We start from the raw sequence: 144179 nt of genomic DNA on the forward strand, positions 1-144179 counted from the left end.
GTGTCTGCAGGACAAAGCGTGGTGGTTCTATAGGAGAAAGAAGAGGGTTTCTTCAGGAGAAAGAGAAGGGTGTCTTCAGGAGAAAGAGGAGGGTGTCTGCAGGAGGAAGCTGAAGGTTTCTGCAGGAGAAAGAGGAGGGTTTCTGCAGGAGAAAGAGGAGGGTGTCTGCAGGAGAAAGAGCAGAGTGTCTGCAGGAGAAAGAGGAGGGTTTCCGCAGGAGAAAGAGGAGGGTTTCTGCAGGGGAAAGAAGGTGGTGTCTGCAGGAGAAAGATGAGTGTGCCTGCAGGAAAAAGCGAAGGGTTTCTGCAGGAGAAAGAGGAGGGTTTCTTCAGGAGAAAGAGGAGGGTGTCTGCAGGAGAAAGAGGAGGGTGTCTGCAGAAGAAATATGAGGGTGTCTGCAGGAGAAGGCGAAGGGTTTCTGCAGGAAAAAGAGGAGAGTGTCTGCAGGAGAAAAAGGGAGTCTGCAGGAGAAAGAGGAGGGTGTCTGCAGGAGAAATATGAGGGTGTCTGCAGGAGAAAGAGTGGGGTGTCTTCAGGAGGAAGCTGAGGGTTTCTGCAGGAGAAAGAGGAGGGTTTCTGCAGGAGAAAGAGAAGGGTGTCTGCAGGAGAAAGAGGAGGGTGTCTGCAGGAGAAAGCAAAGGGTTATTGCAGGAGAAAGAGGAGAGTGTCTGTAGGAGAAAGAGGAGGGTGTCTGCAGGGGAAAGAGGAGGGTTTCTGCAGGAGAAAGAGGAGGGTTTCTGCAGGAGAAAGAGGAGGGTTTCTGCAGGAGAAAGAGGAGGGTGTCTGCAGGAGAAATATGAGGGTGTCTGCAGAAGAAAGCGGGGTGGTTCTATAGGAGAAAGAAGAGGGTTTCTTCAGGAGAAAGAGAAGGGTGTCTGCAGGAGAAAGAGGAGGGTGTCTGCAGGAGGAATCGGAGGGTTTCTGTAGGAGAAAGAGGAGGGTTTCTGCAGGAGAAAGAGGAGGGTTTCTTCAGGAGAAAGAGTAGGGTGTCTGCAGGAGAAAGAGGAGGGTGTCTGCAGAAGAAATATGAGGGTGTCTGCAGGAGAAGGTGAAGGGTTTCTGCAGGAGAAAGAGGGTGTCTGCAGGAGAAAGAGGGGGGTGTCTGTAGGAGAAAGAGGAGGGTTTCTGCAGGAGAAAGAGAAGGGTGTCTGCAGGAGAAAGAGGAGGGTGTCTGCAGGAGAAAGAGGAGGGTTTCTGCAGGAGAAAGAGGAGGGACTTGCAGGAGAAAGAGGAGGGTGTCTGCAGGAGAAAGAGGAGGGTGTCTGCAGAAGGAAGCGGAGGGTTTCTGTAGGAGAAGGAGGAGGGTTTCTGCAGGAGAAAGCGAAGGGTGTCTGCAGGAGAAAGAGGAGGGTTTCTTCAGGAGAAAGAGTAGGGTGTCTGCAGGAGAAAGAGGAGGGTGTCTGCAGAAGAAATATGAGGGTGTCTGCAGGAGAATGCGAAGGGTTTCTGCAGGAGAAAAGGAGGGTTTCTGCAGGAGAAAAGAGGAGAGTGTCTGCAGGAGAAAGAGGAGGGTTTCTGCAGGAGAAAGAGGAGGGTTTCTGCAGGAGAAAGAGGAGGGTTTCTGCAGGAGAAAGAGGAGGGTTTCTGCAGGAGAAAGAGGAGGGTTTCTGCAGGAGAAAGAGGAGGGTTTCTACAGGAGAAAGAGGAGGGTTTCTGCAGGAGAAAGAGGAGGGTGTCTGCAGGACAAAGCGTGGTGGTTCTATAGGAGAAAGAAGAGGGTTTCTTCAGGAGAAAGAGAAGGGTGTCTTCAGGAGAAAGAGGAGGGTGTCTGCAGGAGGAAGCTGAAGGTTTCTGCAGGAGAAAGAGGAGGGTTTCTGCAGGAGAAAGAGGAGGGTGTCTGCAGGAGAAAGAGCAGAGTGTCTGCAGGAGAAAGAGGAGGGTTTCCGCAGGAGAAAGAGGAGGGTTTCTGCAGGGGAAAGAAGGGGGTGTCTGCAGGAGAAAGATGAGTGTGCCTGCAGGAAAAAAAGCGAAGGGTTTCTGCAGGAGAAAGAGGAGGGTTTCTTCAGGAGAAAGAGGAGGGTGTCTGCAGGAGAAAGAGGAGGGTGTCTGCAGAAGAAATATGAGGGTGTCTGCAGGAGAAGGCGAAGGGTTTCTGCAGGAAAAAGAGGAGAGTGTCTGCAGGAGAAAAAGGGAGTCTGCAGGAGAAAGAGGAGGGTGTCTACAGGAGAAATATGAGGGTGTCTGCAGGAGAAAGCGTGGTGGTTCTATAGGAGAAAGAAGAGGGTTTCTGCAGGAGAAAGAGGAGGGTTTCTGCAGGGGAAAGAGGAGGGTTTCTGAAGGAGAAAGAGGAAGGTTTCTGCAGGAGAAAGAGGAGGGATTCTGCAGGAGAAAGAGGAGGGTTTCTGCAGGAGAAAGAGGAGGGTGTCTGCAGGAGAAAGAGGAGGGTTTCTGCAGGAGAAAGAGGAGGGTTTCTGCAGGAGAAAGAGGAGGGTTTCTGCAGGAGAAAGAGGAGGGTGTCTGCAGAAGAAATATGAGGGTGTCTGCAGGAGAAGGTGAAGGGTTTCTGCAGGAAAAAGAGGAGAGTGTCTGCAGGAGAAAGAGGGTGTCTGCAGTAGAAAGAGCGGAGTGTCTGCAGGAGAAAGAGGAGGGTGTCTGCAGGAGAAATATGAGGGTGTCTGCAGGAGAAAGCGTGGTGGTTCTATAGGAGAAAGAAGAGGGTTTCTTCAGGAGAAAGAGAAGGGTGTCTGCAGGAGGATGCTGAGGGTTTCTGCAGGAGAAAGAGGAGGGTTTCTGCAGGAGAAAGAGAAGGGTGTCTGCAGGAGAAAGAGGAGGGTGTCTGCAGGAGAAAGCGAAGGGTTTCTGCAGGAGAAAGAGGAGAGTGTCTGCAGGAGAAAGAGGAGGGTGTCTGCAGAAGAAATATGAGGGTGTCTGCAGGAGAAGGTGAAGGGTTTCTGCAGGAAAAAGAGGAGAGTGTCTGCAGGAGAAAGAGGGTGTCTGCAGTAGAAAGAGGGGAGTGTCTGCAGGAGAAAGAGGAGGGTGTCTGCAGGAGAAATATGAGGGTGTCTGCAGGAGAAAGAGGAGGGTTTCTGCAGGAGAAAGAGGAGGGACTTGCAGGAGAAAGAGGAGGGTGTCTGCAGGAGAAAGAGGAGGGTGTCTGCAGAAGGAAGCGGAGGGTTTCTGTAGGAGAAAGAGGAGGGTTTCTGCAGGAGAAAGCGAAGGGTGTCTGCAGGAGAAAGAGGAGGTTTTCTGCAGGAGAAAGAGGAGGGTTTCTGCAGGCGAAAGAGGAGGGCGTCTGCAGGTGAAAGATGAGGGTGTCTGCAGGAGAAAGAGGAGGGTGTCTGCAGAAGAAATATGAGGGTGTCTGCAGAAGAAATATGAGGGTGTCTGCAGGAGAAGGTGAAGGGTTTCTGCAGGAAAAAGAGGAGAGTGTCTGCAGGAGAAAGAGGGTGTCTGCAGTAGAAAGAGCGGAGTGTCTGCAGGAGAAAGAGGAGGGTGTCTGCAGGAGAAATATGAGGGTGTCTGCAGGAGAAAGCGTGGTGGTTCTATAGGAGAAAGAAGAGGGTTTCTTCAGGAGAAAGAGAAGGGTGTCTGCAGGAGGAAGCTGAGGGTTTCTGCAGGAGAAAGAGGAGGGTTTCTGCAGGAGAAAGAGGACGGTTTCTGCAGGGGAAAGAGGAGGGTGTCTGCAGGAGAAAGAGGAGGGTTTCTGCAGGAGAAAGAGGAGGGTTTCTGCAGGAGAAAGAGGACGGTTTCTGCAGGGGAAAGAGGAGGGTGTCTGCAGGAGAAAGAGGAGGGTGTCTGCAGGAGAAGGTGAAGGGTTTCTGCAGGAAAAAAAGAAGAGTGTCTGCAGGAGAAAGAGGAGTGTGTCTGCAGGAGAAAGAGGGGAGTGTCTGCAGGAGAAAGAGGAGGGTGTCTGCAGGAGAAATATGAGGGTGTCTGCAGGAGAAAGAGGAGGGTTTCTGCAGGAGAAAGAGGAGGGACTTGCAGGAGAAAGAGGAGGGTGTCTGCAGGAGAAAGCGAAGGGTTTCTGCAGGAGAAAGAGGAGAGTGTCTGCAGGAGAAAGAGGACGGTTTCTGCAGGGGAAAGAAGAGGGTGTCTGCAGGAGAAAGAGGAGGGTGTCTGCAGAAGGAAGCGGAGGGTTTCTGTAGGAGAAAGAGGAGGGTTTCTGCAGGAGAAAGCGAAGGGTGTCTGCAGGAGAAAGAGGAGGGTGTCTGCAGGAGAAAGCGAAGGGTTTCTGCAGGAGAAAGAGGAGAGTGTCTGCAGGAGAAAGAGGACGGTTTCTGCAGGGGAAAGAAGAGGGTGTCTGCAGGAGAAAGAGGAGGGTGTCTGCAGGAGAAATATGAGGGTGTCTGCAGGAGAAGGTGAAGGGTTTCTGCAGGAAAAAAAGGAGAGTGTCTGCAGGAGAAAGAGGAGTGTGTCTGCAGGAGAAAGACGGGAGTGTCTGCAGGAGAAAGAGGAGGGTGTCTGCAGGAGAAATATGAGGGTGTCTGCAGGAGAAAGAGGAGGGTTTCTGCAGGAGAAAGAGGAGGGACTTGCAGGAGAAAGAGGAGGGTGTCTGCAGGAGAAAGAGGAGGGTGTCTGCAGAAGGAAGCGGAGGGTTTCTGTAGGAGAAAGAGGAGGGTTTCTGCAGGAGAAAGCGAAGGGTGTCTGCAGGAGAAAGAGGAGGGTGTCTGCAGGAGAAAGCGAAGGGTTTCTGCAGGAGAAAGAGGAGAGTGTCTGCAGGAGAAAGAGGACGGTTTCTGCAGGGGAAAGAAGAGGGTGTCTGCAGGAGAAATATGAGGGTGTCTGCAGGAGAAGGTGAAGGGTTTCTGCAGGAAAAAAAGGAGAGTGTCTGCAGGAGAAAGAGGAGTGTGTCTGCAGGAGAAAGAGGGGAGTGTCTGCAGGAGAAAGAGGAGGGTGTCTGCAGGAGAAATATGAGGGTGTCTGCAGGAGAAAGAGGAGGGTTTCTGCAGGAGAAAGAGGAGGGACTTGCAGGAGAAAGAGGAGGGTGTCTGCAGGAGAAAGGGCGAAGGGTTTCTGCAGGAGAAAGAGGAGGTGTCTGCAGGAGAAAGAGGAGGGTTTCTGCAGGGAAAGAAGAGGGTGTCTGCAGGAGAAAGAGGAGGGTGTCTGCAGAAGGAAGCGGAGGGTTTCTGTAGGAGAAAGAGGAGGGTTTCTGCAGGAGAAAGCAGGAGAAAGAGGGTGTCTGCAGGAGAAAGAGGAGAGTGTCTGCAGGAGAAAGAGGAGGGTTTCTGCAGGGGAAAGAAGAGGGTGTCTGCAGGAGAAAGAGGAGGGTGTCTGCAGGAGAAAGGGTGTCTATGAGGGTGTCTGCAGGAGAAAAGAGGAGGGTGTCTGCAGGAGAAAGATGAGGGTGTCTGCAGGAGAAAGAGGAGGGTGGTTTCTGCAGGAGAAAGAGGAGGGACTTGCAGGAGAAAGAGGAGGGTGTCTGCAGGAGAAAGAGGAGGGTGTCTGCAGAAGGAAGCGGAGGGTTTCTGTAGGAGAAAGCAGGAGAAGGGTGTCTGCAGGAGAAAGAGGAGGGTGTCTGCAGGAGAAAGCGAAGGGTTTCTGCAGGAGAAGAGGAGAGTGTCTGCAGGAGAAAGAGGACGGTTTCTGCAGGGAAAGAAGAGGGTGTCTGCAGGAGAAATATGAGGGTGTCTGCAGGAGAAGGTGAAGGGTTTCTGCAGGAAAAAAAGGAGGTGTCTGCAGGAGAAAGAGGAGGGTGTCTGCAGGAGAAAGAGGAGTGTGTCTGCAGGAGAAAGAGGGGAGTGTCTGCAGGAGAAAGAGGAGGGTGTCTGCAGGAGAAATATGAGGGTGTCTGCAGGAGAAAGAGGAGGGTTTCTGCAGGAGAAAGAGGAGGGACTTGCAGGAGAAAGAGGAGGGTGTCTGCAGGAGAAAGAGGAGGGTGTCTGCAGAAGAAGCGGAGGGTTTCTGCAGGAGAAAGAGGAGGGTTTCTGCAGGAGAAAGAAGGGTGTCTGCAGGAGAAAGAGGAGGGTGTCTGCAGGAGAAAGCGAAGGGTTTCTGCAGGAGAAAGAGGAGAGTGTCTGCAGGAGAAAGAGGACGGTTTCTGCAGGGGAAAGAAGAGGGTGTCTGCAGGAGAAATATGAGGGTGTCTGCAGGAGAAGGTGAAGGGTTTCTGCAGGAAAAAAAGGAGAGTGTCTGCAGGAGAAAGAGGAGTGTGTCTGCAGGAGAAAGACGGGAGTGTCTGCAGGAGAAAGAGGAGGGTGTCTGCAGGAGAAATATGAGGGTGTCTGCAGGAGAAAGAGGAGGGTTTCTGCAGGAGAAAGAGGAGGGACTTGCAGGAGAAAGAGGAGGGTGTCTGCAGGAGAAAGAGGAGGGTGTCTGCAGAAGGAAGCGGAGGGTTTCTGTAGGAGAAAGAGAAGGGTGTCTGCAGGAGAAAGAGGAGGGTGTCTGCAGGAGAAAGCGAAGGGTTTCTGCAGGAGAAAGAGGAGAGTGTCTGTAGGAGAAAGAGGAGGGTGTCTGCAGAAAAATAGGAGAGTGTCTGCAGGAGAAAGAGGAGGTTTTCTGCAGGAGAAAGAGGAGGGTTTCTGCAGGGGAAAGAGGAGGGCGTCTGCAGGGGAAAGAGGAGGGCGTCTGCAGGAGAAAGATGAGGGTGTCTGCAGGAAAAGCGCAGGGTTTCTGCAGGAGAAAGAGGAGGGTTTCTTCAGGAGAAAGAGTAGGGTGTCTGCAGGAGAAAGAGGAGGGTGTCTGCAGAAGAAATATGAGGGTGTCTGCAGGAGAAGGCGAAGGGTTTCTGCAGTAGAAAGAGGAGGCTTTCTGCAGGGGAAAGAGGAGGGTGTCTGGAGGAGGATGCTGAGTGTTTCTGCAGGAGAAAGAGGGTTTCTGCAGGAGAAAGAGGAGGGTGTCTGCAGGAGAAAGCGAAGGGTTTGTGCAGGAGAAAGCGAAGGGTGTCTGCAGGAGAAAGAGGAGGGTGTCTGCAGGAGAAAGAGGAGGGTTTCTGCAGGAGAAAGAGGAGGGTTTCTGCAGGAGAAAGAAGAGGGTGTCTGCAGGAGAAAGAGGAAGGTGTCTGCAGGAGAAATATGAGGGTGTCTGCAGGAGAAGGTGAAGGGTTTCTGCAGGAAAAAAAGGAGAGTGTCTGCAGGAGAAAGAGGAGTGTGTCTGCAGGAGAAAGACGGGAGTGTCTGCAGGAGAAAGAGGAGGGTGTCTGCAGGAGAAATATGAGGGTGTCTGCAGGAGAAAGAGGAGGGTTTCTGCAGGAGAAAGAGGAGGGACTTGCAGGAGAAAGAGGAGGGTGTCTGCAGGAGAAAGAGGAGGGTGTCTGCAGAAGGAAGGGCGGAGGGTTTCTGTAGGAGAAAGAGGAGGGTTTCTGCAGGAGAAAGAAGAAGGGTGTCTGCAGGAGAAAGAGGAGGGTGTCTGCAGGAGAAAGCGAAGGGTTTCTGCAGGAGAAAGAGGAGAGTGTCTGCAGGACAAAGAGGAGGGTTTCTGCAGGGGAAAGAAGAGGGTGTCTGCAGGAGAAAGAGGAGGGTGTCTGCAGGAGAAATATGAGGGTGTCTGCAGGAGAAGGTGAAGGGTTTCTGCAGGAAAAAAGGAGAGTGTCTGCAGGAGAAAGAGGAGTGTGTCTGCAGGAGAAAGACGGGAGTGTCTGCAGGAGAAAGAGGAGGGTGTCTGCAGGAGAAATATGAGGGTGTCTGCAGGAGAAAGAGGAGGGTTTCTGCAGGAGAAAGAGGAGGGACTTGCAGGAGAAAGAGGAGGGTGTCTGCAGGAGAAAGAGGAGGGTGTTTGCAGAAGGAAGCAGAGGGTTTCTGTAGGAGAAAGAGGAGGGTTTCTGCAGGAGAAAGCGAAGGGTGTCTGCAGGAGAAAGAGGAGGGTGTCTGCAGGAGAAAGCGAAGGGTTTCTGCAGGAGAAAGAGGAGAGTGTCTGTAGGAGAAAGAGGAGGGTGTCTGCAGAAAAATAGGAGAGTGTCTGCAGGAGAAAGAGGAGGTTTTCTGCAGGAGAAAGAGGAGGGTTTCTGCAGGGGAAAGAGGAGGGCGTCTGCAGGGGAAAGAGGAGGGCGTCTGCAGGAGAAAGATGAGGGTGTCTGCAGGAAAAAGCGCAGGGTTTCTGCAGGAGAAAGAGGAGGGTTTCTTCAGGAGAAAGAGTAGGGTGTCTGCAGGAGAAAGAGGAGGGTGTCTGCAGAAGAAATATGAGGGTGTCTGCAGGAGAAGGCGAAGGGTTTCTGCAGTAGAAAGAGGAGGCTTTCTGCAGGGGAAAGAGGAGGGTGTCTGGAGGAGGATGCTGAGTGTTTCTGCAGGAGAAAGAGGGTTTCTGCAGGAGAAAGAGGAGGGTGTCTGCAGGAGAAAGCGAAGGGTTTGTGCAGGAGAAAGCGAAGGGTGTCTGCAGGAGAAAGAGGAGGGTGTCTGCAGGAGAAAGAGGAGGGTTTCTGCAGGAGAAAGAGGAGGGTTTCTGCAGGAGAAAGAGGAGGGTGTCTGCAGGAGAAATATGAGGGTGTCTGCAGGAGAAAGCGGGGTGGTTCTATAGGAGAAAGAAGAGGGTTTCTTCAGGAGAAAGAGAAGGGTGTCTGCAGGAGAAAGAGGAGGGTGTCTGCAGAAGTGGAGGGTTTCTGTAGGAGAAAGAGGAGGGTTTCTGCAGGAGAAAGCGAAGGGTGTCTGCAGGAGAAAGACGAGGGTGTCTGGAGGAGAAAGCGAAGGGTTTCTGCAGGAGAAAGAGGAGGGTGTCTGTAGGAGAAAGAGGAGGGTGTCTGCAGGAAAAAGAGGAGAGTGTCTGCAGGAAAAAGCGCAGGGTTTCTGTAGGAGAAAGAGGAGGGTTTCTGCAGGGGAAAGAGAAGGGTTTCTGCAGGGGAAAGAGGAGGGTGTCTGCAGGAGAAAGATGAGGGTGTCTGCAGGAAAAAGAGCAGGGTTTCTGCAGGAGAAAGAGGAGGGTTTCTTCAGGAGAAAGAGAAGGGTGTCTGCAGGAGAAAGAGGAGGGTGTCTGCAGGAGAAATATGAGGGTGTCTGCAGGAGAAAGCGTGGTTGTTCTATAGGAGAAAGAAGAGGGTTTCTTCAGGAGAAAGAGAAGGGTGTCTGCAGGAGGATGCTGAGGGTTTCTGCAGGAGAAAGCGAAGGGTTTCTGCAGGAGAAAGAGGAGAGTGTCTGCAGGAGAAAGAGGACGGTTTCTGCAGGGGAAAGAGGAGGGTGTCTGCAGGAGAAAGAGGAGGGTGTCTGCAGGATAAATATTAGGGTGTCTGCAGGAGAAGCTGAAGGGTTTCTGCAGGAGAAAGAGGAGAGTGTCTGCAGGAGAAAGAGGGTGTCTACAGGAGAAAGAGGGGAGTGTCTGCTGGAGAAAGAGGAGGGTGTCTGCAGGAGAAATATAAGGGTGTCTGCAGGAGAAAGCATGGTGGTTCTATAGGAGAAAGAAGAGGGTTTCTTCAGGAGAAAGAGAAGGGTGTCTGCAGGAGAAAGAGGAGGGTGTCTGCAGGAGGATGCTGAGGGTTTCTGCAGGAGAAAGAGGAGGGCTTCTGCAGGAGAAAGAGAAGGGTGTCTGCAGGAGAAAGAGGAGAGTGTCTGCAGGAGAAAGCGATGGGTTTCTGCAGTAGAAAGAGGAGAGTGTCTGCAGGAGAAAGAGGAGGGTTTCTGCAGGAGAAAGAGGAGGGTTTCTGCAGGGGAAAGAGGAGGGTGTCTGCAGGAGAAAGAGGGTGTTTGCAGGAGAAAGCGAAGGGTGTCTGCAGGAGAAAGAGGAGGGTGTCTGCAGGAGAAAGCGAAGGGTGTCTGCAGGAGAAATATGAGGGTGTCTGCAGGAGAAAGCGGGGTGGTTCTATTGGAGAAAGAAGAGGGTTTCTTCAGGAGAAAGAGAAGGGTGTCTGCAGGAGAAGGAGGAGGGTGTCTGCAGAAGTGGAGGGTTTCTGTAGGAGAAAGAGGAGGGTTTCTGCAGGAGAAAGCGAAGGGTGTCGACAGGAGAAAGAGGAGGGTGTCTGGAGGAGAAAGCGAAGGTTTTCTGCAGGAGAAAGAGGAGAGTGTCTGTAGGAGAAAGAGGAGGGTGTCTGCAGGAAAAAGAGGAGAGTGTCTGCAGGAGAAAGAGGAGGGTTTCTGCAGGAGAAAGAGGAGGGTTTCTGCAGGAGAAAGAGGAGGGTGTCTGCAGGAGAAAGAGGAGGGTGTCTGCAGGAGAAATATGAGGGTGTCTGCAGGAGAAATATGAGGGTGTCTGCAGGAGAAGGCGAAGGGTTTCTGCAGGAAAAAGAGGAGAGTGTCTGCAGGAGGAAGAGGGTGTCTGCATGAGAAAGAGGGGAGTGTCTGCAGGAGAAAGAGGAGGGTGTCTGCAGGAGAAATATGAGGGTGTCTGCAGGAGAAAGAGGAGGGTGTCTGCAGGAGAAATATGAGGGTGTCTGCAGGAGAAAGCGGGGTGGTTCTATAGGAGAAAGAAGAGGGTTTCTTCAGGAGAAAGAGAAGGGTGTCTGCAGGGGAAAGAGGAGGGTTTCTGCAGGAGAAAGAGGAGGGTTTCTGCAGGAGAAAGAGGAGGGTGTCTGCAGGAGTAAGAGGGGAGTGTCTGCAGGAGAAAGAGGAGGGTGTGTGCAGGAGAAAGAGGAGGGTTTCTCCAGGAGAAACAGCAGGGTGTCTGCAGGAGTAAGAGGCGGGTGTCAGCAGGAGAACAAGTATTGTGTCTGCAGGAGAAAGAGGATGGTGTCTGCAGGAGAAAGAGGAGGGTGTCTGCAGGAGAAAGAGGAGGGTTTCTGCATGAGAAAGAGGAGGGTGTGTGCAAGAGAAAGAAAAGGGTGTATTCATGAGAAAGAGGAGGGTGTGTGCAGGAGAACGCAGGGCTGCTGGTCACTGACGGTAAAAAGATAAAAACAACCAGAGGCTTTGCAGGACCTGTCAGCACATGTCACACACCGACTCTATCTACTGTTACAGCTGTCATATGTCTTTGGAGCAAGGAGAGTGATTCTCTCCTCTTCTGAATCCTGACCCTAGAAGATTACTGTACACACAAGCCTGTGTGTGGTGATTTAGTGAGTGAAACCACCTCAGAGTCTATAATCACTTACAGTTACTCTGTTTACAGCTGTTTAGTAAAGTTGCAACACACACCATCAGAATGATGCCCAACATTAGAGCTGACCACTTTCCAGGACCCCTAACACTAAAACTACCCCTAATGCCACAGCCCCTCCAGAGTGGGTGAGCAGCCCACTAAACCAAGGGGCCCTAGGAGAAGAGGACTGACTGACTGACTTGACTGACTGACACACACAAACACACACAAACACCCACACACCCACACACACGTAGCTGAGACATCAAAGAGGTGGAAGTTATAGAGGCTGACCTCAGTGGGTGGAGTTACTCTGTCTGTCTAGAGGTCATCACCTCTGATCTCTGTAAACCCAGTTCCTCTATCTTCCTCACTGACAGTTTCCCCACTGCTGTAGAGGTCCACTCTCTTTATTCAGATGGGAAGTGTGTGTTTCTTCACTTGGACAGTGAGTGTTTGCCTTGAGAACAGTAAAAGCTTTTAAAGCCAAACTTCCTTCCTGCCTGAATGACACACACACACACACACACACACACACACACACACACACACACACACACACACACACACACACACACACACGCACACACACACACACACACACACACACACACTCATCCACCAGAGGACAGGCAATGTGAATGGTACACACGTACACCAGCCAGAACACACACACACACACATCAGTCACACCCACACAGGGCCCTGTAAACTGAACATAGACACACATGATCTGTGAAGCAGTAAATCCTACTGTACTTTTTTTTTTTTAGATATAAACCCTTTTAGGCTCATTTGTATAAAGTGTGACCTGTTACTGAATAGTTATCAAACATTTAGGCTCAGCTGGAAAGATTTAGGGTACAATAAAAAAAACAATATATTTTCACAGATTTTTTATATTGTACTCTTGTGTAATTGTCCGTTTATTCAACATTTCACTTTGCCTGGCTACCCAGACTCCTTGCTCCGGTCAAATGCTACGCCACACCAGCAAACATTAGTTTCTTCTCTGCAATGAGTCTGGATCTGAGTACCTTCCTGACCCTTCACCAAATATGAACACATTCAGGGCCGTCTGATTGGTCCACAAAACGATGGGTTGGTCAAGAGCCAGAACAAAGTTGGGAAATGCGGTAGTTTGAAAATTCATCATTGGCTTTAATACTCTGATTGGTTCGAGCCGATCTAATCGCTGATGACTTTGTTTTGTACAATGCCCCTGGTCACCACAAACGACCAATGATGGCAGTCTCAGACAGAGCAACAGAATCATTTAGTGTGAGTCATCAGGCTACATTTCACCTGCTTTATTATTATCCTCTTGGGATTATGAAGCAAGACGGACACCTAGTGGCATTTGTTGATATTAGAAGCACACAGATAGTTGGACAACCACTTGAATGGTTTATTCATTCATTTTGACTCCGAAGTCCAAACATATAGCACTTAGACCATAGTGTCCCCTCATACATTGTTAATACAATAGAGTATACTTTAGCCCTACATATTTGGACTATGGAGCTTTTTCTAAATGTGTGAGAGTTGGGGATTGTTATGTACAGTACAGTTAAAGAGCCACTGAACACGCCAATTGTCACGTGTGTTTTTCTGTTGCTCATTTGAAAAATGAGGTTTCAGTCTTGGAGGAGTGTTTCTTGACCTATTCCGTGTTTGGTTAATGATGTTAGTCCCCCATGAGACACTGTAGATGCACGCGGAAGCCTATTTCACTTCCTCAAAATCCCCAGAATGACTCTAAGATAACTCAAGCAATCTGTAATTAATTTTGACATTTTAGCTGTGCAGTTCTACATCTATCTATCTTTGGTGTAGTATTTCTCAACTAAAAAAGGCAATCTTGCAGCTGTTCACCCCATATTAGTGGGCAAATGAACATCTTTGAATCAAAAGCCAGCCTTTATTTATTTGTCGTGACTCACAGATGCTCCAAACTCAGTTTTAGGCGAGACTGACTTTATGACCAAAATGATCCTATTTACACTTTGTAGTCAATTTTGACACTGGAATAACTGTTTTCTGACTCATGTCAACGCCACATAGGCCATTTTCAAAGGGATTAGTTGCTTTTTAAAGGCAGTCGCTGTTTAAGGATATTATTTCAGACCTACGTTTTCTGTCTTTGTGTATTTCTATTTGGTGGATTTGTCTCTAATGGACTAATAAACTACATTATCCCTGCAGAAAGATTATTTCTGATGGCCTAATGGTTCATAAATGTCATAACTACTGAGTTAGCTTTGAAGGACTAATGACTATATTAATAAAATTGTCTGTAGACCTGATGGACTATTGAGTATCTCAATAAAGGCCCAATAAGCCGGATGCACAGCACCAAGAGCTTTGGCTGCAGTTTCATTTCATCTTTAAAAAATCTGTTTAGTTCTTGTATCAGCTGCGGCAGCAGAACAGAAATAGAACAGAGATGCTGTTTTAAAGATGAACAAACTCCAGCATCAAAGCACAGCTTGGTCACTAAGCCTCAGGCAACAATTAAACACAAACTCAGAATAAGGGAATAAGGCTTCTTAAAGGATTTAACATGGAATTACTCTATTACCGTTTCATACATAATGAAAATGTAATCTCAGATATAATAACGTATTTACGAGTTTCACTTCGATTCTCAGAAAACATTCAGCACCTTCACCCGACCTGTATGTATATATAGTTGTGAGTGTGTGTGTGTGTGTGTGTGTGTGTGTGTGTGTGTGTGTGTGTGTGTGTGTGTGTGTGTGTGTGTGTGTGTGTGTGTGTGTGTGTGTGTGTGTGTGTGTGTGTGTGTGTGTGTGTGTGTGTGTGTGTGTGTGTGTGTGTGTGTGTGTGGGTGGGTGTGTGTGTGTGTGTGTGTCTCTGTGTGTGTGTGTGTGTGTGTGTGTGCGTGCGTGCGTGCGCATGCGTGCGGCATGGGCAACAGTATCTATCTAGGGCAGAGAAGGGCTCCATGGGAAAAGGCATTCTGTTCAGGTCCCTTAGTGTAGTTACTTTTGCCAGGATGTGAGAGAAGGAAGAGATGGAGAGAGAGAAAGAAAGAAGTATAAATCGTGAAGTTTCAAGAACTCTATATTGGGTTTTTGAGTATTTTGTGACAACTCCAGCCTTTCTAGGCACCAGAACAAACAAATTACTTAGAGAAAATATCCAAATGTAGTAATGGTGATGCATTGTAATTAGAGAATAAATGTTAATCTCGGGTTAACCCTGAACTAAAGTCTCACGTAATTGGTCAGCTTCTCAATTAAGTTGTGGCTCTATACATGTTAAGAGAGGGGATCAAGAAATGCTAGAACAAGGAAAGGAACCAGAATGAGGAGCTTCACCCTCTCTTTTTGCAACTTACGGGTGAATATCCCCTCCCCTTCAGAAATTCAAAAGATACTAACACCTGCGAAATTATGATTTGTCCAAATAACCAGTGAAGAAAAACCCATACACCAGAATTACTGCTGCTTGTTATCCCACGCATTCCATTCCATAATTAACAGATTCTATGGTACCAGTTACGTCCACGAGAGACTAAATAAATGTTGATGCCTACTAAATATTTTTACATTTCACACTGGAAATTTGGGGAGATTTCTGGGGCTAACACCAAACAGACAGTGACCCTGCTCCAGACCAGGGCAGCTTAGCTTTTAGATCTGGCCTATTCAGAAAAATGTGCATTGTGAAAAGCCTCCTATTATTTCATCTCGGTAAATAGAAAAACTCCCCTTTAGTGTGTCAGAAGGAAAATAAGGTATTATTCTGCAAGGTTACAGCATCATGCTCCCATTCAAAGGAGGGCACAATCCGAAAATAGCGATGCAAAAAGGGGGGTGGGGTGGCTAGTGATGAATGAGAAAGAGGAGAAGAGAGTCATTGTAATTCAGCCCTTGTGAGCTATTGTTCTTTGGATGTAGAGCGAATGCTTAATCACTTAATCTCCAGCTTCACATTTTCCCTCAAAATTCCTCTCCAGAACGACAATTTAATTTCCACCAGAAAGAGCACTGATGATTTTCTTCTCATAACTCCCCATGAGGATCTAAAGTGAACTATAAGTAATCAAGGTAAGACCCAAGTACAGAATGTGTGAAGTAACAATGTTTATTGTAACAGGGGCAGGCAAATGACAGGTCAAGGCAGGCAGGGGTAGATAATCCAGTGTAGAGGCCAAGGTACAGGATGACAGGCAGGCTCAGGGTCAGGTCAGGCAGAGGTCGGTAATCCAGAGGTGGACCAAAGGTACAGAACGGCAGGCAGGCTCAGGGATAGGCAGAGTGGTCAGGCGGGTGGGTACAGGGTCAGGACAGGCAAGGGTCAAAACCAGGAGGGCGAGAAAAGAGAGACTATAAAAACAGGAGCTGAGACACAAAACACTGGTTGACTTGAACAAACAAGAAGAACTGGCCCAGACAGACAGAAAACACAGGTATAAATACCCAGAGGATAAGTGGGGAAGATGGGTGACACCTGGAGGGGTGGAGACAAGCACAAGGACAGCTAAAACAGATCAGGGCATGACAGTATACCACTGCTCCCCCCCTCCCCACTCCTTCCTTAAAAGGACGCCTGGGCAAATACCTGGTTGACTGGGGTGCCGGCGATGAGGGCCAGGTCCAGGATGTCTTTAGGGGACACCCAGCACCTCTCCTCTGGGCCATAACCCTCCCAGTCAACCAGATACTGGAAACCCCTGCCTCGTGGTCGAACCCCCAGGAGGTGTCTCACCGTGTACGCTGGCTGGCCATCGATGATAAGGGGGGGAGGGCCTAGAAACAGAAGACAAGGGGCAGTCAGACATGGTTTTGACTCTAGACACAGAAAAAGTTGGAGGAATACGGAAGGTTTTGGCAACAGAGGACGAACAGCAGAGAGGCTAATGATCTTGGAGCGGGGAGTGAAGGTCTCGGCTTCCGTGGGTGTAGCCGCGGCACTATAGCGGCGTGCCAGCACCTCAGGCTTGACCTTCTTGAATACCGGTCGGTGCTGTTGAAGCGAAGTGGCCAGGGACTTACTGAACTACCCGGAGAGGTCCGAGGCAATTTCCAAGCCCCCAGGAAGACGTCCCTGGGCAGGCAGAGCTGACTTCAGGCAGTGAGTGTGGCAGGATGGGTTCCAGCCCACGATGGCACAAGTAGCCCAGTCAATGGAGGGATTGTATCGCTGGAGCCAAGAGAATCTCAATACCACAGGAACCTGCAGAGACTCAACCAGCAGGAATTGGATTGTCTTGCTGTGGTTCTCCGACACTCGTAGGTTGACGGGGGTGGTCTGGTGGGTGACCTGGCCTATAGAGCGCCCGTCCAGCGCTTTAACACCATGGGAATGGAGAGGGGTTGAGTAGGATTGCCCAGGTCGGACGCAAGGGTAACATCCATGAGACTCACATCGGCCCACGAGTCAATCAGTACCTGGAGAGACTTGGACTGGTCGCCCCACAGCAAGGTGGCATGGAGAGAGGGGCGAGTAAGGGGAGAATAACAATTATCTTTAAGACCCACCAGTGTACTCACTCCAACGAATGAGCTAGGTCTCTTGAAGGGACAGGTAGATACAAAATGACTGGCAGTACAGCAATACAGAAAACTCTGGGTCTCATGTCTGCGTACACGGTTGAATGGAGACAGCCTAGCTGCATCGGCTCGGGAAGAGGTGAATCGGCAGTCTCCGGAAGCTCTTGGAGGGACTCGGGTAAGCTTGGATTCTCTCAGGGACATAGACACCCGGGTTCATCAGATGCAAGGTGGATCCCTGAGTGAGCGATTGGGACCGCAATCGGTCCTCTTCTCCCTCCTATGTTCCCATAGCCGACCATCGATCCGGATGGTTAAAGCGATGAGTGAGTCGAGATCCGTCGGTAGTTCTCGGGCTGCCAGCTCATCCTTTACCTCCTCCGATAATCTGTGCAGGAACATGTTGAACAGCGCTTCCGGGTTCCAGGTACCCTCTGCTGCTAGCGTGCGGAACTCCACCACATAGTCTGCCGCACTGAGGGCGTCCTGCCGAAACTGGAGTAACTTCCAGGCAGCCTCTCTCCCGGACACCGGAGCCTCGAAAACTTCTCATCTCCGCCACGAATACCTCCAGACTGAGGCAGACTGTTGCTCCCATACCACCGTGGCTCAGGCGAGTGCCCTCCCGGACATCAGCATAATAATGTACACTATCTTCAAGCGGTCCGAGGGGAACGAAAAAGGCTGCAGCTCAAAAACGAGTTAGCACTGGGAGAGAAAGGCCCGTCAGGTTCTGGAATCTCCGTCGTAGCGCCCCGGGGGAGGTAAGCGGGGTTCCCGGGAAACCGGGGTGACGGCGCCGCTACCAGCTGGGTTACTGAGGAGTTGGGAGGTTACCATCATGGTAGGCTGCGTCTTAAGCAACCCACGGAATTGTTCCCACAATGCATCCAAGGCTAGGTCGTGACGTCCGGCCATGTCCTGGAACCCTTCCATCAGATCGCAAAGCAACTCCTTGTGCCTACTAATGGTGGCTCCTTGGGAGGAGATGATGTTGCGGAGCTGGTCCAAGTCTGCTGGGTCAGTCATGGCCAGTTCATACTATCAGGAATCAAGGTAAGACCCAAGTGCAGACTGTGTGAGGTAACAATGTTTATTGTAACAACAGGGGCAGGCAAACAACAGGTCAAGGCAGGCAGGGGTCGATAATCCAGAGTAGAGGCCAAGGTACAGGACGACAGGCAAGCTCAGAGTCAGGTCAGGCAGAGGTTGGTATTCCAGAGCTGGAGCAAAGGCACAGGACTGCAGGCAGGCAGGGTCAGGGACAGGCAGAGTGGTCAGGCGGGTGGGTACAGGGTCAAGACAGGCAAGAGCTGAGCTGAGACACAAAACGCTGGTTGACTTGAACAAACAAGACAAACTGGCCCAGACAGACAGAAAACACAGGTATAAATACCCAGAGGATAAGTGGGGAAGATGGGAGGGGAGGAGGGGATGGAGACAAGCACAAGGACAGGTGGAACAGATCAGGGCGTGACAAGAGCAAAACATGTGTGCGTGTCCGTCCCAGGGACAGAAACAGTGGTTTTGTTTAGGAACATCAGGATTTTTTTATCCCAGAAGACAGTAAACCTATGAGAGTACAATAGATGCAGTGCCTTCAGAAACTATTCAGAACCCTTGACTTATTCCACATTTTGTTGTTTTATAGACGGAACAGATTTTCCTGTGCTTAATTCTATTCTGATTTTTTTAATTGAAAAAACTCCCTCGTCCTTGCCGAATATAAGGACACAATATTATGCCGTCACAGCCCTGCTTGAAAATATGAAGAGTGGTACTCAGTGATGTGTTGGATTTGCCACAAACATAATGCTTTGTATTCAGGACATAAAGTTACATTTTACTTTAGTGCCTTTTGGAAACAATATGCATGTTTTGGAATATTTGTATGATGTACAGGCTTCCTTCTTTTCACTCTGTCATTTATGTTAGTATTGTGGAGTAACTACAATGTTGTTGATCCATCATCAGTTTTCTCCTGTCACAGCCATTAAACTCTGTAACTGTTCTAAAGTCACCATTGGCCTCATGGTGAAATCCCTGAGCAGTTTCCTTCCTCTCCGGCAACTGAGTTGGGTGTATTGATTCACCATCCAAAGTGTAATGAATAACTTCACCATGCTCAAAGGGATATACGATGTCTGCTTTTTACATTTTTACACATTTACCAATAGGTGCCCTTCTTTGCGAGGCATTGGAAAACCTCCCTGGTCTTTGTGGTTGAATCTGTGTTTGAAATTCACTGCTCGACTGAGGGTTCTTACAGATAATTGTATGTGTGGGGTACAAAGATGAGGTAGTCATTCAAAATGGACTGTTTTGGGGAAGTGGCTACGGCATCTAAAAATGGACAAACAGTACTATTGCCGCTTATTTTTCATTTTTCAAACAAAGGTATTTTAAGGGATTATGCGAGCACCCTTCGAACTAAAGCATGCTGACGCCTTTAGCCTAAGGACAAAGGTAAGGGACCATGACAGAGAGAGGGCCAAGGACAGACCCAGTTCCATGTCCAAGTACAAGTCTCGGATCAGAGAAGAGCGTGGGCATAGATATATAATTAGGGTTAGGATTAGGGTCAGGGTTAAGATGTCAGAAGTAAGCGTAAAATGACATCTTGTTCTGAGGACCTATACATTTATAATCAACTCAAATTAAAGCCTTAAATAACATATTTTGATGCAATAAAACAGTAAAACCTTTAAATCTTACAATCTTTTCTCCATCATGTTTACAAGTTATTTACATATTTGAACAGACTGCTGGTTGGTAGATGTGACCGTTGGACTGTTGAAGTTGTTATTGTTGAACCCTTCAGAGGCCTTTGACCTAAAGGCCAGGAATAGAGTCTGAATCTTTCCCAGTCTGTCTGTTGTTCACACGGTCTGTCTTTTCCTATCCTTCAGACCACATCTAAGGCCAGGCTGAGCACAGAGCTGCAGGGAACGTTGAGCCTCTGAAGGATTTCATTGCAATTGAAAAATTCTACATTCAAATTTCACTGGTTCTTCAAGTTTTTCCCAGAGTGGTTCAGTTAGTAGTCTGATCTGATCTGCACAACCCAGAAGCACCACTCCAGAGCAAGTCACACGGCAACCCAGACCATTTTTGATGCAGCTTATAGACAAGCAATGTTTCCATGATGTATGGACCATATTGGCAGCCATTCTGGATGTTCCCATTCATAATGTTCCATTTACTGATGCACATTACTCCCTCTCTCAGAGTTCATCACTTCCACTCCCTCTGTGTTCTACACATGCAACATGGCAGACTGGATCGTCGTCTTAGTTGGACTGGAGAAACTGTCCTGCTCCATCTCTGTCTGTGGTTATACACGTGTGGTGGCGTGTGTGTGTGTGTTGGGGTGTGTGTGCGTGTGCGTATGGGGCAAGTGTGTGTTACTGTAAGGACTAAAGCCCTGCATGGGCTGCATCCCCACAACAGATCCAGGTGTCATGGGGGTCATGGGGGTGGCGGGGTGAGAGCCAGGGGTCATGGGCAGAGACCTGGGAGTCATCAGGGGCACATCGTCAGGGGAGCGTCTCAGGGTCAGGGTGTAGTCTGGTGGACAGGTCAGTCGCAGGGTGTCCACAGTGTTGTAGATGTCCTGTGTGTCCAGCGTGTCAAGAGCCTCCAGCGTGTGGTGTATGTTGTGTGTGTCGTGTATCTCCAGGGTGTTGTGTTGATGCAGGGCCTCAGCCTCCAGCTGCTTCAGAAGCCCCTGTATGTGTGGGGTACAGAGATGAGGTAGTCATTCAAAAATCATGTTAAGCACTATTATTGCACACAGAGTGAGTCCATGCAACTTATTATGTGACTTGTTAAGCACATTTTCAATCTTGAACTTATTTAGGCTTGCCATAACAAAGAGGTTGAATAGTTATTGACTCAAGACATTTCAGCTTTTCATTTTTAATTATTTTGTAAACATTTCTAAAAACATAATTCCACTTTGACATTATGGGGTATTATGTGTAGGCCAGTGACACAACATCTCAATTTAATCTATTTTAAATTCAGGCTGTAACACCAAAAAAATGGAAACAGTCAAGGGGTGTGAATTCTTTCTGAAGGCACTGTATATGAGAAGCATATAAATGGTAAAATACAGATATATTTTATTTAACAAAATGCAGCAGAAAGTTCTCATACAGCAAAGACTCCTTCCATCCGTTTACGCAGAAACTGAAAATAATTATATAAAAAGACATCTTCTAATCTAGCCTATGGTAGCATTTCAAATAAGATTCCTCGTTTCAGATCCACTGTTTCAGCTTTCTTTAAATACAATACAGTATATGATATTATTTAGGTTACGTTCGTGGTTCAAAAAGCTCACAAATGCAGAATATGTGTCGGGACGGAATTCAATCGTAGCGTTTTAGACTTCAGCATGATTGAATTCCGATTTCAGGTCAACTGATCAGTTAAGTTTCTGGGTTAGAAGTCAGCGTTTCGGGTAAGGGGTCTAGGGTATGGGACTAAAATAAGGGTTCATAGACAGGTTGAGGTTAGGATGAGGGTCGAGGTTAGGATGTGGATCAGGGTTAGAAGTCAGGGTCAGTGGTTACAGGTCAGGGGTTAAGGCGTCCGCATGCTTCCAGAACAGTTCAGAACAGTTTGTACATATATTATAACAACACATTGCAATGTTTTTGTTTGTTTTGGACTTTGGCAAGGGTTTTTTCAACTGTTCAGGCACACTAAATGTTTTTCGCGAGGCAAGCCGAAGTCTACGCCCCCTCGTCGGAATTGTTCAATGAAGTGCCTGTTGTCATTCAACTCGAAACAACTCGTTCTGATGCAGATTTTTTTCACTTGAGAAATACTGTACCATACATCTTAGTTAGGTGTCAAATTGCGTGAATTAGATCTCCTTGACAAAAAACGTCAAAATTAATTAAAGATTTCTTGACTATTTTGGGGAAGTGGCTACGTCATCTGAAAAAATGGACAGACAGTACTATTGCCGCTTATTTTTCATTTTTCAAACAAAGGTATTTTAAGGGATTATGCGAGCACCCTCATTCGAACTAAAGCATGCTGACGCCTTTAGCCTAAGGACAAAGGTAAGGGACCATGACAGAGAGAGGGCCAAGGACAGACCCAGTTCCATGTCCAAGTACAAGTCTCGGATCAGAGAAGAGCGTGGGCATAGATATATAATTAGGGTTAGGATTAGGGTCAGGGTTAAGATGTCAGAAGTAAGCGTAAAATGACATCTTGTTCTGAGGACCTATACATTTATAATCAACTCAAATTAAAGCCTTAAATAACATATTTTGATGCAATAAAACAGTAAAACCTTTAAATCTTACAATCTTTTCTCCATCATGTTTACAAGTTATTTACATATTTGAACAGACTGCTGGTTGGTAGATGTGACCTTTGGACTGTTGAAGTTGTTATTGTTAAACCCTTCAGAGGCCTTTGACCTAAAGGCCAGGAATAGAGTCTGAATCTTTCCCAGTCTGTCTGTTGTTCACACTGTCTGTCTTTTCCTATCCTTCAGACCACATCTATGGCCAGGCTGAGCACAGAGCTGCAGGGAACGTTGAGCCTCTGAAGGATTTCATTGCAATTGAAAAATTCTACATTCAAATTTCACTGGTTCTTCAAGTTTTTCCCAGAGTGGTTCAGTTAGTAGTCTGATCTGATCTGCACAACCCAGAAGCACCACTCCAGAGCAAGTCACACGGCAACCCAGACCATTTTTGATGCAGCTTATAGACAAGCAATGTTTCCATGATGTATGGACCATATTGGCAGCCATTCTGGATGTTCCCATTCATAATGTTCCATTTACTGATGCACATTACTCCCTCTCTCAGAGTTCATCACTTCCACTCCCTCTGTGTTCTACACATGCAACATGGCAGACTGGATCGTCGTCTTAGTTGGACTGGAGAAACTGTCCTGCTCTATCTCTGTCTGTGGTTATACGCGTGTGGTGGCGTGTGTGTGTGTGTTGGGGTGTGTGTGCGTGTGCGTATGGGGCAAGTGTGTGTTACTGTAAGGACTAAAGCCCTGCATGGGCTGCATCCCCACAACAGATCCAGGTGTCATGGGGGTCATGGGGGTGGTGGGGTGAGAGCCAGGGGTCATGGGCAGAGACCTGGGAGTCATCAGGGGCACATCGTCAGGGGAGCGTCTCAGGGTCAGGGTGTAGTCTGGTGGACAGGTCAGTCGCAGGGTGTCCAGAGTGTTGTAGATGTCCTGTGTGTCCAGCGTGTCAAGAGCCTCCAGCGTGTGGTGTATGTTGTGTGTGTCGTGTATCTCCAGGGTGTTGTGTTGATGCAGGGCCTCAGCCTCCAGCTGCTTCAGAAGCCCCTCCCCCTGCAGCTGGTGTGTGATGTCAGCATTGATGATATCATGGCGTGGAGGTGGGCGTGGCGGCCTGCGATGTTCCATCTTGCGCTTGTCTTTCTTGTAGAGCAGAGCAGCAAAGGCCAGGATGTTGAGGAAGAGGAGTGAGGCTCCCACTGCGATGGTAACGCTCAGCTCAGTGGAGTAGTCCTCCATGACGGGGTGGGGGACCTGCAGCTCCTCCCCCTGCAGTGCCGGAGCCTGGGGCGTGGACGGGGGGTTGGGGTGGCGCGTGCTTCCCAAGCCCAGGCCTTTAGACAGCCGCTTGGTGTAGGAGTGAGGAGTTGTGTCCTGGGGAGGGCTGTGGGTTGCAGAGGACACGTACTGCAGCAACTCGTTGATGTTGTGGAGGTGGGGAACCAGCTGCAGCCAGAACGCTGTCTTGGTGGCTCTGGAGGTAGAGAAAAGTTTTTTGTTTTGCAGCAGAATCATCATCCATAAAAAGAAAAACTACATTTCACAAGGAATCTGACAAAATATACCCAATAACATAAGATAACATCATACATTATAAATTATAGTTATTATACATTAAACAGATAGAAGGGGGAAGTGGCAAGTGCTGCTAGCATGAAGTGCTAATAGTGCAAAGTGGTTCATTATACATTATTTAACAAGATATGGCAGCAGCAAGAAAAGCAGGCAGGGAAACATCTACGTGTAATGGTCTGTGATGATCTGATATACCTGTAGTGGTCTGTGATGATCTGATCTACATGTAGTGGTCTGTAATGGTCTGTGATGATCTGATCTACCTGTAGTGGTCTGTAATGGTCTGTGGTGATCTGTGATGATCTGATCTAGCTGTAGTGGTCTGTGATAATTTGATCTACCTGTAGTGGTCTGTGATGATCTGATCTACATGTAGTTGTCTGTAATGGTCTGTGATGATCTGATCTACCTGTAGTGGTCTGCAATGGTCTGTGGTGATCTGTGATGATCTGATCTACCTGTAGTGGTCTGTGATAATTTGATCAACCTGTAGTGGTCTGTGATTATTGTATCTACCTGTAGTGGTCTGTAATGGTCTGTGATTATCGTATCTACCTGTAGTGGTCTCTGACGCGTGGCTTCAGGCCGATGTGCAGGTAAAGCTGTTCCTTGGGGGTATACTTGGCCCAGGCCACCTCCTCAAAGCGGTTGGGTTTGGTGTGGATGAACTTGGTGTCCTGGGGCACTGGCTGGTTAGGATCTCTGAGACAGAGAAGAAAAACACAGTCAGGAAAAGTTATCTTAAAGGTTAATCATAGTTACTTTACCATTCATTAGAGGAAAGTAAGAGATGTTTCTTAGAGAAAGAGTTATACAAAACATTTATCTCACCCTGTCTTGGCGAAGTTGGTCCAGTATGTCATGACCACGGCGCTGAGCATCACGTCGTTTTTAGAGAAGTTACAGTTGAAGAGGTCCGTGGGTCCGATCAGCGGCAGACCGAACACATACGGCACCTCATCTCCATGGGCGGAGTCAGCCCAGGCGGGTGACACGTCACTCTGACAGTGGTGGTAGAAGGAGTAGAAGTATGTTGGTGATCCATACTGGGCGTGGAGGTCTGCTGTGGCCACTGCCGGCGCCACCCACTGGTGATCAGTGAACAGAGCGACTAGCGTCTTCCGCCGGGTTTCAGGGTTCTCCCGGTCGGCCCAGTCTGTGTACATGAACTTGATGCTCTCTCTCAACGTGTCCTACCGCAAGGATAAAAAATACCTTGTCAATAAAGCACATGGGAGCATAGATGGATTGCAGTAGGCAGAGTCTATTTTTACTTTTTGCTGAACATATTCTTTGCCCTCCAGCAACTGCATAGAAGCACTGGATGTGGATAGACATTTTCCTGCAGCCTACCTTCCCCTCCGGGTAGCCGTAGAGACTGTCCACGAAGTCTGACACGGCAAAGTCAAAATCGTCGCCGGAGACGCCATCCTCCCCATTGACCATCCCGTCAACAAATTTAAGCCCCTCCCCCTGGTTCACACCCAGCATGATGTCATAGTTGAGGAACTCCCCCTGTGTGTGAAGAACAGGGTTGTCAATAACAATATTATGCAATATTATGCGCAACAGAACATTGTACTGTCTACACTTGGTTTGTTGTTTATATTAAAACATTTTCATTAAAACGATTTTAATCCGAACTAAAGTTTTGTTGCTAAGGATTCCACGACACGGTTAACCTTTACGGCTGGGACTGCAAGTTTGTGTTCATTTTTTTGCGTGGATTCCGCGAGTGCTAGCTGGCTGTACTACAGACACCTGCCGTTGTCGTGGGAAAGACTCATTGTTATCTTTTCGTAAAACAACTGGTTGCAGTAAAGAGCCAATCAGGATACCAAGCAGATCCTGAGGGAAATCGACAGGTACCAACAGCTTTAAGATATGGAGGAACAACATACTCCATCATGGAAAGATCCGACCACCTCACAAAATAACTTTAACCAGACAAAAAAAGAAAAACAGATTAATCACGGACGATTTACCATTGAGGTAGAGGCTAGTGCTCTGGCTGGAATCCATGCAACACTGGAAAAGTTGTGTGAGGATGTAGCAGGTCTGAGGGGGAGTTTGGACTTCTGCCAGAGTGAAATTCTCACGCACCAAAGAGAGAAAAAAAGACACTCACAGCCAAGGTAAAAATCCAGGATTCCGACATGGATTGTCTACTCAGGAAAAACAGGGTGATGAAGGAGTCACTAGTAGACATACAAAGTCGTAGCATGCATGAAAATCTTTTTTTTTTCTGGGATTCCTGAGGACGCATCCAATAATCCAGGCGCGATCAGAACATTCATGCAATCCGACTTGAAACTTACTACAGAGACTGTAAACAAGGTGGCTTTCCACGGAGTACACAGACTTGGAGCTCAGAGTGACAAGACCAAGGGTCCCCAACCGATCATTTGAACACTACCTACAAAAGGAGCTGCTCAAAAGCAGGGGAAGGGAGCTTAAAGGGACCAAATTCGGTCTCAATTACCAATTTCCAAGGGAGATAAACGAACGTCGTAAGAGACTGTATCCGGTACAAAGACAACAAAGGGAGGATGGTAGGCGTGCCTTTATCATTGTGAACAAACTCTTTATAGATGTACAGCTATTCCCAGACAGCTCCATAACCCCGTGGCTGTACTAAATTCTACAGGGCCTTCAGGTTTCGAAAAAAAGAAGGTATGGAAACTGTAAAAATACCAGAACATTATGAAGTGGATATGAACTCACACATACTCAATTACATGATTGCTTACACATAGGGATTTATACATACATACACACACACACACACACACACACACACACCTGATCCTGCTCTCCCTTTCTCTCCTCCATTTTTTTTAAACCTTTATTTAACTAGGCAAGTCAGTTAGGAACAAATTCTTATTTTCAATGACAGCCTAGGAACAGTGGGTTAACTGCCTGTTCAGAATGACAGATTTGTACCTTGTCAGCTCGGGATTTGAACCTTGTCAGCTCAGGGATTTGAACTTGCATCCTTTTGGTTACTAGTCCAACGCTCTAAGCACTAGGCTACCCTGCCGCCCCATTAATATGTTTATTGTTAGTCTATCATTTTTATGTATTTGTCTACAAGTTTATTTGTTAACAACAAGCAAGGGGAAGATATCAGAATAGGGGCATTGGGGAATAATAACATATTGTACGGAACACATTTGTACTGTAGCGAAGCCGTCTCTAGAGTAATGCAAGGTCTTTTTCATGATCATGTGAAACGTCAATCGCTATGGAAATGCTAGGATGTGTTTTTCAATTATGTTAAAGATAATTATGATGCAACTATGATGGTGATACGATATGGATTACAATTATCATCATGAATATTAAGGCTCTACGCACTACATGTTACACACATAGACACTCAACCATGCAAATTGGCAGAGTTATTATTTATTTGGGACAACACACATTATAGTCTTACACTTATACAGACATCGTACACACTCATTATATCACATTCAATATCATACACATCAGATTCAGATTTGCTACACACATAATATCTTGTCTCAATGTTCTAACATCTGTGGCATTGGCTCACAGGCAAACAGGCAAGGGAATAAAACAATATTGCTAGAACCTATTTCTTGAATTCTAAATAATCAGACATTTGAAAGCTCTAGTTTTGACCTTCATAATACCTCTGATGGCAGTAACTTTACAATCACTAATTATGGTCAATTTAGACTGAGAATAGTATCTAGTTATGGTAAGGGGTGAAATAAGTATAGCCAGTTATAATTGTAATGGTTTAGCAGATTATAAAAAAAGAAGATCAGTCTTTACATGGCTAAAATGAAAAGGAATATAACATATACTGTTTACAGGAAACTCACTCTACATCCTTAGATGAAGTTGTGTGGAAAAAAGGAATGGGGTGGTGAAATAATTTTCTGTCATGGACAAAGGAACTCAAAAGGTGTGATGATATTAATTAACAAAAATTTCGATCTGAATGTGCAAATAGTCATGATTCGCAAGTGGATGAAAAATAGATTTGGCTCATTAATCTATATGATCCAAACCAGGATGATCCACACTTCATCGAAAACATTTATACCAATTTATTGAACTTACAGGCAACAAATGATCTAATCATTATGGTAGGAGACTATAACACAGTGTTAAGTACCTCAATGGACCGTAAAGGTAATCACTCTACAAACTATCATCACAGGGCCTTTAAGGAAATCGCAAAAATTATGGACACATTAGAAATAGTGGATATTTGGAGACTAAAAAACCCAGACCTAGTGAGATATACATGGAAGAGACTTAATCAAGCTAGTCGTCTGGACTACTTTCTTGTCTCTTTCTCTCTTGCATCAAAGGTTAAAATAGTTTTAATAGGAGACAGAATGCAATCGGATCATCATCTAATTGGCATTCACATAACTCTTATAGATTTTCAACATGGATGGGGATATTGGAAATTTAATAATCTACAAAATTGCTTCCAACACTCTACTCAGCAAACTGGATGCAGTTTATCACAGTGCCATCCGTTTTGTCACTAAAGCACCTTATACCACCCACCACTGCGACTTGTATGCTCTATGTATGCTCTGCCTGTGACTGGAACGAATTGCAAAAATCGCTGAAGTTGGAGACTTTTATCTCCCTCACCAACTTCAAACATCTGCTATCTGAGCAGCTAACCGATCGCTGCAGCTGTACGTAGTCTATCGGTAAATAGCCCACCCATTTTTACCTACCTCATCCCCATACTGTTTTTATTTATTTACTTTTCTGCTCTTTTGCACACCAATATCTCTACCTGTACATGACCATCTGATCATTTATCACTCCAGTGTTAATCTGCAAAATTGTAATTATTCGCCTACCTCCTCATGCCTTTTGCACACAATGTATATTGACTCCCCTTTTTTTCTACTGTGTTATTGACTTGTTAATTGTTTACTCCATGTGTAACTCTGTGTTGTCTGTTCACACTGATATGCTTTATCTTGGCCAGGTCGCAGTTGCAAATGAGAACTTGTTCTCAACTAGCCTACCTGGTTAAATAAAGGTGAAATAAAATAAATAAATAAATAAAAAAAGTTTACTGGAGAACAACTTATTTTTAACTAAGACAAAATCATTTATAACTGAACCTATAATATAGGTTCAGCAAATCCCCTTATTGTTTGGGATACCTTTAAATGTACCTTCAGGGGTCATTCAATTCAATATTCATCAATAATAACAAAGCAGTTTCTGGCTAAAGAGACAAGACTAACAAGGGAAATCCATGAACTAATAGTACAGGTAGATAGCAATAAAAACGATACTACAGAGATACAAAATAAGTTAGAGGAAAAACAAAAAGAACTTGAGGAACTTATTCAAGAACGATCTAATGTAATCTATTACAAAAATAAAGCAAACTGGATGGAATATGGACAAAATTCTTCCTGAATCTCCAATACAGGAACGCTAACAAAAAATAATTTGCAGAAACTCGTTACTGAAGACAGAGTCATCTATGTTTCATCTATGTGATATTTTAAAAGAGGAAGATAATTATTTTAGGCAGATGTTCTCTTTTCCGTCTCATCCTTTCTCACTGAATGAAGATTATGGTAAGGAATTCTTCCCAAATAACATAAAAAATGGAAAATTAACAAATGTACAGAAAGATCAGTGAGAAGACCAAATTACAGAGAAATACCTTTTGAGGCTATTAAATCCTTTCAGTCTGGAAAAACCCCAGGGCTTGATGGCATACCGGTAGAGGTATATCAAGTATTTTTTGATATACTAAAATCTCCATTGTTAGATTGTTTTAACTACTCCTATGGAAATGGTAGTCTGTCAGGTACTCAGCAGGAAGGTCTGATTTCTCTATTATTAAAACAAGACCCAGATGGCAGATATGGGTCTTTTCCAGTCTATCTAAAAAACTGGAGGCCCCTAACACTTCAATGTTGTAATGCAAAAATACTAGCAAAATGCATGGCACTCAGAATTAAAAACGGTTTTAACAGGTATTGTTCATCCTGATCAGACAGGTTTTTTACATGGATGATACATTGATGATAATATACAACAACTACTAGAAATAATAGAACATCATGAAACATATAATAAGCCAGGAATGGTATTTATAGCGGATTTTGAAAAGGCATTTGATAAAGTAGGACTGGATTTTATTTTTAACGGCTACTTCTCAGAGAGTTTTGAATTGTCAAACAAGGGTGTCCGCTGTCACCATATCTATTCGTTGTGGCCATCGAAATAGCTATTAAAAGCAGATCCAATAACAACATTAGAGGATTCGAAATCCAAGGCTTGAAAACAAAGGTGTTCATGTATGCTGATGACTCAAGTTTTATATTAAGTCCGCAAGCTAGATCCCTGCAATGTCTCATTGAAGATAACTTTTCTGTACTCTCTGGACTAAAACCTAATTATGACAAGTGTGCAATATTACGTATTGGATCCTTAAAAAATATAACTTTTACATTACCCTGCAGTTTACCTATAAAATGGCCTGATGGTGAAGTAGACATACTCGGTATTCATATCACAACATATATAAATAAGCTCTCCACAATGAATTTCAATAGAAAACTTGTAAAAAAAAATAGACAAGCTCCTGCAACCATGGAGAGGTTGTACCTGTCTATTTATGGAAAAATTGCCCTGATTAACTCCATAGTCATATCTCAGTTTACTCACTTACTTATGGCGCTGCCTACTCCTGAGGATTCGTTTTTCAAATCATATGAGCAAAAACTATTTTGCTTTATCTGGGATGCTAAACCAGATAAAATATAACATGCCTATCTATATAATGAATATGAATTGGGTGGGTTGAGATTATAAAATATAAAAGCTGTCACGCCCTGACCATAGAGAGCTTTTTATTCTCTATGTTGGTTAGGTCAGGGTGTGACTAGGGTGGGTTATCTAGGTTATTATATATCTATGTTGGCATGGTATGGTTCCCAATCAGAGGCAGCTGTTTAGCTTTGTCTCTGATTGGGGATCATATTTAGGCAGCCATTTCCCCATTGTGCTTTGTGGGATCTGGTCTATGTATAGTTGCCTGTGAGCACTACATTAGCTTCACGTTTCGTTTTTGCGCTTTACTGTTTTCTGTGTGTTTGACTTCTAATAAAAGATGATGGAACCATACCACGCTGCATTTTGGTCCGATTCATACAACAACAATCGTGACAAAAGCACTAAACCTCTCTCTAAAAGCTTCACTCAAAAGTTCATTCATTCAAAAGTTTTATTTGAACCCTAAATGGTTCTCAAGTAGATTACTAAGAAAAGCTCAACCATTGTTAAAAAATTGCCTTTTTGCCTTTGTATAGATTGAGAGCCATGTCTCATTTTCAATTAATTGAAAATAATACTTTTTTCAAAGTTTCTCTCTTTTTCAAACAATCATTGCAGAGCTGGCTACAATTTCAATTTCATCCCCCTGAAAAGATAGAACAAATATAATGGCTGAACTCAAATGTGCTGGTTGATAAAATACCTGTATTTATGGGAAAGATATTTGAAAAGGGTATTTTGTTCTTAAATGATATTGTAAATTGGAATGGGAGAGTTATGTCCTTAAATCAAAATGCATATTAATTACTTAAAAATCATACAATGTGATTTTCTGGATTTTTGTTTTAGATTCCGTCTCTCACAGTTGAAGTGTACCTATGATAAAAAATGACAGACCTCTACATGCTTTGTAAGTAGGAAAACCTGCAAAATCAGCAGTGTATCAAATACTTGTTCTCCCCACTGTATATATACAGTGCCTTGGGAAAGTATTCGGCCCCCTTGAACTTTGCGACCTTTTGCCACATTTCAGGCTTCAAACATAAAGATATAAAACTGTATTTTTTTGTGAAGAATCAACAACATTGTGGGACACAATCATGAAGTGGAACGACATTTATTGGATATTTCAAACTTTTTTAACAAATCAAAAACTGAAAAATTGGGCGTGCAAAATTATTCAGCCCCCTTAAGTTTAATACTCTGTAGCGCCACCTTTTGCTGCGATTACAGCTGTAAGTCGCTTGGGGTATGTCTCTATCAGTTTTGCACATCGAGAGACTGAAATTTTTTCCCATTCCTCCTTGCAAAACAGCTCGAGCTCAGTGAGGTTGGATGGAGAGCATTTGTGAACAGCAGTTTTCAGTTCTTTCCACAGATTCTCGATTGGATTCAGGTCTGGACTTTGACTTGGCCATTCTAACACCTGGATATGTTTATTTTTGAACCATTCCATTGTAGATTTTGCTTTATGTTTTGGATCATTGTCTTGTTGGAAGACAAATCTCCGTCCCAGTCTCAGGTCTTTTGCAGACTCCATCAGGTTTTCTTCCAGAATGGTCCTGTATTTGGCTCCATCCATCTTCCCATCAATTTTAACCATCTTCCCTGTCCCTGCTGAAGAAAAGCAGGCCCAAACCATGATGCTGCCACCACCATGTTTGACAGTGGGGATGGTGTGTTCAGGATGATGAGCTGTGTTGCTTTTACGCCAAACATAACGTTTTGCATTGTTGCCAAAAAGTTCAATTTTGGTTTCATCTGACCAGAGCACCTTCTTCCACATGTTTGGTGTGTCTCCCAGGTGGCTTGTGGCAAACTTTAAACAACACTTTTTATGGATATCTTTAAGAAATGGCTTTCTTCTTGCCACTCTTCCATAAAGGCCAGATTTGTGCAATATACGACTGATTGTTGTCCTATGGACAGAGTCTCCCACCTCAGCTGTAGATCTCTGCAGTTCATCCAGAGTGATCATGGGCCTCTTGGCTGCATCTCTGATCAGTCTTCTCCTTGTATGAGCTGAAAGTTTAGAGGGACGGCCAGGTCTTGGTAGATTTGCAGTGGTCTGATAATCCTTCCATTTCAATATTATCGCTTGCACAGTACTCCTTGGGATGTTTAAAGCTTGGGAAATCTTTTTGTATCCAAATCCGGCTTTACACTTCTCCACAACAGTATCTCGGACCTGCCTGGTGTGTTCCTTGTTCTTCATGATGCTCTCTGCGCTTTTAACGGACCTCTGAGACTATCACAGTGCAGGTGCATTTATACGGAGACTTGATTACACACAGGTGGATTGTATTTATCATCATTAGTCATTTAGGTCAACATTGGATCATTCAGAGATCCTCACTGAACTTCTGGAGAGAGTTTGCTGCACTGAAAGTAAAGGGGCTGAATAATTTTGCACGCCCAATTTTTCAGTTTTTGATTTGTTAAAAAAGTTTGAAATATCCAATAAATGTCGTTCCACTTCATGATTGTGTCCCACTTGTTGTTGATTCTTCACAAAAAAATACAGTTTTATATCTTTATGTTTGAAGCCTGAAATGTGGCAAAAGGTCGCAAAGTTCAAGGGGGCCGAATACTTTCGCAAGGCACTGTATATATATAATATATATATATAATGCATCCTTAACCCTCATCTCAGAACCCAAAATGAAATCTTGCCAAAACGAATAAACCATATAACTTGTAATACATGTATAATCTACACTGAGTAATATACACAACATTAAAAACAACTTCTCTTTACAAGACATAGACTGACCAGGTGAATCCAGGTGACAGCTCTGATCCCTTATTGATATCACTTTAATCCACTTCAATCAGTGTAGATGTGTATGAGTGCCATTCAAAGGGGGAATGGGCAAGACAAAAGATGCCTTTGAACAGGGTATGGTAGTAGGTGCCAGGCGCACCGGTTTGTGTCAAGAACTGCAACTGCTCAACGGTTTCCTGTGTGTATCAAGATGCAACTCAGTATTAGGAAGGTGTTCTTAATGTTTGGTATACACAGTGTATATAAACCATAGAGTGTGTTATATTTTCTCACCTGCTCCATGAGTATCTGGGGGTCATCAGGGATGACATCACCGTCGATGACAGGTCCGAAGGCGGTGTGGTATTTAGCTGGGGTGATGTTCTGTTCCAGCAGCTCCTGGTAGGTCTTCCCCTGCAGACAGACGATCAGCTCTGATGAGTCCTCCAGGCTGCAGCCCACCTTGTCCCCCAGCAGCTTTGCATACTTCCCTGGCTGGTAGTTGACCGCCCAGCTGGACAGGGCTGTCCCACTCTGGATGATCGCCTTCTGGAACAGATCTGATACACAGCATGCTGACAGAGGTTAGAGTTCAGAGTTTATAGGTCAGGAATTGGAGGTGACTCTTTGAGAAATGTGACGAGGCTGACAGAAGTTAAGAGGTCAAGGGTAAGGGTTCAGAGGTTGGGTTCAGGGGTAAGAGGTTACTTACCCTCAGAGTAGTGGGACAGAGTTAGCAGGCTGACACAGGAGGCTCCAGCCCCAGAGCCAAACACAGTGACTCTGTCTGGGTCTCCGCTGAATGCAGCAATGTTCTCCTTCACCCAGCGCAGAGCCTGGATCTGGTCCAACAGACCATAGTTGCCTTTAGCTGCCTGGTCACCCGTACTGAGGAAACCTGAAGAAATAACACATAAAAATACACAAAAATATAAAAGGAAAGTCTAGTAAATATCAAAAGTAAAATTATATTTAAAAATAACACATCAAACAGGAATATCATATTTAAAAATAATTTTCATCAATGATATGAACAGCAGGATGTAAATATGGGCTAGGAACTAAAGGGAAACACTAGGTTTTATTCCTTACAGGGACTACATGTAGTCGGCTCACTAGGGATTGGCTACTACGGCAGATACTTATGAATCTCTCATTAATGATTTTAATAAATCAATAATAACAAGTATTACAGTATGCTGTTACAACCTAAGCCTAACCCAGTATGTGGCTGCAGTTGTGAAGCCTTACTGTAGACAATATTCATTGTCTTAACACAAGAAAAAACTTGGTGAGATTGACAGACATGTTTTGCAGTGTAGCCAAACCCTGAGGACTCAGTGACTAATGATGTCATGTGACCATGGCTCACCACCCTCAGTCAGACCTGGGGTAGACCTGGGACACCAGAACATCTGTGTGTCACTGAACACATGCACAGATGCAAAATGAGTGTGTCACTAATTCACACACCACACTAGGGACATGAGTGTGTCACTAACAGACATATACATGATGAGCTGGAGCGTGTAGGTGTCACTGAGGGCTGTGCCACAAGATACATGTGACCTTAAATGATCATGTCAGATCACTTCAACCCTCCTCTCCCCACCATCCTCTTCCCCTTTCCTCCACCTCCCTTCTTCCTCCTCCTCCCCTCCCCCTTTTCCTCATCCTCCACTCCCATCTTTTCCTCCTCCTCCTCTTTTCCTCCTCCTCCCCTCCCTGTCTTTCCTCCTCCCTCCACTCCTCTCTTTTCCTCCTCCTCCCATCCCCTTTTCCTCCTCCCCTCCCCTCTTTTCCTCCTCCGCCCCTCTTTTCCTCGTCCTCCCCTCCCCTCTTTTCCTCCTCCGCCCCTCTTTTCCTCCTCCGCCCTCTTTTCCTCCTCCTCCCCTCCCCTCTTTTCCTCCTCCTCCACTCCCCTCTTTTGCTCCTCCTCCTCCTCCCCCTCTTTTCCTCCTCCTCCACTCCCCTCTTTTCCTCCTCCTCCTCCCCCTCTTTTCTTCCTCCTCCCCTCCCCTCTTTTCCTCCTCCGCCCCTCTTTTCCTCCTCCCCCTCTTTTCTTCCTCCTCCCCTCCCCTCTTTTCCTCCTCCGCCCCTCTTTTCCTCCTCCCCTCCTTTCCTCCTCCTCTCCTCCCCTCCCCTCTTTTCCTCCTCCTCCCCTCCCCTCTTTTCCTCCTCCTCCTCCTCCCCTTCTTTTCCTCCTCCTCCACTCCCCTCTTTTCCTCATCCTCCCCTCCCCCTCTTTTCCTCCTCCTCCCCCTCCCCTCTTTTCCTCCTCCGCCCCTCTTTTCCTCCTCCGCCCCTCCTTTCCTCCTTCTCCCACTCTTTTCTTCCTCCTCCCCCTCTTTTCCTCCTCCCTCTCCCCTCTTTTCCTCCGCCCCTCTTTTCCTCCTCCTCCCCGCCCCCTCTTTTCCTCCGCCCCTCTTTTCCTCCTCCTCCCCCCCCTCTTTTCCTCCGCCCCTCTTTCCTCCTCCTCCCCTCCCCCTCTTTTCCTCTGCCCCTCTTTTCTCTCCTCCTCCCCTCCCCTCCTTACCTCCTCTGCCCCTCTTTTCCTCCTCCTCCCCCCTCCTCCCCCCTCTTTTCCTCTGCCCCTCTTTTCCTCCTCCTCCACTCCCCTTTTCCTCCTCCTCCACTCCAATCTTTCCTCCTCCTCCACTCCCTCACTACCTCTTTCAGTTTATATTTTCCTCCTCACTCCTCTCTCCCCCTTCCCTCACCCTCTCTCCCATTCCCTTCACCTTCTTGCCTCTCACCCTGCCTCTCTTCTCTCTCTCCTCTACTCTCTCACCCCTACTTCTCCTCTCTCATCCTTCTCTCATAAGCTTAATTGAACTCCACCTACTGTGAGCCATAAACACAGAGCTGATGGCTCCCCTCTAACCAGGCGTAAACACACACACACACACACAAACACACACACACACACACAAGAGATGAATCTGGCTGTGTACAGGCTTGCTAGATTTCCAGTGTTAACACAGAAATGTGACATTTCAACCAGTGAGAGAGTAACAGAAAGGTGATTAGGCAGAATTTAACGATGATGATGATGATGATCACAACGACGTGATGATGGTGATGATGACGACAATGATGATGATGATGAAAGTGACTAACCCAGTACTCCCAGTCTGTAGTTGATTGTGATGACGATGACATTTCCATAGCTAGCCAGGACACTGCCGTCCATCATGCTGCCGCTCCCCTCTGAGTAGGAACCTCCGTGGACATACACCATCACCGGCCGCAGACCGCCCTCATCATGGATGTCTGGAAACACACACACAAGCCATATTTTCAGAGCGCTAAACAGCTCTTGCAGATAGCAAAGAAACATGTGGGTGCATGCATAATATAAGTTGAGGTTGATGCAGTGCATTGGTGTGTGTGTTTGTACATACTACATACCTTCCTCAGTAGGGACGTATATATTGAGGTAGAGACAGTCTTCACTCTGCTGTGCCAGGTATGCGCTGGCTATGTCCAGGTTGGCAGAGTACCAGAGAGGTAACATCTCTGTCAGCAAGCTGTGTTCCTCTACAGGCTGGGGGCAGACGGGGGAGAACTGGGTGGCGTTTCTCACCCCCGGCCAGGACAGGGGGGGCTCAGGGGGCTGGAAGCGTCTCTCCCCGGTGGGGGGGCGGGCGTAGGGGACCCCCAGGTACTGGACCACAGGGCCCAGCAGGTCAGAGGGCATGGGGGTCAACTGACCCCTCAGTCTGCCCTGGGACGTGGTGATGACTGACTGGCTAGCAGCAGGGGGGAGGGACAGGATAAGGGAGAGGAAAGGGGGGAGGATGCCCCTCAGTTTGGACAGGGACAGGAGCATGGAGAGGACACACAGTAGAGAGGAGGGGAGAAAGAGGAGAGGGATGGGGGGAGTCGGGGGAGACATGTGGGAGGGACGGTGGGAATGTTGGTGTTTGGTTTAGATCAGGACTCCGACTGTGAGTCTAGCACACACTCAAACAGCGATGGTCTCAGAATATGTCTTTCTCCTCCCTGGGTCAGCCACTCACCTCCCAGTTCTCTCCACACAGTCACACTGCTCTGCCTGGAGGGAGAAAGATAGAGACAGACAAAGATGGAAAGACAAACCTTGAATTACAGTGGGGCAAAAAAGTATTTAGTCAGCCACCAATTGTGCAGGTTCTCCCACTTAAAAAGACAAGAGAGGCCTGTAATTTTCATCATAGGTACACTTCAACTATGACAGACAAAATGAGAAAAAAAAATCCAGAAAATCACATTGTAGGATTTTTTATGAATTTATTTGCAAATTATGGTGGAAAATAAGTATTTAGTCACCTACAAACAAGCAAGATTTCTGGCTCTCACAGACCTGTAACTTCTTCTTTAAGAGGCTCCTCTGTCCTCCACTCGTTACCTGTATTAATGGCACCTGTTTGAACTTGTTATCAGTATAAAAGACACCTGTCCACAACCTCAAACAGTCACACTCCAAACTCCACTATGGCCCAGACCAAAGAGCTGTCAAAGGACAGAATTGTAAAAAAATTGTAGACGTGCACCAGGCTGGGAAGACTGAATCTGCAAAAGGTAAGCAGCTTGGTTTGAAGAAATCAACTGTGGGAGCAATTATTAGGAAATGGAAGACATACAAGACCACTGATAATCTCCCTCGATCTCCATGCAAGATCTCACCCCGTGGGGTCAAAATGATCACAAGAAGAGAGTGAGCAAAAATCCCAGAACCACACGGGGGGACCTAGTGAATGACCTGCAGAGAGCTGGGACCAAAGTAACAAAGCCTACCATCAGTAACACACTACGCCGCCAGGGACTTAAATCATGCAGTACCAGACGTGTCCCCCTGCTTAAGCCAGTACATGTCCAGGCCCGTCTGAAGTTTACTAGAGAGCATTTGGATGATCCAAAAGAAGATTGGGAGAATGTCATATGGTCAGATGAAACCAAAATATAACTTTTTGGTAAAAACTCAACTCGTCGTGTTTAGAGGACAAAGAATGCTGAGTTGCATCCAAAGAACACCATACCTACTGTGAAGCATGGGGTGGAAACATCATGCTTTGGGGCTGTTTTTCTGCAAAGGGACCAGGACGACTGATCCGTGTAAAGGAAAGAATGAATGGGGCCATGTATTGTGAGATTTTGAGTGAAAACCTCCTTCCATCAGCAAGGGCATTGAAGATGAAATGTGGCTGGGTCTTTCAGCATGACAATGATCCCAAACACACCGCCCGGGCAACGAAGGAGTGGCTTCGTAAGAAGCATTTTAAGGTCCTGGAGTGGCCTAGCCAGTCTCCAGATCTCAACCCCATAGAAAATCTTTGGAGGGAGTTGAAAGTCCGTGTTGCCCAGCAACAGCCCCAAAACATCACTGCTCTAGAGGAGATCTGCATGGAGGAATGGGCCAAAATACCAGCAACAGTGTGTGAAAACCTTGTGAAGACTTACAGAAAACGTTTGACCTCTGTCATTGCCAACAAAGGGTATATAACAAAGTATTGATGTAAACTTTTGTTATTGACCAAATGCTTATTTTCCACCATAATTTGCAAACAAATTCATTAAAAATCCTACAATGTGATTTTCTGGATTTTTTTCGCTCAATTTGTCTGTCATAGTTGAAGTGTAGCTATGATGAAAATTACAGACCTCTCTCATCTCTTTAAGTGGGAGAACTTGCACAATTGGTGGCTGACCAAATACTTTTTTGCCCCACTGAATATATCCAGTTGAAGTCTGAAGTTTACATACACCTTAGCAAAATACATTATACTCCGTTTTTCACAATTCCTGACATTTAATCCTAGTAAAAATTCCCTGTCTTAGGTCAGTTAGGATCACCACTTTATTTTAAGAATGTGAAATGTCAAAATAATAGTAGAGAGAATGATTTATTTCAGTTTTATTTATTTCTTCACATTACCAGTTGGTCAGAAGTTTACATACACTCAATTACTATTTGGTAGCATTGCCTTTAAATTGTTTAACTTGGGTCAAACGTTTGGGTAGCCTTCCACAAGCTTCCCACAATAAGTTGGGTGAATTTTGGCCCATTCCTCCTGACAGAGCTGGTGTAACTGAGTCAGGTTTGTAGGCCTCCTTGCTCATTTCTGCCCACAGATTTTCTATAGGATAGAGGTTAAGGCTTTGTGATGGCACAATACCTTGACTTTGTTGTTCTTAAGCCATTTTGCCATAACTTTGGAAGTATGCTTGGGGTCATTGTCCATTTGGAAGACCCATTTGCAACCAATCTTTAACTCCCTAACTGAGGTCTTGAGATGTTGCTTCGATATAGCCACAGAATTTTCCATCCTCACGATGCCATCTATTTTGTGAAGTGCACCAGTCCCTTCAGCAGCAAAGCACCCCCACAATATGATGCTGCCATCCCCCGTGCTTCACGGTTGGGATGGTATTCTTCGGCTTGCAAGCCTCCCCTTTTTTCCTCCAAACATAAAGATGGTCACTATGGCCATGGCCATGGTTCTATTTTTGTTTCATCAGACCAGAGGACATTTCTCCAAAAAGTACGATCTTTGTCCCCATGCGCAGCTGCAAACTGTAGTCTGGCTTTTTTATGGAGGTTTTGAATCAGTGGCTTCTTCTTTGCTGAGCGGCCTTTCAGGTTATGTCGATATAGGACTTTTACAGTGGATATAGATACCTTTGTACCGCTTCGTCCAGCGTCTTCACAAGTTCCTTTGCTGTTGTTCTGGGATTGATTGGCACTTTTCTCACCAAAGTACATTCATCTCTAGGAGCCAGAACACATCTCCTTCCTGAGCGGTATGACAGCTGCATGGTCCCATGGTGTTTATTCTTGCATATTATTGTTTGTACAGATGAACATGGTACCTTCAGGCATTTGGAAAATTCTCCCAAGGATGAACCAGACTGGCGGGCTGTATCACCGCCTGGTATGGCAACTGCACCGCCCTCAACCGTAAGGCTCTCCAGAGGGTAGTGAGGTCTGCACAACGCATCACCGGGGGCAAACTACCTGCCCTCCAGGACACCTACACCACCCGATGCTACAGGAAGGCCATAAAGATCATCAAGGCCATCAACCACCCGAGCCACTGCCTGTTCACCCCGCTGTCATCCAGAAGGCGAGGTCAGTACAGGTGCATCAAAGCTGGGACCGAGAGACTGAAAAACAGCTTCTATCTCAAGGCCATCAGACTGTTAAACAGCCACCACTAACATTGAGTGGCTACTGCCAACACACTGTCAATGACACTGACTCTACTCCAGCCACTTTAATAATGGGAATTGATGGGAAATGATGTAAATATATCACTAGCCACTTTAAACAATGCTACCTTATATAATGTTACTTACCCTACATTATTCATCTCATATGCATATGTAGATACTGTACTCTATATCATCGACTGCATCCTTATGTAATACATGTATCACTAGCCACTTTAACTATGCCACTTGGTTTACATACTCATCTCATATGTATATACTGTACTCGATATCATCCACTGTATCTTGCCTATGCTGCTCTGTACCATCACTCATTCATATATCCTTATGTACATATTCTTTATCCCCTTACACTGTGTATAAGACAGTAGTTTTTTGGAATTGTTAGTTAGGTTACTTGTTCGTTATTACTGCATTGTCGGAACTAGAAGCACAAGCATTTCGCTACACTCGCATTAACATCTGCTAACCATGTGTATGTGACAAATAAAATTTGATTTGATTTGACTTGTGGAGGTCTACAATTCTTTTCCTGCGGTCTTGGCTTATTTCTTTTGATTTTCCCATGATGTCAAGCAAAGAGGCACTGAGTTTGAAGGTATGCCTTGAAATACATCCACAGGTACACCTCCAATTGACTCGAATTATGTCAATTAGCCTATCAGAAGCTTCTAAAGCCATCACATAATTTTCTGGAATTTCCCAAGCTGTTTAAAGGCATAGTCAACGTAGTGTATGTAAACTTCTGACCCACTGGAATTGTGATACAGTGAATTATAAGTGAAATAATTTGTCTGTAAACAATTGTTGGAAAAATGACTTGTGTCATGCACAAAGTAGATGTCCTAACCGACTTGCCAAAACTTTGTTAACAAGACATTTGTGGAGTGGTTGAAAAATGAGTTTTAATGACTCCAACCTAAGTGTATGTAAACTTCCGACTTCAACTGTACATTGAGACTCCTCTTAGCATGTGGGCTGAACTGGGCAAATTCCCTCTTCTACTGCCAGTTGGAAAAAAATGCATGCACGTTTTGACAAAGCCCATAGTGCAAATAAAGGCAGACTTTAAAGTATAGATATGAAGACCTAATTTAAAAAAACATCACTGGCCAGAGAGAACAAGCTGTACAACCTTTCAGGGTGCAGAATGATAGAAACTGAGAGACATGCTCTCCTCTCATGCCCCAACTAAAAAGTAAATGAGAGTAATCTTGGTAGCATTTTACATTGGACTACAGGCTACAGCACAGAATAAACTGGTAATAACATGGCAATAGCATGGTGTAATTACGTTATTGTTTCAGAGGAATAATCTTTTCTGCCTATATTCAAAATCAACATGCCAACAATCTTAGAGCTGGCAGCACAGTATGTGACAACAACCTGTCATAAATTAAGGTGGGAAAAACAGATACAAAATACCCCAATGTTACTCCTTAGCTATTTCCTCATTGTAATTATTGGTTTCTAACCCCCCCCCCCCTTCCCCCCATGCGCATTAAAATGTTTAGGACAAGTAATTTTTCTTATTGTATTGATATTGGTCTTTCCATTCATGACAAAACATGCCATTTGAATGGAATTGATTTATTTATTTTTTGTTGGGGGGGGGGTAAATATTTGTGTACAACAAATAACATCTAAATGTATCTCTTAGCTGTGACTGGTAGGCCTACTGCAGCTGCAACGTCCTATGTCTGGGCCTGTATCAGCTGCATATGGCTGTATATTTTAATCAGAGCCCATTCCTCTCCATTCGCTGCAGTGACACCCCCCAGGTGCTACAGTGGCCATGACACAGGTTGTGCAGCTTAGATCATGACGCTTTGACTCCGGACATATCTAAAGAAAGCAACCTTATCCATCTGCTATCCAGCTATATTATCTATCTACAGCCTATAGTGAAATACATTTTATAGCGGGTTTTAGTCACAACATTTACACTGTGAAGCGCAACATCCGATGAATAGTAATGAGTGTTACAGCCTACAGGACACCAAACACACACACACAGAAGAACAGGGTGATAAATGAGACTCACCGATACACACGTCATAGCTCCATTGGTCTGTTCATGTGGCTGCTGCGGTAAAAAATGTCAGCTGGCAGAGCATTTCATCCTTCACCGCGAAGAAAAGACAAGAAGGAGAGAGAGAACAGGAGAGCGGTGAGAGAAATCCCGGGACCGTGTGTCACTGGACTGCAGAGCCTCGTGCGCCAGCGACGTGCCTGGGGTATATTCCGCCGTGAGCTCCGGGGAATAGCCTATGTATTTATTGTCCGAACCCCGCAACTGAATACGGTACTAGACGTGGTTATTGTTAATGAATAACAAAAACACGATGTTCACATCTCCCTCTCCCTTCCCCTCTCTGTCTTTCTTTCTCTGTCTCTCCCTCTCAAAAGATGCTAATGGCAAGTGTTGAATTGAGCCTGCAGCCAATAGATTCCTGCACCCTCATCAGCTTGGACACACACACACACACACACACACACACACAAACACACACTTACGGGACAGGCTATCAGTAATCACAGCACAGCTCATCTTAGCTTCTGGATCCAAGTTGGGAGAACTGTGTCTCAGGCAAGATGGAACATAAATGGGATGTGATAACTTCATAATACCTTTCTTCTATTTGATACAAAAAGGATAAAGCAGCCTTCGCCAAAACCACACGATAGCACCACCATGGTAAAATACATACTGTATGAATGTTGTTTTTTAAAATCACACAAACAGCTTCATGACAAACAACCTTAAAAAACAATCAAATGACTGAGTCACAAGATAACATCACATTAGTGTGTTCTGTCTCCACCTATGTCTGTGTTCTTTCCTGGGGCCATTCCAGCTGGACTGTGTGACACATGACTCACCCAATTACCTCAAATCCTTAGCCCTCAATGTCAGCTCAGTTTAACCCTAACTGTACCAATGATGCCACGCAACAAAGACGATTCTCCCTTTGCCACCCCAAAGTGGATATGTGAAATTGCCCATGAAGGTATTTTCGGGTCCAAAAAGTTGGACCTGGACCCGAGGACAAACAGAACCAGACCAGAATGGACCTGATCATTTAAGAAAAAGGGGGACCCAGACCCGAACGGACTCGAGAACAATCAGACCCTGACACGACAACATCCAGACCGATTGGACCTGAGTGACAAAACAATGTGTGTCAGCCAAGTTGCTCTTCTGGTTAACGAATAGGTCCTAGATCCCTGCTGTTTGTTGTTTTCAATCTTCATTGTGACCTGCCCTGTCTGGAACTGCGAGTAGTAACAGTGTAACCTACGTTGCTAGCTACCATAACATAAGACCAAAGCCAGCGGGAGTACCATTGAGGACAGTGGTGTCTGTCACGGATTCCTCCGGTACTGCTGCTCATTCCGTGCATCATGTCCGGAGGTCTATGGCTATATAGGCTCTCTGAAACTGGCCCGTCCGACGCAACTTCGGCAGCTGCAACCGGCACGTCCTACGCCGCTGCAACTGGCACGTCCGACGCAACTTCGGCAGCTGCAATTGGTCCGTCCGACGCCGCCGCAACTTCAGCAGCTGCAACTGGCCTGTCCGACGCCGACATAACTTCGGCAGCTGCAACTGGTCCATCTGACGACGACACAACTTCGGCAGCTGCAACTGGCCCTGACCGACCCGTACCACATCCTTGTGGTCGTCCTCAAGGCCGATGTCGTCCCGTGGCTGGTGTTGTGCACTTGTTATTACGGGTCTTGTCCCGTGTATTGTTATTACGGGTTTCATCCTGTGTTTTTTCATCCCTCGCTCTTTTGTTTGGGTTACATCCCTGTGTTTTTATATACGTGTTTTATGGGGGGGCATTGCCCCGTGCCTTTTCATGACATGTTGTATTTTTGGGAGGACTAGTAAAACCTGTTTGGGCTAGGGGGCAGCATTTTCACTTTTGGATGAAAAGCGTGCCCAGAGTAAACTGCCTCCTACTCAGTCCCAGATGCTAATGAATATTATTAGAAGTATTGGATAGAAAGCACTCTGAAGTTTCTAAAACTGTTTGAATGATGTCTGTGAATATAACAGAACTCATATGGCAGGCAAAACCCTGAGAAGAAATCCAAACAGGATGTGGGAAATCTGAGGTTTGTAGTTTTTCAACTCATCCCCTATTGAAGATACAGTGGGATATTGGTTATGTTGCACTTCCTAAGGCTTCCACTAGATGTCAACCGTCTTTAGAACATTGTTTGATGCTTCTACTATGAAGGGTGGCTGAATGAGAAGGGGAATGAGTCAGAGGTATGCCAGCAGTCACAAGCATTCACATGAGAGGTAGCTCCCGTTCCATTGCTTTTCTATAGACAATGGAATTCTCCGGTTGGAACATTATTGAACATTTATGATAAAAACATCCTAAAGATTGATTCTATACATCGTTTGATATGTTTCTACGACCAGTAATATAACTTTTTGGAATTTTCGTCCGACCTTTCCGCTGGAAGTTGCACGCACGTTTCGATTTGTTTACCAAACGCCCTAACAAAAGGAGGTATATGGACATAAATGATGAACTTTCTCGAACAAATCAAACATTTATTGTGGAACTTGGATTCCTGGGAGTGCATTCTGATGAAGATCATCAAAGGTAAGTGAATATTTATAATGCTATTTCTGACTAATGTTGACTGCGCAACATGGCAGATATTTATTTTGGCCGATTTGGGCTCTGAGCTCCGTACTTAGATTATTGCATGGTATGCTTTTTCCTTAGAGTTGTTTTGTAATCTGACACAGCGGCTGCATTAAGGAGAGGTTTATCTAAAGTTCCATGCATAACAGTTAAATTGATGTGGCTCTCTGCAAAATCACCGCAGGTTTTGGAACTACTGAACATAACATGCCAATGTAAAATGAGATATTTGGATATAAATATACACTTTATCAACAAACAAAAAACATACATGTATTGTGTAACATGAAGTCCTATGAGTGTCATCTGATGAAGATCAACAAAGGTTAGTGATTCATTTTATCTCTATTTGTGCTTTTCGTGACTCCTCTCTTTGGCTGGAAAAATGGCTGGGTTTTTCTGTGACTTGGTGGTGACCTAACTTAACGTTTGTGGAGCTTTCGCTGTAAAGCATTTTTGAAATCTGACACTGTGGCTGGATTAACGAGAATTGTATCTTTAAAATGGTGCCTAATACTTGTATGTTTGAGAAATTTGATTTATAAGATTTCTGTTGATTTGTATCTGGTGCCCTGCAATTTCATTGGCTGTTAGCGGAACCCTGTTCCCAGACAGGTTAAAACCCCCTATTACGTATTCCTGCGCCTGTCTCCAATCATTTATACAACGTGACAGTGTCTCTCTATCACAGGTGAAGGATCTTTTAAACAAACAAAAATAGTTATACAAGCAGTTGTTACAACAACAAGAAAATAGCTTCAAGTGTTTTGTCCAAATACTGGTGGATTCAACTAATAAAACAATGGGCAACCTGACCAGAGAGGTCCTTGACCTGATGAACAGTTTGCAGTTTTCCCAGGGTCAGCTCAAGTTGAAACAGGAGAACGACAAGATGACAGCAATCTGTAAGTCATTGAGAGAGGACATCAGTTCTGTGTGTGAATCCATGATAACAATGACGGATAAATCAGACTAGGGACAATCAAGGTGGAACAACATGGTTGTGGACGGAATTGCAGAATCTCCACATGAGACCTGGACAGATTCTAAAGATAAAGTGAGGGAAATGATCTCTGAGAAATTGAAGATGGACCACAGTAAGATTGAGATGAAACACGCCCGCAGGACTGTAAAACCCACCACCGGCCCAGGTGACAGGTCCAAGTTCCTGAGGTTCAAGGACAAGGTAGCTGTTGTGGAAAGAGCAAAGAACTTGAGAGGAACGTATATCTGTCACGTGTGCTCCCTCTCCGGCCTCTAGGTCACCAGGCAGCTCATTATCGTGCACACCTGTCACCATCGTTACACGCACCTGGGCTTCGTCAGATTCACCTGGACTCCATCACTTCCCTGATTACCTTCCCTATATATGTCACTCCCTTTGGTTCCTTCCCCAGGCGTCATTGTTTCTGTTTCATGTCTGTATGCTGTTAGTGTTTCTTGTTTGGTATTATGTTCCGTTTATTTTATTAAAACACTCACTCCCTGAACTTGCTTCCCGACTCTCAGCGCACATTGTTACAGAATGAGGCCTCACCTAAGGGAAGCATCAGTGATTGTTTTGTTTTTTTGTTTTTTTGGTGGGAATGACGTCGGTCCGGGAGCCGCTACAGGTTCGCATGCCTCACACGGTCTGTCAGGTTGCTGCGCCCCAGCTGGCGACAGGTTCGCGTGCATCAGCCGGGGTGACCGGTCCGCTCCTGATCCCCTGGATCGTCCCTTTGGTTGGTGTCCTGCGGCTGGAGCTGAACCCACCAGGGAGGGGGGAGTGTCACATATGTACACTCTAGGTCGCCATGCTCCCACTTCTCAGCCGGACTGACAAATTCCGCTCCTGATCCCCGGGATCTTCATTTTGCCCGGCGTCCTGTGTCTGAAGCCACACTTCGGGGAGGGGTACTGTCAGGTGTGCTCCCGCTCCGGCCTCTAGGTCACCAGGCTGCTTGTTATGGTGCACCCCTGTCACCATCGTTACGCGCACCTGCGCTTCGTCCCTCACCTGGACTCCATCACTTCCCTGATTACCTTCCCTATATATGTCACTCCCTTTGGTTCCTTCCCCAGGCGTCATTGTTTCTGTTTCATGTCTGTGTGATGTTCGTGTTTCTTGTTTTGTATTATGTTCCATTTATTTTATTAAAACACTCACTCCCTGAACTTGCTTCTCGAACTGCTTCAGCACACATTGTTACAATATCTTTATCAACGAGGACTATCCTGAAGCTGTACGCTAGAAGACAAAAGAACTCATCCCAGCCATGAAAGCTGCCAGAGCGCGCAGATTCATTGCTTACATCCACTATAACAGAAGCCTGGAAGGGATGAGAGAGCCAAGCCTATGGGTTCGTAGCTTCAACCCCACAGCACACACACACCAATTGATTAATGGACTGCTGAATATATTTTTTGTATCTTGCTTTGTTTGATCTTTTCCATATTATGTCTATCTCTGATAAGTTACACAGGAAAGGGCTGAAAATACCCCATATTAATATATCTAGCGTTCGATATAAGGTTCATGAAATCAAAAATGAGCAAACATCAAATAACATTCATATATTAGCCATTTCTGAGACTCCGATAATTCATTTGATGATACAGCAGTAGCAATACAAGGATATAAGATTCATAGAAAAGATAGAAATACTTATGAGGGACGTGTTGCTGTATATATTCAGAGCCATATCCAGAAGATCTTATGTCAAGTGTTATTGAAGTGTTGTGGTTGTAGGTTAACTTGGCACATCTAAAGCCTTGTCTTTTGGGGTGTTGCTATAGGCCACCAAGTGCTGACAGTCAGTATCCAAATAATATGTGTGAAATGCTTGATAGTGTATGTGATGTAAACAGAGACTTTCTTGGGGACCTGAATATTGACTGGTTTTCATCAAGCTGTCTGCTTCAAAAGGAAGCTTCTCTCTGTAACCAGAGCCTGTAATCTGGTTCAGGTTATTAATAAGTTTACCAGGGTGTTTACAAACACTACAGGAACAAGATCATCCACATTTATCGCTCACATTTTTACTAATACTGTAGAACTTTGTTCTAAAGCTGTATCCATACTGTCACGCCCTGGCCATAGAGAGGGTTTTATTCTCTAGTTTGGTTAGGCCAGGGTGTGACTAGGGTGGGCATTCTAGTTTCTTTAGTTCTATGTTTTCTATTTCTTTGTGTTTGGCCGGGTGTGGTTCTCAATCAGAGGCAGCTGTCTATCGTTGTCTCTGATTGAGAATCATACTTATGCAGCTTTTTCCCACCTGTGTTATTTTGGGTAGTTTTTTCGTGTCTGCACCAGACAGAACTGTTTCGTTTTGTTCCGCTTTGTTCTTTTGTTTCAGTGTTCAGTTTAAATAAATACCATGAACACATACCACGCTGCGCTTTGGTCCACTCCTTCTTCATGCAATGACGAAAGTTACACATACCCATTGGATGCAGTGATCACAATATAGTGGCTATATCCTGGAAATCCAAAGTTCCAAAAGCTGGGCCTAAAATAGTGTATAAGAGATCATACAAAAGGTTTTGCTGTGACTCATATTCGGATGATGTTAAAAATATTTGTTGGTCTGATGTGATTAGTAAGGAGCATCCAGATGCTGCACTTGATTCATTTATGAAATTGCTTCTTCCAATTATTGATAAACATGCACCTGTTAAGAAAGGGACTGTTAGAACTGTTAAGGCTCCATGGATTGATGAGTTGAAAAACTATGGTTGAAAGAGATGGGACAAAAGGAGTGACTAAGTCTGGCTACGCATCTGACTGGCTGACTTACTGCAAATGTAGAAATGATGTGTCTAAACTCAACAAAAATGAGTAGAAACTGTATTATAAAGCCAAGATCACTGATATAAAGACTTTTGAGTACTTTAAATGAAATTATGGGCAGAAAGACAAATTCAACTCCTTATTTCATCGAATCAGATGGCTTATTCATCACAAAACCATTTGATGTTGCCAATTATTTGAATGATTACTTAATTTGCAAAGTGGGCAAAATAAGGCAGGAAATGCCAACAATGAACAGTGAGACATCATATTCATGCATACAAAAAACAAATAATGAAAGAAAAGCATTGCAAGTTTGAATTTTATAAAGTTAGTGTGAGAGAGGTGGATTATTTTTGTTATCGATCAATAATGACAAACCTCCTGGCATTGATAACTTAGATAGAAAGCTACTGAGGATGGTAGCTGACTATAGCTACTCCTATCTGTCATATCTTTAATCTGAGGCTAGAGGAAAGTCTTTGTCCTCAGGCCTGGAGGGAAGCTAAAGTGATTCCGCTACCCAAGAGTGGTAAAGAGACCTTTACTGTTTCTAACAGCAGACATTAGCTTGCTGTCAGCTCTTAGCAAACAGTTGGAAAAAATTGTGTTTGACCAAATACAATGCTAATTCTCTGTAAACAAATTAACAGACTTTCAGCATGCTTATAAAGAAGGGCACTCAACATGTACTGCATTGACACAAATAACTGATGATTGGTTGAAAGAAATTGATAATAAGATTGTGGGAGCTGTACTGTTAGATGTCACTGCAGCCTTTGATATTATTGACCATAACGTGTTGTTGAAAAAATGTATGTGTTATGGCTTTTCAACCTCTGCCATATTGTGGATTCAGAGCTATCTATCTAATATAACTCAAAGGGTTTTCTTTAATGGAAGCTTCTGTCAAATGTAAGTATGGTGTACCGCAGGGCAGCTTTCTAGGCCCTCTACTCTTTTCTATTTTTACCAATGACCTGCCACTGGCATTAAACAAAGCATGTGTGTCCAGGTATGGTGATAATTCAACCATATTCGCACCAGAAACCACAGCTAATCAAGTTGCAGTCTATTTTGGAATGGGTGGCCAGTAAGAAACTGGTTCTGAACATCTCTAAAACTAAGAGCATTGTATTTGGTACAAATCATTCCCTAAGTTCTAGACCTGACTTATCAATGACCCCAGCTCAGTTAATCCCTACCATTGTGTCACTGAGTCATCATAATGCTTTAGCAAATGTACATTATACCAGGGGCAGTGGTAGACACAATGTAAGTCACCTAATTGATATCCCTCTAACTGCCCTAAATGCCTCTGCTGATCCTACATCCTACATTCTATGCAGCAATTATGTGTCTATGAACCAGATTTATGCTGTTAGCACTGAGGAGGTGTGTCCTAGTAGGAAGTTCCCTGTGTGCAGCTCACCCTGCACTAACATAAATAACATGAGAATATCTACTTCTGCTAAGCTTCCCAGTAAAGCAATGAAAACAAGCAAGCATCCAAGAAAAGTGCTCAAAATAGCTCACGTTAACATATGTAGCTTAAGAAACAAGGTTCATGAAATTAATAACTTGCTTGTAACAGATGACATTCATATTCTGAATATGTCTGAAACTCACTTAGACAATACAGTGGTAGCAATACAAGGTTTTAACATTTACAGAAAATATAGAAATGCCAGTGGTGGAGGTGTTGCTGTTTATATTCAGAACCATATTCCTGTAAAAATGTTAAATACTATTGAAGTAATATGGCTACAGGTTAATCTGCATCACCTAAAGCCTATTCTTGTGGGAAGCTGCTATAGACCACCAAGTGCTAACAGTCAGTATCTGGATAACATGTGTGTAATGCTTGATAATGTATAAGAGGTCATACAATAAGTTTTGTAGTGATTCCTATGTTGTTGATGTAAATAAAATGTGTTGGTGTGTAATGAGGAGCGAACAGATGTTGAACTTGACACATTTATGAAATTGCTTATCCCAGTTACTAATAAGCATGCACCCTTTAAGAAAATTACTTTAAAAACTATTCCATCCCTGTGGACTGATGAGGAATTGAAAAATTGTATGGTTGAGAGGTACGAGGCAAAAGGAATGGCAAATAAGTCTGGCTGCACAACCGACTGGCAAACGTACTGCAAATTGATAAATCATGTGATTAAACTGAAGAAAAACATGAAGAAACTACACTATGAAACAAAGATATGACATAAATATTCCTAGTAAAAAGCATTGGAACACCTTCAATGAAATTCTGGGGAAAAAGGCAAACTCAGCTACATCATTCATTGAATCAGATGGCTCATTCATTACAAAACCGACTGATATTGCCAAGTACTTTAATGAATTTTTTCATTGGCAAGATTAGCAAACTTAGGCATGACGTGCCAGCAACAAACACTGACACTACACATCCAAGTATACAGTGCCTTGCGAAAGTATTCGGCCCCCTTGAACTTTGTGACCTTTTGCCACATTTCAGGCTTCAAACATAAAGATATAAAACTGTATTTTTTTGTGAAGAATCAACAACATTGTGGGACACAATCATGAAGTGGAACGACATTTATTGGATATTTCAAACTTTTTTAACAAATCAAAAACTGAAAAATTGGGCGTGCAAAATGATTCAGCCCCTTTACTTTCAGTGCAGCAAACTCTCTCCAGAAGTTCAGTGAGGATCTCTGAATGATCCAATGTTGACCTAAATGACTAATGATGATAAATACAATCCACCTGTATGTAATCAAGTCTCCGTATAAATGCACCTGCACTGTGATAGTCTCAGAGGTCCGTTAAAAGCGCAGAGAGCATCATGAAGAACAAGGAACACACCAGGCAGGTCCGAGATACTGTTGTGAAGAAGTTTAAAGCTGGATTTGGATACAAAAAGATTTCCCAAGCTTTAAACATCCCAAGGAGCACTGTGCAAGCGATAATATTGAAATGGAAGGAGTATCAGACCACTGCAAATCTACCAAGACCTGGCCGTCCCTCTAAACTTTCAGCTCATACATGGAGAAGACTGATCAGAGATGCAGCCAAGAGGCCCATGATCACTCTGGATGAACTGCAGAGATCTACACCTGAGGTGGGAGACTCTGTCCATAGGACAACAATCAGTCATATATTGCACAAATCTGGCCTTTATGGAAGAGTGGCAAGAAGAAAGCCATTTCTTAAAGATATCCATAAAAAGTGTCATTTAAAGTTTGCCACAAGCCACCTGGGAGACACACCAAACATGTGGAAGAAGGTGCTCTGGTCAGATGAAACCAAAATTGAACTTTTTGGCAACAATGCAAAACGTTATGTTTGGCGTAAAAGCAACACAGCTCATCACCCTGAACACACCATCCCCACTGTCAAACATGGTGGTGGCAGCATTATGGCTTGGGCCTGCTTTTCTTCAGCAGGGACAGGGAAGATGGTTAAAATTGATGGGAAGATGGATGGAGCCAAATACAGGACCATTCTGGAAGAAAACCAGATGGAGTCTGCAAAAGACCTGAGACTGGGACGGAGATTTGTCTTCCAACAAGACAATGATCCAAAACATAAAGCAAAATCTACGATGGAATGGTTCAAAAATAAACATATCCAGGTGTTAGAATGGCCAAGTCAAAGTCCAGACCTGAATCCAATCGAGAATCTGTGGAAAGAACTGAAAACTGCTGTTCACAAATGCTCTCCATCCAACCTCACTAAGCTCGAGCTGTTTTGCAAGGAGGAATGGGAAAAGAATTCAGTCTCTCGATGTGCAAAACTGATAGAGACATACCCCAAGCGACTTATAGCTGTAATCGCAGCAAAAGGTGGCGCTACAAAGTATTAACTTAAGGGGGCTGAATAATTTTGCACGCCCAATTTTTCAGTTTTTGATTTGTTAAAAAAGTTTGAAATATCCAATAAATGTCGTTCCACTTCATGATTGTGTCCCCCTTGTTGTTGATTCTTCACAAAAAAAATACAGTTTTATATCTTTATGTTTGAAGCCTGAAATGTGGCAAAAGGTCGCAAAGTTCAAGGGGGCCGAATACTTTCGCAAGGCACTGTATCTCACCAAATTATAGTAATAGTATAGTATAGTAAGAATAGTAATTTTGAATTCCGTAAAGTGAGTGTGGAAGAGATGAAAAAATGATTGTTGTCTGACAACTTGGATGGAAAATTACTGAGGATAATAGCGCCACTTCTGCCATATCTTCAATTTAAGCCTACTAGAATGTGTGTGAGCTCAGGCCTGGAGGGAAGCAAAAGTCATTCCGCTACCTAAGAATAGTAAAGCCCTCTTTACTGGCTCAAATATCCGACCAATCAGCTTGTTACCAACCCTTAGTAAAGTTTTGGAAAAAATTGGGTTTGATCAGATACAACGCTATTTTACAATTAACAAGTTGACATTTCAGCATGCTTATAGTGAAGGACATGCAACATGCACAGAAATTACTCAAATGACTGATGATTGGCTGAGAGAAATGTATGATAAAAAGATTGTGGCGGCTGTTTTGTTACACCCCCTGCTATATTACCTGTCTAACAGAACACAGAGGGTGTTCTTTAATGGAAGCCGTTCCAACATAATCCAGGTAGAATCAGGTATTCCCCAGGGCAGCTGTCTAGGCCCTTTACTTTTTTCAATCTTTACTAACGGCACGCCACTGGCTTTGAATAAAGCCGGTGTGTCTATGTATGTGGATGACTCAACACTATACATGTCAGCTACTACAGCAAATGAAATGACTGCAACGCTTAACAACGAGCTTCAGTTAGATTCAGAATGGGTGGCAAGGAATAAGTTAGTCCTAAATATTTCAAAAACTAAAAGCATTGAATTTGGGACAAATTATTCATTACACCCTAAACCTCAACTAAATATAGTAATAAATAATATGGAAATTGAGCAAGTTAAGGTGACTAAACTGCTTGGAGTAACCCTGGATTGTAAACTATCATGGTCAAAACATATTGATACAACAGTAGCTAAAATGGGGAGAAGTCTGTCCATAATAAAGCGTTGCTCTACCTTCTTAACAGCACTATCAATAAGGCAGGTCCTACAGGCTCTAGTTTTGTTGCACTTGGACTACTGTATAGTCATGTGGTCAGATGCCACAAAGAGGGACTTAAGAAAATTGCAATTGGCTCAGAACAGGACTGCATGGCTGGCCCTTGGATGTACACACAGAGCAAACAATAATATGCATGTCAATCTCTGCTGGCTCAAAGTAGAGGAGAGATTGACTTCACCACTTCTTGTATTTGTGAGAGGTATGTTGAATGCACCAAGCTGTCTGTTTAAACGACTAGCACACAGCTCAAACACCCATACATACCCACAAGACATGCCACCAGAGGTCTCTTCACAGTCCCCAAATCCAGAATAGACTATGGGAGGCGTACAGTACTACATAGAGCCATGACTACTAAAAATAGACCTTATGGAACACTGGGGACTGTGAAGCAACACGAACATAGGCACAGACACATGAATACAGAGGAGGAAAAAGGGGGCAGCTTGCAAGCTGAAGAACACCATCCCAACCATGAAGCACAGGGATGGCAGCATCATGTTGTGGGGGTGCTTTACTGCAGAAGGGACTGGTGCACTTTACAAAATAGATGGCATCAGAGAAACATTATGTGGATATATTGTAGCAACATCTCAAGACATCAGTCAGGAAGTTAAAGCTTGGTCACAAATGGGTCTTCAAATGGACAATGACCCCAAGCACACTTCCAAAGTTGTGGCAAATTGGCTTAAGGACAACAAAGTCAAGGTATTGGAGTGGCCATCACAAAGCCCAATCCTATAGAACATTTTGAGGGCAGAACTGAAAAAGTGTGTGCGAACAAGGAGGCCTACAAACCTGACTCAGTTACACCAGCTCTGTCAGGAGGAATGGGCCAAAATTCACCCAACTTATTGTGGGAAGCTTGTGGTAGGCTACCTGAAACATTGACCCAAGTTAAACAATTTAAAGGCAATGCTACCAAATAATAATTGAGTGTATGTAAACTTCTGACCCACTGGGAATGTGATAAAAGAAATAAAAGCTGAAATAAATAATTATCTCTGCTATTATTCTGACATTTCACCTTTTTAAAATAAAGTGGTGATCCTAACTTACCTAAAACAGGGAATCTTTACTCGGATTAAATGTCAGGAATTGAGAAACTGAGTTTAAATGTATTTGGTTAAGGTGTATGTAAACTTCAACTGTACACATGGATTTTGTGGTAGTAGAGTATGGGCCTGAGAGCACACAGTGTGTTGAGAATTATGTAATGAATGTATTGTAATGTTTTTTAAATCGTATAACTGCCTTAATTTTGAAGCTAATGGGGATCCATAATAAATAGAAATACCTCAGCTGAGTCTGGTAATGAATGGTGTGGCTGTTAAACAAGTTGAGGAGACTAAATTACTTGGCGTTACCTTAGATTGTAAACTGTCATGGTGAACATGGGGAGAGGTCTGTCCGTAATAAAGAGATGCTCTGCTTTTTTGACACCACACTCCAAAATTCAAGTCCTGCAGGCTCTAGTTTTGTTATATGTTGATTATTGTCCAGTCGTGTGGTCCAGTGCTGTAGAAGAAAAGACCTAGTTAAGCTGCAGCTAGCCCAGAACAGAGCAGCATGTCTTACTATTTGTCATCAGAGGGCTGATATAAATACTATGCATGCCGATCTCTCTCTGCTAAGAGTTGGAGAGACTGACTGCATCACTTCTTTTTATGAAATATTGTGTTGAAAACTCCAAATTGTTTGCATAGTCAACATACACACAGCTCTCACACACACACACTTACCCCACCAGACATGCCATCAGGGGTCTTTCCACAGTCCCCAAATCCAGAACAACTTCAAGAAAGCGTACAGTATTATATAGGGCTATTATTGCATGGGACACTGTTCCATCTCATATTGCTCAAATGAACAGCATTTGTTTCCACAGGTTTCAAAAAACAGATAAAGCAACGACACAACGCCTCCCCTGTATTTGACCTAGTTAGTTTGTGTGTATGTATTGATATGTAGGCTAAGTGTGCCTTTAAAAAAAACTGAGCCATTCATGTCTATTAATGTTCTGTACTATGTAATGTTTCATGTGGACCCCAAGAAGAGTAGCTGCTGCTTTTGCAATAGCTAATGGGGATCCTAATAAAATACTAAATATGTTGGCTAAGCTTTCTAAAGGTCAATAAATTCCTTATGAGCGTAAAATAAATATGCTGTAGGCTATTCAGAGCCGTGGCCGGGTCTATCAGATGTAGTTACATAGACCCGAAAACCGATGACAAACAGGACCCGCTGGAGTCCCGGTTATTCAGTTATTGGACCAATGAAGACCTCTACTCAGCAGTCATTCATCACATCAACTGGCGGCTACAGACATTTATTTTCCTTCAGATGTTATATCCATCCTCTCAGGAAAACAAAACAAACTGGGTATGTATACGTCAGCCCAATACAGTTCAGTGCATGAGGGCAAGTTAATAAAATCCAGAAAATGGGTGCCTAGGAGGACCATGCAGCCCTTGCCATTCAGTCAGATACTGTATGTCTTCCAATATAAAGCCTGCATCAGGTGTCTTCTGGGAGTAGGGCTGCAACACTACTGGTAAATTACCAGAATTTAGTAATTTAGTTAATTAACAGTTAATCTATGGCAATTTTGGTAAGTTATTTAAAAAGTATTCATATAGTATTCATTTTTTCATATCTGTGCCCATATTGTCCAAAAGTTCTTAAAAAAATATATATATATTTTACATGTGATAAGGCCACAGAGGGCCAGCAATAATTCGACACCTGTGATAATCTGAAGTAACCAAAAAAGGCCACTAGATGTCACGTGATAACCCCCCCCCCACAAAAAACACAAGTGACCAAAATTCTGGTAGTAAACCCTCCCTTTGCAACCCTACCTGTGAAGCAATGTGAGGACTAGCTCTCTCCTGTAGTCTTTTTAGTAACCCTCATCTCATCTGCAGGACACACAAACAGGTAGTGGAGCTATGCTGCCCTCTGCTGGATCATAAATGTAGAGGCAGTTCTAACGGTGTTTTTTTGGAAACCACAATTTCAACAGAAGCAACAATGCATGCAATATAAGAAAACTACTTTATTTAGGTACAGAATTTTAAAAAAAACTTTTGACTTGTTCAATAAGGATGTTCATTACCTGATGTAAAATGAATCAGAATCATCTTTATTCACCAAAGACATTTGCATGTACAGGAATTTGACTAAGTAAAAAGCTACTGCTACAAATGTTTTGGTAGGCTGTGCCCTACTGAACACAACCTTGTATTCATTTTATGTTTGCAACATTAGGATAGACAAGAATAGTAGCAATAAAAACATCATGCTAGAATTGGTGTTAATAATCAGTGTTTAGTGGACATATAGGCTGGGGTTGGCTATAAAGTCATTGATCTTCTGGGCTGTGTGGTCTAACTCTGTGGTGTTACTGTATTTCAGCAGGTTGTAGGAGCGGACAAAGTAGTGTCTCAGGTAGCGCTGGCTCACACACTTCAACAGCTTCCTGGCTACACGCAGCACACACTCCTTTACACAGCGCCAGTCACGCCCACATGGAAACTTCTCACAGCACCAGAACAACAGAGTCTGCAGAGAGAGCGAGAAGGATAAACGCAGAGAGAGATGACCATGTAAACCAGAAATATATAATATAACCTTGAAAATCTGAAAGGGTGAGAGTTGATTGGTTAACTGAGGATGTATGATAAGGGGGCAGTCATTGGGCAGGGACATTGCGTTGTGATTGGGTACCTGCAGGTGGAAGGCTGTGATGACAGGCTTGGTGCCGGGACACCAGGTGTCCTCCTTCAGCTGTCTGACAACACGGTAACACTTCCTACGGCAACCACCGTCCTCATCAACGGCCACTAGCAATGCCTGCTCCGCCCGTGAGAACGACAACAGCCAGTGGTAATTAGACGTTGCCATGAGGTTAAACCCAAATGACTGGAGAGAGGGAGAGATAGAGAGAAAGTAAGTTAGGGTGTAGAAGGTTATAAGGGTTAGAAAGCATGTTTCCCAGCTGAGACCTTGATGCAGCGAGCTCTCTCTGTGGTTGGCCAGCGCTGCAGAAGGCGGGGCCAGCGGGCCTTCTTCGGCCAATAGTTGATCAGCTCCACAGTGGGAACAAGTTCTGCCTCCATCACACCCTCCACCGTCTCTATGGCAACACGCACTACCGAACCCACAGACTCCAAGATGCTGACCTTACCTGCGTTCGCTCACACTCTCTCACACACACACACACACACACCACACACACACACACACACACACACACGATCAGGTTAGAATGTGTGTGTGTTTGCACCTTTGCTACGAGGGAAGCCTTTGGCCCGGTCAGTTTATAGATTTTACTCTGGCCCAACACCTATCAACACTGTGGCCAGTGTGTGGGTGTGTGTATGTTGCTTGTAGAGGTATTCAATGTGACAGAAAGCTTTTCCAGTGTGTGGGAGATCTGATCAGTCAAATCCACAGCCTGTCCTGCCCTGCCACACACTCACCACTGAAGCTGCAGGTTAGTATGGCGGTCTCTAGTTGTTCTCTGAAGAGACTGACCACCTTGGCCGGTACAATGTCTCCCTCAACACACACTTTGGCATCCTGTAAAACAGTGGTCACCAACCTTTGGAGTGAAGATCATGTTCGCAGTCAAAAACATGACTTTAAACAAGCCTATACAACATTACCCTAATAAAAACAGTTTTGTAAGAATGAGGTTTGTGCAGTAGGCCTAATACAGCACAGCATGTTGGCTAAACGCTTGGCCTGATAATATGGTCTGAGAAGAGAAAAATTGTGTTTCAAAATGCAAACTTTGATAACAAAATAGATCAGTTGGTGTAGAACTTGCGAATTATTAACATTTATGCTCAGTAGTTCCTCGCTTCTTTATTTGATTGGACTGATGATACCTGCGTCTGATGGTCAGTCTCAGCTAAGGGAGGGAGAGAGCAGGGTCTGCCTCTTAAGGTCCCTGCTCTCTCCTTTCCTCCAGTGAGACTGACCAGAGAGAGGGGAACACAGTCTTCCACCTGATGGGGAAACTCGAGTCACACTGCTTATGTACAAATTAATGTTGTTTATATGACCAAAAAAAACAAACAATCCTCAATATTAAAATAGACATGATGAGCTGCTAATAATAAAAATGCAGGCCTATCGATACACTTGGCTACTCATTCATTGCAGCTGCAGTGTGAGTGGAAGTTGAGGGAAGCAGATATTGTGTTTTGTAAGTGTTGAATAAAAACAATGTTGACAGTGCTGAATAAAAACTTAAAACATTAACTCACTCAAACAGCAGCTCTTTGATGTATTCTTCGACAGTCTCTCTGGTCATGGTTTTTAAAAGTTACCAAATCTCACATAGGCCAGTATCAAACTTTGCTGTGGGGTAGGGGAAAGTGGTCAGCACTGTGATTTGAGCTATTCGATTGGCCGGCGCAGTAGGAGTACTTGATTTAGCCACAGCTCTCCTGGTCATTCAGGTAGGCAGAGTTTGACAAATTAAATGGTTCAAAATGGGAACACTTTGCCTACCCAGTACGCATGGCTTCTGAATCAAGTGCACCTACTGCCAATTGCGCAATAGTTGTATATAAATAGGAGTGCAAGTTTTTGTTGTTGGCGACAGAAATGTTTGAAGATCGACTAATGACCACTGCTGTAAAAGACATACACACCAAATAGTGTTATTTAAGAATATTTAGGACATTTAACTGGCTAACTATTTTCACTGCTCTATGATATCCCACCTGCCAGTCCTGGGCGGGGCTTGTGAAGCTCTCCAGCTCCAGCCATTGGTGGAGTTTCTCTGGCTCGCGGACAGGAGTGGGGAGAATGGAGCCAGTCAGAGAATAGTACCTCCACTGACGAGCCACATGCTGATGATATCCAATCAACCCCCTCACCGGAACACTGACCAAAACCAGGCTGGAAGTCAGGACCTACACACACACACACAATCATTAGATCCCTCACAGACACACACAGAATATTAATACACAGAGCACGGTGGGCCTTACCTGGATGGCTGGGTTGAAGGAACATCTGCCTCTCAGGAGGGCTGCCCATTTAGACACCATGGCAGGCTGGTCCTGTACACACACACACACACACACACACACTGAGATGGGATCCCATAATTCTGTAGATTGACAGATATACTGAATGCCCATCTGTGTAAGATATTAAAGTTGTTGTGTTACCTTGATGTTCTCGTTGTTGACTCCAGCGTGGGCGATGGACTGGAAGCGTCCGTCTTTCTTGCTGACCTCAGTGGTCAGATCTCTGAGCACCGTCAGAACCTCCTCAACACGCCTGCTGACTGTACGGTGCCGCAGGTCCACCTCACACACACAACCACAATTACACACATACACGATAATCAACACACAGGATAACCACAACAACCACACACCACGTAGCAGCATATGAGCCTCACTTGATTCAGTAGGTAGTGGTCCAGCCCTTCCTCAGAAAAGTCTGGCATTTTCTCCCCTCCAACTTTTCAACTGAAACCAGTTCAGCTCTGATCTCTCCACCAGAATTCACCAGACAGACTAACGATTGCATGACCCCCTTTTCCTAGCACTATGGTCCGGCTGTCAAAAACATTCCACCATCGATCTCCCATCATTGATTTCCGATGCTAAAGAGCTTCGATGAGCCTTTGGGCCACCATGGTCCAAACAACATGATCATAGCAGGCACAGCTCTGAACGTGCAGTCTGAAAAGCCCAAATAAGTGTAAGTAATAATCAACAGTGGGATCTTTAGGACCCAGCAAAGTGCCAGGCAGGAGCTCCAGTGCCTCAGGACCCAGTAGAACTCTGGCTGAGGTCAATAGGGTTCTGTCCATGTGGAATGAATGGGAGGGGGCTTAAAAACTTAGTCAAATCAAATCAAATTTTATTTGTCACATACACATGGTTAGCAGATGTTAATGCGAGTGTAGCGAAATGCTTGTGCTTCTAGTTCCGACAATGCAGTAATAACCAACAAGTAATCTAACTAACAATTCCAAAACTACGGTCTTATACACAGTGTAAGGGGATAAAGAATATGTACATAAGGATATATGAATGAGTGATGGTACAGAGCAGCATAGGCAAGATACAGTAGCTGATATCGAGTACAGTATATACATATGAGATGAGTATGTAAACAAAGTGGCATAGTTAGTGGCTAGTGATACATGTATTACATAAGGATGCAGTCGATGATATAGAGTACAGTATATACGTATGCATATGAGATGAATAATGTAGGGTATGTAAACATTATATAAGGTAGCATTGTTTAAAGTGGCTAGTGATATATTTACATCATTTCCCATCAATTCCCATTATTAAAGTGGCTGGAGTTGAGTCAGTGTCAGTGTGTTGGCAGCAGCCACTCAATGTTAGTGGTGGCTGTTTAACAGTCTGATGGCCTTGAGATAGAAGCTGTTTTTCAGTCTCTCGGTCCCAGCTTTGATGCACCTGTACTGACCTCGCCTTCTGGATGATAGCGGGGTGAACAGGCAGTGGCTCGGGTGGTTGATGTCCTTGATGATCTTTATGGCCTTCCTGTAACATCGGGTGGTGTAGGTGTCCTGGAGGGCAGGTAGTTTGCCCCCAGTGATGCGTTGTGCAGACCTCACTACCCTCTGGAGAGCCTTACGGTTGAGGGCGGAGCAGTTGCCGTACCAGGCGGTGATACAGCCCGCCAGGATGCTCTCGATTGTGCATCTGTAGAAGTTTGTGAGTGCTTTTGGTGACAAGCCGAATTTCTTCAGCCTCCTGAGGTTGAAGAGGCGCTGCTGCGCCTTCTTCACAATGCTGTCTGTGTGAGTGGACCATAGTTAGTCATAGTTAGTCATGTATCTGTAAGAGGTCAGAGAGAAGTCTCACCTGGTGTCCCAGGTCTGAACCAATCTCCGATTAGAATGAAATAATATACATCAGTACTTCTGACCTTAATAGCTCCTACATAAAGAACACAAGAAAGGTAATTTTCTGGTTTCCTTTAATAATCATCAATACATTATGTACAAAGCCAGCCAAATAATACCCTACTGACCAAGGAAATCCTAAAATGTATTTTAAGTCATTAAAATAGCTAAAGATTACATCAGGTATTTAACAGAAAAACACCAGAGAAATACTAGAAGTGACAAAACATTAAGAGTGGATCCTCCAAAGCCCTGATCAGTTTGTCTTCTCAATGGAGACACCTGGTCAGTCTGCCCATCACTACAAAAACAGCTGACCATCATATTAATGACATCTGTGGGTGCGCGCACCGAGGGCAGTCCTAGCAGTTCACTCACAGGTTAAAATGTCACTAAAGGAACCGTGAGCTGGTAATTTAATCACTTAACACAAAAACTAAACACAAAAAGTTTAACATTAGAAAGAGTCGACAAAATTTGAAAGTGTGTTCCTTCTTTCATTTATCTTCAGTCATTGTCCAGACAGCTGTCTGACCAATGTGTAGAAGCTAGGAGTAACCACACTGTACACTCCAATCTGTCCAATGGGTCGTCACTAGCTTCCATAGCCACGAAGTCATAATTATGGCTAAACCCCACGCATTTGTACAATTTCTTCTTCAAATTTGATTTGAAACATACTCCTAACTTTATGCCTAATCCTAAATGAAGACCAAAAAGCTAATTTTTGTAGCCAATTTTTACTTTGTAGCTTTGGAATCCAACCGTGGCTTTGGAAGCATGTGGAAACCCAGACAACTAGAGCATGATGGGAGGGGCTGGGGGAGGGAATGATTGTCCAGGGAAAAGGGGCTGGCAGTATCTGACACTGTTCCTTCTCTGTAACCACAACAACCCGCACTTCTGTCCGCCCGGTGATGTTTCCATGGGGAGCCTTTCGCCTCATGTGATCCGCCCCAAATAAAAGTTACTGCGGAATAAAGAGAAAAGTCTAAGTTAAAATGTCATCACTCTGCTCATTATGCATCTAATATGTGTGAATGTTGGATGAATGTTAGGATGAAGGATGGGAGTTCTTACACTGAGGAAGCTCTTGCCGCGTGGCTTCCTGTCCTCATCTTCGTCATCAGACACGTGTGGCTTCGCTATGGCCATCTCCTCTTTACTTGCCGCTATCATCTTACATTTCTAAACACATATACACACAGATTTATTTTAAAAACAAAAACAAATCATTGTGATGTGAACAGTCAGTAGTACAATAGAACCCCAAAAAACAGTCTAGTCTTCTGTTTCTAACCTCAAATACCCAACTACATAAACCAAAGACTAGGAGTCTGAACTAAAGTTTAATGCTTGCTGTAATCCATATGGGGAGTCTACATAGACAATGCATTAAGTAGATCTTTGTTAAAACATACATTGCAAGTGAAGCCTCTTATAAGTCTTACCTCAGTGAGCTCCTTGATGCTGTATATGTTGGCCTGCTGAGTCACCTTCCTCTTCACCTCCTCTATGTGGTCCAGGTTAAGGGGGGGAAGGGTTGTTTGGGGAACCTGGCTAGGAGGGGGCTTGTTGGTGATGGTGGGGAGGGGGGCCATCTGGGGCTTGTTGGTGATAGTGGGGAGGGGGGCCATCTGGGGCATGTTTGACATCTGGGCCATGTTGGTGAGGGCTGCAGTCATGGTGGCAGCTGTCATACTGGCCATGGCAGCACTCATGGCCATATTGGACATATTGCCCATATTAGGCATATTCATATTGGGCATACTCATATTCATGTTGGGCATGTTCATGTTGGGCATGTTCATGTTGGGCATGTTCATGTTGGGCATGTGCATGTTGGGCATGTGCATGTTGGGCATGTTGGACATGTGCATGTTGGGCATGTGCATGTTGGGCATGTGCATGTTCATGTTGGGCATATTGGGCATGCCCATGCCGGGCATGTTAAGAGGCAACGGCAGGGGAAGAGGCAGATTCAGGGGAGTTGGGGCTGGGTTGGGCAGGGGCAGCTGGAGGATGGCCTTGGGTCTCAGACTCTCTGGGATGGGCACACCTGCTTTAGCACACATGGCTGCTGCATTGGCCTTCGCTATCTCCAGGAGCTGGTCTTTGTCTGGGAATAGAGAAAGGGGAGAAGAAAGAGAGAGGAGGGAACAGACATCTGTCAACAGCGGAATTTCAGACTACCTAATCTGTTGTAAAGGTTTCTAGAACAGTCACCATTAAACTGAGGGTACTAAACAAACAATAACAGTACATTGGATAATATGCCCAGGGTTGGGTAGTAATGAATTACATGTAACTGGGATTACGTAATCTGATAAAATGAAGTAATTGAGCAACTCTGATTAATTTTGAAAAGCATATATGGCTGATTACTTTTGGGATTATGTCATATATCAAGAGGAAAATTTGATTAAAATTCACCGCTGTCATTTAGCACACCATCAAGACTTCTCACATGCTCTCAGAGATTCTACTGATCGACCATAAAGGGTGGACAGCTTCTTTTGTGATTGAATTAATAGATAAGGCTTCCAAAACATTTACAACTGGCCCACTGGTCAATCACACTCATCTGGACCCGTTTCCCAAACCCGGTCCTGGAGCCCCCCCCCTGGGGGCACGTTTTGGTTTTTGCTCTAGCACATTCAAGGTGGGTGCATAAACCTATACATAAAATGTACTGTTATATAGTGCCTTCAGAAAGGATATACAACTCAACTTGCTCCACATTTTGTTGTGATACAAAGTACGATTAAAATTGATTTCATTGTCAATTTTTGTCAACAATCTACACAAAATACACAGAAAATTTGAACATTTGTAAAAAATAAACTAAAATGTATGAAAAATAAAACACTAATATTTCTTTATTAGGTAAGTATTCAACCCCCTGTGTCAATACATTTTAGAATCACCTTTGGTATAGATTAAAGCTGTGAGTCTTTCCGGGTAAGTCTAAGAGTTTTTCACACCTGGGTTGTAAAAAGTCCATTTAACCCATATGAACATCTTTGCGAAGCATTGGAAAACCTCCGTGGTCTTTGTGGTTGAATCTTTGTTTGAAATTTACTGCTCAACTCAGGGACCTTACAGATAATTGTATGAGTGGGATAAAAATATGAGGTAGTCAATCAAAAATCCTGTTACACACAGAGGGAGTCCATGCAACTAGAGAACAACATTTTTCCTCCTGAACGTATTTAGGTTGAATACTTATTGACTCAAAACATTTCAACTTGTATTATTTTTTTAAGTAAAAAATTCTAAAAACATAATTCCACTTTGACACGAGGTGGTATTTGTGTGTAGGGCAGTGACTAAAAATCTAAATTGAATCCATTTTAAATTTAGGCTGTAACAACAAAATGTGGAAACAGTCAAGGTGTGTACATTTCTTAAGGCACTGCATATTATTTTATTTCACCTTTATTTAACCAGGTAGGCCAGTTGAGAACAAGTTCTCATATACAACTGCGACCTGGCCAAGATAAAGCAAAGCAGTGCGCCAAAAACAACAGAGTTACACATAAACAAACGTAGTCAATAACACAATAGAAAAATCTGTATACAGTGTGTGCAAATGTAGAAGATTACGATGGTAAGGCAATAAATAGGCCACAGTAATAGGCAAAATAATTACAATTTAGCATTAACACTGGCGTGACAGATGTGCAGATGATGATTTGCACCCCAGTATCTCTACTTGCACAAGAGCAAGATAAATAACAATATGGGAATGAGGTAGTTGGGCTATTTACAGATGGGTTGTGTACAGGTACAGTGTTGGTTTTGAGGATGACCAGTGAAATATACCTGCTGGAGCACGTGCTACAGGTGGGTGTTGCTATGGTGACCAGTGAGCTGAGATAAGGCAGGGTTTTACCTAGCAAAGACTTACAGATGACCTGGAACCAGTGGGTTTGGCAACGAATATGTAGCGAGGGCCAGCCAAAGAGAGCATACGGGTCGCAGTGGTGGGTAGTATATTGGGCTTTGGTGACAAAACGGATGGCACTGTGAGACTCCACCCAATTTGCTGAGTAGAGTGTTGGAGGCTATTTTGTAAATGACATCGCTAGGATAGTCAGTTATACAAAGGTATGTTTGGCAGCATGAGTGAAGGAGGCTTTGTTGAGAAATATGAAGCCGATTCTCGACCTAATTTTGAATTGGAGATGCTTAATGTGAGTCTGGAAGGAAAGTTCACAGTCTAACCTGACACCTAGGTATTTGTAGATGTCCACATACTCTAAGTCGGAACCGTCCAGAGTAGTGACGCTAGACGGGCAGGTGCGGGAAGCAGTCGGTTGAAGAGCATGCATTCAGTTTTACTAGCATTTAAATGCAGTTGGAGGCCACGGAAGGAGTGCTGTGGCATTGAAGAGCCAGATGTATACAGAATGTTGTTGTCTGCGTAGAGGTGGATCAGAGGATCACCAGCAGCAAGCGCGACATTGATATATACAGAGAAAAAAGTCAGCCTGAGAATAGAACCCTGTAGCACCCCCATAGAGACTGCCAGAGGTCGGAACAACAGGCCCTCCGATTTGACACACTGAACGGTCTGAGAGGTAGTTGGTGAAACAGGCAAGGCGGTCATTTGAGGAACCAGGGATATTGACTCTGCCGATAAGAACGTAGTGATTGACAGAGTCGAAAGCCTTTGGCCTGGTCGATGAAGACGCCAGCACAGACGGTCTTTCATCGATGGCGGTTATGATATCTATTTGGACCTTGAGCGTGGCTGAGGTACACCCATGACCAGCTCGGAACCAGATTGCATAGCGGAGAAGGTACGGTGGGATTCAAAATGGTCGGTGATCTGTTAAATTTGGCTTTCGAAGATTTTAGAAAGGCAGGGCAGGATGGATGTAGGTGTATAACAGTTTGGGTCTAGAGAGTCTCCCCCTTTGAAGAGGGGGATGACCGAGGCACCTTTCCAATCTTTGGGGATCTCAGACGATACGAAAGGGGTTGAAACAAATTTTGGCAGATAATTTTAGAAAGAGAGGGTCCAGATTGTCTCGCCAAGCTCATTTTTAGGGATCCAGATTTTGCAGCTCTTTCAGAACATCAGCTGTCTGGATTTGGGTTAAGGAGAAGCAAGGGGGGCTTGGGCAAATTGCTGCAGGGGGTGCAAAGCTGTTGGCCGGGGTGGAGGTAGCCAGGTGGAAAGCATGGCCAGCCGTAGAAAAATGCTTATTGAAATGATCGATTATCGTAGATTTATCAGTGGTGACAGTGTTTCCTAGCCTCAGTAAAGTGGACAGTTGGGAGGAGGTGCTCTTACTCTCCATGGACTTTACAGTGTAAAACATTTTTGGAATTAGTGCTACAGGATGCAAATTTCTGTTTGAAAAAGCCAGCCTTAGCTTTCCTAACTGGCTCCTGGTTCCTGACTCCCCTGAAAAGTTGCATATCGCAGGGGCTATTCAATGCTAATGCAGAACGCCACAGGATGTTTTTGTGCTGGTCAAGGGCAGTCAAGTCTGGGGTGAACCAAGGGCTATATCTGTTCTTAGTTCTGCATTTTTTGAATGGGGCATGCTTATTTAAGATGGTGAGGAAAACACTTTAAAAGAATAACCAGGCATGTGATATTACTGCCCCAAAAGATTTAGACAAAAAATAATAATAATATTTAAAAAAAATAAAGAATCTGGCACCCTATTTTGATATAAAATAATCATTTCCTAGTTGTCAAACCACATATCCATGACCATCACTGATTTAGGCAATACTTTATAAGACGTTTGAAACAAACGTTTTACACGGAGTACTGTGACTATGCTCTTGCACATAAATTAGAACATGTGAATTACAGGTTTTTTAAGCTATGCTTCCACACTAGTTCCAATTTGGAAATAATCATGTTACTAAATGAAAAAATGCTATATTAGATTTTATAAAAATGTAAAGTTTTAAAATATGTCTGGGTGTTTAGGGCCCTATTTAAGCCGCGTTGCGGTAAATGCGGACGGTATCCAGACATTAAAATGGAATTCAACAATATAAAATATGTATTGAACTTATTAGAAAATTATTTTATTTGCCCAACAACAAATTATTATCCTGAAACAGTCTGAAACGGCACAGGAATGCCTGTCTGTGTGTGTTGTGCTCGCATGTGTAGTCTACACTGTGTAGCCGTTAGCGATAATGCTAATGACAGTCTACTGGTAAATTAAAAGCTGTTCCCAAAAACCTTCTCAATTAAGTGTTAACAACAAAGTAGCCAATACCTACCTGGCAGAACCGAGTTACCATTTATTTAGCGCAACTCGACAATCACATGAGCTCTACAGAAACACTGCTAACCAAACAATGGTCTCTGGCTGGCGCACTTGCATTAAAGTGCTTATACACCCACAATTAAACATTTTTAAAATATATTAATAAATAAATAAAAATCTAGTCTCCTGATGTGGTTTAAGCATTGTTGTGAACTTAGAACATACAATTTCGATAATTATATCTTTTTTACAAAACAAACCTGAGAAAAACAAAAGGAAGAATACTGAATTTTGGAAAATCCTGAAACAAAATCGGTTAAAAAAAATATATATATTAAAATCAAGTAAACCAAAAGTAATCAATGTAAATCGATTGTTACTATTTTGAGTAATCAAAGGATTACCTTACCGATTACTTTATTTTTCATGCAACTAATCACTAACCGATTACATGTTTCAAGTAATCCGCCCAACCCTGATTATATATAGGTGTAGTCTTACCTAGCTCAGTGAGACGAGGCGGGGTCTTGCTGGCACTGCGGCGGCCTCGAGATGTGGAACGGCGCTTGCGGAGGATGAGGATTGGTGAGTGGCTTGGTTCCCGTTTCCATCGGTCGCGTCGGTCAAACGAGCGATTCCGCATGACGGGCCGCCGCCGCCGCGACCCGGAGCGGGACCTTCTCCTCCGGCCTGGAGAACGAGACTTGGAGCGTTTGCTCCTGTCTGCAGACTTGGACCTCTTCCTTCTGGCTGGGGAGCGGGACTTAGAGCGCTTGGTCCTGACTCTGGACTTGGAACGCGACTTCCTGCGCCGTACCGGTGACTTAGACCGTGATCTCCTGCGCCGGGCCGGACTTCTGGACTTAGACCTCTTCTTCCGTCTGGTAGGCGGGGAGACAGACTTCCTTTTCCTGGCTGGGGACTTGGAACGTCTCCTTCTGGAGGCAGACTTGGACTGAGAGGGTGAGATGGACTTGGACCGGGAGCACCTCCATGAGGGAGAGGTGGACATCTTCCTACCAGCAGGTGATCGGGACTTCCTACTAGGAGAAGCTGAAGTTGAGGACTGCCGTTGTTTTGAAAATGTCTTCTTAATGGGAGATTTAGAAGGTGAGGACCTGGAGCAGCGATCAGCAGGAACAGTCTCTGGTGAAACAGACCTGGACGTAGCATGCTCATCCGGTTCTTCTTCAGAGGAACTTGTTGGGCTTCTTGCCACCTTTGGCTCTTCTTCTGCAGAGTCATGGTCTTCAGATGGAATCTCAGAGGTGCTCTCTTCAGCATGCCCAGCCATTGGCTTGCCCTGTGTGGTAGATCTGGAGGCAGCAGCCAAAGCGAGGGGCTTCCAGGGCTCTGCTGCAGCTACAGCTTCCCCAACAGACTTAGTAGACGCTTCATTATTCACAGTCGTGTCTGCAGTTTGCTTGTCAGCCATTTTTGGAGACTTTAGGTCCTTGGCAGTAGACCTGGATCTTGAGCGTTCTGGGGATACGCTCTCAGAATGCCTGTCGCTTGAGACAGACTTGGATTTGTCGCTGGTGGGTGATTTTGACATTGAATGCTTGTTTATTTTCTGGGATTTGGATTTAGGAGTATGAGACTTGGACTGGTTACGCGGCGATAGTGATCGTGATGTTGATGGTTTACTGCGTCCTGGGGATCTGGACTTTGTCCTGCTCCGCTTCGGTGATCTAGAACATATTTTCTTAACTGGTGACCTGGATATCCTGCGGCTACGGGAGCGGGACTTGTTGTCCTTGCCCCGTGGGGATTTGGACCGTGAACCTTTCCTGTTCCTCTTCAGGATCACGACGGAGCGGGAACGAGTCCGCCTACCTCTCCTGACCGGAGACCGGGACCGTCGTGTCCTTGGGGGGGACCTCTTTCTGCGAGACGGGGAGCTGCTCTGGGAATGCCGTCCTCTCCTCATTGACCGGGAGCGATGGAGCCGTCTAGATCTGGAGCGTGAACGGCGAGTCTGCCTCACAGGTGAGCGGGACCACGGACGTCTACCTCGACGAGGGGGGGGGGTTCTGGTCCTAGACCTTCTGACACAGCCATGTGACCTGGACTCAGACCGCCGCCCTCGTCTGGGAGATGGAGACAGTTTGCGTCCTCTCCTAGGGGATTTAGACAGAGACTTGCGTCCTCTTCTAGGGGACAAAGGAGAGGACTTTCGCCCTCTCCTAGGGGACAGAGAAGGGGACAACTTGCGCCCTCTCCTAGGGGACAGAGAAGGGGACAACTTGCGCCCTCGTCTAGGGGACAGAGAAGGGGACAACTTGCGCCCTCGTCTAGGGGACAGAGGAGACAACTTGCGCCCTCGTCTAGGGGACAGAGGAGACAACTTGCGCCCTCGTCTAGGGGACAGAGGAGACATCTTGCGCCCTCGTCTAGGGGACAGAGGAGACAACTTGCGCCCTCGTCTAGGGGACAGAGGAGACAACTTGCGCCCTCGTCTAGGGGACAGAGGAGACAACTTGCGCCCTCGTCTAGGGGACAGAGGAGACAACTTGCGCCCCGTCTAGGGGACAGAGGAGACAACTTGCGCCCTCGTCTAGGGGACAGAGGAGACAACTTGCGCCCTCGTCTAGGGGACAGAGAAGGAGACTTGCGTCCTCTCCAGGGTGACAGAGGAGACATACGTCGTCTCTTAGGGGACAGAGAAGGGGACTTGCGTCCCCTCTTTGGAGACATGCGTCCTTTCCTGGGGGACAGAGATGGGGACTTGCGTCCTCTCCTGGGGGACAGAGATGGGGACTTGCGTCCTCTCCTGGGGGACAGAGATGGGGACTTGCGTCCTCTCCTGGGGGACAGAGATGGGGACTTGCGTCCTCTCCTGGGGGACAGAGATGGGGACTTGCGTCCTGTCCTGGGGGACAGAGATGGGGACTTGCGTCCTGTCCTGGGGGACAGAGATGGGGACTTGCGTCCTGTCCTGGGGGACAGAGATGGGGACTTGCGTCTTGTCCTGGGGGACAGAGATGGGGACTTGCGTCTTGTCCTGGGGGACAGAGATGGGGACTTGCGTCTTGTCCTGGGGGACAGAGATGGGGACTTGCGTCTTGTCCTTTTGGGGGACTTGGACTGCTTCCTCTTGGGAGTCATGCTTTTTGAGCCAGATCGAGACCTGCCCCTGCCAGACACAGGCTGACTAGACAATCCCGCGGGGCTTCGTGAACGACTGCGACTTGATCTGGACCGCTTAGGGCTTGGCGAACGACTAAGACTTGATCTAGCCATCTTAGTGTCTGTCAGCGACCCTGACCTTGACCTGGAGGGAGCCTGGTTCTTCACCTTTGACCTCTGCTCTGGTTTGGTTTCCTCCTTCTGGCCATCCTGCTTGGGGATGATGTCAGGAAGCTCCTGGGTGTGGCTGAAGCTCCTGTCGCTCCGTGGATCTTCCGGTTTTGTGACAGAGATGGTTTGGTTCTCCCTGTTAGCAGGGGAAACCTTCTCTTCAGTCTTTCCTCCTGCATCCGCAGACTCATTATCTGAGGGTTGACACATCACTTTCAGAGATTCCTCTTTTTGGGCCAAAGTGATGCATAGGGAGGGAACTCGCTCCTCTTGCCTGGCCTTAGACTGCATGGGAACAGCCTGCACTACCATGCCAGCTGGCTTCCCCTCAGACTCAGAATCTGTTCCTGACATAGATTCGCTCTCTGATAGGGAGTGTGAAGAAGAGTTCTTCTCCTGCTTTTCTTCCCCTTTTCTCCTCCTTTTTCTCTTCTTTTTCCCAGCATGTCTTTTGTGTTTTCTGGCTTTAGCGTCACCTTCTACCTCAGGTATAGCTGTGTGGACAGGTACACAAGAATCAGTTTTTTTTAAAATCACTTTGCATCGGTTTGTTTCCGACACCTGGTCCAAACTCCTTACCTGTGATCAAGTCCTTTGTTGCCTCCTCTTTCGTGTCTACTCCTGTATCGGAGGCCACTGGGCCAGCACTCCTCAAGCTAAAAACAGAAAATATATTGATTATAGCCGCAAATATAATGAATACTATAATCATAATTGTCCCAATGGTTTAGAGCCAAACAAACAAGAGCCTGTTGGATTTACATTTCTGCTGCTTTACCTCCTAAATTCCAGTGTGGAAACCATCTAGAGGTGACCAGGCAACACCCTGTTCTGCCTAGCACTTGCCTGCATTCAGTACATAAAAACGTAATAGAACGTTTAATTGAACAGAAACGATGCTGTACTGAAGTCAGTTAAAAAACAGGGATGGGCTGGGTTGTAGCTTCAAAATTCACCTTTCCCTTTAAATACATAAATCATTGCTCCAAGCCACACCCCGGCACACCCACCAAATGGAGCAAACGTATCACAGAGCCTGTTCAAGAACATACAAGTTTTTGGGGAAATGTGTCGTTCAGTACAAGCCTTTCCGCAAAGTAGCAAATGTTCACGCAAACTGAACGCAGCACTGGTCTGGTTGTAATGGGCAGAATCTAGCAGAGTTATGGTTCTCATGGGATGAGTCAAACCAAGTTCTGGTTCTAATGGGAGGAGCCTCACCCTGCCCTGGTTCTGACTGGCGGCTTTTCTACGTCGGACTCTGGGGCCGACTCTGAGCTCGTCTCTCGCTCTCCCTTGCCACGTTTCTTCTTCTTCTTCTTGCTCTTGTGTTTTTTGTGCTTCTTGTTCTTCTTCTGCGGCGTCTCACTTCCTTCCTTTGCAGATGTTTCCTCCAGAGTGTGTTCTTGCTCTGCAGCCTCGTCCCCGCCTGCACAGATTAATCAATTACATTCCTCATTTAAAGATTAGCCAACCACATTCTTTAGTCACAGATTAACCAATCACATTTCTTTGTTATGCTAGATTCGGAATATGGGGAGTTCACATGGACAACGTGCGAAAGCAATTTCTAATGAAATGGTGGCCAGGCAGAGGCAAGGCAATCTCTGGTGTGTGTGTCATTGGCATATCATGATCTAGCCAATCCAGCATGAACTTCCAGCATCATAGCTAGTTTATGTTTGAGGTTGAGCCGATGGTCTATTGAAAGGATGGTAAAGAAACCTCCAACAAACCTTTACTTGTGCATACTTCCTTAATTCTCAATTTGGAAGTATGCTAATTGTCAAGAATACTCAGAAAAATATTGACTCCACAGAAAGAGGATATCTTCTTAATATCTTTCTGAATATTTCCTTGTTTTTCAGAGTTCCACCAGCAACCACAAACATCATTTTATAATTCACTGGTACCTTCCAAATGATAATTAATTAAGTATCGCCTAGTAAAGGTCAGCTGAAAATTTCTCAGTCCATGAATTTCCCAAATTTAGGTATAACCATCTACGTGAGAATAACTATCCCTCACATTACAGGGATATTTCTGCAAATCTTGATAACAAACCTGGCTGTGTGTCAACTGCACACTCCATTTTATCAGCTCTGTGGGGGTGATTGATGGCCTAAAAATCGCTGGCCCCTGGCAGTCAGTCCACCGTTCTCTTGGCCCTCTGTCACTATTGGGAAAAACAAAGCAGTTACTCCAGGGCACTCAACAGTTTGTTTCCCGAATGTCAAGACAATACAGATTAATTACATGAAATACTAATGTTACCGTTAAAAAAAAACTGCTATGAGTGTCCACAGGGTTACATTAAGTATAGGTACACAACAAAAATAAAAACCCACTCTCTGCTGCAGCATTACATAACCAATGACCCACTTACAGAGCCAGGCAACCGTTTTGTAATCGCCCATCTCAACTGGCATTAACACTTGATAGTTAACCAGGCAGATCACTAGCTACGATTTAGCTTAGCTAACTACATAGCAACCAAAGTAGTTAAGTAACGTCAGCTCGCTAGTGCTATCAAGTTAACTTCATATAGCTAGCGTAGCTCGCTAATGCTTTCTAGTTATCAACGAGGGTCCAACAACAAGTTAGCTAGCTTTAGCTTAACTACTTTTAATAATTGTGTGAAAATTAAAATGCAATCTGGCTAGCCACTTCAGGTTAGCTAACAAAGACACGCCGTAATCAGCACCCGGCCTCACTCGACAAACGTTAGCCAGATTGCTAGCCGTCTATAGATTATTTGTCTTGATTCATCTGAAAAAAAAAATCTATCTATAGACAATCGATAGTTGTTGTATAACACACATTTACACCGTTTTCTTACCTAGCTATGTCGCCAATGCCTTGAATTTAAATTATTAGATACTCCAGGAAAGCCTGTTGTATGGCAGTCGCCATCTTCCTAGGACGCCATGACAGTTTGGGGGACCCCGTAATCCCAGAATGCCCTGCTGGGCGGCAAATTGCGAGCGGAAATTATCTCCATGACAACTCAGAGGTGACAAGCCCTCTGCATTTAACATACAAATCTTCTTCTTTTTTTTAAATAAACACATCTACTACTTAATCTTCTTTATGTTTTTATATCAGAGGCATAGAAAACAGGGGCCATAGAAATATAAACTTGACCTTTACACTTTAGCTTGAGACAAGTAGTAAGTTTTTTTTTTAGGGTTAGTGCTATCACATATCCTTGGGCTTGGGACGTTCCTACCCTAAACGCTAACCCAAGACTTAACCCATACCCGAACCTTAACCCTTATGTAACCATTTTACATTTCAACTTAAATGGGGTCGGGTTCCAAGGAGCTCTGATAGCAAGGACCCAGCTTGTAGTCCTAAAAAACAGAAATGTGTTACCTCTGGTTCATTCAGCCATTCCTATTAGGAAAATGAATGGAAAAATAATAGAGTTTTGGAATAAATGGCGAGTATAAACTCTGAGGTTATTTTAGGTTGAGGAGATCTTATACGGTTTGTTAACGTGAACTTTATGAAAAATAAAGCCTTTATGTGTTTTTTTAAATTACATAAATTCTTCAAATTTCACAAAAAGTGATGTTATCTGATGAGATTTTCTCATATAACAAAACGTATAAGATCTCCTATGCCCTTGTTTACCACAGACCTTATTTTCTGCGTTTATCCAAAAACCCTACAAAAACAACGAACCAGTTAGTGCCTACAAAAAGATAACATAACTATTGCTCTCTATTGCATTGGAGCAGGGGGCCGAGTAAAAAGACATGCCACAGGTCGTGCGATACAGTTCCCGTCAAAAACAAAATATTTGGTTAGTAGAGCAGAGACCCTACTGAGTATTCCACCCCCCTTTGGCTGGGAATGAAAGTAAGGTTTTTTCTTGACTGCAACATTGTTTGGAGGCAATGGAAGGGGTGGGGTAAATTTTTTTAAAGGACTACCTCATCTCCCCACACATATAATTATCTGTAAGATCCCTCAGTCGAGCAGTGAATTTCAAACACAGATTCAATCACAAAGACCAATGCCTCGCAAAGAAGGGCACCTTTTGGTGGATGGGTAAACATTTAAAAAGGAGACATTGAATATCCCTTTGAACATGGTGAAGTTATTAATTACACTTTGAAAGGTGTATAAATACACCTAATACACCCAGTCACCAAAGATAAAGGTCTCCTTCCTAACTGTGAAACTGCTCAGGGATTTCACCAGTTCAAATCCCCGAGCTGACAAGGTACAAATCTGTCTTTCTGCCCCTGAACAGGCAGTTAACCCACTGTTCATAGGCTGTCATTGAAAATAAGAATTTGTTCTTAACTGACTTGCCTAGTTAAATAAAGGTAAACACAATAATAATAATAAAAATTAAATTAAAATGAGGCCAGTGGTGACTAAAACTAAGTCACAGAGTAAATGGCTGTGATAGGAGAAAACTGAGGATTGATCAACAACATTGTCGTTTCTCCACAATACTAACCTAATTGACTGAGTGAAAAGAAGGAAGCCTGTACACAATACAAAATATTCCAAAACATACAGTTGAAGTCTGAAGTTTACATACACCTTAGCCAAATACATTTAAACTCAGTTTTTCACAATTCCTGACATTTAATCCTAGTAAAAACTCCCTGTTTTAGGTCAGTTAGGCTCACCACTTTATTTTAAGAATATGAAATATCAGAATAATAGTAGAGAGAATGATTTATTTCAGCTTTTATTTCTTTTGTCACATTCCCAGTGGGTCAGAAGTTTACATACACTCAATTAGTATTTGGTAGCATTGCTTTTAAATGGTTTAACTTCAGAAGGCTAGGGTCGTTTTTTCTCAATTCCCGCCTGACTGACGTGCCCAAAGTAAACTGCCTGTTGCTCAGGCCCTGAAGCCAAGACATGCATAGAATTGGTACCACTTGAAATAAAACATTTTGAAGTTTGTAGAAATGTTAAAATAATGGAGGAGACTATAACACAACAGATATGGTAGGAGAAAATCCAAAGAAAAACCAACCAGAATTTTTGTTTGAGAAAGCCCATGCTCTTACAATGGGAAGTATAAGGAAATAATGAAATCTAGCTCCCAGGATGCAATTCCTATGATTTCCACAGGGTGTCAGCAGTTTATGTTAAAGATATCAGGCTTGTTTTTTCCAAAACGACTAAGAAATATGAGTTTTAGGACTGGGACAAACTGTTGGAAATTCGTGTTTGGGTGCGCGATGAAGATCGACGCACTTTCTAATATCGGTTTCCTATTGAACATACTTCTTTCCGTATGAAATATTATCATCTGTTTACATTTTAGGGGTCAATAGAAGGAGTCTGAGGAGTCAATAGAAATGTGTTTTGACTTGTTTTAGGAAAGTTTAGTGGTAGATTTCCAGATTCCTTACTCTGCATCTTGAACGAGTGGATTACTCAAATCGATGGCGCCAACTAAACTGACTTTTTGGGATATAAAGAAGGATTTTATCTAACAGAACGAAACTTAATGTTATAGCTGGGACCTTGTGGATGACAAATCAGAGGAAGATTTTCAAAAAGTAAGTGAATATTTAATCGCTATTTGTGAATTTATGGAAACTGTGCCGGTGGAAAAATATTTGATGTGGGGCACCGTCGTCAAACAATTGCATGGCATACTTTCGCTGTAATGGCTAGTGTAAATCGGACAGTGCAGTTAGATTAATTCATCTAATAATTCAATAGTGAATTCATCTCCCAGTGTCTTGTGGAAAGCCAACTTAACCAGGTTTTCATCTAGGATTTTGCCTGTGCTTAGCTCCATTCCTTTCCCTTTCTATCCTGAAAAACTCCCCAGTCCATAACAAATACAAGCATGCCGATACCATGATGCAGCCACCACCATGCTTGAAAAAAGGAGAGTGGCACTCAGTAATGTTTAGATCTTTAGATCTGGTTTAGATCTTATCTGTCAGAAAGATATCAGTTTGTCTCTGTGCATGGTTTGTCCTCTGACAAATCAACTGTAAATTTCGGTGTTCCCCAAGGTTCCGTTTGAGGACCACTATTGTTTTCACTATATATTTTACCTCTTGGGGATGTCATTCGAAAACATAATGTTAACTTTCACTGCTATTCGGATGACACACAGCTGTACACTTCAATGAAACATGGTGAAGCCCCAAAATTCCCCTCGCTAGAAGCCTGTGTTTCAGACATAAGGAAGTGGATGGCTGAAAACTTTCTACTTTTAAACAAAACAGAGATGCTTGTTCTAGGTCCCAAGAAACAAAGAGATCTTCTGTTGAATCTGACAATTAATCTTGATGTTGTACAGTCGTCTCAAATAAAACTGTGAAGGATAAATAAAACTCTCGGCGTTACTCTGGACCCTGATCTCTCTTTTGACGAACATATCAAGACTGTTTCAAAGACAGCTTTTTTCCATCTACGTAACATTGCAAAAATCAGAAACTTTCTGTCCAAAAATTATGGAGAAAAATTAATCCATGCTTTTGTCACTTCTAGGTTAGGCTACTGAAATACTCTACTTTCCGGGTACCCAGATAAAACACGAAATAAACTTCAGTTAGTGCTAAACACGGCTGCTAGAATCTTGACTAGAAGACAAAAATGTGATCATATTACTCCAGTGCTAGCCTCTCTACACTGGCTTCCTGTTAAGGCAAGGAGTGATTTCAAGGTTTTACTGCTAACCCACAAAGCATTACATGGGCTCGCTCCGACCTATCTTTCTGATTTGGTCCTGCCGTACATACCTACACGTACGCTACGGTCACAAGACGCAGGCCTCCTAATTGTATCTAGAATTTCTAAGCAAACAGCTGGAGGCAGGAATTTCTCCTATAGAGCTCCGTTGTTATGGAATGGTCTGCCTACCCATGTGAGAGACGCGGACTAGGTCTCAACCTTTAAGTCTTTACTGAAGACTCATCTATTCAGTAGGTCATATGATTGAGTGTAGTCTGGTCCAGGAGTGTGAAGGTGAACGGAAAGGCTCTGGAACAACGAATCACCCTTGCTGTCTCTGCCTGGCCGGTTCCCCTCTCGCCACTGGGATTCTCTGCCTCTAACCCTATTACAGGGGCTGAGTCACTGGCTTACTGGTGCTCTTCCGTGCCGTCCCTAGGAGGGGTGCGTCACTTGAGTGGGTTGAGTCACTGACGTGATCTTCCTGTCTGGGTTGGCGCCCCCCTTGGGTTGTGCCGTGGCGGAGTTCTTTGTGGGCTATACTCGGCCTTGTCTTAGGATGGTAAGTTGGTGGTTGAAATTATCCCTCTAGTGGTGTGGGGGCTGTGCTTTTTCAAATTGGGTGGGGTTACATCCTGCCTGTTTGGCCCTGTCAAGGGGTATCGTCGGATGGGGCCACAGTGTCTCCTGACCCCTCCTGTCTCAGCCTCCAGTATTTAAGCTGCAGTAGTTTTATGTGTCGGGGGGCTAGGGTCAGTCTGTTATATTCTTGGAGTATTTCTCCTGTCTGATCCGTTGTCCTGTGTGAATTTAAGTATGCTCTCTCTAATTCTCTCTTTCTCTCTCTCTCTCTCTCTCTCTCTCTCTCTCTCTCTCTCTCTCTCTCTCTCAGAGAACCTGAGCCCTAGGACCATGCCTCAGGACTACCTGACATGATAACTCCTTGTTGTCCCCAGTCCACCTGGCTGTGCTGCTGCTCCAGTTTCAACTGTTCTGCCTGTGGCTATGGAACCCTGACCTGTTCACTGTGATTACTATTATTTGACCATGCTGGTCATTTATAAACATTTGAACATCTTGGCCATGTTCTGTTATAATCTCCACCTGGCACAGCCAGAAGAGGACTGGCCACCCCTCATAGCCTGGATCCTCTCTAGGTTTCTTCCTAGGTTTTGGCCTTTCTAGGGAGTTTTCCTAGCCACTGTGCTTGTACACCTGCATTGCTTGCTGTTTGTGGTTTTAGGCTGGGTTTCTGTACAGCACTTTGATATATCAGCTGATGTAAGAAGGGCTATATAAATACATTTGATTTGATTTGATTTCATATGTTGTATTGGATTTGTATTCAGGACAAAAAGTTAATTGCTTTGCCAGATTTTTTGTAGTATTACTTTAGTGCCTTGTTGCAAACAGGATGCACAGTTGAAGTCAGAAGTTTACATACACTTAGGCTGGAGTCATTAAAACTCATTTTTCAACCACTCCACAAATTTCTTGTTAAACTTCTTTCGGACTGGGGGGCTGTATTGAGTATCTTGGATGAATAAGGTGCCCAGAGTAAACTGCCTGCTACTCAGGTATATAAATAGTAGATTTGGATAGAAAACACTCTGAAGTCTCTAAAACTGTTTGAATGATGTCTGAGAGTGTAACAGAACTCATATGGCAGGCGAGAACCTGAGAAAAAATCCAACCAGGTAGTGGGAAATCTGAGGTTTGAAGTTTTTCAAGTGATTGCCTATGCAATATACAGTGTGTATGGGGTCATATTTCACTTGCTAAGGCTTCCACTAGATGTCAACAGTCTTTAGAACTTTGTTTCAGGCTTCTACTGTGAACGGGGAGCGAATAAGAGCTGTTTGAATCAGGGGTCTGGCAGAATGCCATGAGCTAAGTCACGTGTGCGACCTCCGTTCCTTTTCATTTCTAAAGACAAAGGAATTGTCTGGTTTGAATATTATTGAAGATTTATGATAAAAACATCCTAAAGATTGATTATTACATCGTTTGACATGTTTCTATGAACTGTAATGTAACTGTTTTGACTTTTCGTCTGGACTAAGTGCCCGCGCCTTGTGAATTTGGATTTGTGAACTAAGCATGGGAACAAAAAGGAGGTATTTGGACATAAATTATGGACTTTATCAACCAAAACAAACATTTATTGTGGAACTGGAATTCCTGGGAGTGCATTCCCGATGAAGAACATCAAAGGTAAATTAAAATGTATAACGCTATTTCTGAGTTTTGTGACACCTCTCCTTGGTTGAAACATGGCCATGTGTTTTTCTGTGGCTTGGCGCTGACCTAACATAATTGCATGGTGTGCTTTCACAATAAAACTTTTTTGAAATCTGACACAGCAGTTGCATTAAGGAGAAGTTTATCTTTAATTGTGTGTTTAACACTTGTATGTTTATGATGAGTATTTCTGTAATTTGATGTGGCTCTCTGCACTTTCACCGGATGTTTGTTTGAGACTATTCCTTTCTGAACATAACGCACCAATTTCAAATTAGGTTTTTGGACATAAAGATGAACTTTATCAAACAAAACACACATTTATTGTTTAACATGGAGTCCTGGGAGTGCTATCCGGTGAAGATCATCAAAGGTTAGTGATTAATTGTAACGCTATTTCTGTCTTTTTAACACCTCTCCTTCTTTGGAAAATGGTTGAATGTTTCTCTGTGGCTAGGCGCTGACCTAACATAATTGCAAGGTGTGCTTTTACAATAAAACTTTTTTGTAATCTGACACAGCGGCTCCTTTAAGGAGAATTTATCTTTAATTGTGTGTTTAACACTTGTATGTTTATGATGAGCATTTCTGTAATTTGATGTGGCTCTCTGCACTTTCACCGGAAATCGCAAGGTGTGCTTTTGCCGTAAAGCCTTTTTGAACTCAGACACAGTGGCTGGATTAACAAGAAGTTTATCTTTAAAATGTTGTATAATACTTGTATGTTTGAGGAATTTTAATTATGAGATTTCTGTTGTTTTGAATTTGGCGCCCTGCAATTTCACTGGCTGTTGGCGAGGTGGGATGCTACCATCCCACATATCCCAGAGAGGTTTTAACAAACTATAGTTTTGGCAAGTCAGTTAGGACATCTACTTTCCAACAATTGTTGACATACAGATTATTTCACTTATAATTCACTGTATCACAATTCCAGTGTGTCAGAAGTTTACATACACTAAGTTGACTGTGCCTTTAAACTGCATGGAAAATTCCAGAAAATGATGTCATGGCTTTAGAAGCTTCTGATAGGTTAATTGACATCATTTGAGTCAGTTGGAGCCGTAGTTGTGGATGTATTTCAAGGCCTACTCAGTGTCTCTTTGCTTAACATCATGGGAAAATCAAAAGAAATCAGCCCCCAAAAATTGTAGACCTCCACAAGTCTGGTTCATCCTTGGTAGCAATTTCCAAACGCCTGAAGGTACCATGTTCATCTGTACAAACAATAGTACACAAGTTTAAACACCATGGGACCACGCAGCTGTCATACCGCTCAGGAAGGAGACACATTCTGTCGCCTAGAGATGAATGTACTTTAGTGCGAAAAGTGCAAATCAATCCCAGAACAACAGCAAAGGACCTTGTGAAGATTCTGGAGGAAACAGGTACAAAGTATCTATATCCACAGTAAAAACGAGTCTTATATTGACATAACCTGAAAGGCCGCTCAGCAAGGAAGAAGCCACTGCTCCAAAACCGCCATAAAAAAAGCCAGACTACGGTTTGCATCTGCACATGGGGACAAATATGTTACTTTTTGGAGAAATGTCCTCTGGTCTGATTAAACAAAAATAGAACTGTTTGGCCATAATGACTATCGTTATGTTTGGAAGATAAAGGGGGAGGCTTGCAAGCCGAAGAACTCCATCCCAACCGTTAAGCACGGGGGTGGCAGCAAAATGCTAAGGGGGTGCTTTGCTGCAGGAGGGACTGGTGCACTTCACAAAGTAGATGGCATCATGAGGATGGAAAATTATGTGGATATATTGAAGCAACATCTCAAGACATCAATCAGGAAGTTAAAGCTTGGTCGCAAATGGGTCTTCCAAATGGACAATGACCCCAAGCATACTTCCAAAGTTATGGCAAAATGGCTTAAGGACAACAAAGTCAAGGTATTGGAGTGGCCATCACAAAGCCCTGACCTCTATCCTATAGAAAATTTGTGGGAAGAATTGAAAAAGCGTGTGCGAGCAAGGAGGCCTACATACCTGACTCAGTTACACCAGCTCTGTCAGGAGGAATGGGCCAAAATTCACTCAACTTCTTGTGGAAGGCTACACAAAACGTTTGACCCAAGTTAAACAATTTAAAGGCAATGCTACCCAATACTAATTGAGTGTATGTAAACTTCTGACTCACTGGGAATGTGATAAAATAAATAAAAGCTGAAATAATAAATCATTCTCTCTACTATTATTGTGACATTTCACATTCTTAAAATAAAGTGGTGATCCTAACTGACCTAAGACAGGGAATTTTTACTAGGATTAAATGTCAGGAATTGTGAAAAACTGAGTTTAAATGTAGTTGGCTAAGGTGTATGTAAACTTCCGACTTCAACTGTAATACCTAACTGTAAGGCATTTAGCTCGTTTGGGAGTTCTGATTCACTTGGCATCGCACAGCTGGGTTTCCATTTGTCATTCGTTATCGTCTGCAAGCCCTGCCACATACGACGAGTTTTGAAGCCGGTATAATAGGATTCCACCTTCCTTCTATATTGTCCTTTTGCATGCTTGATGTCTCGTCGGCAGTCGTTGCAGGCTTTCTTGTATGCGTCCATGTCCGTGTAATGTTCCTTTTAAGTGGTAGCTCTAGCCTTTTAGCCCAGTGCGGATATTGCCTATAATCCATGGTTTTTGGTTTGGATGCATTTGTGTGGTCTCTGTGGGGACGACGTCATCTATGCACTTATTGATGAAGCCCGTGACTGATGTGGTAAATTCCTCAATGCTATCAGATGAATCCTGGAACATGTCCAAGTCTGTACGAGCAAAACAATCTTGTAGTCTCTCGTCTGCTTCATCGGACCACTTCTGTATTGAGGGTGTCACTGGTACTTCGTGTTTGAGCTTGTATTTGTAAACAGGAAGAGGGAGAATAGATCCGTGGTCAGATTTGCCAAAGGGAGGATGAGGGAGGGCCTTGAATGTGTTTCTGTGGGTAGAATTAAAGTGTTCTAGAGTTTTAGCGCCCATAGCGGCATAGGAGATGTGTTGGTAGAACGTTGTGTTGGTAAAACGCTGCCTTTGTTTGTTTATGGCCCCATTCAGTTTGTTGAGTGCTAAAGTAGTGTTGGTTTGTGGAGGGATGTAGACAGCAGTGATAATTACAGATGATAACTCTTGGTAGATAAAAGGATGTGCAGCTTTCCATGAGGTGTTCTATATCAGGTGAGCAAAAGCTAGAGATTTCCATCACATTGGAAGCAGCGCACCAGTTGTTGTTCATGAAGTTGCACACTCCTCCCCCTTGGACTTGCCCGGGGCCGCTTTCGTCCGATTGTACCGCTGCATGGAGAAACCACTGAGTTCTACATACTGTAGACAGTCATCCAGCCACATCCTCTGCAAGGCATATAATATAGCAGCTTTTCAACAAGCTCATCCATCTATTCTCGAGTGACTGGACATTTGCCAGGGAATCTGATTGCTCTTCTGCTTCAGCAGGCAAAGTGCCGTTTTGTTGATTCTTCTGCAGCCAGTCTTTTAGGGCACCGATTGCCCATGTTGTATTGTTCGTTGTGTTGTTTTCATGTTTTCAATCCTCTATCTCATCAACTTCCAGGTCACTGACAGTTTAATGTCTCTTGGTTAAAGGTTGATCATCATCCTCGCAAAATAAATCAAAAGATATATCAAAATCCTCCACCGTACCAGCTACTGTTAGCTATAAACGTTAGCTAACGTTTTTTTGTGTTCTTTTGAATTCATCGTAGAATTCTATAGCCATTGAATTCTACTGTGCCAATAAACCATGCATTATAGTGAAATAATGCACAACTCTAGAATGCCCTTCAAGCCAGTCAGAAATGAGTATTCAACAATGCCATGGTATAATAGGTTGTATGTTTCAAAGGCAGCAATGAGTTTCAGGGCATGTTTGTTTTTAACAAATCTTAATGACTGCACAAAAATATGAAGCTCTCTTTCAAAAATCAATAATAAGTGGGTATTCTTCAAAAATCCACATTTGTGTATAACAATTTGGCTAATACAAATAAATTGGCATGGGCTCAGTTTCCGATAGTGATGGAACTTAAGTTTATGAGTGTTTTAACAATGCATCTTTTCTACAATGGCCGAAAGATGTAACGTTTCCCAAAACACCACGCAGAGCTAAGTGCATCGTTGAGGCATGTGTAAATACTGATAGGATCGAAAAAAAGGCAAGGCTGCTCTCGGATCAGCTTTCTCCATTCAAATCTTACCTTAACAGTAGAATTATTCCACAATACGGATGACGGACCAGCTTCTAGAAAGATATTATCACCCATGGCTGCAAATATTGAGGCGGCATATTCTAATGCTTACCCTATAATAATGCCTAGATGGGATACAGCTTTTGTCAAATTGACATCAAATGTGTTTTTGCATTTTAGCTAACCAAAACCTTTTTCTAACCTAAACCTAATTATTCTAACCTGCTACGTTAATTATCCTAACCTGCTGCGTAAGTTCTCCTAAACCTACTAAGAAAAGTCAATTTTGACAAAAGCTCTTCTTGACAAAACCTTTGAATACCAAGCGCTTATTTATGATCATTTCCACAATAATGTTGCAACAGACTGAGGATAGCCTGTCTGTCCTTTAGAGTTTTGGTGCAGAGTGTTTGCTGGATATTTGCAAGGGTATATACACTGAGTATACCAAATATTAGGAATACCTTCCTAATATTTAGTTGCAGCCCCCCTCCCCCCTTTGCCCTCAGAACAGCCTCAATTCATTGGGGCATGGACTCTACAAGGCGTCAAAGCATTTCACAGGGATGCTGGCCCGTTTTGACTCCAATGCTTCACACAGTTGTGTCAAGTTGGCTTAATGCCCTTTTGGCGGTGGACCATTCTTGATACACACGGGAAACTGTTGAGCATGAAAAACTCAGCAGTATTGCAGTTCTTAACACAAACCAGTGCGCCTGGCACCTACTACTATACCCCGTTCAAAGGCACTTAAATATTTGTCTTGCCCATTCACCCTCTGAATGAAACTAACACACAATCCATGTCTCAAGGCTTAAAAATCATTATTTTACCTGTCTCCCCCCCTTCATCTACGCTGATTGAAGTGGATTTTAACTTTTATTTTTATTTTTAAGTGACACCAATAATAGCTTTCACCTGGTCAGTCTGTCATGGAAAGAGCTGGTGTTCTTAATGTTTTGTACACTCAGTGTATTTTCACACTCAATATTTTCCTGTGTGCATCAAGAATGGTCCACCACCTAAAGGACATCCAACCAACTTAACACAACCAAGGAAAGTATTGGAGTCAATATGGGCCAGCATCACTGTGGAACTCTTTCGACACCTTGTAAAGTCCATGCCCCTACAAATTGAGGCTGTTCCGAGGGCAAAAGGATGGGGTGCAACTCAATATTAGGAAGGTGTTCCTAATGTTTGGTATACTCAGTGTAGGTTGTGGTGCAATTTCTTATTTTCCCCAATTTCCCTTTTCCCATTTTTGTGAACAAATTTGCAATGCACTTTCTGAACTGTGAAAGGCAGCAATACGCAACAAAGCGTCTAGTCTGGTGGAGAATTACATGAATAAGAAGATGATAATGTACTTGTTTGAGTGCCAAGGCTAAGCAACCAACTGTAGCCAAAAGTAGAGGAGTGAAGTCTGGGGAGCTGCATCTGCGACAGCCGAAAGTCTAAAGTGGTTTTCCAACACCAAGGTTCAGATCAACATGGCAGTATTGCCATTGTTTATGAAAGTTTTTCTTTATAATGTCGAAACAAACATGTCTCCAACCCCATACCACACACTGAAATCATATGTGTGTTTACATTCAGGGCCAGATTAATGCAGAGGCTTACCACCTCCTGTGGGAGGCCCAAGAGGAAGCAAAACATGTATAAATAAAACGAAATATATACAGAATATATTATGTATATATTATATATGTAATATATATGTTATATATATATTTTTACTGCAACTGCCAACCACAGGAGGATTCAGGAGCCCACAATGAGTGTAGACAGCCTACTGCCTCTCTGCTAGTCATCAGATGGGGGGAGGAGAGGAGGTAGGATGTATGTTTTTTAAATTCATTATTATTGATTTTTTTATCCAACAACAGGAGCCCGCTTTCAATGTTCAAAATACACCAGAGAGTAATATTTGGCCACAGAGGATCCATTGTTTCTACATTACTGTGGATTCAATTGGATCACAAGCGCATACAGGTAACTGTCAAAATAAAGGAAACACCAATTTAGTGTCTTAAAATGGTGTTTGGCCACCACGAGCTGCCAGAACAGCTTCAATGCGCCTTGGCTAAGATTCTACAAGTGGACCTAAAACCATGGCAGGAAAATGCACCCACCCCATAACATATTATTTATATCCCTCATTTACTCAAGTGTTTGCTTTTCTTTTGGCAGTTAAAAGGCCATTATTCTCCGGACATCAGTGTTCTCACTGATCTCCCCCCGTCTCAGGGAAACATGAAGATCCTGGTTGTTGTGGATCGGTTCTCTAAGTCCTGCCGTCTTATCCCGTTGCCCGGTCTCCCTACGGCCCTACAGACTGCGGAGGCTCTGTTCACCCATGTCTTCCGGCACTACGGGGTGCCCGAGGACATCGTTTCTGATCAGGGTCCCCAGTTTACATCCCGAGTGTGGAAGGCGTTTATGGAACATCTGGGGGTCTCGGTCAGTCTGACCTCGGGGTATCACCCAGAGTGTAATGGGCAGGTGGAGAGAGTGAACCAGAATGCGGGTAGGTTTCTGCGGTCGTATTGCCAGGCCCGGGGAATGGGCGAGATACGTCCCCTGGGCTGAAATGGCCCAGAACTCACTACGCCACTGCTCTACCAACATGTCACCGTTTCAGTGCATGTTGGGGTACCAGCCGGTCCTGGCACCATGGAATCAGAGCCAGACCGAGGCTCCTGCGGTGGAGGAGTGGGTGCAGCGCTCTAAGGAGACCTGGAGGGCCGTCCAGGAATCATTACGCCAGGCGAGTGGACGGCAGAAGAGGAGCGCTGACCGTCACCGCAGTGAGGCCCCCGTGTTTGCACCGAGGGACAGGGTCTGGCTCTCGACCCGAAACCTGCCCCTCCGCCTGCCCTGCCGGAAGCTGGGTCCGAAGTGTGTGGGGCCATTCAAAGTCCTGAGGAGAATAAACGAGGTGTGTTATCGATTATTGTTTCATGTGTCTCTCCTCAGGCCGGTAGTAGCTGGTCCCCTGCAGGAAGGTGAGGTTCCGGAGGTCCCTCCGCCCCCTCTGGACATCGAGGGGTCCCCGGCGTACACGATACGGGCCATTCTGGACTCGAGACGCCGGGTGAGGGGCCTGCAGTACCTCGTGGACTGGGAGGGGTACGGGCCGGAGGAGAGGTGCTGGGTCCCGGTGGGGGACATATTGGATCCATCTATGCTGAGGGATTTCCATCGCCTCCATCTGGATCGCCCTGCGCCTCGCCCTCCGGGTCGTCCTCGAGGCCAATGTCGGAGCGCTGCGGGACACCGAAGGTGGCTCCCCTTCCCACCGATCCCTTTTTTTCCCTTTTTTGTCTAATTGGTTTCACCTGTTCCTTGTTGGGGTTTTTGGGTTGGGGTTAGTTCGGTTAGCCTGTCTGTGTTTGTGCGGGCTTGTTACCGTTGGTGTCAAGAGGTGTTATTGATGATTGTTGGGGTTTTCCGCTGTCCGGTGAGGTACCAGTTTGTACTTGGGTATGTGTATTTACGCCTGTGTTTGGCATCACCCATTGTACGTTTTTCTGTTGGACATTAAAGCGTTTTTCCCGAATCCTCTGCTCTCTGTGCCTGACTCCACACCCATCACTCTTCGAGCGTTACACCCATAAATAATGTTGGGGCACACGTTAAGTGGATGCAGATATAGGAGGTCCTGTACTGGGAAGAGTTTAATTCTACTTTCACCCCTGCAAATAATAATAATGAGTAGTTATTCTGATGCAAGGTTCTTTGTAGATCAATCCGTCGGCAGACACTCACTATCGGCAGCAGTAGATATACATGTAGTACATGTAGGCCAAAGTCACACTTTTTTTATCCCCCATAATGCAATACACTCTGAAAGGCGACTTGACAAAGTGATCTGCTCGAACGCACTCAATGTTGCAACTTCCAGCAGCTTCGCCGTACTAGTTTTTCTTCCTCACATATCTATTGCCACATTCAATAACTCAGTGGTCGTTCTATATGTTTGAGATGACAAGGACGTTGTAACGATGCGGGCGTACTGCTCCCGGAGAAGATAGTGTGTTATGTGATGTTTAAGCATGCACCGGACAGTGTGATGGAAGCAGTGTTAGGGTTGTATAAAAGGATGTGGAGGACGAGGGTGATGATACACACACAGCCCCAGGACAGCAACACAATTAGACTTAACCACATCATGAGAAAACAAAAAGAGAATTACTTGACACATTGGAAAGAATTAACAAAAAAACTGAGCAAACTGTAATGCTATTTGGCCCTAAACAGAGCGCACACAGTGGCAGAATACCTGACCACCGTCACTGACCCAAAATTAAGGAAATCTTTGACTATGTACAGACTCAGTGAGCATAGCCTTGCTGTTGAGAAAGGTTGCTGTAGGCAGACCTGGCTCTCAAGAGAAGACAGGCTATGTGCACACTGCCCACAAAATGAGGTGTAAACTGAGCTGCACTTCCTAACCTCCTGCCAAATGTTTGACCATAATGGAAACACATATTTCCCTCAGATTACAGATCCACAAAGAATTCTAAACAAATCCAATTTTGATAAACTCCCATATCTATTGGTTGAAATACCACAGTGTGCAATCACAGCAGCAAGATTTGTGACCTGTTGCCACAACCAGTGAAGAACAAACACCATTGTAAATACAACCCATATTTATGTTTATTTATTTTCCCTTTTGTACTTAAACTATTTGCACATCGTTACAACACTGTATGTAGACATAATATGACATTTGAAATGTCTTTATTATTTTGGAACTAATGTGAATGTAATATTTACTGTTAACTTTTTATTGTTTATTTAACTTTTTTTTTTAGCAATGTAACATATGTTTCCCATGCCAATAAACCCCCTTGAATTGAATTGATACCTTCTGGGTGGAAACGTGCGGTTGTGTTGCCGTTTGTAAAACCAGGTAAAGATCCCGCTAGGGTGGGCAGCTATAGGCCTATGCGCTGACATCGAACATGTGTAAATTGATGGAAAAGATTATAGTGAGTAGGATGATGTATCTCTTGGAAGTCAGGGGTTTGATGAGCATAGCACAGAGTGGGTTCAGGAGAGGGAGGTCTGCCATGGATGCCCTGGTGACAGTTAGTACAGAGATCTCGCCAAGGCCCTGAAAATAAAAGAGGTAATGAGTATGGTATTTTTCTTCTACATTGAGAAAGCTTACTATACCATGTGGAGGGAAGGATTGTTGATCAAGTTGAGTGCATTGGGCACTAAGGGTCGTCTGTATAACTGGATCATGGAAATCCTGTTTGATCTAGTCATACTGGTGAGGGTGGGGTCAGAATTGTCAATGGGGTTTGAAATGGACAACGTTACTCCTCAGGGAAGTGTGGTTCGTCTGATTATGTTCTCCCTGATGATATATTACATATTTAAGGAGGTGGAACAGGGAGTGGGTGTGGCCTTGAATGTCATGATGGGGATATATAGAGAGAGGTGGGAAGGGAAGTATGCAATGAGGAAGATGCAAGAAGCTGTGGGAGTTTTGGAAGATTGGTCTCTGATAAGCGGGTTTAGGATGCCTGTGGCCAAGTCTTGCTTTATGGTGTATTCTAGGAGGAAGGTTTTAACCTCTTAAATATAAAATACCTTATTTGATTGTATTTGTTTTATTCAATTCAGTCTGGTATGAGAACGGTAACCCCTATCTGCAAAAGCAGGGTGTCTGCGGAAAGCTGAGTATCTTGGCTATTGATCGGTGCTTTCAAATCTTTGGTGTGACTTACTACCATATATGGGCATACAACTGTATAAAGGCAGGCCAAACCAATGACCTCGTTTCAAGATGGTTGCTAACTACATTCAGGTTAGCGTTGTGAAGAACAAACGAAATAAACACAAAATATGTTGATACACACTGAAAGCCGGGACTCCACAGATCATGAGGATATCTTATTTGTCTGCCTGTGACCTACCGTTATTGATCACCAGCCCAGAGAATCAAAATGTTTATTTTACACAACATTTTCACCAAACAGCAAACATCTTGCAAGGTAAGCTTCGATTTGCTCTGTGTTTCAGCTATAGCTACACGGGGGGGTATCAAATGAATCCTTAGGTTGGTAGGAACAAATCTAGGCTATTGCCAGTGTTATCTGATTATGTATGACTTAATGCGCATCAAAAATGATGTTGTCTGCTTACGCGCTGTAGTTATCCATTACACAGGGGATTGGCTACTATGGCACATTGACAGTCTTGTAGCCAATGAGATAAGCTTTCCAGGGATCTATAGTTGACCTGGGTGGGAAAAAGCAAGGCTTAGAACCTTTATTCGTAATGCGAACTATTGCTACCTGGCTCAGAGACAAGACGCCCTGAGCACGCTACATTGACATACATTGTTTACATTGTAAACAGATTTAATCTCTTTAATTGAATTGCTTTAGCATGAAAGATGGCTTCTCAAATGGGAGAAGTTAAAAACTAAGAATATTGAACAGGAACCTTAAAAGAAGGCAGCTATGAATAAGTATACCGACATAGAAGTTTTGAATAAAAACCTAGAGTCGGACTCGGATTCGACTCGGCCGACGAAGATTGCTTTCTAATAAAAGTGGCGATCCACACTTATTTTCATGACATTATATAGCTAATTTACTATATGTATTTCGTTTTTTTACAAGTTGTCTGCTTTCTGTGCTTTGGATTTAGTTTACATAAGCCTATGTAACAAGTCATTTTAATGTTATAGAATTCCAAAGTAGTTATTGGCTATGTTTCATATTAGTTCACTGTTTCCTGTTCTAAGTTCCATTATTGTAACTTTGTAGAGGCCACTACTCTCTCATGGCCATTGTTTATTTGTGGTTCTCACCTCTGCCTTTGTCTCCAAAGTGTTACTGTTTGCATTGTGTGTCCTTCACCTTCTATGTGAGTCACTGTACAGGTGAAGTTTATGCTTGGTGTTTTTACTTTACAGTAATGTCATTTTGTATATTTAGTTAGCTGTAATTCTGTGACTTACAACAATATCCCATTATTTTATTCACCACAGAGTGGAGGATGCAGAGGATTTGGATGATGACGTTAGGGAGAGACCCCTCCCCAGCAAGTGCTGCCACCAGTCAAGGTCTTCACCCCCACTGCAATGTCAATCACCCGTCTGATGGTTCTACAACCACCACTCGACAAAGACCCCACTCCTCTTCAACCCCCCACTGCAGGCCCTGGCACCACTTCCCACTGCAAGTTCATCTGGAGGTGCAGGGCAGGGAGGAGATCTAGGCCTCAACAGAGGAGAGGCAGTGGAAGCAGCACAACAGAGGGCGAAGAAACTGAGGGCCGGTGGCATACGGTCCTTGAGGATGATGAGGAGCCAGAACAATTTAGGTTTAAACCCAAAAGACCGGAAGGCCCACAGTTGCAGCAGGGGGGAAAGAAGATGTCCTAGAAACCTGTCACCATGGTTGTCATGCTCAGCTACATTTCCTTGGTGATTTACATGGGACTGGTAAAGGTATCAAGACGAGTTGACAACTGGAGCAAGTCCCCACTATCGGTGCCAGTTCCCCACCTCCATCATTAGTGAAAACCGATTCTTGGCCATCAACCGTACTCTTCACATGAGTGATCCACAAAAGGATCAGGAGAATGACCAGAAGAAGGGCACTGCAGGGTATGATTGTATTGCAAGAGTCATGGTGGGCATGCAAAACGTACTTCCAGCCTGCTCAAAATTAATCTATAGATGAGCGCATGGTTGCCTCAAAGGCTTGAATTGTCTTGAAGTAATATATGAAAAATAAGCAGACCAAATGGGGCTACAAGCTCTTTGTGCTAGCCGATTCAGCCTGTGCCTACACGTGGAACTTTTCATCTATGAAGGCAAGGTGATCACACCCACTGGGAAGGGCCTTAGTTATGACTCTGTCATGCAGCTGATGGACTTCACCTTACTTGGCAGTGGGTACAAGTTCTTTGTGGACCATTTTTATACTCGTCCCATGCTTTTCATAGACCTCTTGAAAAAGAAAATGGGGGCAGAATAGGTTTCCCCAAGATCAAGGTAAACGACATGGCAAAGACAGTGGAGAAGGGGACCGCACGTTGGATCAGGACTAACACGCTGCTTTTTGTGAAATGGAAGGACACTAGGGAAGTAACCAAGCTCCCCACACAGCATAAGGCATTCAATAACGGGGCTTGGGTGAGGAAGAATGTCCCTGTTTCTATGAATGACTACAATTCCAGCAGGTTGACACCCTCCATATCTGTTGCTCTGATAGGCTACCACCAGGTCCTCCACTAGACCACGATGTGGTATAAGACCTTTTTTTTACCACTTTGTGGACATTTCTACAGTGAATGCTTTCATTCTGCACAAGCAGATAGCCAAAGCAAAAAAGTCAAACCCCTCTCACAGTTGGCCTTCCGAGAGCAGCTGGTGTTGGAAATGGCTGAATTGGGGGCCCAAAGCAACCTCACAACCATCACAAGACCCCCCACTCAAGGTGAGTGCCACTATCCAACACACATGACAAAAGAAAGAACTGCAAGCATTGCACAAAACACAGCGGCCCAAAAATTGTGTCCGAAATGCCAGATCGCTTTTTGTTTCCTGGCAGAGAGACTGCTTCAAAGACTATCATGACACATACAAGCTATGGTCAAAGTGAAATCTAATCATCTACACCTGGGATGTAATATGAACACGAATGCCATTTGCAAATTGTTTAGCTTATTTCTAATTTTGCACACTTTTAGTGTAGGGCACGTGTGTAACTAAGTTTGTGTTTGAGACATTTCTATAAATGTTTTAATGTATTGTATGTCTGTTGCTTTTATATTGTTTTTGTAAACAGTTAATTTGTATGTGGGACCAATACATTGGACATGCCTAGGCTAAACGTTCAGGCACTTTGGAGAGGTTGAAAGAACACTTGGATATCCCCTGTATGTCCCCGACACCACCACAATGTTTGAGAGAGGTTGGTGTTGTATTTTTTTTTAATGGTGAACAAAACTTTTAGCCACATCCTGTGTGCAAAAACAGTGCAATTACCACATTCTAACACTTTGGAGAGGTTGAAAAGACACTTGAATGTAACCCTGGATACCCCATAACACCACCACAATGTTTTAGTGAGGCTGATATGTTAGAAATTGTGTTTTTATACTGAACAAATGACATTTAGGGATTACAAATATGTAATGGCACTTTAATGATCTAATTTACAGACATATGCCACTTTGGAAAGTTCTAGGGACACTTGGAAACGTCCCGTGACGAGACCTGACATCACTTTCTAGTTTTCTAGTTGGTTTCTAGTTGGTTTCTTCCAATTTCTAGTTGGTATCAATCGCATTTTTTTATGATATTGTTCACATGTTGTGGAAGCCATCTGTGTTTCCAGCTCTTAGTCATCAATAATTCTCTAATAGCTTGTCAATGAAAGATGATTCAACGGTTATTATGTATTCTGAACTATGTAACTCCTATCTTCTGATCATTTCCTCATAATCTCCCAGATGTCGTCTTACCAAATATTCCAAGTTTTTGCATGTCAGTATCATGTCATTACACATGAATAGCAGTTACTTTTGGGTGTGTCTATTTAGGGTGTCTGAGTTTAAGTATTCAGCTATGTGGTCTGATGAGAGGCCAACGTGGAAGAGACATGTTAAGCATATTGAAATGAAGTGTAGGAAGGTGCTGAACCTCATGAGGGCAGTGGCAGGATATGATTAGGGGTCGGATAGACAAACACGGTTGTATATGTACCAGGCATTGATCAGGTAATCTTTGGATTATGGGTGCTTTGCATATCAATCGGCAGCCATAACGCTACTACAGCTCCTGGATAGCATACAGTCAAGGGCTATGAGATTGTGTGTGGGTGCATTCAGGACGACACCTGTTGAGGCAGTGCAGGTAGATAGTGGGGAACTGCCACTGAGTAAAAGATGTGACAAACTTGCATTAGCGTACTGGGTGAGGTTGAAAGGGAGTTCAGAAGGACATCCTGCAGTCAAGATAACTGGGGGAATGCTGGGTGTGAGGAGTGGGTAAGCAGAGGGTGTACGGGTGGACAATCGGGCAGAAGGTGGTAGAATATGAACTGGGGGAGAGAGAGAGGCGGCTGGCAATTGCATTGGGGAACATTCCTCTGGCTGTTTCCGAAACCAAGTGTAATTTGGACATGATTGAGGGCAGGAGAGAATGAGGTGAGGATGTGAGACTTGTTGGAGAGACACCACATGACCAAAGGTATATGTGGACACCTGCTCATCGAACATATATTTTCAATAATATGGAGTTGGTACCCCTTTTGTCATAGAAGCAATCTTCATTCTTCTGGGAAAGCTTTCCAATAGATATTGGAACATTGCTGCGGGGGCTTGCTTCCATTCTGCCACGAGCGTTAGTGAGGTCAGGCACTGATGTTGGCCGATTTAGGCCTGACTCAGTCGGCGTTCCAATTCATCCCAAAGGTGTTCGATGGGGTTGAGGTCAGGGTTCTGTGCAGGCCAGTCAAGTTCTTCCACACAGATCTCGACAAGTATGGACCTCACTTTGTGCACGGGGCATTGTCATGCTGAAACAGGAAAGGGCCTTCCCCAAACTGTTGCAACAAAGTTGGAGGCACAGAATTGTCTAGAATGTCATTTGTATGTTGTAGTGTTAAGATTTCCCTTCACTGGAATTAAGGGGCCTAGCCCAAACCATGAAAAACAGACCACCCAAACCATTATTCCTCCTCCACCAAACCCAGATTAATCCGTCAGACTGCCAGATGGTGAAGCATGATTCATCACTCCAGAGACCGTGTTTCCACTGCTTCAGAGTCCAAGGGTGGCAAGCTTTGTTCCACTCCAGCCGATGCTTGGCATTGCGCATGGTGATCTTAGGCTTGTGTTCGTCTGCTTGACCATGGAAACCCATTTCATGAAGCTCTCGATGAACAGTTCTTGTGCTGACATTGTTTCCAGAGGACAGATGATTTTTACATGCTTCAGCACTCGGCGGTCCCGTTCTGTGAGCTTGTGTGGCCTACAACTTTGTGTTGCTCCTAGTTGTTTCCACTTCACAATAACAGCACGTAGAGTTCACCGGGGCAGCTCTAGGACGGCAGAAACTTTACAAACGGACTTGTTGGAAAGGTGGCATCCTATGACTGTGCCACTGAGCTCTTCCGTAAGGCCATTCTACTGACAATGTTTGTCAAGGGAGATTGCATAGCTGTGTGCTCGATTTTTATACACCAGTCAGCAACGGGTGTGGATTAAATAGCTGAATCAACTCATTTGAAGGGATGTCCACATACCTTTGTGTATATGGATATTTGTTTTTAAGGATATATACAGATGGTTCAAAGGATTCAGTCAGTGGTAGGGTGGGGGCAGGGGTGTATATCCCAGATTTAAATGTTAGAAAAATGTAAGCGGATAACTAATTGTGTCAATGTATGTGGCCGAGTTCATGGCCGCTCAAGAGTGGTGATCTGCTCTGATTAGGCTGCAGTGTCGAGTAGTGTATAGACGAGCAGGTCGTTTAGGGGAGACTTGTTTGTGGAGATGGTGGTGCTGTTAATGGGATTGAAGAGGATGGGAGTGGTGGTAAGCGTTTGCTGGGTTCCCGCCTATGTGGGTGTGGAGGGTAATGAGAAGGCCAATGCGGTGGCTAAGAGTGCTGTGAGGAGAGGGGTAGATATTCAGGTCCCGCTTGGTCGCAGGAAGTCAAGTCCTTGATCCGGGGAAAAGGGCTCAATCTTTGGCAAAGGGAGTGGGATGCTAGTATTAAGGGGAGGCAATTGTATTGCTTGCACTGGTCAGCAAAGGAAGAGGTGGTGTCTAGGGCTCTTTCACTTAGAGTAAGAGGAATAATGAAGATCATTTAATGTAGGTTGGCCATGACTGGGCTTACACTCCAGTACAGTAGGTGGCGGTGTTTGCACCTTAACGTTGGATTCAATCTGCCAACCCAATCCCAAAGAAGAACGCCGTGGTCAGCTGACTAGCAGCGTCTTTGGCTGTCACAACACACCGTATGCTGTGTTCAAAGTGCTGCTACAAAACACTTTTGCGGCTCGACTAGGGCGTTATGTTACGGATAGCCAAAACCAGCTAGGCCTATACCTCCGGAATGGCGGCAGAAATACAACCCAAACCGCAGACTCGGACTCCTGTTCTGCTCAACAAAATCGAAGCTTCCCAAGATGTTGTGAACACAGCGGTCATAATTCCAAAGGAGGACGGGGTGATCAGCGTCTCAGAGGACAGGTAGGATGATACTGTTTGAGACCATTTGAAAATAAAAGTGAGCCGCACACTCTAAGAGCTCAGATGCAAAAATGTAATACCAAGCTGTCTTCATCAGGGTATAATCACAAGCACTGCGGGATGACTCGTTTATATAGTGTCAAAATACACAGGTGTCTGTAATCATGGCCAAGAGTGGCCTAATATCATTGGTTAATAATCAAATATTAAAATGTCATACAAAGAACAGCATACAAACAACACATGGATAGCATACGATCATAGATTAATTTAACTACACAAGTTTACAAACAATTACAATGGCAAAGTCACAATAATCACAAGAATGGCTTCAGATCAAAGTCTACGTTGAGACCGAAGGGCGCAAGGGTCTTTAAATTACACTGTTTGAGACCATGTCAAATATGTGACCACAGTAGGTAAAATATAATATTACAGATTGTGCACTATTTATAGCAACGCAAACATGTACTGGCACTATAAGCTCCCTATCGCTACTCGTTACCGTCATCATGGTCGGCGTTAAAACGGAGACAAATTACCATCTTTTCACGCCACTAAGATACGAAGTCATTTTTGTAGCAGGTTAGGAGAGCATTTTCTCTAGCCCTAAACCAAACTATAACCTCGGTATCCTAACTGAGGAACGCGCAACTCCGTTCTTACTTCGAGACGGAGTTGAGTATTGATAACTGGTTGCACCATTTGCTAGCAATAACAATGCGTCACCATCAGTCAATGCTTGTAAAAATGTAAATTCTGATAACTGTTAGGTCTGCCACTACCTACAATTGCGGTCTTTCCGCGGGGTTCTGAAATTATTACTTGTCATGACTTTTTTTCAAATATATCCACCGACTTATGAGGAAAAGGTCGGTGGTTTTATTCGCTAAAAGTATGAACCCCACAGTAGTACAGGACAAGCATAGGTACAATAATTTTCAGATGTGACATTTTTACAAGTATCGACAGGTCAGTGTTGTTCCTAGCAAATCGCGCGACCAGTTATCGATAGTCAACTCCGCCTCGATATAAGCGAACGGAGTTGGGCGTTCATCCGCTCTCTTCTAACCTGCTGCATAGGTTCTCATAACCTGTTATGAAAAAGTCACTTCGGTAACGAAGTGGCTTGAAAATAGTTTTCTTAACTAAAAGACGCAGAGATTGAAACTCAGCAAAAAATGAAACGACCTCTCACTGTCAATTGGCTTTATTTTCAGCAAACTTAACGTGTATATATTTGTAGGAACATAACAAGATTCAACAACTGAGACATGGAACTGAATAAGTTTCAAAGGTATGTGACTGACAGAAATAGAATGTGTCCCTGAACAAAGGGTGAGGGGGGTCAAAATCAAACATAACAGTTAGTATCTGGTGTGGCCACCAGCTGCATTAAGTACTGCAGTGCATCTCCTCATGGACTGCACCAGATTTGCCAGTTCTTGCTTTGAGATGTTACCCCACTCTTCCACCAAGGCACCTGCAAGTTCCTGGACAATTCTGGGGGGAATAGCCCTCAGCCCTCGCCTTCACCCTCCGATCCAACAGCTCCCAGACGTGCTCAATGGGATTGAGATCCGGGCTCATTGCTGGCCATGGCAGAACACTGACATTCCTGTCTTGCGGGAAATCACGCACAGAACGAGCACTATGGCTGGTGGCATTGTCATGCTGGAGGGTCATGTCAGTATGAGCCTGCAGGAAGGGTATTACATGAGGGAGGAGGATGTTCCCTGCAACGCACAGCATTGAGATTGCCTGCAATGACAACGACCTCAGTCTGATGACTCAGTGACACACCGCCCCAGACCATGATGGATTCTCCACGCTCATTCCTTCGACGATAAACTCGAATCCAACCATCACCCCAGGTGAGACAAAACCGCAACTCATCAGTGAAGAGTACTTTTTGCCAGCTCTGTCTGGTCCAGTGACGGTGGGTTTGTGCCCATAGGCGACGTTGTTGCCGGTGATGTCTGGTGAGGACCTGCCTTACAACAGGCCTACAAGCCCCTCAGTCCAGCCTCTCTCAGCCTATTGCGGACAGTCTGAGCACTGATTGAGGGATTGTGCATTCCTGGTCTAACTCGGGCAGTTGTTGTTGCCATCCTGTACCTGTCCCGCAGGTGTGATATTTGGATGTACCGATCCTGTGTGTTGTTCCACGTGGTCTGCCACTGCGAGGACAATCAGCTGTCCGTCCTGTCTCCCTGTTGCGCTGTCTTTTGTGTCTCAAAGTACGGACATTACCATTTATTGCCCTGGCCACATCTGCAGTCCTCATGCCTCCTTGCTGCATGTTCACACAGATGAGCAGGGACCCTGGGCATCTTAGTTTTGGTGTTTTTCAGAGTCAGTTGAAATGCCTCTTTAGTGCCCTAACTGTGACCTTAATTGCCTAACGTCTGTAAGCTGTTAGTGTCTTAATGACTGTTCCACAGGTGCATGTTCATGAATTTTTATGGTCCATTGAACAAGCATGGGAAACAGTGTTTAAACCCTTTACAATGAAGATCTGTGAAGTTATTTGGATTTTTACGAATTATCTTTGAAAGCAGGGACCTGAAAAAGGAAAGTTAATTTTTTTGCTGAGTTTATAATATGCTACTGTATAATCAATACCTCTCTGACATGGTGGTGCCTACGACAGTTTGATAGTCGCGACCAATACATAACCAGAATGGCTTTATGTGACCCGCAGGACGATCCGGATATGGCTGAAGAGAGACAGTGGCCAGTACTGGCCCAGCATTTACCACACAATGCCAGGTGAGTCATCACCTCTCATGTCTTACTGGGCGATTCCACGACAGCAGGAGTGGAAATGTTTGGTATCTCTGATTGTTCTGGCAATTCTCACGTTAGAACTTCATTGGGAGGAAGAATGTTTAATATGTTTTTTACATTTGTATCCCAAACAATTTTTTGGGGAAATCATGATGACATTTTGCTATTTTAGGTCCTATTTTGACCTATACATGCCTCCTGTAAGACTTTATGATCCGTGAACCGTACAACATCTTTGTGTCGTTATACTCCTTTACAATGTGCTCTAACACATGGAGTATGTCTAAATTAGAGGTCGACCGATTAATCGGAATGGCCTATTAATTAGGGCCGATTTCAAGTTTTCATAACAATCGTGAATCTGTATTTTTGGACACCAATTTGGCCGATTTTAAATTATTATTATGATAATTTTTTTACACCTTTATTTAACTAGGCAAATCAGTTAAGAACACATTCTTATTTGCAATGACGGCCTAGGAACGGTGGGTTAACTGCCTCGTTCAGGAGCAGAACAACAGATTTTTACCTTGAATCCCCCGAGCTGACAATCTTGCAACCTTACAGTTAACTAGTCCAATGCTCTAACCACCTGATTACATTGCACTCCACGAGGAGACTGCCTGTTACGCGAATGCAGTAAGCCAAGGTAAGTTGCTAGCTGGCATTAAACTTATCTTATAAAAAACAATCAATCAATCTTAATCACTAACTACACATGGTTGATGATATTACTAGTTTATTTGATATTACTAGTTTATCTAGCGTGTCCTGCGTTGCATATAATCGATGCGGCGCGTATCATTGCTCCAATGTGTACCTATTCATAAACATCAATGCCTTTCTTAAAATCAATACACAGAAGTATATATTTTTAAACCTGCATATTTAGCTAAAATAAATCTAGGTTAGCAGGCAATATTAACCAGGGGAAATTGTGTCACTTCTCTTGCGTTCATTGCACGCAGGGTCAGTGTATATGCAACAGTTTGGGCTGCCTAATTTGCCAGAATTTTACATAATTATGACATAACATTGAAGGTTGTGTAATGTAACAGGAATATTTAGACTTACGGATGCCACCCGTTAGATAAAATACGGAACGGTTCCGTATTTCACTGAAAGAATAAACGTCTTGTTTTCGAGATGATAGTTTCCGGATTTGGCCATATTAATGACCTAAGGCTCGTATTTCTGTGTGTTATGTTATAACTAAGTCTATGATTTGAGAGAGCAGTCTGACTGAGCGATGGTAGGCAGCAGCAGGCTTGTAAGCATTCATTCAAACAGCACTTTCGTGCGTTTGCCAGCAGCTGTTTATGACTTCAAGCCTATCAACTCCCGAGATTAGGCTGGTGTAACCGATGTGAAATTTCTAGCTACTTAGCGGGGTGCGCGCTAATAGTGTTTCAAACGTCACTCGCTCTGAGACTTGGAGTGGTTGTTCCCCTTGCTCTGCATGGGTAACGCTGCTTCGAGGGTGGCTGTTGTTGATGTGTTCCTGGTTCGAGCCCAGGTAGGAGTGAGGAGAAGGAAGGAAGCTATACTGTTACACTGGAAATACTAAAGTGCCTATAAGAACATCCAATAGTCAAAAGGTTCATGAAATACAAATGGTATAGAGGGAAATAGTCCTATAATTCCTATAATAACTACAACCTAAAACGTCTTACCTGGGAATATTGAAGACTTTCATATGTTCTCATGTTCTGAGCAAGGAACTGAAACATTAGCTTTCTTACATGGCACATATTGCACTTTTACTTTCTTCTCCAACACTTTGTTTTTGCACTATTTAAACCAAATTGAACATGTTTCATTATTTATTTGAGGCTAAATAGAATTTATTGATGTATTATATTAAGTTAAAATAAGTGGTCATTCAGTATTGTTGTAATTGTCATTATTACAAATTCAAAAAATCGACTGATTTAATCGGTATCGGCTTTTTTTGGTCCTCCAATAATCGGTATTGGCGTTGAAAAATCATAATCGATCGACCTCTAGTCTAGATTTCGAAATTCATCTTCACATTAATTTATTAAACATAACATGAATATCTCAAAAGTACCCTTTGTGATTTAGTTAATTTTAAGACGTATTGTTTGGAACAATATACAATATAAGTGCATAACATTTCCAGAGTGGGCTCTCTGCTAATTCTGAAGTTTATGAGCACCACCAACAATAAATGGATTCAATGAGAACCCTCTGCTGAATGTGCAATCCTAAAAGTAGATTGTGATTGGTTAATGACCTATGGTCAATTTCTATGTATGAAATGTAAAGTAACAGAGAACCCACTGGAAATTTGATGTTTGACGAGAATTGGTGTGGAAAAATTCTTACACCTAGGGACACTCAATTTCAATATTGAATGAGTCATTGTTCATTGTCAGTGCGCAGGAGAGGTTCCAACCAACTCAATGCACCAAAGTACACATGTCAATCAGGAGCTCCTCCTTGGGTAGACCCAGCAGTTGTCTGATATACGGCTATACACAGACAAGTTATATTTGCATAATTCATTAATCATTACCATTTTGTTTCATTCATGTGACCTATCAACACCTCACAAGGCTTCTCTCTAAGCTGAGAACTTGAAACTGAGATATCGTTAGTTTGTTCTCAAAACGTCTGGGCGTACTGCCAATTTGCAGCTACTGATAAGTGAGGATTTGTAAACTCAGCCACTTGCATGAACACAGAAATTGGTTTAGAGAACAGCACATGAATAGAACACCTATATTAGTTATAAGAAAAGCACGAACATTCAAATTCCCACTACAGTATATTGTTCCAAACCATTTGTCAGAAAATAAGCCAAATCAAAAAGGGTAGTTGAGATATTTACATTATTTTTAATGTTCAGGAAATTAATGTGAAAATATGTATTTCAGAATCTAGACCTCCAAATTTCAGAGCACACTATAATGAGTATAATGACACCAGGATGTTGTCTGTATCATGAACCAATCACGGCTCATAGGGTTTTACAGTAGGCATGTATTGGTCTAAATAGGACCTAAAATAGAAAAAAAAAAAAAATCCTCTATGGGGAAAAATGAGTGGTGGAAAAACAATTGGAACCGTTCCCAGGTTATGAGTATTATGACTGGTACTGTGGTACTCTATGGATGATATATGGGAGCAGGATGCACCTGAGCTCAATTACGCGTCACATAGCAAAGGTTCTGAATACTTAACTTAAATAAGGTATTTGTTTTTAAAATTTGTAATGCACATTTGCAAAACATTTCTTCAAACCTGTTTTGGCTTTGTCATTAGGGTTAGATTGTTGAGGATTTAAAAAAACAAAAAAACATTCGAGAGTAAGACTAACAATGTAGAAAGTCAAGGGGTCTGAATACTTTCTGAAGTTTCTAGTTTGGACATTGTCAATAATTTTTGGTTTATTGTCCTAGCTCTAGTCACCAGCTAGGCCAAAACTCCATCTCACCAAAACAGGCTAACATTTCAAACAGCTCTTACACTAATTGTTCATTATCATATTGTTCACAATTTCACAGTATTAGGCTATTCCAACCTCCATAGTGTGGAAATGTATAAAACACAGGAAAATCACTTGACTGCACTGGGCCTTTAATGACTAATTAGTGCATTGTGCCTGGCAGGCTTAAGTTTTAAATGCATTCCAAATTGTGATTCCTAGAGATAAGCCTGTGCCTGTCTGGAAAGTCTGTCTTAAGTTATTCAGGAAGTCACCACCCTCTTCAGTTCCATTTCCTAAAGTGTACTGCAAGTAATCTTTTTCATTTTGACATGTTCCCTACTCTTCAGTTCCATTTCCTAAAGTGTACTGCAAGTAATCTTTTTCATTTTGACATGTTCCCTACTTCCCTTGTTTTTTCTTTCTGCATGTTGTGCAATCACTGAAATTCCATCATGTAGTCACTACCCCAGTCAGTGATTTCCCCCTCAATGCACTGGCACTGGAGAGTGGAGACACCCCACACAGGCGTTTTCTTAGTTTAGTTCCTTTCTCTTCCTAGATTCTTGCTCCTGTATGTCCTTTAACCCAGAGACCAGGAGGCTGTCTATGGGGATGGAGAATGGAACCATCTCTGTAAGTGACTGTTTCTGTTGTCTAAGATACTCATGATTTGGGAGTCATACTTTTATACCAAGCATCCAGCCTTATCCCCCAGTCAAGCCTGATACACATACTAAAACCCGTACCCCAGGGCCAGATTGGGGTCTAGTTGTGTTGGTTCAAGTCATGATTTCATGTTTAACATTTAGCGGGTCACTAAGTAGCTAACTACTATCTCTTGCTCTCGCGCTCTTTTGCACTGAGTCTTTGCTTCTCCATACAACAGCACTGATCAATACTGCCAGAGGGGTTGCATCTGAGTAACCTAATCTTCTGCGTGATTGGCTAAGCAGTTAGGTGGATCAATCAACACATGGATACTAAATATGTCTATCTACAGGAGGTGTAGACCTGGGTTTCCTTATGGGATTCATAGCCTAAAACTAACATGGATATACTTTGCTAAACCTAAGCTCTTCCTTTTGAGTCAGAAGGTAATTTCAAGCGTTGTGTAATTTTGACCTAAAAGTATGCCCATATCAAAGAAATACTGTGCTTTCTCTTGGGAAAACCAGTGAGTGACATACTTTCTGTTTTTCAGGAGTTCATCCTGTCAGAAGACTACAACAAGATGACCCCGGCTCAGACCTATCAGGGTGAGATGGGAAGTGTGGCCACAGGCTGTGTTCTTTGTGTGACTCAGCTGACTCTGGTCAATGGCAGGAAGGGATGAAACATGGCAAAATAATGGATTTTTTTCTATTCATGGTGCTTTGGTTGGTTTTAGCTACAAGGCCTCTGAAAGCAATGTACTAATATTGAGCTTGCTGCCAACAGCTCTACTGTACGCCTGCCATCTTGTCTGTTTTTATCCATTTTAAAGGATTCAAAGAACACCAATCCGTCTACTTTTTTTGTACAGTATATGACAGTATATGACCAGTATTTTTTGTTTATTATCATGACATTGTGTGTGTTCTGTATCAGCCCACCAGGGCAGAGTGACAGTGGTGCTGTTTGTTTTGGAGATGGAGTGGGTCCTCAGTACAGGACAGGACAAGAACTTCACCTGGCACTGCTCTGAGAGTGGAACACAGCTGGGGTTATACCGCACCACCGCCTGGGTCTCTGGACTGCAGTATCCTTCATCTTTTACAAACCACATTCCTCTATTCTATTCATTCCATTCCATTCACATGCTGTTGCTGATTGGGTAAAACAAATCACTACAGTTACATATCGCAATATTATTTTGGGATGATATTTGATTCCAAGTATCAATTTGTAAAAAATAATAAAGATTTAAAATAATATGCTACTGTAGGTAGCGTTAGCTATTTTTCAATCTATAGCTTTTGTTCTCCATCTTCTTTATAAATATTGAGCCAACATGTTTTCAGTACTTTCACTTCCCTGACTGATCAAAACTAGTTTTCTCATGCTGTCTTGTCCCTCTGCAGAAGACATATACTTAGCAAAATGTTTGAGACATTAAATCGCAAAATCAAATGATAAGAATCGCAAAACATATTGTGTTGGCACCTAAGTATCGTGATAATATTGTGTCGTGAGGTAATTCCCAGCTCTAGTTGCTATGTAGCAAATATCTTAACAAGTACTACCTGTGTGTGAAGTCTAAAGCCACAGACAACATTTCAAGTGGTAACAGCGCACTCGACTGGGTCTCCTTCACCTCAAACAAGTATATATTTGAGGCGTTATGGGAGGATGTGGCCCTCTTGTGCTTTCTCCTACGATGCAGTAGACCAGAGAGGGAGCCAGGGAAGCGTCCCAGTAGCTTTTCTTAATTGGGAACGCTAACGATAGCCTTCAGTCATGTGGCCCAAGGCAATGGTCCGGGAGATTTCCGTAATGGCAAGATAAAAGGTCTGGGTCCACTCTGCTGTGGTGGGCTCTCGATATCAACTAGCTCTGTGAGGTCTTGAGACTGACTTATGCTTCAAAGACCGGGATAAACAATTCCAATGTTAAACAACAACAACAAAAAATCTGATTTCTTCCTGACATTCATATGGCAACCATTTTGTTTGTTTTGGTTTTGTATACCTTTTTACAAACCCAGAGAAGTCATTGTTACATTTGCACACACTGTACATAGATTTTTCTATTGTTATTGACTGTCCGTTTGTTTATCCCATGTGTAACTATGTTGTTTTTGTCGCACTGCTTTGCTTTATCTTTGCCAGGTCGCAGTTGTAAATGAGAACTTGTTCTCAACTGGCCTAACTTGGTGAAATAATTTGTATTATATTTTTTATTATGTTATTCAAAATTCTTGAAATGAACTACTTGGAATGTGTTTATTTAGTATTTCATCCAGCAAATGTTTCTAAACAACCACGGTTCCGAGTTGGCCTGGGATCAGATTAGTACAGAACCCTTTTCAGGAGGAGAAATGTGTGTGTTCTGAGAAGATTTGTCTTATTGTTTTCTCTCTTTTGATTGCTTTTATTTATCATTTTGGCCTCTCACTGAAAGGTCTCTTGAGTTCAGAGACTAAATACGTATGATTTTGTAGCTAATGAACAGTTAACTGTGGTAAGTTTTATCTGATGTGGGTTGTTTTTGTTGGAAATTTAAGAGGTGTAAGGCAGTCAGTCCTTCACTGAATAGAATGAACCACATACGAGTAGGTTTCAACCAGGAAACACTGATTGAATAGAATAAATACAGTGTGTGCAAATCCGTGAAGTTGCTCCGATGCAGTTCGGTTCAGTTAAACGATCATTGGAATCCTTGACCCTGCCCCTCCCAGGTTCGACGTGGAGACGAGGCACGCCTTTGTGGGCGACTACTCTGGTCAGGTGACCATCCTCAAGCTGGAGCTGGACAGCTGTAGTCTGGTCACCACCTTCAAAGGACACACCGGTATTACTACTACACCCCATGTTGCAAAACAACACTCGTCCCCTAACCCCTAGTACCCCATCCTCCCCCAGCCTTGAAACACCACCATTTGGGACTCCTCCATTGGTTTCAATACACAGAGGAAGCAAAATAAAGTGCCCCTAAATATTTGAAAGAAAGCACACATACTATTTTAAACCCTTGGAGATTTTACAAATCGGTCTACTACCCACTTTTTATTTCCATGTTTTCACCCTAACTGACCGTCCCTCCTGTCCACTCGGGCCACCTGCCAGCAGGGCTAGAGGTAGTGTGGGACATTGTATATTCCAGAGGGCAACCCTCACAGCTATTTATAAACCCTCTGTTCTGATCTGGGGTCAGTTGTTTTAGCACTCTCACATCTCCTACTTCCTATATTGACAGAAGAGCGCGTGACTGACAATGCTGCTGACAGCACCACTATTCCAGGCCTATCTGTTATCAGTGGGGTTACACATGTTTGTCATTATGCAAATATCTGCCGGTGAAAAGCACTGGAACATATTTCTCTTTGAATTAGACACAAAAGGGTGCTCAAGATGGATGAATTGTGGTTCATTAAAAGCAAAAGACTTGGCAGTTATTGAGAGGTTAGTTAATTTCAACTTGAATTTGCTCTGAGTCACTTTTGTCCACTTTCTAATAATTGAGGCCTTTTAGTTTCTTGTTTTTGTTCCACTTGACCAGGTCAAGTTTAAGATCCAGTGATGAGCTGAGGAATGTGTGTTTTGTGTTCTGCTGTCTTTAGGCAATGTGACAGCTCTGTGTTGGGACCCGGTCCAGAGAGTGCTGTTCTCCGGCAGCGCCGATCACTCCATTATCATGTGGGACATCGGGGGAGGCAAAGGCACCGCTATTGAACTTCAGGGACACAAGTAAGATTCACACACTGAACCTCAATAGAGTCCTCCAATACAGTCTTCAAATGTAGTCTCCATTGTAGTATAAAAAACCCATTATAAACTGCTTGTTTCGAGTCCTGAATTCTGATTGGCTGACAGCTGTGGTATATCAGACCGTATAAAGGGGGAAAAAGGGGAAAGGGGAAAAGCAGCTGTAATTGAGAGGTTTGGAACACTTATTAGTTTATTAATTAATGATGTGATGTCACCAGGCAGGCCAAAATCCATCCCACCAAAATAGGTGGAAATTTCAGGCGGTCTTTTCAAACAGCTCTTAACACGAAAAGGGCTTTATCATAATTTTCACAATTTCACAGTATTATACCAACCTCATAGTGTGGAAATGTTCTATAAAACCACAGGATAATCACATCTGACTGCACCTGGGCCTTTAATCAATATGATAGTCTTAGAAACTGTTGAAATGTCCTTAGTAGTCTCCTTTAGGGCGCTTCATTATCCATAACTCCTGGATATTTCACGGTCAGTTATATTTTTGGGAGCGTTTGAAAGTGACTTATGTCACACCCAAGGATGTCATTCCGGTGGTGGGGAGAATCTACACTATTTCTGTACCACATTCTCTTTACATGTGTGTGTTAACAATGCAGTGAGAAGGTCCAGGGCCTATGCTACGCGCCACATACACGTCAGCTGATCTCCTGCAGCTCAGATGGGGGCATCGTCATCTGGAACATGGACGTTACCAGACAAGAGGTGAGGGAGGGATGGACTGATAAAGATGGAGGGATGGATCAGATGGAGGGAGGAAGACTAAACCTCAAGGCTGTGAGATGTGTGTGTGAAGTAGACAGGTTGAGTTCCTGGCACATATTGTCACCAGGGGGGGTTCGAAGGTTCACACACACCCCACAAACTTAAGCAACTTGGATGCAATAGGACTTTCAGGGAGAGAGTGGGTGAGGGAAGGAGAATGAATGTGCTATGGAGCTAAATCTGCAGTGAGGCCTGAGTGTTGGGCAGGGCTGTGTATAGGATTAGCTGTGGAGCACAGGGCCGGGTTGTGTCACTCAAACATAAGCACACCTTTCTTCCGTAGAATCTGTCTAGCCCTAGATATGGGCCAGTCACAGCTCTGTGAGTCACCTCTGTCATTGACAGCATGGTATGGTAGAGTGCTTTGTCTGGCTGTTTCTGTCACCATGTAGGGATACCTGAAATGTGAACACGTACAGAGAGAGAATGACAAACTCTGAATGAAATTCAGAATGGTAATGTACTGAATGCAAATGAGTGTTCAGTGTAGACTACCTGTGGCTCTGACTGGTTCTTTCTCTCACTTATGTTATACCTAACCACTTAATCTGGGTTAGTTTCCTTTTAAAACTCCTGGTGGTTATAGGTAGGATTTAGTAAGGAAAAGCTGACTAGAGTAGTATTTAGAGTCTGTACTTAACCTGTCTGTGTTCCCTCAGACCCCAGAGTGGCTGGACAGTGATTCGTGTCAGAAGTGTGAGCAGCCATTCTTCTGGAACTTCAAACAGATGTGGGACAGTAAGAAAATCGGCCTGCGACAGGTACAGTGGGCACCATACTGTCACTGTGGGATATAGTTCACATATTGTCCACAAAACGTAAATGTTCCTATAAATTGGCTCGGTCACAAACAATGCTCGCTCTTCAATGGAGCAGAAGTTTGTGTTGTTTTTCTGGGAGGCTAGATAGCTCTCAACAGTGACAAGAAGCTGCCATGGGGAATCATGGCTCGTTTTAGCTAGTTTTATCTTGTTCTTATTAGCATGTCTTGTTTTGACTGATGTACTCTTGTCTGCTAATATGGCCAAAATTTGATGTAGGTGAGAGACAAGTGCTCATTGTGCAAATGTATTTATGTTTTCAATAAACATTGGAGACAAAATGGCCAACCCTGCCTGTTTGTCCCATAATTGCTTTCACACATCAGTTTTGTTTCTAAACAACCAAATTGTATTTGTCACATGCACCAAATACTACAGGTGTAGACTTTACAGTGAACCCCTCTATGGCAGTGTGAAATGCAGAAACATAGACCTGGTGTGGCCTCCGCTGTTTGTGACTACATGAGTGAGGGCAAGTGAGATATATGCACATTGGCCTTATCTGTAGGCTGAACCCAAGGCTCAGTGTCTCCTCTCCCCAGCACCACTGCAGGAAGTGTGGGCAGGCAGTGTGTGGGAAGTGCTCGGCCAAGCGCTCCACCATCCCTCTCATGGGCTTCGAGTTTGAGGTGCGGGTGTGTGACAGCTGCCACGAGTCCATCACGGACGAGGAGTGAGTAACATGCATTTATAAAAAAGCCTCAAATATCATCCTCTGGTCATCACATATTATCCTATACTTTAATTCCCATGGTGATAACACTATTTTGCCCCCTCCCCATGTCTTACAGCCGGGCGCCCACGGCGACATTCCATGACAGCAAACACAGCATAGTTTACATGCACTACGAGCCTACCATGGGCTGGCTACTGACCTCTGGGGCAGACAAGGTCGTCAAGGTGAGACAAACACAATGTCTCTTAAGGCAGCGTTTAGATAGGCAGCCCAATTCTGATCTTTTTTCCACTAACTGGTCTTTTGACCAATCACAGATCTTTTCACATCAGATATTTTTCAGAGTTGAGCTGATTGAGGGATGACCAATTAGTGAGAAAAATATCAGTCGGATTTGCAGCCTAATACAGGAATGGGAGGCATTGATACAATGACCTTTTAATGACAGTGCATATCCACATATGAAGTAGGCATTGTTTTTTTTTTATACACCTTTATGTTTGTGTCAACAGCTCTGGGACATGACTCCAGTGGTTTCCTGAAGGTCATTGTTGATGGAGCATCATGGAGCTCCATCCACCTATCAGGTGAGAGCTTACATCATGGTGGCCGTCATCCTGAGAGGAGGTGGTAATGTCCACAAGAACAACCACCACAACAATAGTAACATCCACAGAACCTAGAAACACCAGGCCTTTCTTGCCTGACCTTGTCCCTCTTGGTGACTAAATGTGCTGAGGAAGAGCTGTACTCTGGCTCCCGATATGGATGGAAAGATTTGGAATAGAGACGCCTTGAAGAGGACGAAGGTGTGCGTGCTGTATCAGGACTATGAAAGAGCATTTTTTTGTTAGTTTTATGGATCCCCCTTACCTACAGTATTTCACTCTGGAACAACATTTGGAACTTCAACTAAAATGTTATTGTGCATACATAATTCCCTATATTCTTTGGTTTATTATATTTAAAACAATGGGTCCATAGTAAAAGGAACTCTGTGTAGGCTACCTGCTGAACAACACACAGCCAGTCGGGCAAATAAAATATTATATTTAAGTGCCTTCCTCATATCATATTGCAGCTCTCACTATGGCAAACAGAGCATGAAAAAAGTAGGTGAAACAATTGTTAAAATAAAATTATTAAAAAATGTACTGGGGTTATATGAATATCAATGAGATATGTAACCTGGAGTATGTACAGTAGCAAGATGGAATACTCTAATATAATCACAACTCAAGAAGGTCACAAAGTTGACCTCTTATAACTCATCCTGTTTTGATTGGCTCTTTGCTTGTTAGCTGCTGTACATAGAAGCAGCAGGTGGAGGGTAGAATAGCCCTGTTTCTGGGTGGACCCTGTTTCAGTTGAGGTGTCAGAAGTGTTCATAGCCTACAGATGACTGCCAAAATAAAGGAAGCACCAACATTGTCTTAATAGGGCATTGGGTCAACAAGCTGCCAGAACAGCTTCAATGCGCCTTGGCGTAAATTCTAAATTCTAAGTCTCTGGAACTCTTTCGGAGGGATGTGTCACAATTCTTCCACAGGACATCTGTAATTTGGTGTTTTGTTGATGGTGGTTGAAAAGGCTGTCTCAGGCGCCGCTCCAGTGTTCAATTGGGTTGAGATGTGGTGACTCAGACACTGTTTAAACCCCCTATGCTCATTTGAGACCCACCTTTCAAATTCACTAAGATCTCTTCTAACCATAATAATTGGGCAACTGGGCATTTTTGTACATGACCCTAAGCATGATGGGATGTTAATTGCTTAATTATTTGTTTATTTTATTTGACCTTTATTCTAAATTCTTATTTTCAATGATGGCCTAGGAATGGTGGGTTAACTGCCTGTTCAGGGGCAGAACGACAGATTTGTACCTTGTCAGCTGGGGGATTTGAACTTGCAACATTTTGGTTACTAGTCCAACGCTCTAAGCACTAGGCTACCCTGCCACCCCAAATTAACTTGGGAACCACATCTGGGTGGAAGCACCTGCATTCAATATACTTTGTATCCCTCATTTACTCAATTGTTTCCATTTACTTTGGCAGTTACCTAGCTTATAGGCTCTCCTGTAGTCATACATACACACAACTGGTGAACAAGTCTACATGTGGTATCTCACTGTCGGGTAACGGTTGATGACCACAGACGTAGGAGACGTGGAGAAAGACATTTCATTCTTTAGTATTTTTTTCAAATTAATATTGATTTGCTAACTGAAGTTCTTGATTAGGCTTGCCAATTGAAATGATAAATCGTAAAGAACAAGTTAATTCCAATCATCTTTTTATGATTTATTTTTACTCTATTGTAGAGTTATTGAAATGTCACCTACGACTCTCTGGACTTTGGTGGTGGACCAAAACATTATTCACCACGTGTCATCTAGTTTCTTTGCACTTCAGTTGTTACGGTTTGATTTCTAAGAGAACAAAATCATAGCTAAGCACTTTTTGTCCAATGCATACACTTACAATATGTTATCTACAAATGACATATGGTTGAAGTCTGAAAATATTTGATTTTTCTATTGCGTACATATAACAGACTGGTGATATGTTAGTGGCTGTGTGTCAAATGTATTTGTTTATTGAGTTTATTTATTGCTGTGTGTTACTGGTGCCTCAAAGCTAGACATCTCTCATGTAGCCTACTACACCACATGTGTAAAGTTCATTCTCAAATTGTATTGATGGTTATTATGGATATAATATAGTTCAAGTTAAGTTCATGCACTGGATTTGCTTTTGGATTTGTTTTTAGACAGAACCACAATTGTAAAACAACAATCTGTCTGCATGTTGATATTTGGGATATAAAACCTAATTACCCATTGTCATTTTTCACAGGTACTAGCATGTTGTTTTAATAATCAGTGAAGCCACACATCTTGGGCCTAGGCTAATGCATATCTACTGGTGGAGAATGGCTCTCAGGCTCTAGTGCTATTTACAGAGGTAGTCAATCACTGGATTGAATAATTATACTATCCCTATTTGTATCCTCATTTAATGCCCTCTGTACAGTAAAGAACAATATCTGTTATCATTGTTGGCGGTAAAAATGTGAGTTCCATGCTGATTCATACAGCAATACTGATTTACATTATCTGAATGACTGCCCTAGGATTTGAAATAACTTGATGATGATATTATTAGGTGTGTTTTGTAGCCTGGAGACCAGTCTGTTTTTATGCTTATGTCAACGTTTTGTCATTGGCAACAGTGTTGTTAATACAGGAGTTGTCTTGTTCCCAGGCTAGTGCTTCTGTGTGGTGTTGTATGATGCTCACAGGTGGCTGTACTGTGTGTGTGTGTGTGACTCGGGGGGGGGGTCGTCACAAAGCCTGATCTGTTTGTCAAAGTAAGGTGGATAACTCCTTGATCCTGCTTTGTGGCATTCCCCTCAGGTCTTGATGTGCACTGTGTGTCCAAGCAGCAGCAGATTAATGAAGATCATTAATCCTATAGGAATATCATTACTGCATGTCTCATCTTGGATCAAAAGCTGATCTGGGTACAGGTCATCCTGAGTAGAGATGTGTACATATCATTCCATAATTACAGTTCCTCTTGTCCTGCTGCTGATGTACTCATGTTTGTATTTGATTAAATTGATATGAGGTGACTGAAAGACAGGATGTCTCTTTTTCATGTGAATGCTTGTGCTTTTGTTTCCATGTAGAGATTCAGCTGGTGTTCAGTTCATCAGTTCTCCCCATTGATCAATATCTCTATTTAAACAGGTTTAGCGTCATCATTAACCCTGTCAGAGAAAATGTGAAAAGTTATCAAGGAGGGACTGGGGGGGCACACAATGCAAATAGTCCGGTTAACCATTTGTTTACCTGTTCAGGAGTCTTATGGCTTGGGGGTAAAAACTGTTGTGAAGCCTTTTTGTCCTACACTTGGCACTCCGGAACCGCTTGCCATGCGGTAGTAGAGAGAACAGTCTATGACTGGGGTGGCTGGGATCTTTGACAATTTTTAGGACCTTCCTCTGACACCGCCTGGTGTAGAGGTCCTGCATGGCAGGCAGCTTTGCCCCAGTGATTTACTGGGCCGTACCCACTGGGCCGTACCCAATGGGGGCGTGCTCTGTGCTCCTTTTCCTGTTGTCCACAATCATCTCCTTAGTCTTGGTTACGTTGAGTGATAGGTTGTTATTCTGGCACCACCCGGCCAGGTCTCTGACCTCCTCCCTATAGGCTGTCTCGTCGTTGTCGGTGATCAGGCCTACCACTGTTGTGTCATCTGCAAACTTAATGATGGTGTTGGAGTCGTGCCTGGCCATGCAGTCGTGGGTGAACAGGGAGTACAGGAGGGGACTGAGCACCCACCCCTGGGTAGCTCCAGTGTTGAGGATCAGCGTGGCAGATGTGTTGCAACCAACCCTCACCACCTGGGGGCAGTCTGTCAGAAAGTCCAGGATCCAGTTGCAGAGGGAGGTGTTTAGTCCCAGGTTCCTTAGCTTAGTGATGACCTTTGAGGGTACTATGGTGTTGAACGCTGAGCTGTAGTCAATGAATAGCATTCTCGCATAGGTGTTCCTTTTGTCCATGTGGGAAAGGGCAGTGTAGAGTGCAGTACAGATTTAATCATCTGTGGGTCTGTTTGGGCGGTATGCAAATTGGAGTGGGTTTAGGGTTTCTGGGATAATGGTGTTGATGTGATCCATTACGAGCCTTTCAAAGCACTTCATGGCTACGGACGTGAGTGCTACGGTTCTGTAGTCATTTAGGCAGGTTGCCTTTGTTCTTGGGCACAGGAACTATGGTGGTTTGCTTGAAACATGTTGAAAATGTCAGTGAAGACACCTGTCAGTTGGTCAGCACATGCCCGGAGCACACGTCCTGGTAATCCGTGTGGCCCCACAGCCTTGTGTATGTTGACCTGTTTAAAGGTCTTACTCACGTCGGCTACGGAGAGCGTGACCACACGGTCGTCTGGAACAGCTGATGCTCTCATGCATGCCTCAGTGTTGCTTGCCTCGAAGCAAGCATAGAAGTGATTTAGCTCGTCTGGCAGGCTCGTGTCACCGGGCAGCTTGCGGCTGTGCTTCCCTTTGTAGTCTGTAATAGTTTTCAAGCCCTGCCACATCCGACGAGCGTCGGAGCTGGTGTAGTATGATTCAATCTTAGCCCTGTATTGATGGTTTGCCTGTTTGATGGTTTGACGCAGGCCATAGCGGGATTTCTTGTAAGCTTCCGGGTTAGAGTCCCGCACCTTGAAAGCGGCAGCTCTACCCTTTAGCTCAGTGCGAATGTTGCCGGTAATCCATGGCTTCTGGTTGGGGTATGTACGTACATACAGTCACCTTGGGGACGAGGTCCTCAATGCACTTATTGATAAAGCCAGTGACTGATGTGGTGTATTCCTCAATGCCATCGGAAGAATCCCGGAACATGTTCCAGTCTGTGATAGCAAAACAGTTCTGTAGTTTAGCATCTGCTTCATCTGACCACTGTCACTGGTGCTTCCTGCTTTAATTTTTGCTTGTAAGCAGGAATCAGGAGGATAGAGTTGTGGTCGGATTTACCAAATGGAGGGCGAGGGAGAGCTTTGTACGCGTCTCTGTGTGTGGAGTACAGGTGATCTAGAATTTTTTTCCCTCTGGTTGCACATTTAACATGTTGATTTGGTAGAACTGATTAAAGTCTCCGGCCACTAGGTGCGCCGCCTCTAGGTGAGTGGTTTCCTGTTTGCTTATTTCCTTATACAGCTGACTGAGTGTGGTCTTAGTGCCCACATCTGATTGTGGTGGTAAATAAACAGCCACAAACAGTATAGCTGAGAACTTTCTAGACAAGTGGTGTGGCCTGCAATTTATCACTATATACTCTACTTCAGGCGAGCAAAATCTAGAGACTTCCTTAGATTTTGGGCACCAGCTGTTGTTTGCAAATATGCACAGACCGCCACGCCCTTAACATAGGACATTACAGTTTTTGGTGTCCCGTTGGTAGGATATTCGTGATCGTACCTCGTCTAGTTTATTGTCCAATGATTGCATGTTGGCGAGTAATATTGACAGTAACGGCAGCTTTCCTACTCGCCTTCTGCGGGTCCTGACGAGGCATCCGGTTCTTCGTCCTCTGTACCTGCGTCACTTCCTCTTGCGAATAACTGGGATGTCGGCCCTGCCGGATGTTTGGAGAATATCATGTGAGTCTTGCTTGTTGTTGAAAAAATATTTGTCTAATCCGAGGTGAGTGATCTCTGTCCTGATATCCAGAAGCTCTTTTCTGGCGTAAGATACGGTTGCAGAAACATTATGTACAAAATAAGTTACAAATAACGCGAAAAACCCCCACATAATAGCACAATTGGTTGGGCACCCGTAAAACTGCTGCCATTTTAGAATGGCGGCAGAAATAGAGATGAAGCAAGGTTTATTTAAACAACAATTACAAAACATGATAATGGTCAACCCTGAATTTAAAAGCACATTGAAGCTGAGCAGTTCCATTCTAGCCAAATTTGACTTCAAAACAAGTTAAGCTAATTTACTTGACCCTACATCCAAGAACAAAACAAAGCACACATCTTAACTACAATTCTAAGAATGGTATGTAATAACCTTTTAAATATTTAATTATATCAGAATGATAAATTAATGGTTATAAACTGAGGAACTGACTTCTGTGAAGTGACAGCTGGTTTGGCCCCATTGTACTGTTGTTGCACAGCAGTCTTTCTGTTGCACTATTTCCTAGTAGCTCTTCTGGTTAATGTTGAGACTGGAGAAAGGTGTGGCTGCTGATCTGGACCATTGACCAATCTCTGGTGAATCCTATAGACCTCTGAGCCAGGGCTTTTGTCAGTTGTACCTGTGTTGACTTTGGGCAGAGTTGTGTTTAGAGTTGCCAACTGCTCCTGTTTTGAGTTTGGGTGTGGCCGTCTTGCTTGAGAGTCATGTGCTCCTTGAACACAATCGTCTTGCGTTGCTCACAGGCTTTCTTATAGTTAAAGTAGGGACCTAAGCCATTGCTGACACTCTCCATGACACCCTGTGCTATGGCTCTGAAGTTACAAGACTGCTCTTCCTTCTCCTCACGCTTGGCCTCCTCCTTCTCTCTCAGGCTCTGTATCTCCTCATTCATGGCTGCCTCTTTCTCTGTGAAGCCATTAGCCATCAGCTTTTCCTGCTCATGGAGCTTGCTAGCTAGTGCTCGCTCCAACTCCTGTGGCTCCTCCTTCGCCTCCTGGAGTATCTTAGCCTAGATTCACAGAGGGAGAACAACACAGACATCATGGTTATGGATTTGCAGGCAAACTGATAGATTTTTGGTCTGAAAACTATTCGAACACAATTGTGGCCTGTTATCAGAGATTGAAGTAAGAGGAACGTCAGGCCACAAAGGCAAAATGGGGTTTCCAGATGTAAATCAGTTAGACTACTACTACTACTTACATAAACACAAACAGATTCAAAGTGGATTCAAAACAACATGTATTCATAAACTGATTTAAGACTAATTATATAATATTCAAATGAATTATCTGCCTCTAGGCAACATTCTCAAAGAATATAAGACCATAAAAATATATGTAACACTTTCATATAAAGCGGATACTGATTCTAAGTGTGGCTATCAACTTGACTTTCTGCTTTACATTGATAAAGCTAGCAAATGTGTACATGCTCAGGTAATACACAATGTTTCTACTTCATAAAAGCTACCTTCATGAGCGTATATTGAAATAGTGTTGGCAGCATCCAATCCAAATCGAAGAACAGGCATGACTGTAGACTCAAGGCAACCACATCCTTCCTTCTCAGGTTTGTTGCTATTCTTGAACTCCTCTATCTCCTGTCTCATTAAGTCAGCCTTCTCCTTGTGGCCCTTCTCCAGTAGATCCTTCTGCTCCTGCATCTTGCACTCCAAGGCCCTGTGGAAGTCCTGTTCCTGTTGCTTCAAATCCTCTTATCTTCTCTTCCATCTGCTTCAACTTCTCGTCTTTGCTTCTGCGATCGTCCTCCATGGTGCGCTCCATCTCCAACCGTTTCTCTCCAGCAGCCTTCTTCTCCTGCTCCAGCACAGCTGATCCCTCCTTCTCCTGTGAATGGTACAAATTAAGATATTATGGTAGGAAAACACTCTAGCTTCATGTTCTCTCTCATACAGAGTCAATAGACAACCCCTGACATTTTCAATGTTCTGGAGAAGACCACAAGTTTTAGGTTAAACTTTAGCCTGCAATACCTACCGTTAAACATCCCAGATCTATGTTGACTTAGTGCAAGAACTATCAAAAATGTATTTTGAGAAGTCACTTCAACCAGAAACCTGAATTAAATCAGAAAATAACATCCCATGCCATATTTTGTACTTTTTCTAATTTTCGGTCCATTTTTTGTCAGCTTGCAGGATGGAATACTTCTCTAGACTCTTTTCCTTCCGGAACTGTTCAAGAATCTCCTCAGCCTGCAGAAAACATCCCCAAAGGCTTCATGTTTGCCATCAAACAATGATAAATCTAAAACCGGTTGGATCTGTTTCCGGTATGATGCCTAAAAAATACATTATGGAAGCCACTGTAAATCATAACATAACAGTAACATTAGAGGTTGAGAGAAAGAACATGTCATCTACGACATGGAAACTGTTCTGATTTCTTGACTTAAGAAATCATGAAATATACTTATGTCACTGAGGGAGAGAGGGGAATGTATAAAGTTGACATTCTGCAATACATTGTCATTGCTTGTTGTTTCTTTTTTAACTTTTTTTTACAAGTAGCACAAATACATTGTGTGAGACCATAATGAGCACATTATAGCAGGTAATGTGCAATATTGACAAATTTGGCATTTATCAGGATATGTTATCGTTAGCCATCAGGGATCATCGAGTTCTTACTCTGATAATTATTACCTAACAAAACTAAGTGGATCGGCCTGAAAGAGGAGAACAGCTCCAGTGTTCAATATGGAGTTTTTGATGAATGTTTAAACTCTAGCAAGGAATCAACTCGAAGCTCTTACCCCAACTCCTTTGTCGGGCTTGGCCCGGTACTGTGCCATCATGTTCTCATGGTGATTGCAGTAAAGCTTGTAGATCACCTCTGTAATCTTCTTGGCCATCTGAGCAGACAGCTTCTCCAGAAGGGCCGCACACTTCTTCTCATCAAGAACGAGGATGCCTCAGATAAGGTCAGTGTAGTGCTTTGCAATGGCCACCTGGAAGAGTCCAGACGTTTTTAGGGAAGCGTTTGTAAAAAGTGGTCCCTGACAGTTAAGCACAAAGTCAGTGTTTGTACCAGGCACAGATCTCAAATGATGACCCTTACCACCAACACCTTCAAGAAATTCAAATTAGTCTTTGAAGGATCTGTTCATGAACGCCTGCGTGGCCAAGTGGTCTGAGCGGAGGTGATGAGCGCCCTGGCTTAGGTCAGTTAGGATCACCACTTTATTATAAGAATGTGAAATGTCAGAGTAATACTAGAGAATGATTTATTTCAGCTTTTATTTCTTTCATCACATTCCCAGTGGGTCAGAAGTTTACATACATTCAATTAGTATTTGGTAGCATTGCCTTTAAATTGTTTAACTTTGGTCAAACGTTTCGGGTAGCCTTCCACAAGCTTTCCACAATAAGTTGGGTGAATTTTGGCCCATTCCTCCTGACAGAGCTGGTGTATCTGAGTCAGGGTTATAGGCCTCCTTGCTTTCACACACTTTTTCAGTTCTGCCCACAAATTTTCTGTTCGATTGAGGTAAGGGCATTGTCATGGCCAATCCAATACCTTGACTTTGTTGTCCTTAAGCCATTTTGCCAAAACTTTGGAAGTATGCTTGGGGTCAATGTCCATTTGGAAGACCCATTTGCGACCAAGCTTTAACTTCCTGACTGATGTCTTGAGATGTTGCTTCAATATATCCACATAATTTCCATCCTCATGATGCCATCTATTTTGTGAAGTGCACCAGTCCCTCCTACAGCAAAGTACCACCACATGATGCTGCCAGCCCCGTGCTTAACGGTTGGGATGGTGTTCTTCGGCTTGCAAGCCTCCCCATTTTTCCTCCAAACATAACAATAGTCATTACAGCCAAACAGTTCTATTTTTGTTTCATCAGACCAGAGGACATTTCTCCAAAAAGTACGATCTTTGTCCCCATGTGCAGTTGCAAACTGTAGTCTGGCATTTTTATGGCGGTTTTGGAGCAGTGGCTTCTTCCTTGCTGAGCGGCCTTTCAGGTTATGTCAATATAGGACTAATTTTACTGTGGAGATAAACTTTTGTACCTGTTTCCTCATCTTCACAAGGTCCTTTGCTGTTGTTCTGGGATTGATTTGCACTTTCCACACCAAACTACATTCATCTCTAGGAGACAGAACTCATCTCCTTCCTGAGCGGTAATGACAGCTGCGTGGTCCCATGGTGTTTATACTTGCATACTATTGTTTGTACAGATAAATGTGGTATATTCAGGCATTTAGAAATTGCTCCCAATGATGAACCAGACCTGTGGAGGTCTACATTTCTTTTCCTGAGATCTTGGCTGATTTCTTTAGATTTCCTGTGATGTCATGCAAAGAGGCAAAGGGTTTGAAGGTAGGCCTTGAAATACATCCACAGGTACACCTCCAATCGACTCAAATGATGTCAATTAGCCTATCAGAAGCTTCTAAAGCCATGACATCATTTTCCAAGCTGTTGAAAGGAACAGTCAACTTAGTGTATGTAAACTTCTGACCCATTCAAATCAAATCAAATTTTATTTGTCACATACACATGGTTAGCAGATGTTAATGCGAGTGTAGCGAAATGCTTGTGCTTCTAGTTCCGACAATGCAGTAATAACGAGCAAGTAATCTAACTAACAATTCCCAAAAAAACTACTGTCATACACAGTGTAAGGGGATAAAGAATATGTACATAAGGATATATGAATGAGTGATGGTACAGAGCAGCATAGGCAAGATACAGTAGATGATATCGAGTACAGTATATACATATGAGATAAGTATGTAAACCAAGTGGCATAGTTAAAGTGGCTAGTGATACATGTATTACATAAGGATGCAGTCGATGATATAGAGTACAGTATCAACGTATGCATATGAGATGAACAATGTAGGGTAAGTAACATTATATAAGGTAGCATTGTTTAAAGTGGCTAGTGATATATTTACATAATTTCCCATCAATTCCCATGATTAAAGTGGCTGGAGTAGAGTCAGTGTCATTGACAGTGTGTTGGCAGTAGCCACTCAATGTTAGTGGTGGCTGTTTAACAGTCTGATGGCCTTGAGATAGAAGCTGTTTTTCAGTCTCTCGGTCCCAGCTTTGATGCACCTGTACTGACCTCGCCTTCTGGATGGCAGCGGGGTGAACAGGCAGTGGCTCGGGTGGTTGATGTCCTTGATGATCTTTATGGCCTTCCTGTAGCATCGGGTGGTGTAGGTGTCCTGGAGGGCAGGTAGTTTGCCCCCGGTGATGCGTTGTGCAGACCTCACTACCCTCTGGAGAGCCTTACGGTTGAGGGCGGTGCAGTTGCCATACCAGGCGGTGATACAGCCCGCCAGGATGCTCTCGATTGTGCATCTGTAGAAGTTTGTGAGTGCTTTTGGTGACAAGCCGAATTTCTTCAGCCTCCTGAGGTTGAAGAGGCGCTGCTGCGCCTTCCTCACGATGCTGTCTGTGTGAGTGGACCAATTCAGTTTGTCTGTGATGTGTATGCCGAGGAACTTAAAACTTGCTACCCTCTCCACTACTGTTCCATCGATGTGGATGGGGGGGTGTTCCCTCTGGTGTTTCCTGAAGTCCACAATCATCTCCTTAGTTTTGTTGACGTTGAGTGTGAGGTTATTTTCCTGACACCACACTCCGAGGGCCCTCACCTCCTCCCTGTAGGCCGTCTCGTCGTTGTTGGTGATCAAGCCTACCACTGTTGTGTCGTCCGCAAACTTGATGATTGAGTTGGAGGCGTGCATGGCCACGCAGTCGTGGGTGAACAGGGAGTACAGGAGAGGGCTCAGAACGCACCCTTGTGGGGCCCCAGTGTTGAGGATCAGCGGGGAGGAGATGTTGTTGCCTACCCTCACCACCTGGGGGCGGCCCGTCAGGAAGTCCAGTACCCAGTTGCACAGGGCGGGGTCGAGACCCAGGGTCTCGAGCTTGATGACGAGCTTGGAGGGTACTATGGTGTTGAATGCCGAGCTGTAGTCGATGAACAGCATTCTCACATAGGTATTCCTCTTGTCCAGATGGGTTAGGGCAGTGTGCAGTGTGGTTGAGATTGCATCGTCTGTGGACCTATTTGGGTGGTAAGCAAATTGGAGTGGGTCAAGGGTGTCAGGTAGGGTGGAGGTGATATGGTCCTTGACTAGTCTCTCAAAGCACTTCATGATGACGGATGTGAGTGCTACGGGGCGGTAGTCGTTTAGCTCAGTTACCTTAGCTTTCTTGGGAACAGGAACAATGGTGGCCCTCTTGAAGCATGTGGGAACAGCAGACTGGTATAGGGATTGATTGAATATGTCCGTAAACACACCGGCCAGCTGGTCTGCGCATGCTCTGAGGGCGCGGCTGGGGATGCCGTCTGGGCCTGCAGCCTTGCGAGGGTTAACACGTTTAAATGTCTTACTCACTTCGGCTGCAGTGAAGGAGAGACCGCATGTTTCCGTTGCAGGCCGTGTCAGTGGCACTGTATTGTCCTCAAAGCGGGCAAAAAAGTTATTTAGTCTGCCTGGGAGCAAGACATCCTGGTCCGTGACTGGGCTGGGTTTCTTCCTGTAGTCCGTGATTGACTGTAGACCCTGCCACATACCTCTTGTGTCTGAGCCGTTGAATTGAGATTCTACTTTGTCTCTGTACTGGCGCTTAGCTTGTTTGATAGCCTTGCGGAGGGAATAGCTGCACTGTTTGTATTCAGTCATGTTACCAGACACCTTGCCCTGATTAAAAGCAGTGGTTTGTGCCTTCAGTTTCACACGAATGCTGCCATCAATCCACGGTTTCTGGTTAGGGAATGTTTTAATCGTTGCTATGGGAACGACATCTTCAACGCACGTTCTAATGAACTCGCACACCGTATCAGCGTATTCGTCAATGTTGTTGTCTGACGCAATACGAAACGTCTCCCAGTCCACGTGATGGAAGCAGTCTTGGAGTGTGGAGTCAGCTTGGTCGGACCAGCGTTGGACAGACCTCAGCGTGGGAGCTTCTTGTTTTAGTTTCTGTCTGTAGGCAGGGATCAACAAAATGGAGTCGTGGTCAGCTTTTCCGAAAGGGGGCGGGGCAGGGCCTTATATGCGTCGCGGAAGTTAGAGTAACAATGATCCAGGGTCTTTCCACCCCTGGTTGCGCAATCGATATGCTGATAAAATTTAGGGAGTCTTGTTTTCAGATTAGCCTTGTTAAAATCCCCAGCTACAATGAATGCAGCCTCCGGATAAATCGTTTCCAGTTTGCAGAGAGTTAAATAAAGTTCGTTCAGAGCCATCGATGTGTCTGCTTGGGGGGGATATATACGGCTGTGATTATAATCGAAGAGAATTCTCTTGGTAGATAATGCGGTCTACATTTGATTGTGAGGAATTCTAAATCAGGTGAACAGAAGGATTTGAGTTCCTGTATGTTTCTTTCATCACACCATGTCACGTTGGCCATAAGACATACGCCCCCGCCCGTCTTCTTACCAGAAAGATGTTTGTTTCTGTCGGCGCGATGCGTGGAGAAACCCGCTGGCTGCACCGCTTCGGATTGCGTCTCTCCAGTGAGCCATGTTTCCGTGAAGCAAAGAACGTTACAGTCTCTGATGTCCCTCTGGAATGCCATTGGAATTGTGATACAGTGAATTATAGGTGAAATTACCCGTCTGTAAACAATCGTTGAAATATTACTTGTCATGCACAAAGTAGATGCACTATCCGACTTGCCAAAACTATAGTTTGTTAACAAGAAATTTGTGGAGTGGTTGAAAAATGAGTTTTAATGACTCCAACCTAGTGTATGTAAACTCTCGGACCTCTGGCAGTCTCTATGGGGCTACCACGGGGTTCAATTCTCGGGCCGACCATTTTCTCTGTATATATCAACGATGTCGCTCTTGCTGCGGGTGATTCCCTGATCCACCTCTACGCAGGCGACACCATTCTGTATACATCTGGCCCTTCTTTGGACATTGTATAAAAAAAAAGATCCAAACGAGCTTCAATGCCATACAACACTCCTTCCGTGGCCTCCAACTGCTCTTAAACGATAGTAAAACTAAATGCGTGCTTTTCAACCGTTCGCTGCCCACACCCGCCCGCCCGACTAGCATCACTACTCTGGAAGGTTCTGAATTAGAACATGAGGACAACTACAAATACCTAGGTGTCGGGCGAGACTGTAAACTCTCCTTCCAGATTCATATTAAAAATCCCCAATCCAAAATTAAATCTAGAATCGGCTTCCTATTTCGCAACAAAGCCTCCTTCACTCACGTCGCCAAACATACCCTCGTAAAACTGACTATCCTACCGATCTTTGACTTCGGCGATGTAATTTACAAAATAGCCTCCAACACTCTACTCAGCAAACTGGATGCAGTCTATCACCATGCCATCCGTTTTGTCACCAAAGCCCCATATACCACCCACCACTGCGACCTGTATGCTATTGTCGGCTGGCCCTCGCTACATATTCGTCGCCTGACCCACTGGCTCCAGGTCATCAATAAGTCTATGCTAGGTAAAGCTCCACCTTATCTCAGCTCACTGGTCACGATAACAACGCCCACCCGTAGCACGTGCTCCAGCAGGTATATCTCACTAGTCACCCCAAAGCCAACACCACCTTTGGCTGCCTTCCAGTTCTTTGCTGCCAATGGCTGGAACGAATTGCAAAAATCGCTGAAGCTGGAGTGTTACGAATCCCTTTTGGCCCGACAGTCTAGGGGGGATGGTAATGAGACCCGTAACATAACTCATGCAAATTATAATTGTGACAAAGTCAAAGTGTGAACGAAATAACCACGATAACTGAAATTATACCGTCAAACTCAGGGTTTATTGTAAAACACACGGTAATGGGGGGAGCAGGAAAAGGGGCTAAGCTGGACCCAAGGAAAGAAACAATAAGCATCCAAAACACCCCTAAGCTAGACTAGCCTATTTTAACAACAGCTACCTAACTAACCAAAAATACAGTGGGTGGTCCGCCCAGTTCTAACTAGTGTTTTTAACAAAGTCTACCTACGGGTAGTGTATGCCCATGGGCGACTTGTCTTGGTTTCCCCTTTTCCCACCAGCAATCAAACACAAACACCATAACCAAAAACAATACTCACAGGAGATGACAAAGTGATTTGGAGGTGCTCAAACAAAAGAGAGGTTAAGACACAAAGAGAGAGTGAAACACAGAGATCTACATACATGGCATTTACAGAGAGATTGAGCTCTAGAGCAAACAACTGATGGGGTTTTTAAACCAAGGGAAAGGAACTGTGATAGGGTAGGAAACAGGAGGAGGTATGTCTTCTGATTGATGATTGATTGTTGTCTGATTGGGGAGTGATGATTTTCACCTGTGAGGGGAGAAGGAGAGAAAAGAACACACAGGATACACACACAGGATACTTGTATTAGTAACATGGAGACTGATATTTCCTTCATTAACTTTAAACATCAGCTATCTGAGCAGCTAACCGATCGCTGCAGCTGTACATAGCCCATCTGTAAATAGCCCATCAATCTACCTACCTCATCCCCATATTGTTTTTATTTACTTTTCTGCTCTTTTGCACACCAGTATTTCTACTTGCACATCATCTATCATCTATCACAGTGTTAATTTGCTAAACTGTAATTACTTCCCTACTATGGCCTATTTATTGCCTTACCACCTCACGCCATTTGCCCACACTGTATATAGACATTATTTTTTTTTCTATTGTGTTATTGACTGTACACTTGTTTATTCCATGTGTAACTCTGTTGTGTCGCACTGCTTTGCTTTATCTTGGACAGGTCGCAATTGTAACTGAGAACTTGTTGTCAACTAGCTTACCTGGTTAAATAAAGGTGAAATAATAAATAAAAAAATGTTTAAAAATCTGTGTCTGGGAGACTGGCCCATAGTTCACCATCCAAAAACACAATCATTAACAGACAAGCATAAGAAGAATACTTTATGACCAATAAACTGGATAAAATAATGCTGTCACTTGGTTGGCCCTGTCCGGGGGTATCATCGGATGGAGCCACAGTGTCTCCTGACCCCTCCTGTCTCAGCCTCCAGTATTTATGCTGCAGTAGTTTGTGTCGGGGGGCTAGGGTCAGTTTGTTATATCTGGAGTACTTCTCCTGTCTTATCCGGTGTCCTGTGTGAATTTAAGTATGCTCTCTCTTTCTCTCGGAGGACCTGAGCCCTAGGACCATGCCTCAGGTCTACCTGGCATGATGACTCCTTGCTGTCCCCAGTCCACCTGGCTGTGCTGCTGCTCCAGTCTCAACTGTTCTGCCTGTGATTATTATTGTTTTACCATGCTGGTCATTTATGAACATTTGAACATCTTGGCCATGTTCTGTTATAATCTCCACCCGGCACAGCCAGAAGAGGACTGGCCACCCCTCATAGCCTGGTTCCTCTCTAGGTTTCTTCCTAGGTTTTGGCCTTTCTAGGGAGTTTTTCCTAGCCACCGTGCTTTTACACCTGCATTGCTTGCTGTTTGGGGTTTTAGGCTGGGTTTCTGTACAGCACTTTGAGATATCATCTGATGTATGAAGGGCTATATAAATACATTTGATTTGATTGTTTGAGTGCATATTTTTATAGGAATGATTTTATAATAGGTAATTTAGACAAAGTCAGAGCCAATATCAATCATCTTGTTTCACAACCCCTATGCTCTTTGTGAGATAATGATTATTCCAACTGTAATTGTTAATGGTGCACTATTCTATGTAGAGACATTGTGCACAGTTGATAATTGGGGTGGTGGCTAGTGCTAATGTCACCTTTTCTGAGTTCCAGGGAAATCTCCAGATACTCATCTTCAGTGATGTTTCTACCGTCGATCTCGAGTAGTAGAGTGAAATCTCTGACGGCCCACACAAAATTCAGAAAGAACTGCACAAACTGTGCTCCTCGTGAGAGGATAAAGCTGCACTGGATGAATTCACCTTGATCTGCTCTGTCAGCTCACTCACATCTTTAGGGCCGGTTGAGGATTGACTGATAAAAGCTACAAAAGCTCTAAAAAATAATGTGCATGTGCCTGCGACAGTTGTATAAGGACTTGCTAGATCAGGGTTGGGTTATAAAAAAATATCCGAAACTTTGAACATCCCACGGAGCACCGTTAAATCAAAAAAGATTTAATGGAAAGAATATGGCACCACAACAAACATGCCAAGAGTGGGCCGCCCACCAAAACTCACAGACCAGGCAAAGAGGGCATTAATCAGAGAGGCAACAAAGAGACCAAAGATAACCCTGAAGGAGCTGTTAAGCTCCACAGCGGAAATTGGAGTATCTGTCCATGGGACCACTTTAAGCCGTACACTCCACAGAGCTGTGGTTTACGGAAGAGTGGCCAGAAAAAAGACATTGCTTAAAGAAAAACATAAGCAAACACGTTTGGGGTTCACTAAAAGGCATGTGGGAGACTCCCCAAACATATCGAAGTAGGTACACTGGTTAGATGGGACTAAAATTTAGCTTTTTGGCCATCAAGGAAAACGCTATGTATGGTGCAAACCCAATCCCATGGTGGTGGCAGCATCATGCTGTGAGGATGTTTTTCATCAGCTTGGACTGGGAAGCTGGTCAGAATTGAAGGAATGATGGATGGCGCAAAATACAGAGAAATTCTTGAGGGAAACCTGTTTCAGTCTTCCAGAGATTTGAGACTGGGATTGAGGTTCACCTTCCAGCAGGACAATGACCCTAAGCATACTGCTAAAGCAACACTCGAGTAGTTTAAGGGGAAACATTTACATGTCTTGGAATGGCCTTGTCAAAGCCCAGACCTCAATCCAACTGAGAATCTGTGGTATGACTAAAATATTGCTGTACACTAGCAGAACCCATCCAACTTGAATGAGCTGGAGCAGTTTTGCCTTGAATGGGCAAAAATCCCAGTGGCTAGATTGCCAAATTAATAGAGACATACACCAAGAGACTTGCAGCTGTAATTGCTGCAAAAGATGGCTCTACAAAGTATTGACTTTGGGGGTGGGGGGTGAATAGTTATGCATGCTCAAGTTCTGTTTATTTGTCTTATTTCTTGTTTGTTTCACAATAAAACATATATTGCATCTTCTAAGTGATAGTAGACAAGTTGAGTAAATCAAATGATACAACCCCCCCCCCAAAAAAAATATATATATATATTTTAATTCCAGGTTGTAAGAACATTTGGAAAAATGCCAAGGGGGTGAATACTTTCGCAAGCCAATGACTACTAATTGCACCAGTGTTGAAAATAAAAACAGAAAAACCAACCATATAGGCCTACAGACCAGCATGCTTAAATCGAGCTAATAAAACATCCTTGTGGATATTGTTTCAGATGACCACTTCCATAAGGACAAAACCAGCAGACAACAGGTAAAGTACGTTCAAATAAAGTTAATTCAACAGTCGACTTGTGATGGCTGGTGTTTCACCAGCTTACATTACAACCAGTCAGTCAACTTGCAAATCAATACCTATATAATCATATAGTAAAACAGCTAACATTTTGTTGCGCAAGAGAGTTTAGGCTTACCTCTGCGACATTGTACAGTACGGTTGTTGTTCAGTCTGTAAATGAGATCAGTGATTATATTGAAACTGAAAGTGATTCTCTAATGTTTAAAATTAGGTTTCTGGGAAGGCAAGACTTATAAAACAAATTAACATAGTTATGCCGCGTTCATGTGCTGGTAGATACTAGGAACTCTGACATGAACGACTTACGGTCATGTTTCACTGAAGCTGAGCATGGATTTCTTTTTTAATAAATCGTGCTTTCCCGTGTGTATAACCAACACATAACTACAACCAATTAGCACCTTTATTTAACAAGGCAAGTCAGTTAAGAACATTTTCAATGACGGCCTAAGAACAATGTTCAGGGGTAGAACGACAGATTTGTACCTTGTCAGCTCGGGGATTTGAACTTGCAACCTTCCGGTTACTAGTCCAACGCTCTAACCACTAGGCTATTTTGTTAATTCATTAAAAAGTCGGATGCGTAAATTCCATCTTTTTTTTAACTGGTGAAAATAATTGAAGAAAAATAGACGAGGCAACTTTCACTTTCTGTATCTGCAGCCAAATGGGTGTCACAAGTTATGTCCCTTCTTAAAATGTTATTTTAATCCTAACCTTATCCACACCGCTAACATTATGCCTAACCTTACATTAAGAACAAAAAGCAAAAAACTTTATGATTATAGACAATTTTGACTTTGTGGTTGTGGTAACTAGTGGAAACCCCCTTGGAATACAGTGCATTCGGAAAGTATTCAGACCCCTGGACTTCTTCCACATTTTGTTACGTCACATCCTTATTCTAAAATTGATTAAATTAAATGTTTTCCTCATTAATCTACACACAATACCCCATAATGACAGTGATTTAAAAAAAAATAATAATGTTTGCAAATGTATTTAAAAAACCCTGAAATAGCTTATTTACATAAGTATTCAGAACCTTTGCTATGAGACTCGAAATTGAGCTCACGTGCATCCTGTTTCCATTGATCACCCTTGAGATGTTTCTACAACTAGTTTGGAGTCCACCTTGATTGTTCAATTGATTGGACGTGATTTGGAAAGAAACACACCTATCTATATAAGGTCCCACAGTTGACAGTTTATGTCAGAGCAAAAACCAAGCCATGAGGTTCAAAGGAATTGTCCGTGGAGCTCCGAGACAGGATTGTGTCGAGGAACAGATCTGATGAAGGATACCAAAACATTTCTGCACCATTGAAGGTCCCCAAGAACACAGTGGCCTCCAACATTCTTAAATGGAAGAAGTTTGGAACCACCAAGACTCTTCCTAGAGCTGGCCGCCTGACCAAACTGAGTAATCGGGGGAGAAGGGCCTTGGTCAGAGAGGTATCGAAGAAACCGATGGTCACTCTGACAGAGATCCAGAGTTCCTCTGTGGAGATGGGAGAACCTTCCAGAAGGACAACCATCTCTGCAGCACTCCACCAATGAGGCCTTTATGATAGTGGCCAGAAAGAAACCACACCTCAGTAAAAGGCACATGAGAGCAAAGTACAGAGATCCTTGATGAAAACCTGCTCCAGAGTACTCTCCAGAGTACAGCCAAGACACCAGACTTGAACCCGATTGAACATCTCTGGAGAAAATAGCTGTTCAGTAACGCTCCTCATCCAACCTGACAGAGCTAGAGAGGATTTGCAGAGAAGAATGAGAGAAACTCCCCAAATACAGGAGCGCCAAGTTTGTAGCGTCATACCCAAGAAGACTCGAGGCTGTAATCGTTTCCAAAGAAACTTCAACAAAGTACTAAGTAAAAAGTCTGAATACTTCTGTAAATGTGATAGGTTTATTTGTAATACATTTGCAAACATTTCTAAAAACCTGTTTTTGCTTTGTCATTATGGGGTATTGTATGTAGATTGATGAGAATAAAAGTCAAGGGATCTGACTACTTTCCGAATGCACTGTAGGTATTCTAGTGTGTCATCCCCCTGCCATTTTACAGCTGGTTTGGAGAAGTCAATTATGTGAGTAGGCAAGAATCGACAAATGCTTTTCCATAGCAGGAAAACAATTTAATTTTTGAAGACAAATTTCGTAATGAAATTGAAGCTAACATTGGACAATATTTTAACTTCACTTTTAATTGTATATGCATATGGCTAGGCTCAGCTGTTTTAATTCTGCATATCATTTTAATATATTTTTTTACATAGCCTATGCAGTAGTCCTAGGCTATATCATATTCATATTCACCTGAACTATACTTAATTAATAATTTTATTATAGATTGAATATTTCTGGGAGCTGTAGGCTAATCATCCTCTGAAGTCACACCATGGATTTCCCAATATGCCTGGTCAAAAATGCAGACGGCGAGCTTCATGTAGTTCCTGGGGCCATCAAGTACCTGATGAGACTGAATGAGCAAGTCGTTAGTGGTGGCGGTGGTCAGGCTGTACCGCACCGGCATGTCTTACCTCATGAACAAGCTGTCTGGAAAGAGAAAAGGTGAGAGAGACTGACTGATGCTGAGAGACATATCTAAATTCACAAAGTTTTTTGGGCATCATCTGTGCCTCAATAGTCAATTAATTGAAAATATTTTTTGCAATCAGTACATTTGTTTAAAACCTTTTTATTTTTCTTCTTAAAACGGTCTTTGAAATATTGATTTAGGTTTTGCCCTGGGAGCCACTATCCAATCCAAGACTAAAGGAATCTGGATATGGTGTGTGCCTCACCCTGAAAAGTGAGACCACACCCTGGTGCTGCTGGATACAGAGCAGATGGGAGATGGTGAGAGGTCAAAGTTCAGTCTCTACAATTCACATTACTAATCAGCACAGTGAAGAAATATCTAAACACACATACACTACATGACCAAAAGTACGTGGACACCTGCTCATCAAACATCTCATTCTAAAATCATGGGCATTAATATGGAGTTGGTCCTTCCTATGCTGTAATAACAGCCTCCACTCTTCTGGGAAGGCATCCCAATAGATGTTGGAACATCGCTCGGGGACTTGCTTCCATGCAGCCACAAGAGCATTAGTGAGGTTGGGCACTGATGTTGTGCGATTAGGCATGGCTCGCAGTCGGCGGTCCATTTCATACCAAAGGTGTTCGGCAGGGTTGAGGTCAGGTCTCTGTGCAGGCCAGTCAAGTTCTTCCACACTGAGCTCGACAATCCATTTCTGTATGGACCTCGCTTTGTGCATGGGGGCATTGTCATTCTGAAACAGAAAAGGGCATTTCCCAAACTGTTGCCACAAAGTTGGAAGCATAGAATTGTCAAGCATGTCATTGAATACTGTAGCATTAAGATTTCCCTTCACTGGAATTAAGGGGCCTAGCGCAAACCATGACAAACAGCCCTAGGCCATTATTCCTCCTCCACCAAACTTCACAGTTGTCACTATGCATTCGGGCAGGTACCGTTCTCCTGGCATCTGCCAAACCCAGATTTCTCCGTCGGACTGCCAGATGGTGAAGTGTGATTCCTAACTCCAGAGAATGCGTTTCCACTGCTCCAGAGTCCAATGGCAGCAAACTTTACACCACCCCACCAGATGCTTGGCATTGCACATGGTGATCTTAGGCTCGTGTGCGGCTGCTCGGCCATGGAAACCCATTTCATGAGCCTCCTGCGAACAGTTCTTGTGCTGACGTTGCTTCCAGAGGCAGTTGGGAACTCGGTAGTGAGTGTTGCAACCGAGAACAAGCGATTTTTAAGCTCTATGCGTTTCAGCACCTGGCGGTTCTGTTCCTTGATCTTGTGTGGCCTACCACTTCAGGGCTGAGCCGTTGCGCTTTTGCTCCTAGTTTCCACTTAGTTTTCTAGTTTCCACTTCTCAATAAAAGCACTTATAGTTCACTGGAGCAGCTCTAGCAGGGCAGAAATTTGACCATGTGACTTGTTGGAAAGTCACTTGGCTCTTTAGTAAGGCCATTCTCAGTCTATGGCGATTGCATGGCTGTGTGCTCAATTTTATACATCTGTCAGCAACGGGTGTAACAAATTGCTCAACCCAGTAATTTGAAGGGGTGTCCATATATGTTTGTATATATAGTGTATTTTAAATGATTTCATTTCATTTAGCCAGATCACCAATAGGCATGTTGCTGTTAAGCATTACTCTGGTTTACAACAGCCGAGGGACCATCGACAATCAAGCTGTGGAGAACCTCCAGTATCCTTGAAACATCAATTTCCCCATGGCAATCCTCCCCCCTTTTCTCTCCTGTTGACTTTAACAGGTGTAGCCTAGAGGTTAGAGCATTGGACTAGTAATCGAAAGGTTGCAAGTTCAAATCCCCGAGCTGAACCGGCAGTTAACCCACTGTTCCTAGGCCGTCATTGAAAATGAGAATTTGTTCTTAACTGACTTGCCTAGTAAAATAAACATATCACATGGATAGGGGATATTTCCCCCAACCGGGCCATTTATTGGTGTGCTGTACGTTTGTATATCTATTGGATGCTGAGCAAAATGTCCTTACAGACCTGGAGCAATATATTGTGTTACTGACAGCGTTAATTATGTGTTTATAGAATGTTCAACACACTGTACAGTCATGGCCAAGAGTTTTGAGAATGACACATATTAATTTCCACAAAGTTTGCTGCTTCAGTGTCTTTAGATATTTTTTTACAGATGTTACTATGGAATACTGAAGTATAATTACAAGCATTTCATAAGTGTCAAAGGCTTTAATTGACAATTACATGAAGTTGATGCAAAGAGTCAATATTTGCAGTGTTGACCCTTCTTTTTCAAGACCTCTGCAATCCACCCTGGCATGATGTCAATTAACTTCTGGGCCACATCCTGACTGATGGCAGCCCATTCTTGCATAATCAATGCTTGGAGTTTGTCAGAATTTGTGCGTTTTTGATTGTCCACCCACCTCTCGAGGATTGATCACAAGTTCTCAATGGGATTAAGGTCTGGGGAGTTTCCTAGCCATGGATCCCAAATATTGATGTTTTGTTCTCTGAGCCTCTTAGTTATCACTTTTGCCTTATGGCAAGGTGCTCCATCATGCTGGAAAAGGCATTGTTCATCACCAAACTGTTCCTGGATGGTTGGGAGAAGTTGCTCTCAGAGGATGTGTTGGTACCATTCTTTATTCATGGCTGTGTTCTTAGGCAAAATTGTGAGTGAGCCCACTCCCTTGGCTGAGAAGTAACCCCACACATGAATGGTCTCAGTATGCTTTACTGTTGGCATGACACAGGACTGATGGTAGAGCTCACCTTGTCTTCTCCAGACAAGCTTTTTTTCCGGATGCCCTAAACCATCAGAAAGGGGGTTCATCAGAGAAAATGACTTTACCCCAGTCCTCAGCAGTCCAATCCCTGTACCTTTTGCAGAATATCAGTCTGTCCCTGATGTTTTTCCTGGATAGAAGTGGCTTCTTTGCTACTCTTCTTGACACCAGGCCATCCTCCAAAAGTCTTCGCCTCACTGTGCGTGCAGATGCACTCACACCTGCCTGCTGCCATTCCTGAGCAAGCTCTGTACTGGTGGTGCCCCGATACCGCAGCTGAATCAACTTTAGGAGATTGCTGGACTTTCTTGGGGGCCCTGAAGCCTTCTTCACAACAATTGAACCCCTCTCCTTGAAGTTCTTGATGATCCGATAAATGGTTGATTTAGGTGCAATCTTACTGGCAGCAATATCCTTGCCTGTGAAGCCCTTTTTGTGCAAAGCAATGATGACGGCATGTGTTTCCTTGCAGGTAACCATGGTTGACAGAGGAAGAACAATGATTCCAAGCACCACCCTCCTTTTGAAGCTTCCAGTCTTGTTATTCGAACTCAATCAGCATGACAGAGTGACCTCCAGCCTTGTCCTCGTCAACACTCACACCTGTGCTAATGAGAGAATCACTGACATGTCAGCTGGCCCTTTTGTGGCAGGGCTGAAATACAGTGGAAATGTTTTTGGGGGATTTAGTTCATTTGCATGACAAAGAGGGACTTTGCAATTAATTTGATCACTCTTTAAAACGTTCTGGATGATATACAAATTGCCATCATACAAACTTAGGCAGCAGACTTTGTGAAAATGTATGTGTGTCATTCTCAAAACTTTTGGCCACGACTGTACTTTGTTGGATCCATTCCCTTAGGGGTTACTCAGTCCATTCTAAAATAAACTGAAACTGCTCGTATGCTACTCCACAACTTTGTCCCTGACCTGTTTGGAGAGCTCCTTGGTCTTCATGGTGCCGCTTGCTTCGTGGTGCGGTGCCCCTTGCTTAGTGGTGTTGCAGACTCTGGGGCCTTTCAGAACAGGTGTATATATATATACTGAGATCATGTGACAGATCATGTGACACTTAGATTACACACAGGTGGATTTTATTGAATTAATTGTGACTTCTGAAGGTAATTGGTTGCACCAGATCTTATTTAGGGGCTTCATAGCAAAGGGGTGAATACATATGCACGCACCACTTTCCGTTTTTAACTTTACATTCATTTTTTTAAACAAGTTATTTTTTTCATTTCACTTCACAAATTTAGACTTTTTTTTCTATGTCCATTACATGAAATCCAAATAAAAATCAATTTAAATTACAGGTTGTAATGCAACAAAATAGTAAAAACGCCAAGGGGGATGAATACTTTTGCAAGGCACTGTACATGACAAAAACTTGTACAATATGGCCGAGCCTAACCGAACCACAGCTGACTGCGAGGAAATGTGCTTCGGTTACGTTCGGCTATTGTTGACATAGTGTGTCTTTTCTCAGAAAAGGGGAGATGTAGTGATGTCTAATAGATTTGTCCCAAATTGATTGGTTATGCGTGTCATCGTCATAACCGAATATGACTAGCCAAGCAATGACGACTAGCAGATAATAGCTCTGTGGACTGCATGTTAATTGCCTGATTTAAATGTCAGTAAAAAAAATTGTAACATAAGTTTAGTTTTTCTTTAACATCGACAACACACGTTAACTGTGTCAACTAGGACATCGGGGTAGACAGCCCTTTGTCCACAGCAACATTATTCTGCCCTGAAACGGTTGCTGTTCCTATACCTCTTTCTGAATGAAACAAAAAAGGATTTTATCGCTCTTTTCAGAAAGGAAAAGTAAGCATGTTTGTTTTTTCCAAGTGTCTCTGAACCTCAGTGGTAGTTTTACCTCTTGACTTCTCAAGGTTATTCTCACTAGTTGTGGTGAGGCTGGCTGAGGTGGTGATCTGAGTGAGGGGATGGGAGTTGGCTGGCTCACAGTTGGGGCCTGTGTGCTGTCCTCACTGGTAGACTGGGTGACTCCTTTGTTGTTCTGCTTCTGTCTCTCTGGAGTAGGTGACTCTGGAAAAGCCTGAAGATGTCGCCTGTTTCTCCAAGCGATGGTGCCGTGTGCAGTTTCGAATCTACTGGCAAATCCTTTTCATATGAAGAGAAATCATGGATAAAACGTATCGGTGCTCATCGGCCATTGGGAAAAGGTGAATCAGCAGATTTCGGAGACGTAATGGACACGTAATGGATTTCCGGGATGACTCGGAGGCGAAGTGGAATCCTTGGGCGAGCGAGTGGAATCGGAACTCCTCTCCTTCCTACATTCCCGTAGCCGTCCATCGATCCGGATTGTCAAGGCAATGAGCGAGTTGCGATTGGTCGGTAGTTCCCAGGCTGCTACCTCGTCCTTCACTTCCTCCGATAATCCATGCAGGAACGCGTCGAACAGCGTTTCCCGGTTCCAGGCACTCTCAGCTGCCAATGTACAGAAATCCACTGCATAGTCTGCCACACTGCGGGAGTCTTGCCAAAGCTGGAGTAACTTCCGGGCAGCCTTTCTCCTGGACAATTGAGAATTGAAAACCTCCGCCACAAACTCCTCCAGACTGAAGCATATGGCCGACTGTTGTTCCCACACGGACGTAGCCCAGGCGAGAGCCCTCGCGGACATCAGCGTGATGAGGTATGCTATCTTCGAGTGGTCGAAGGGGAAGGAGGAGGCCTGCAGCTCGATGATAAGAGAACACTGTGTGAGAAATACCCGACAGGTTCCCGACTCTCCAACGAAGCATTCCGGGGGAGGTAAGTGCGGTTCTTGGGAAACCGGAGTGGCCAGGGAGGCCGCGTTGCTAACAGCCGGGTTACTGAGGGGCTGGGAGGTTACCATTGTGGTAGGCTGCCTGACAGACAACCTGTGGAATTGCTCCAGCAATGTGTTCAACGAACCATCATGGCATTCGGCTAAGGTATGGAACCCATGAAGAAACTCCTTGTACCTTCCAATGGTGGCTCCTTGGGAGGAGACGGTGTTGCGGCGCTGGTCTGAGTCTGCTGGGTCCATCATGGCCAGTTTGTACTGTCAAGACTCAGGAGATGACCCAGATGCAGACAGTTTCGAAGTAACAACAGTTTATTTCAAAAGCAAGGGGGCAGGCCAATGACAGGTCAAGGGCAGGCAGAGGTCAGTAATCCAGGGTGGTGTGACAAAGTACAGAATGGCAGGTAGGCTCAGAGTCAGGAATACTAGAAAACAGGAACTAGAGAAAGACAGGAGCATGGGTAAAATGCTGGTAGGCTTGACAAAATAAAACAAACTGGCAACAGACAAACAGAGAACACAGGTATAAATACACTTGGAATAATGGGGAAGATGGGCGACACCTGGAGGGGGGTGGAGACAAGCACCAAGACAGGTGAAACAGATCAGGGTGTGACACCTCCTACTGCCAAAAGGACTAACAGCATGTACAACGGGTAGAGTAAGTCTAAATATAATTGTATTCAAATTCGAGCTTGTAGGAGACTATTGCCTCTTTTTTAGGGCGACTTTGGTCAGACTAATAATCAATGGATTAGCGATCTGATATTTAGACAATTCATAGAGCAATTTTTTGTCCGTTTCTTGTAAACTAGAAAATGTGATATAGGCTTGTCTCATGTGTTGAAAGAAACCAAGTAACAATTTAAAATTATGTACCTTTTTTAAGATTAAATAATTATTTTGTGTCACTGTAAACCCAATCTGTTATGATAAGCTTTTATTCACTCCATATCACCAGCCCATTTGGCACCTTTATCACTTTATTTTAATTGCACAAAAAAAGTTGAGGGACTTTTATGACACACACACAATCAAAAGTTCTTATGTGTGTCCTTGCCAATGTTTCTATAGGACAGCATCATGGCAGGCCAGACAGTATCCATGAAGGAACCAGTATGTCTGATAGAGAACGACAGTGATGGGAAGCTGTGTGTGGTACGCAGTGCACTGGGCATCCTGGACCAGATTGACCAGCATGTGGTAGTGGTGTCGGTGGTCGGTCTGTACCGCACCGGCAAGTCCTACCTCATGAACAAGCTGGCTGGTTAGAAAAAAGGTGAGTACATCCACAAAAGCATTTTTGAATCTATGGTCCGACCAGTCCAAACTAAAATATAAACACAATATGTAAAGTGTTGGTCCCATATTTCATGAGCCTAAATAAAAGATCCCTGAAATTTTCCATATACACAAAAAGCTTATTTCTCTGAAATGTTGTGCTCGAATTTGCTTGACAGGTGTGGCATATCAAGAAGCTGATTAAACTGCATGTACAGTTGAAGTTGGAAGTTTACATACACCTAAGCCAAATGCATTTAAACTCAGTTTTTCACAATTCCTGACATTTAATCCTAGTAAAAATTCCCTGTAATGGGTCAGTTAGGATCACCACTTTATTTTAAGAATGTGAATTGTCAGAATAATAGTAGAGAGAATTATTTATTTCAGCTTTTATTTCTTTCATCACATACCCAGTGGGTCAGAAGTGTACATACACTCAATTAGTATTTGTTAGCATTGCCTTTAAATTGTTTCACTTGGGTCAAACGTTTCGGGTAGCCTTCCACAAGCTTCCCACAATAAGTTGGGTGAATTTTGGCCCATTCCTCCTGACAGAGCTGGCGTAACTGAGTCAGGTTTGTAGACCTCCTTGTTCACACGCGCTTTTTCAGTTCTGCCCACAAATTTTCTATGGGATTGACGTCAGGGCTTTGTGATGGCCACTCCAATACCTTGACTTTGTTGTCCTTAAGTCGTTTGTCCATTTGGAAGACCCATTTGCGTCCAAGCTTTAACTTCCTGACTGATGTCTTGAGATGTTGCTTCAATATATCCACATAATATTCCCTCCTCATGGTGCCATCTATTTTGTGAAGTGCACCAGTCCGTCCTGCATCAAAGCACCCGCACAACATGATGCTGCCACCCCCGTGCTTACCGGAGAACCGAAGAATTTCTGCACAAACTGTCAGAAACCATCTCAAGGAAGGTCATCTGCGTGCTCATCGTCCTCACCATGGTCTTGACCTGACTGCAGTTCGGCGTCTTAACAGTCTTCAGTGGGCAAATTCTCACCTTCGATGGGGTCATGGTATGGGCAGACATAAGCTACTGACAACGAACACAATTGCATTTTATCTATGGCAATTTTAATGCACAGTGATACTGTGACGGGATCCTAAGGTCCATTGTCAGGCCATTCATCCGCCGCCATCACCTCATGTTTCAGCATGATAATGCACGGCCCCATGTCGCAAGGATCTGTACAGAATTCCTGGAAGCTGAAAATGTCCCAGTTCTTTCATGGCCTGCATAGTCACCAGACTTGTCACTCATTGGGCATTTTTGGGATGCTCTGGATCAACGTGTACTACAGCGTGTTCCAGTTCCCACCAATATCCAGCGACTTTACACAGCCATTGAAGAGGAGTGGGACAACATTCCACAGGCCACAGTCAACAGCCTGATGAACTCTGTGTGAAGGAGATGTGTTGCGCTGCATGAGGAAAATGATGGTCACACCAGATACTGACTGGTTTTCTGATCTACGCCCCTACTTTTTTAAAAGCTATCGGTGACTAACATATACATATGAAATCCATAGATTAGGGCGTAATTTATTTCAATTTTTTGATTTCCATCTTTGGACTGTAACTCGAAATTTGAAATTGTTTCATGTATTTTTGTTCAATGTACATAACAATATGCATGACCTCAACACTGTTATATGGATAAGGAATGATTATGTGTAAGATAATTATTTCTCATAAAGATATGGTAATAGAAATGTGAAACAGAAAGTGTTAACTTATGTACTGCATTTCTCATTCAGAGTTAGAGACAGATATGCTGCACCAAAGTACAGATTTGTCCTGTTCTGAACACATTATGCTATGTTTTTTTTTCTCTCCAAAATTGAAATTTCACACAGAGTTCATCAGGCTGTTGACTGTGGCCTGTGGAATGTTGTCCCACTCCTCTTCAATGGCTGTGTAAAGTCATTGTGGAAACTACAGTTTCTCTTTGTTTTACACCATAACATACAACCAGACAGCAGAGCAAACATCAAAAAAACATTTTTTTCCGACCACATTTGTTCTGGGTGGGTTGTGTAGATCAGGGTGCCGTTTTGCACTGGCTGTTAGTTTCACTTTCAGTCTGTCAGTATGATATGCAGTATAACTAGACAAACATGTTCATCTGAAAACCAGCAGCCTTGAGTCAACACTTTACATCCTGCTGCCTCTTTACAGATTCCATCCTAAGAACCGTTTTTATCCTCTGTCCTCAAGGTTTTGCCCTGGGAGCCACCATCCAGTCCAAAACTAAGGGCATCTGGATGTGGTGTGTGCCTCACCCTGAAAAAAGAGACCACACCCTGGTGCTGCTGGATACAGAGGGGCTGGGGGACGTGGAGAAGGTGGGAGGTCAAAGTTCACTCTGTCAAAAACCTTTTTTTTGGCTGTTTAGATGACAGAATATAACATTGCTATGGGTAAAATCCCATGCTATCTCAATAAACTGTGCCTAGTACTGATAGCTGATGTCATCATCTGTATATAATGTCTGACTTATAAATGTATGATGTATACCCTTTGATTCTAAAGAGTATAACAACTAAATAATGACCTATGAGGTTAGTTCAACTGTCATACCCCATCAGAACCCAAAATATAAGCTTGTTTTACTCCAATGTTTGTAAATGTAATTAAACTCTGTATAACATCATGGTTAACTACAATTATGATGTCACGGATGGTGAGTCATTGCACCCATAGCTCTATGAATTTGAGTGGTCACATTTCTCCAGGCCCATCCCTAATTTATTTCTATTTTTTTACCAAAACCGAGTTAGGGTGCAGCTTTGTTATTGTTTCAATTAAGGATTACAGCTTTGACCTTTATTTAGGTAGGGAGCCCATAAAATGGCGTATGGAGTAGACATTTAGTTACTGACTTAATTTCACTCTAGTATGAACAGAGTACCAATGTGTTCCTTCTGTTGTGTCTGCAGGGTGACGAGAAGAATGACAACTGGATCTTTTCCCTGGCTGTCCTGCTCAGCAGTACTCTGGTGTACAACAGCCTTGGAACCATCGACAACAACGCCCTGGAGAAACTACAGTATCCTTCAGCAGGCCTATAAAGAAATATAGATTGACGTAGTCTAATTTGGTTAGAGGAAATCTACAAACACAATCAGAGTAAGAATCAATCCTTTCTTACTCTTTGAACCAACCAGCAGTTTACTGTGTAGTGTTGTTTATCTGGGTTCATTTCGTCCTCAACCTCCCCCCACCCCTACAGCTATGTGACAGAACTGACAGAGCACATCAAGGTGAAGTCCAACCAGCGAGACGGGGAGGAATCTTCAGAGTACCTGCGTTACTTTCCTTCCTTTGTGTGGACAGTCAGAGATTTCACCCTGACCCTGGAGGTTGATGGGAGACCCATCACAGCCAATGAGTACCTGGAGAATGCTCTTAAACTGAGAACAGGTGAAGAGAACACCAGCTAGCACAGCTAACTTAATCTCTGAATATAAACTATGGTTAGATTGAATTTACCAATGTTGACAATACTTTTACAAATGACACGTTAGATATAAAAATATTAAATGCTTTTCTTCTACAAAAAATGTCACGGTTAAGCATTTAATTAGTTAATTAATGATTGATGTACTTTTCCTTTCATTTACAAAGGTCAGAGTAAGAAAGATCAGGCATATAATCTGCCTCGTAGCTGCCTGCGGAACTATTTCTCTCCTCGCTGGTGCTTTGTGTTTGAGAGGCCAGCCAGCAGAGATAAAATGAGACGTATGGAGGAGCTGACCGACGCTGACCTGGAGCCGGCCTTTGTGGAGCAAGCCAAGGAGTTCTGTGACCACGTCTTCAATGACGCCAAGACCAAGACCCTGAAACAGGGCCTGAAAGTTACCGGCAGACGTGAGTATTACAACACTGATATTGAGGATGGAAAGCAGTTATGAAAGTGGGTCATGATGTTTGATAATACAACTAAACTACTGCTGCTACTATTACCACTTCCTCTATTATTATAATTACGATTACTACAAGTACCATGACCAGTACAACTAACAACACCATTAGTACTTAAATTACTACTAATTCTACTACTTACTTTACTTATAGGCAGGGTAGCCTAGTGGTTAGAGTGTTGGACTAGTAACCGGAACAAAACAAAACACATACACACAGTCAATCTTAAGTTCAAACCACCGAGCTGACAAGGTACAAATCTGTCGTTCTGCCCCTGAACAGGCAGTTAACCCACTGTTCCTAGGCCGTCATCGAAAATAAGAATTTGTTCTTAACTGACTTGCCTGGTTAAATAAAAGGTTAAAAAAAATACAAGCACCACTGACCACCACAGTACTACCACCATCACTACCACATCTACCAGATATGCTGATTTCCTACCCTCTCCTGCAGTGCTGGGAAACCTGGCAGAGACGTATGTGTCTGCCATCCGGAGTGGGCAGATCCCCTGCCTGGACAATGCTGTGTTGGCGCTGGCCAAATTGAGAACTCGGGTGCCATCGAGAGGGCCAGGGCCCACTACCAGAAGGGCATGGCTGACTGGGTGGCCTACCCCACAGAGACCCAAGAGGAGCTGTCTGAAGTGCATGCTGTCATGGAGAAGGAGGCTGTGGCCATATTCATCAACAACTCCTTCAAAGACGAGGACCAGAAGTACCAGTTGGAGCTTATGGTATGAGAATGTAGATTCTATATTCAATGAGTCAATATTCAATTCAGTAATGTATGGATTTACAAGATGAGGATAATCTGTCATTTGGGTGAGCTACCCCTTTATGCAACACGTACATGTACATTTTAGTCCTTTAGCAGACACTTATCCAGAGCGACTTACAGCAGGGTTAAGGGTTAAGTGCCTTACTCAAGGTCACATTGACAGATTATTCACCATTTATTACCTCAACTGAACCAAAACATTCTGGTTTGTTCTGGTACATTCTGAACCAACCTCTTTCTATAGAAAGTGCTTCAAGAAGTGTATGATAAGATCTGTGAGAGGAACTACAAGGAGTCCCAGAAGTCATGCGAGTCCAAAATCCAATGCATCTTTGACCCCCTGGAGGAGAAAATAAGGGCTGGCTCCTACATGACCCCTGGAGGATACAAAGAGTATTGCAACGACCTGAAACTGGCCACCAGCGAATACAGATCTGAGGGAGGCAGAGGAGTGAAGGTATATTGGGGAGGTGGTGCTATTTTAGGATATTATGTAATTATGATGTTTTGTGGATGCTGGTCAAAGGAGTTATGAATGCACTGATGTGATGTTGAAAGTTAAAAATTATGTGTGGTGGTTCCAGGCTGAAGAGGTACTGAATGAGTACTTGGGAAGGAAGGCCAGCATTGGTGAGGCCATCCTGTCAGCAGACCAGTCCCTCACTGAAGCTGAGCAGAGAGCAGAAGGTGATATAGGTCACCATGAATATGCACTCCATGACCTGGCAACAACATTCTAATCACTTCCAAATGGAGGCTTACCTCTCGTTCTCTTTGATATTTATCTCACTCACTCTCTCACACATACTCTGTCCATCTTTCTCTGCAGCGGAGCAAGCAAAAAGGGAGGCATCTGAGCGGGAGAATCGAGCCATGGAGGAGCAGCTGGTTGTCCAGGAGAGGTTGAGAGCGGACCAGCAAAGGACGTATGAGGAGAATGTGAACCAGCTGATGGAGAGGATGGAGAGAGACAGTAGAAATGCCATAGCAGAGCACGATAGAGTTCTGCAGGCCAGACTCAAGGTAGGAATAAAAAAACACAAACATTGAGAAGTACACTTTAAAACTACAGTAACTCTAGCGGTAAGATTAACTGTATGTATGTGTTTTATTTTAATGACACAGTCCGTGATGTGTAAAAACAAACCTTGTAATTTCAGGAGCAGAATGACCTTGTCCGGCAAGGGTTTGATGACAGAGCACACCAAATGCAAAGAGAGATAGATGCCCTTAAGGGTGCGAAGGCACAAGAGGAAGAGAAAAAACCCTAATTTATGAGCACAGCTCTGGATACTGTTGGGACTGCAGCTGCATTGTTCCTTCCAGGAATAATTCCCAAAGTAGGAGGAATGGTTGTGAAATGGCTGTCTAAGTGGTTCTGAAGTAGGTTCCCGAGGAGGATGATGATCTATTATTCTTATAGACTTGAATTGATTGAATCTGTATTTATTGATAGTTGATTTATGGATTTAGGTTAAGCACTCAGTTAAGGTTTTAGTTTATGTTTTTTAATAACTATTTTGAATGCCTAATTATGATAAACTAATGCTTTTAGAAAACACACTTAAAAATGGTTTTGCACTGGTGTTTTTTAAATGTTACTATTACCAAATAGGCCTAATTTTTAACACTGATGATGTTTATATGCACACCAATATCCCGTTATTATTCGGGATACTCAAGTATTCTATCCTTGAGTTGAGAGTCATATCCCATTTACAATAACCCGAAAAATCTTGACGTATACTGCGTCGTGACGTTGTATTAGTTAATGTGACGACTGTTGCTCATCGAATGATTAAAGGTTTCTAATTGCGTGATGAACTGAATCAAGTAATTATTAACTCATTAACTTGGGGCACCGTGGGAAAATTAGTTTTATTGAGTTTCTATTTCCCAAATTAACTCAAATAATATCAGAATATCGATTTTACAACAGCCGCTAATTAATCGGTTACCTCTACAGTCTCGTTCTGAACGTCGCATAATCCGGGAATCTGGTCTCACCAATGAGTTCGTACCACACCAATCTTAGTTGAGTATTTATTTACTAGAAAGCTAAAATGATGATAAAAGATATACATACCCAAAAACACAT

The 144179-nt window shown here is 43.8% G+C and overlaps 5 protein-coding genes and 1 pseudogene across 5 annotated transcripts; 2 read left to right on the forward strand and 4 right to left on the reverse strand.

Moving 5' to 3' along the window:
- Window positions 1-19276: 19276 nt before the first annotated feature.
- LOC121841034 (neuroligin-4, Y-linked-like) lies at window positions 19277-20570 on the reverse strand. Its single transcript, XM_042306961.1, has 2 exons — window positions 20553-20570; window positions 19277-20121 (listed from the first exon to the last, which is right to left on the reverse strand). The coding sequence occupies exons 1-2, from the start codon at window positions 20568-20570 to the stop codon at window positions 19729-19731; spliced, it is 411 nt and encodes a 136-aa protein (XP_042162895.1). The 3' UTR covers window positions 19277-19728.
- Window positions 20497-42519, reverse strand: LOC112223244 (neuroligin-4, X-linked-like). The gene is made up of 9 exons (XM_042306986.1): window positions 42086-42519; window positions 36241-36886; window positions 35950-36102; window positions 33542-33727; window positions 33124-33389; window positions 24612-24773; window positions 24090-24451; window positions 23814-23960; window positions 20497-23157 (listed from the first exon to the last, which is right to left on the reverse strand). The coding sequence occupies exons 2-9, from the start codon at window positions 36725-36727 to the stop codon at window positions 22338-22340; spliced, it is 2583 nt and encodes an 860-aa protein (XP_042162920.1). The 5' UTR covers window positions 36728-36886; window positions 42086-42519; the 3' UTR covers window positions 20497-22337.
- A 14097-nt stretch (window positions 42520-56616) lies between these two features.
- On the reverse strand, window positions 56617-60460 carry mab21l3 (mab-21-like 3). Its single transcript, XM_024437848.1, has 8 exons — window positions 60001-60460; window positions 59765-59905; window positions 59582-59653; window positions 59312-59503; window positions 58058-58157; window positions 57581-57762; window positions 57303-57497; window positions 56617-57137 (listed from the first exon to the last, which is right to left on the reverse strand). The coding sequence occupies exons 1-8, from the start codon at window positions 60046-60048 to the stop codon at window positions 56904-56906; spliced, it is 1164 nt and encodes a 387-aa protein (XP_024293616.1). The 5' UTR covers window positions 60049-60460; the 3' UTR covers window positions 56617-56903.
- A 1088-nt stretch (window positions 60461-61548) lies between these two features.
- On the reverse strand, window positions 61549-74019 carry LOC112226397 (serine/arginine repetitive matrix protein 1-like). Its single transcript, XM_042306364.1, has 9 exons — window positions 73876-74019; window positions 73101-73212; window positions 72258-72465; window positions 71616-71692; window positions 70217-71530; window positions 68238-70124; window positions 62943-63610; window positions 62572-62679; window positions 61549-62461 (listed from the first exon to the last, which is right to left on the reverse strand). The coding sequence occupies exons 2-9, from the start codon at window positions 73126-73128 to the stop codon at window positions 62459-62461; spliced, it is 4293 nt and encodes a 1430-aa protein (XP_042162298.1). The 5' UTR covers window positions 73129-73212; window positions 73876-74019; the 3' UTR covers window positions 61549-62458.
- Window positions 74020-96108: 22089 nt separating this feature from the next.
- Window positions 96109-111167, forward strand: LOC112223571 (WD repeat and FYVE domain-containing protein 2-like). Its single transcript, XM_024386645.2, has 12 exons — window positions 96109-96393; window positions 99098-99165; window positions 103197-103270; window positions 103839-103893; window positions 104225-104375; window positions 106014-106126; window positions 106896-107022; window positions 107661-107766; window positions 108486-108587; window positions 109190-109320; window positions 109439-109547; window positions 109836-111167. Exons 1-12 carry the CDS (start codon window positions 96257-96259, stop codon window positions 109863-109865), a joined length of 1203 nt encoding a protein of 400 aa, XP_024242413.1. The 5' UTR covers window positions 96109-96256; the 3' UTR covers window positions 109866-111167.
- A 25479-nt stretch (window positions 111168-136646) lies between these two features.
- On the forward strand, window positions 136647-144029 carry LOC112223570 (annotated as a pseudogene).
- The last annotated feature ends 150 nt before the right edge of the window (window positions 144030-144179 follow it).

Source organism: Oncorhynchus tshawytscha, linkage group LG26, assembly GCF_018296145.1.
Source record: "Oncorhynchus tshawytscha isolate Ot180627B linkage group LG26, Otsh_v2.0, whole genome shotgun sequence".
Classification (NCBI taxonomy): Eukaryota; Metazoa; Chordata; class Actinopteri; order Salmoniformes; family Salmonidae; genus Oncorhynchus; species Oncorhynchus tshawytscha.

What these genes read in the sequence shown, in the direction of transcription:
- LOC112223571 (XM_024386645.2), top strand. Translation starts at nt 96,257, where the DNA reads ATGGCGGCAGAAATACAACCCAAACCGCAGACTCGGACTCCTGTTCTG. An exon ending in ATCAGCGTCTCAGAGGACAG is followed by an intron (nt 96,394 to 99,097) that starts GTAGGATGATAC and finishes TGTGACCCGCAG; the next exon opens with GACGATCCGGATATGGCTGA. An exon ending in TGGAGAATGGAACCATCTCT is followed by an intron (nt 103,271 to 103,838) that starts GTAAGTGACTGT and finishes TCTGTTTTTCAG; the next exon opens with GAGTTCATCCTGTCAGAAGA.
- mab21l3 (XM_024437848.1), bottom strand. Translation starts at nt 60,048, where the DNA reads ATGCCAGACTTTTCTGAGGAAGGGCTGGACCACTACCTACTGAATCAA. An exon ending in ACCACTACCTACTGAATCAA is followed by an intron (nt 59,906 to 60,000) that starts GTGAGGCTCATA and finishes TGTGTGTGTGAG; the next exon opens with GTGGACCTGCGGCACCGTAC. An exon ending in TCACAGCCTTCCACCTGCAG is followed by an intron (nt 57,138 to 57,302) that starts GTACCCAATCAC and finishes CTCTCTCTGCAG; the next exon opens with ACTCTGTTGTTCTGGTGCTG.
- LOC112223244 (XM_042306986.1), bottom strand. Translation starts at nt 36,727, where the DNA reads ATGTCTCCCCCGACTCCCCCCATCCCTCTCCTCTTTCTCCCCTCCTCT. An exon ending in CTACAGACTGGGAGTACTGG is followed by an intron (nt 33,728 to 35,949) that starts GTTAGTCACTTT and finishes TTATTTCTTCAG; the next exon opens with GTTTCCTCAGTACGGGTGAC. An exon ending in ACGGCTACCCGGAGGGGAAG is followed by an intron (nt 24,452 to 24,611) that starts GTAGGCTGCAGG and finishes TCCTTGCGGTAG; the next exon opens with GACACGTTGAGAGAGAGCAT.
- LOC112226397 (XM_042306364.1), bottom strand. Translation starts at nt 73,128, where the DNA reads ATGGAGTGTGCAGTTGACACACAGCCAG. An exon ending in CCAGTCAGAACCAGGGCAGG is followed by an intron (nt 71,693 to 72,257) that starts GTGAGGCTCCTC and finishes TTCTGTTTTTAG; the next exon opens with CTTGAGGAGTGCTGGCCCAG. An exon ending in AACAAAGGACTTGATCACAG is followed by an intron (nt 71,531 to 71,615) that starts GTAAGGAGTTTG and finishes CTGTCCACACAG; the next exon opens with CTATACCTGAGGTAGAAGGT.